This window comes from Muntiacus reevesi, chromosome 1 (assembly GCF_963930625.1).
Source record: "Muntiacus reevesi chromosome 1, mMunRee1.1, whole genome shotgun sequence".
NCBI classification, from domain to species: Eukaryota; Metazoa; Chordata; class Mammalia; order Artiodactyla; family Cervidae; genus Muntiacus; species Muntiacus reevesi.
This window is the reverse complement of record NC_089249.1, coordinates 49,829,182-49,951,434: the sequence shown is the minus strand read 5'-3', so window position 1 is coordinate 49,951,434 and position 122,253 is coordinate 49,829,182. Positions and strand designations below refer to the sequence as shown.

Genomic DNA, 122,253 nt, shown 5'->3' with positions numbered 1-122,253 from the left:
GTTATTTAACCCCGCGCACTTGTACTGTATGTGTGTGCAGATGCAGTCAAGCGGCTGACGTCCGTGTTCATCACAGGAGTGTGTGTGTGTGTGTGCGTGTGTGTGTGCGCGTGCGTAGAATATATATTACTCTCAGAGGAGATCTGTTGCTTTCCAATAGAAATTTGTTTTGTGATTAGTTCTCTACCGTCCCCAGCCCTTCCCAGCTATGAAACGTTCTCTGTATTAGCTCCAGTCTCCTTTTGACTAGACTGTGGCTCCGAAGCCTGGGCATAGGACCACGCACTCTGTGGGCGCTCAATAAATGCACATGAGAGTGAAAGGATGGGGTGGCTGCATTTCTGGTGCTGTGGGGGCGGGGGGTGAGGGGGTGCGGGAGGAGGTCAGAGGCCACAGTGGAACAGAAGATCCGATGGTGTTACTCCCAAAAGGAAGGCGGCTGCTTGGTGAGGTTGCCGTGAAGCTGGGACCTGTCTGAGGGCATCTCCCCTGGTGACCCTTTCGGGAAGGGGGAGGGTTCTGGAGTGCGGGTCAGAGGACATGAGCGAACATCAAGTGCTCTGGAATGGGAGGCCAGGTGTAGCCTGGAGAGGGACCAAGGCCAGGGGCGAGAAAGGCTGGGAGGGTCCAGAGGAGGCAGGAGGTGCTGGCTGAGCTCTTGATTCCGGGCTCAGGTTTCTGGATGGCGGTGCCCGGGAAAATGCCCACTGATTCCAGCTGCAGTGGGCCTGCCCTTTCACTGTCTGTGTGCTAAGTCTTTTCAGTCGTGTCTGACTCTGTGACTCCATGGACTGTAGCCTGCCAGGCTCCTCTGTCCATGGGATTCTCCAGGCAAGAATATCGGAGTAAGTTGCCATTTCCTATTCCAGGGGATCTTCCCGACCCAGGGACCGAACCCGTGTCTCTTATGTTTCCTGCATTGACAGGCAGGTTCTTTACCACTAGAGCTTCTGCATACACGTTGGCGTCCCCGAAGCCCTGGGGGTTGAGTACAGGGCCCCCCCTCACCCCTCCACTTTGGTAGCTGAGCCTCTGGGCCCCAGGGCAGGGTGGGGGGAGGAGAGGGGTCATGGAGGAGCCACCCCTTCTCCAGGCCTGCTCAGGTGCCCTCTGCACCCCACCCTGTGCTGAGTCCTCTGCCCTTCCAGCTGGGGAGGCCTCTCTTTATAACTAGAGGCAAATACCATGCATGCAAATCATGGAATGCTTCCGTCATATGTTTTGGACAAGAAAAATAGAGAAACTTAACTCGAGGACAACAGTGAGAGTGTTAAAAGAAGGAAGGGGGTCAAGGAAGGATGGGGGGAGGGCAGTGGTCCCCCAGAGGGCACTTGAGGGAAACCCACTGAGGTGGGAGTATGGGAGTAGGCAATCCTGTGCATCCAACTTTGGAGAATTTCGTCCATGGTCCACAGAGTAAATCCTCCATGGCCACCGAGAGCCATCAGGAGGATGTGCTTCCGGGAGCTCCAGGCCTCTGGGGGCTGCAGGTGTCCCTGACATCCCTAGGGGCCTGGAAGGGAGGCCCATGCTGAGCAAAGAACCGGCAGTCTTTCGGGCCTCTCCAGCCACCGGCTGAGAAGCGGGCACCCCAGAGGCCTCCCTGGGTCCTGGGTCTTCAGCGCCTGCTGCATCAGCTCCCCGGGCTCCAAGAGTGAAGCCTGGGGGACATGGAGGAGCACGTCCATAGCAGCCCCCTCCCTCTGCCCGTGGGGGCGCTGCAGTGGGACTGCCGTCTCCCCTGACTCAGTGGGGAACAAGCTCTGTCTGCTCTGAGCACGTTCTGTAGGGAATGAGGTCTCAGCTTGACCTCGGGGTTGCCGCTGAGATGCTTCATTTGTCAGACCTGTTTTCCCCAACTCTGCCTCCCTCTCTCTTTCCTTCTTCCTTTCTTCCTTGTTTTCCTTCCATCCTTTCTCCCTCCTTCCTAACCTTCCTTCATTCCTACCTTCCTTTTTTCTTCCATTCTTTTGAGAAGGTACAAAACCCAGTCGTGACTTTCTCTGTGTCGCTCTCCTCCCTCTCAGGGGAACGTCCCTGTTCCATCCTCACCCCACTTCTCCCCAGGCCTGCAGCCGCGATGCCCCTTTTCTGGTCTGATTTGGGCTTGCTTGTACACAGGCCCCTCACTGGCTTGCTCTGAGGTCCACTGAGGGCCAGGTTCCCCGCTGGACCACAAGCTCCAGGGGCAGAGACCTTTCTCTTTCTGCCCGTGTTTCCCCTGGACAGAGTGGGGTTGCAGGTGGGACTTCACAACGTGACAGCAGACGGGCTTGACTCTCTCAGTACGTGCCCAAGAGCGACTCAGGGCTCCAGGCTCCTGTTCCTTCTATCTGTGCCCCTCAGGAGATGCCCCGTCTCCCCTGTGTCCTGTCTCTGTGGCCCTCCTCTCCTCCGGGCACCGCACTTAGCACCCAATCGACTGATGGCTGGCTCCAGCCCATCGCCGTGCCTCGGAGCAGTCCCCTGGTCAGGAGTCTGTCCCTGGCCTACTGGTCAATTCAGATCCTTGGGTTTCTGGCCAATTCAGTTCCTTGGGTTTCCGCTCTGCTTCATCTCCTATCTTTTTTTTTTTAATATGTATTATTTATTTACTTTTGACTGTACTGGGTCTTCATGGCTCCATGCGGGCTTTCTCTAGCTGCTGGAGTCAGGACTACTCGCTAATCATGGTGTGTGAGCTTCTCATTGCAGTGGTTCGTCTTGCTGCAATGCGTGGGGCTCTAGTCACACAGGCTCAGTGGCAGTGGCTCACGGGCTTAATTGCCCCTCAGCATGTGGGATCTTCCTGGACCAAGGATCGAACCTGTGTCCCTTGCATTGGCAAGCAATTGCTTAACCACTGGACCACCAGGGAAGCCCTATCTCCTATGCTTAAGTCTCAGGTTCCACACAGGGTGGGAGCTCTATCTTGTTCTCTCCACATTCTCTATGGCATGGAGGGTCCCCAGGCTGGTTTTTAATTCCCTTCCTAAAGACTGTTTTTTCTGAATCCCTGCTCCCCACCTGGCATCTTGAATGGCACCTGCCCACATGCCTTGGTTTCTGAGTGCAGCCCCACCTGTGAAGCCTCCTACCTCACCTTAGACCCTTGGGTGTGCTGGGCCCAGCCCCTCACCTGTGGTCCTGGGACCACTGGGATGAGCCTGGCTTCCTGAGGCTGGGCGCTCTGACCACAGTGGACATGCCGGCCCCATGTCCAGGGCCACCCAGGCTGCTGTGGCCCCGTCCCATTGGAAACAATCAGTCCACATTCAGGTGAGACCCAGACACAACCTGCTCGGTGATCTGAGATTCAGCTGAAAAAAAAAAAAAACATGTATTGAAAAAGGCGCAGGCTCCAGGCTCAGCCAGATGCTGGCAACAGCAGAGTCCACAGCTCTGTCCCTGCCCTCGGGGCTCACCGCCCGCTCGTCAGTCTCTAGGTGGGCAGGGCCTGCTCCCTTCTGAAAAGAAACAGGGTCCCTCAGTACCGTCCCTAACCACTCCACCTCTCTGCGACCCCCACAGTCTTGACCCCTCAGCAGATGATGTGAGCTGTGTCCGGGTCGTGGTGAGGCGGGCTGCCTCCCAAGCTGGTTCAGAAAGAGATCATGCTGAATTTGCCTGCTTCTGCAAACCCCCACGGGGGCCCAGGCTGTCACGTTCAGAGAAGGAGGCCTGGGCCCCTCTTGTATCCTGTCAAGAGATCATGTCTCACCACAGAATGAAAAGGGTCTTTACCAACCTCTAGGCTGCAGCCAATATCTCAGCCTCAAGGGCAGCCAGAGTCCACAGGACAGAAGAGGCCCCTAGGGTGCTGGGTCAAGGACCCAGGCCCCTGCAGACCCCTGCTCTGAAGGCAAGCATCCATCCTTGGACAACTTTGCCATGTGACAGAGGTTTGGAGCCAAACCACCCTATCAAACCCTGGCGCTGCTGCTTGCCAACTATGTGAGTCTGGGCCAGGCACTGCACCTCCCCGAGACTCCAAGGAAATCAACTGAAAGATCCGGAAAACACATCTGGAAACTGAAAGTACAATGGACATTCCAGTTATGGTTGCTATAGTAATAACATTTCTGCCTGCATTCCAGCCCTGACACTGAGAAGCATGGCCAGGTGCCAGCGCCTGAGGCCTGTGGGCCTCTGAAGGTCCCCGGGGAGCAGTAGGCACCGCCATCCACTGTCAGCAGCTGGCCAGATCCCGGGGCTACGGGCTTAGGCCCAGGGAGCGGGGCAGCCCTGCAGGCGACATGCATGTAGACTCTTGCCAGAAGCCCTGGGCAGGAGTGACCTGCATGGTGACGGTGCTCATTAGCCCATTAAAGGCTTCACACATGTCTCACTGAGATCTTGATGTTCATCTGCCCGCTCCCCGGCAAGCAGTGATCTCCTGGTATCAAGACATGCATGGCCTTCCATCAGAGCTCAATGCTACTCTGTCTCTGAGGTGTCACAGCCCTGCCTGGGCTGCTCTTTGCAGGACCCCGCTTCTGACTCTCTACCTGCATTTCCAAGAACCTCCTGGAGACGCCCCTGGCCTAGGGTTTGGTTTGCATGGAGAAGAGCAGTGGAAACCTGCAGCGTCCACTTCACCTTGGAATTCTACTCACACTGCTTCCCCCAGGAAAAGTCATATTTGATTTGGGTCAATAACACAAGATTCTGTTTTTGGAGGGCTCCAAAATCACTGCAGATGGTGACTGTAGTCATGAAATTAAAAGATGCCTGCTCCTGGGAAGAAAAGCTATGATAAACCTAGACAACATATTAAAAAGCAGAGACATTACTTTGCTGACAAAGGTCCGTCTAGGCAAAGTTACAGTTTTTCCAAGACTTATTGTACGGATGTGAGATTTGGACCATAAAGAAGGCTGAGAGACGAAGAATTGATGCTTTCAAACTGTGGTGCTGGAGAAGACGCTTGAGAGTCCTTCGGATGGCAAGAAGATCAAACCAGTCAATCCTAAAGGAAATCGGTCCTAAATATTCACTGGAAGGGCTGATGCTGAAGCTCCAATTCTTCGGCCACTTGATGCAAAGAGCTGACTCATTGGAAAAGACCCTGATGCTGGGACAGATTGAGGGCAGGAGAAGAAGGGGGTGACAGAGAATGAGATGGTTGGAGGGCATCATCAACTCAGTGGACATGAGTTTGAGCAAACTGCAGGAGATAGTTAAGGACAGGGAAGCCTGGTGTGCTGCAGTTCATGGAGTGGCAGAGTCGGAAACAACGTAGCGACTGAACAAAAACAACAAATAATATACCAAGTTGGTGTAATGGGGTACCATTCTCTTTGATGGCCAGAGTTAGAGGCTCAAAAGTGCATTCTGGGGACCAGCAAAAGGGAGGAGGTGGGGACCAACGAGACCCAACAACCCCTTCTTGACTGCATAACAGCCACAGAAACGCTCCAGGGTTGTCTGGCTACACTGAACAGGAAATAACTGGCTCAGTCCCCCGCTGTCTTAAATTATCATTAATGTGACAGAAGCACGTGCCACCATGACGTGGTGAGTGAGGAGAACAGACAGGAGGGTCCTCCCTCGTGCCCAGGGCTGGAGTGGGCCTCCCAGGACAATACCCGTGCGGGGAGGAAGGCATGGTCTAGGAATCCTGTTGTTCAGTCACTTAGTTATGTCTGACTCTTTGCAATCCCGTGGACTGCAGCACACCAGTCTCCTCTGTCCTTCACTATCTCCTGGAGTTTGCTCAAATTCATGTCCATCGAGTTGGTGATGCCACCCAACCATCTCATCCTCTGTTGCCCCCTTCCCCTCCTGCCCTTAATCCTTCCCAGCATCAGGGTCTTTTCCAATGAGTCCTGTGTGATCACCAAATGTGGAAGTCCTGCCTGAGAGGTGGGGTGGGGAGGGAGATACACTCATGCCTGTGACCTGGGGAGACTGGCCGTGGCTTCCAGGTCAGGCGTGGGTGCTGGGCCATCCTGAACACAGTGGCTCCAGTCCTGGCCTCAGTTGGACCCAGGAGAGCTATGCAAGGAGTCTCTTCCAACTTTCTTGTTCCATCGACATTTGTCGGTCCCTGCTGTGGAGTAGATGCCAGGAGGAGACTCTCCACAAGGGTGATACATGCTATGAGGGAGTAGAGACTGTTAGGAGATCAAGAGCCTCTCTGAAGACATGACTTGAAACGGAAACTCGAAAAAGCAGAAGAGGAGGGGATGGTAAGGTAGAGGATGTAGTTGGCAGAAGTGACACCCGCTGAGGCCCCCACCCAAAGGCGTCCAGAGAGGGAGGCTCATTTGAAAAGAAGAGGAGTGACAAGGGAAAAGCGAAGACTGGGGGAGCAGGGAGAAGGGAGGCCTGGGATGCAGCCAGGGTCCATGGTCCAGAGCCCGTGTCCAGGTCAGGGAGACATTTTCCTCGGTCAGTGAGAAAGCCCTGGGACTTTAATCAGGAAAGTGACAGGATAAGGTTTGCAGGCCGCACATGCTCTGAAGCTAATGAGCTCAATTTGGCGGCTGCTTTCCCTGCAAAATGGCAATAGACTTCACTTATTGCCTATTTCAGAAAATCAGCTACAGAAAAGGTACCTGCATAGTACACCTGGCAGAAGCACCCCTAGAAGCCCCGGGTGGAGGGTGAAGGGGAGGCTTCTCTGGATGCTGTGGTGGGAAATAGCAGGAGGACAGATGGCTGCCTCGTAGGACTGCCCGCTCCCCAGCAGGGAACCTCAGAGGGGTGATTGGTGAAGCTCTGAGGTCGTTTGCATCCTCCATTCTGGTGTCATGTCGTACTGTTCTCCCCACAAGGATGGCTCGGAGGATGTAATTGTCTGGGAGGTGGAAGGGTGAGAAGGGTCCGAGCCAGGCTGATGTGTGCTCTGGGATTGTTCTGCAGCTGTTTCCAGGGGACCATGATGCCCAGCATCTCTTTCCACTCACAGAAAGGACTCTCAAAGCGTCTTTCAGCAGCTCCGTGGGTCATAATGGCTTTCTGATATTATGACAATTGCTTTCTGGCCACGGCTGGTTAACTCAGCTGGATGGAGCTTGAAGCCAAAGACACAGGCTTCTCAGGCTCCTGCTCAGTTTCGCGGTCATGGATGACACCTTGAACTCCAGCCAGCCTTGGAGTAAGCAGAACTGGGGCTGCAGCCCGGCTTCTCCGGCTGACTGAGCGCTGCAATGAGTTACCAGAACTGCTGTCTCCTGGGTGGACCCTTCCTCTGTGAAATGCCGTGATGATCACACCTGTCCCAGACTGTTGTGAGCTGACCCGGGAACACATCCCACATGGTGAGATGGTAGCTCCCCGTTCTCAGAAATGAGGGCCCTGGACAAGAATGTGCAGGAGCCCCTGGGAGGGAGAAGCCCCTCCAAGCTGAGCCTCTGTGCACAGTGGGTCAGAGTGCTGCTTCCAGGGGCCAAGGGGCCAAGGCCCACCATCCTCTGTTGCTTGGAAGTGACTGACAGCTGGCTTGGAGGTGCCCAGATTAGAGACAGGGAAGGAGGTCAGAGCAGGGCCAGGGCTTGGAGGGCCCCAGGCTGTTCAGTAGGACTCAGGGCTGGGGCCACCTGCAGACCTGGAGCCCGTGGTGGTGGGAGGCTCCCCGCGGGGTCATCGCAAAGGACCCAAGGTTCCCTAGGAGGGGAGGAGCCTGGAGCACAGTGGAGTGTGGCCTCCGGGCTGGAGCACCACGTCCAACCCCCAGTTTCCCCACAACCTCCTGGCTGCATGACCTGCAGCTTCCATGCCTCAATTTCCTCTACTCACAAACTGGCGATAACCTTTCCCCTTCCGCAGAGACGTTGCTGGAGGTAAGTGGGAGCCGTGACGGGGATGCGGTGAGTGGGCATGGCTTTACTCTCATGACTGTGGTTACAACTGTGGCTCTGACCTGGGTCCCTGAGCCCCTCCGGGGCTGGGACACACAGCCTGGCTGAGCCTGTCTGTCTCCCTGTGTCTCCATGTGCCCAGGTGTGGTACCTGCTGTATTATCAGTGTCTGGTCTTGTGTCTCCTTCGATGGTGATCTCCTGGAGGACAGGTTCTGCCTCTCATCCGTGTTTATGTTCAGTATCAGGCATAGACCACGCCCACCAAAGGTCTACCAGATGTTCAGGAATATTTGCCAAATCAACTGATGAAGACTTATGACCGTGATGCTCTTGTCAGGGGCAAGCACCCATTCTTCCTGCTCTTGGCACCTGCCTGACACGTGGGCCTGAGGTCAGCACCATCCCCCTAGGCTTCTGGGTTCTCACTTATGAATGAAGGTGTCAGCCTAGAACAATCTCCAGGCATCCACCCAGCTGGAAAAGCTGTGATAACTGATTCTGCAGTTCTATGCCTCTTATTTTGTGGCCCTCAGCTCAGAGATTTCTTTTTCTTTGAAGTCTTTATTGAATTCATTGCAATATTGCTTCTGTTTTATGTTTTAGTTTCTTGGCCAGGAGACATGTAGGATCGTAAGTCCCTGACTGGGGATCAAACCTGCACCCCTTGCATTGGAAGGCGAAGTCTTAAAACCACTGGACCACCAGGAAAGTCCCGGAATCAGAGCTTTCCAAGGGGAGTCTGCTCCAGACATTTTAGGCAGGAGAGTAGATAGGCTGCTGGGAGATCAGGGGACAGGGTGAGAAATAAAGGCTTGTGGGGGAGAGAAGTTCCCACCAGGACTATAACACAAGAATATCCCACGACTTTGCTAGTGCACAGCAGAAGGGGTGGGGATGGCCAGGTTGCTGGGTTCCTCCAGGCGCTCAGCTCTGTTATTAGTCTGCGACTCTGCTGAGCCGGGACTATCTCATGGAAAATCATTTTAATAACCGGGAGAAATGGAATTAAGGATTCAGCTACTGGCTGGCCAGAGCTGGGCCACTCGCACCCAGCAGGGTGTTAGCTCTGCTTTTGTTGTTCAGCCGCTCAGTCGTGTCCCCGTGGACTGCAGCACACCAGGCTTCCCTGTCCTTCACCATCTCCCAGAGTCTATTCAAACTCACGTCCATTAAATTGATGATGCCATCCCATATTTATCATCTCTGATCAGATTCCTATTCAAGCATCACTCCCACAGTGCTCCTAATGAGTGGCCTTTGGAGAGGTAGTCTTCTGCAGAAAGTGAGGGCAGCCCAGAGGGCAGCCTAGAGGGCAGCAGGGCTGGCAGGTGTCCGGGATCAGGGGAGACCTGGGAGAGATGGCCATAGACGTGCTCACGCCTAAACAGCGATCTGGCCCAGACGTGAGGTCCTGGTTTGGATGAGCCCCAGCCGCGCTCTGGAGGAGGTCAGGAAGTGGTTCACAGAGGGCGTCGCAGGAGAGACCCGTGAACTCTAAGGCGCCAGGTGGCTGGGGGTTTTCTGCACCTCAGTTGCCTGGGGCCAGGATCCTGTTTTTCTCCATCCTGAATTCCCTCAGCTGAGAGCAGCAGCAATGACTGATGGATTTATGACTGCAACATCCTTGTTCACAGAAATGGCTGGTAATATTCTTTGTCCCCACCATCAGGGGTAGGATAGCTGGGAAGGGAGCCAGGGATGAAATTGGAATGGGTGGAGCGCGTGGATTCGTGTGTGTGTATCTATGTGAGTGTGTGTGAGTGTGTGTATGAGTGTGAGTGTGTATGTGTGTGCCTATGCGTGTGTGTGTGTGTGTACATGTGTGTGTATATGTGTGTGTGTGTGTGAGACTATGTGTATATGTGTGTGAGTGTGTATGTGTGTGTGTGTGTGCGAGAGTGTGTGTATGAGTGTGTATATGAGTGTGTTTGTGTTTATGTGTGTGTGAGTGTGTATGTGTGTGTGAGGGAGAGACTGTATGTGTATGAGAGTGTGTATATGACTGTGTGTTTGTGTGTGTGTGTTTATGTATGTGTTTGTGTATGAGAGAGAGACTGTGTGTGTATGTGTGTGAAGGTGTGTATATGAGTGTGTGTGTATGAGTGTATATGTGTGAGAGTGTGTGTATGTGTGTGAGTGTGTGAGACTATGTGTATGTGTGTCTATGTGTGTGCGAGTGTGTGTGTGAGTATGTATGAGTGTGAGTGTGCATGTGTGTGTGAGAAAGACTGTGTATGTGTGTGTGTGTATATGAGTGTGTATGTGTGTGTGTGTTTGTATGTGTATGAGTGTGTATGTGTGTGTGTTTGTATGTGTTTGTGTGTATGAGTGTGTGTATGGGTGTGTGAGAGAGAGACTGTGTGTGAGTGTATGTATGTGTGTTTGTGTGTGTGTGTGTGTGTGTGAGTGTGTCCGCGTGTGCTGTAGACCCACAGACCCAGAATGAAGGACTGTAGCACGTGAGCCCCCACCCCCCACACCCCCCAAGCGTAGGGCTCACCTCCACTGACCGTTCGGGTCTGTGATTAGAGGCTGCATTTCTGGGGAGGTCTCAGAACCCTGTCAGGCAGCTGCTTCGCTAATGACCTGCTGTGTGGATGGAGGAAACCTTTGAAATTCTCTGGAGGAATCCAGACGGAGGTGGGGTGGGAAAGAGTGTGGAAGATGGAGACAGAGAGGCAGATCTGAGACTAGTTCACACACAGGTGGGTTTTCCACTTTCTATTACTCCACACCATTGTTACTGTTGCTAATAATGGTAATATTAAACACATTTTAAAAAAAGAACTTTTAACTTTCATTTAAATTAGAATTTCTTGTGAGGGGACTGGGACAAGAGCTGGTATTATTTTTTTCTTAGTACTTACCAACCAAGTATGTTGAAAGAAATAATCCACCAGTTATGACAGGTAAAGTAACAAAATGAAACAAGAACTTTAAAATACTAGACAGATACCAAACAATAGCCTCCCCCCACCAAAGAAACACGATGATACTGTTTTAAATATTATTTTTAAATTATTTTTTAAAATATCAAGCCAAATAAGCCAATTAAAAGAAGAATGAACAAAGATAAATAAATAGTAAAAATAAAGACAAATCCCCCAGGAAATTCAATGGGCCTCTGAGACTGAGAATGTGGAGTTGGAAGCCTGGCCTTCCTGGTGCAGCTGGGGTGGAGTGGTGGGTGGGCCGTTTCCAGGAAAGCATCTCTCCAGATTCGGCCACTGCAATCCCTGCAATCCTGGCCGCCTACCTGCAGGTGGAGGACCTGCTGCAGGGCCTCTTATCAAGCCTCAGAGAAATGACGTTCAGGGATTAGACAGAATATGGCTTCAATTACGGCAGGAGAAAATTGAGTTAGCTCAACCAAAGTGGGCTGAAGCCCCAGAATTATCTGGGGAAGGACTGGGGCTCCTGCTGTGACAGCATCCTGTGAGGGGCTCATGGGGGGCTTATTGGGAGCTTGGGGGCTCTGAAGGCGCCAGACAGTAAGGCTGGCTGTGATCACCAGGGCAGCAGGCTGCAGGCTCCTTGTCTGTGCCAGGCAGGGCCTTGGTGAGTCCTGCTCTGGGGTCTGCCCGGCCAGGCAGGGAGTGAGCTGGGAGTGAGGGCAGTCCACCTGTGGGGTGCTCTCTCTTATCTCCTATGCACTGAGGAGGAAACCCACACTCCTAGGGCACCCAGCCACTCTCAGGCTGCAGACTTCGGAGCCACTAAGCGAAGGGGAGGGATGGGAGATGGGCTTCATGAATGAAAACTGCTCTGGGAGGGGGCAGGAGAGGGGGAAAGGAAAGAAAGAGGACGGGGTGGGCACCGAGGAAGGAAAATGCAGCCTCATCTGCTTGTTTGTGTTTCTTGTGTTCAAGATGCTGACTTCTAGCATATTTTTAAATCCATCAGACATGAAAGGCTGGTTTAAATAGATCTGCAGCGTGAAGCTGGTGATTTCATTTGCCACAGCAGAGGGGCTGGCAGGATGTTGGCGAGGGCCCAGCACCTCTCTCTCTCTGCTGCCAAGGAAGCTGTAGGAACACGGATTGGTGGCGCTTTTAGGCAGGTGCTCTCCCCGCGGACTGAGGGAGGGCGGCATGCACTGGGGGCTAGGGGAAGGTTAGCAGGAAACAGAACTAGAGACACGAATTGGACCAACACGCTTCTGGTCCAGGGAAGCCATCCCGACCCCTGTTGCACCTTAAAGTGAAAGTGAAAGTCGCTCAGTCGTGTCCGACTCTTTGCAAACTCACGGACTATACAGTCCAAGGAATTCTCCAGGCCAGAATACTGGAGTGGGTAGTCTTTCCCTTCTCCAGGGGATCTTCCCAACCCAGGGATTGAACCCAGGTCTCCTGCATTGCAGGTGGATTCTTTACCAGCTGAGCCACAAGGGAAGCCCAAAAATAATAGAGTGGGTAGCCTATCCCTCCTCCAGCAGATCTTCCCGATGCAGGAATCAAACCAGGGTCTCCTGCATTGCAGGTGGATTCTTTACCAACTGAGCTATCAGGGAAGCCCTTGTTATACCGTATCCTACAAACTTTCACTGCAACCTCAGCTCAAAAGAATCCCAGACCCTTGGGATTGATGGGGGTGGAAGTAGGGGCCTAGTAATTCATGGTATCTAGTTTCTCACCTGCACTCCTAAGAGCAGACCTCAACATATCCTTGAATGCCTCTCATGTTGGAGGGTTCTCTACCTCATGAGGCAGCCTGTTCCTATGCTGGACAGCAGGCACTGGGATAAACTTCCCTGGGATGAGTCACAGCCCCATGCTCTGTGCTGACTGGTTCTAACCTGGTTCTCCATGTATGATGCTGAAGTCAGCCCCTCACCCCTGAATACAGTTCTCAGCTCCCTCCCCCACTCCAGTCCTTCTGTGCCAATTCCTAGTCTCCCTACCATAAAAGTACCCAATGAAAGTGTCTGACTTTTTGAGAATGCATGGATTGTAGCCCACCAGGCTCCTCTGTCCATGGGATACTCCAGGTAAGAATATTGGAGTAGGTATTCTTTCTCTTCTTCAGAGGATCTTCCCAATCCAGGGATCGAACCCAGATCTCCTGCACTGCAGGCAGATTCTTTACCATCTGAGCCACCATCAAGAAAGCTCAAAATTTACCCCATAAATCTATGCAAAGCCAAAATATTTCTTGGAGCTAAATTAACATATTTCCTGCTGTAAGAATGCATACTTCCTGATGTGATGAAATTCCAGGAAAGACTAACGACTTTGCCATTCATTTTTTCTGTCATTCAACAAACTCTGGCCCTTATTTTGGGACCAGGCTATGTCTACTGTTGGGATTTAGAGTATGGGGGTCCCCTTATCCCAGGAGCTATCTCCAGGGGGAGAAGCCAAACTCCTAAAGAGAAGGGTGTGCACGGGTGGGCAGGGGCAGTGAGGCTGGCAGAGCGGGCTGGGGTGGGGTTGGTTCCAGGTCCTTCGGGGAGGGGAGCTGGGATCTTTGTCATGGCATTTTTATGACAGGCTAATATGCAGATGAGGGTTTCTGGGTGTTTCCTCCCCTTGGGGCCCTGATGCTCAAGGGCTGTCAGCAAGCTTCTTCCCTCTCCTGCTCCCCCATCTCCTGACACAGCCTGAGACAAACATTGTGTGTCTTAGAGCCTTGGTGGTTGGCACTTAAGAGAACCAGGATTTCACCCATTCATGGAACATAAACATTTGTGAAAGAGGTTTTTCAAAAAATGTATTGCAGGAAAATATACATAGTGTATATTTACAGTTTTAACCATTTGCAAGTGTACAGTCCTGAAGCAATGATTAGCACAGCGGTACGTGCAACCACCTTTCTCTACCCTCCAAGGCCAGAACTTGGGCCTCATCGCAGAGTGCAAGTGTTTTACAAACCATGCTGGTGAAGATGGCTCTATCTGGAGTGTGGTATTAATATCTAAAATCTTAAATCTACCCATCCACCAGTGTCGGTTACATGCCAGCTTCTAGTAAATACGAAAGGGACTGAGACCTGAACCCAGAAGGCAGTATGGTGGGGGAGCCTGGAGTCTGGATTCCGGCCCCTAGTCCACCTTCCACGGAGGGCGGGAAGTCAGAGTATTCTGTTCTTAGACGGAATCTCTAGCTTGGAGAAATGCAGGTTTTCCTTGTTCTATTTGCCCAGAGACATAGGAAATGCTCTTACCCGAGACTCCAGCTTCTCCCAGTTACCCAGGCAAGTGGGATTTCTCTCTTTCCTATTGTCTTTTGTTCTGATCTCTTCACGAGGGACAGAGGTAATAACTAACACTTGTCTGGAACTTTTTGGTTGACTAAGCACTGTCCCCAAGAGTTCTCTTTTGACCTGTCCATGCCCGGTGAGCGCAGCTGGGCAGAGAGAACTCTTTTACAGCCTGGGAAGCTGGGGCTCAGAGCAGCAGGTGGGTCCAGATTCTGCCCACGGCCACACACATGTCTGCAGGTCCGCACTCTGCACAGGTCTTTAGAGAAAGCATTCGGGAGGGGACCGCCTGGGTGAAGGTGGCTGGTTCCACACCAGGAAAGAAGAGCGCCAGCAGGGAAGCATCTTTTAATGCTCAGAGGCATGAAGCCCAAGTCAAATTGAGCTGTCGAGCTGCCTGTGGGTCATGGATGGCTGCCAGCGGGAGCCGGGGCAGCTCAGGGCAATGAGATGGATGCTTTGATGGGCCGCACAGAGTCTGAAAGGCAATCAGACCTCGGCAGCTGGAACGCTCCTGGACACTTTGTTTTAAAGCTGAAGCAGCTCCTCATTGGAACCAGCGGGCAAACCACATGGGTCTATCAGGCCACAAGGGTCCAGGTGACCAGCCGAGTGACCCACCCAGTGCTCGTGATGCTCTGCCCTCAACTGGATCTTTAGGCAAATGCTGCTGGCCAGACAGTGTGCCCAACGTGAGGCGACAGAGATGGATGTTTATGCCCTCACTCTGTATAAATAAACACTGCACAGTAATTTTACAGAGCAGTCTGGCAACCCTTGGCCCAAATGTCGCACCAGCACCCCCAACTTCTGCCCTTGACCTCATGCTACATGTACGCATTGAACCCCAGTTCCATGGTCACATGATCCAAACTCATTATGAGTCCCCTCGAGTACCACATTTTAATTCTTTGCGAGTCAAAAAAGATTCCATTCTCTCTGTCCATGTTCTTTGGGCATTTGTGATTAGCAGTGCAGTGTTTTTATGTGTATTATTCATTGTTATAGGTCAGATGGATCCAGTCATAATCCTTTATAACAGCACAGGCCTCACTGGTCCTAGGAGTCCTTGTACTTTGGGCAGTGGACTTTCCTGGTGCTGTGACAAGAACCTGCAAGGACCACTTCTGAACCAGAGCCAAAGCCCGATAAAGTCCAGCCCCCTGAGGGGGTCAGTCCTTGAACCTGACGCAGTCCTGCCCGTGGATGATAAGTAGCTCAGCCTATTCCAATGCTGCTCAGGTTCCACATTGACTTTAGGTCCTCTGCCGAGCACCTTAAGGGTTCCCAAAGCCCATCACTTCCAAGAGGTCCTTCCTAGGTAGGGCACTTAGATTAAGTGGCTGCACTGTATTGTGTGAAGGGTGGAGGTGATGTTCTTTGTTATTGCCACGGCTGCGAATCTTATGTCTATTAATAGGAAGTGGGGAGGTTTAGAAAGCTCCCATAATCTGCCAACAACACCATTTCCTCCCCACCGACACACACCCCAGGATGAGGAGGGAGGGAATAGCTCATAACTATGGATTTTGGCTGAGTTGGTTGGAATTTGAAGAGCCACTTTCTGTTCCCCAGACTATGGGAAGGCAAGATGGCAGGACTCCTAGGGCCTGTCAGCAACAGGCCACTTACGTCTTGGGTTTTGTATGCTTATGTACTATGATTTCATGATTTTGAAGTAATTAAACTACTTTTTAAATAAGCTTCTGATTTGCATCTTCCCACACCTCTCCCCTGTGAGTGAAGCTTTGTGGAATGTCTGGATTCCTAGCAGGAAGGGGACAGCTATCTGAGGATCCCTGGTTTCTCTTCACTTCCCCAAGGAACTGGACGTGTCCTTGAGCAGCTCATCTCCAGCAGGGTGGCCAGAAACTCAAGGTGGAGGGGAGGGTTTCTCAGATCCATATATCTTCTGATGTTAAGGTCCTCCTCCAATCCAGAAGAGAAGAAAGACTCTGTGGAGGAGTTGAGGGTGGGGCTACGGAATGAGTCCAGAGTCCTGGTTATGTTGGGTGAAGTGGAAGGAAGATAGCAGGAGATGGCAAGCAGAGCTCGCTCTGTGCACAGGGCAGATGCTACCACTGTGGAGTCTTTGAAACTGTAAGTCAGCTATCTAAAATATGTTCAAAGACTTAAAGGAAACCATGTCTAAATAACTAAAGGGAAGCATGAGAGTAATATCTCACCAATAGAGAGTATCAATAAAAAGGCATAAATTATAAAAAAAGAAGCAAAGAGAAATTGTGGAGTTGATGAGGACAATAATAAAATTCAGTAAAAGTACAATGAAAAATTCACTAGACGGTCCTAATAGCATATCTGAGCAGGCAGAAGAAAGAATTAGTGGGCTTGAAGATAAGGCAATTGAGATTATCCAGTCCTAGGGACACAACTTTAAAAAAATAAAGAAAAATGAACAGAGCCTCAGAAACCTGTGGATGCCAATATATGTATAATAGGGTCCTAGAAGGAAGGGAGAGGGATAGAGGGGCAGAAAGACTATTTAAAGAAATAATAACCAAAAACTCCACAAATTTGTTGAAAGCCATTAATTTATACATTCAAGAAACTCAGCCCAACTGCAAGTAGGATGAACTCAAAGGGGTCTGTTGCTAAACCCATAAGAATCGAACTATAGAAAGACAAAGAACTTTGAAAGCAGCAAGAAAGAAGCAATTCATCACATACAAATGATCCTTAATAAGATGAACAGCTGGCTTCTCATCAGAAACCTTGGTGACCAGAAACAGCGTGATGGTAAAGTCAAGGTACTGATGGGGAAGAAACCCTGTCAGTCAATCAAATGTTCTATATCTGGTCAAACTATCTTTTAAAAGTGAAGGAGAAATTAAACATTTCTGGATAAACAAAACTGAGAGTGTGTCTCTAGCAGACTTGCTCTACAAGAACTACTACAGAAATAAAGGATACTAAATAGGATACTAAAAGGATACTAAATACTTCAATCAACATGAAAAAATAATGAGCACTGGTAAAAGTAATTACATAAATAAAGATGATATAAACATATTTTTCATTTGTAACTCCCTTTTTCTGACTTAAAAGACAATTGCATAAAACAATAAATAAAAATCTATGTTGATGGGCATAACATGTATAAAGATGTAATTTATAATAATAACAACATAAAGGAGGGTGGAATGGAGTTATATAGGAATAAATTTTTTATATTATTGGAATTAAGTCATTATTAATCCAAATGGTAGTAAACTGAGATATTAATGGTGACCCTCGGGGCAACCACCAAGAAAACAAATAAATTACACATTGTAAATAAAATTACAAGAGAATTACAGTTGTACACTAGAAAATAACTAACACAAAAGAAGGCAGTAGTGGAGGAATACAGGAACAAAAAAGACATGTGAAATACAGAAATAGCAAAATGGCTGACATAAATCATACTTTACCCATCACATTAAATATAAACAGATTAAACATTCCAATTAAAAGGCAGAGATTGGAAGGAAAGAAAACATGAATCCATCTACACACTGTCTACAAGAGACCCACTTTAGATTCAAGGACACAAATAGGTTGAAGGTAAAAGGACAGAGAAGATATGCCATTAAGAAGATGTATCAACCAAAAGGGCCAGAGTGGCCATACTAACATCAGACAAAACAGTCTCTAAGACAAAAATTGTGACTAAAGACAAAGAAGAACATTTTATGATGATAGAGGGTCAAACCATCAGGAAGACAAAACAATTATAAACATACAGGAACTTAGAAACAGAGCCCAAAAGTACATGAAGCAAACTGTGATCTTTAGGAGGAGTACCATTTCCTTCTCCAGGAGATCTTCCCGACCCAGGGATTGAACCCGGGTCTCCAGCATTGTAGGCAGACGCTTTACCATCTGAACCACCAGGGAAGTCCCATAGGAGAAGCAGCTCTGTCTTAAATATTTGACCCCATAGCCCATTATGGTGCTTAACAGTCTACCACTAGGGATTTACTCCTTTGGGTTCAAGTATGCCTTTCTTAGAGTTCTTTGTTAAAATACAAATATGGCCCTGAACACCACTGGCATGAAAACCTTAGCTGAAATTGGTTTAAGATCCTCTGGAGTAGGGACTGCTAGTGCCAGAAACAAAGGGTTGAGCCGTCCATGATGGAGGATACAGGTGTGGCCTGGAGTAGACCTGGGCGAGGGGAGGCTGGAGGGGAGTCCAAGATTGGGCAGAGGCGTGAACACTGCGGAAAGAGCAGTACAGGGCAGAGGAGAGGTGGGAGAAAGCCGGGAGGAGCAGAAAAGACCCCAAAGGGGAAGTGCGCGCTGGACAAGGAGCAAAGCCACCAGGGTGTTGATTTGGTGCCAGAGTTCATGGGCAGAGGCAGCAGCTGACCTGGGAGAAGCCCCAGCAGTCAGAATGGGAGCGGCCAGCGAGGGGCCAGGGATGGTGACACGCACAGGGCATCCCCGGGTAAGCGCCGGGAGCATGGGGCACACCTGGGTAAGGGCCGGGAGCGCTGGGCACCCCCGGGTAAGCACCGGGAGCGCGGGGCATCCCCTGGGTAAGGGCCAGGAGCATGGGGCACTGCCGGGTAAGTGCCGGGAGCGCGGGGCATCCCCGGGTAAGCACCGGGAGCGCGGGGCACACCCGGGTAAGGGCCGGGAGCGCGGGGCACCCCCGGGTAAGCGCCGGGAGCACCATGGCAGGGAGGGAAGGTGGCAGGATGAGGGCTGAGTGGAAAACCAGAAAGCCCACAGGACAAAGATGGGCAGGGCCAGGAGGTCACACCAGACACAAGCTCAGAAGTCGGGCAAAGAGTCGGACGAGCAGAAACAAAAACAAGGTGGTGTCTGGGAGGCGCCCAGTTACAGGAAGACGCTTAGTGTTGGCTCTGAAACTGAAGCGAGGCAAATGTTCTGGGCAGAAACCCGACCTGACAATGACAATAGCCCTACTTGTCAGCACCTATGTGTTCCGGGCGCTTCACATGCACCGCCTCCCATGGTACCCAAAGCGTTCCTAGAGGTCCACGTGGGAACCTCCTGTCCACAGACACATAGGGAACCTGCTTAAGTGACTTGCTCAGAGTTAATCCCGCAGCAAGGGGTCGGAGCAGGGAGGCTTTGCTGGCACCCTATGCTAGGCTCCAGGTTGGGCTGGTGTCCAACAGGGTTGCTTTATAAGAACAGGGGGAAAGGGGTAGCTGAGATCCGGGGACACAGAAGTTCTCAGAGCCTCTACAAAGTCCCCGTATGCCACGTTTTCTCAGGTGGGCAGGGAGAAGGGAGCCGCAGAGGCCTGACCACCTTCCTGCCCCTCGCTCTGCCTGGATCCCTGGGGACTGGTGAGGATTCACCCCATGGGCTGGCAGGCCAGGCACTAGGGTCATCCCACCCTACTCGAAACCCAGGCTAGGGACGAGGGGCTGCGGATAAAGGCACACACAGACACACGATCACATGCAGACACTGCTGGTGACCATCTCACTAGTGAACACCAGCAGTCACCTCTCTTAGGGAAAGGACCTCGTGTGAGTCCCTCCACTCCAGGGCTGGGGGCCAGAGTCCATCAGATGATAAACACAAGCCCTCTGAGCAGGAAGAGCCCCCCAAAGCCCTCCTGTTACTGATGCCACGCGGGCCCAGGAGGGAGCAGGACTGCTCAGGATCCTGGGTGCCTCCTGGCACTCTGCTGGCTCTTGTCACCCGCCCTCCGGGGACTCCCAGGCACCTACAAAAGTGGTCGAGACAGAAAGCCTGAACAAAGGAAGCTGGCGCTTGTCTGTGGCCTGTGGTCTCTGACCCTCTGGCCGGTCTGGGCAGGAGGCATAGGCACACACTTGGGGGCTCTTGGCCCGTGACTGCCCCCTACCCCACCCAGCTGGCTGTGCGCAGCTTTCTTGAATCATCTTCTTGGTGGCTTGCGGACGCTTTCTGTCCCCTCCCTTCCTGCATGCCCCAGGGCGTGTGGACCTCACCCACTTTCCTATGTGGGGCCGGGGTCTAGCCCTAGAAGGGTCAGCGGCAGTGACATTCATGATCTTTGCCTCCAAGCTTCCCGTCAGGGTGAGAGTGCCCTCACCAGTCCGGGATTCTAGTCAGTGACGCTGGAGCGCTGCCGAGGGCTGGGACCTCGGAAGCCAGCGGACCGGACCACACGCCAGCCCAGATCAGTGTCCTTCCTCCAAGTGCCCTGTTCCAGGGCTGTCACAGGGGTGCCGAAGCCGGCAGCTACCCTCTGCTCACCGCTCAGAACCCTCCACATGTCAACATCACAGCCACACTTGAAAAAAATATAGCCTTCTAGAAAAGTAAAATAAAATGAAGTCAGTAACTACAGACCCGAGGTTGGGCCTCCCTGCCTGCCTGTCAATCTACCCTGATAATCACCAGGTACAATTCTTGAAGAGCTATTTTGAGAAACAGTTAGAAAATGGCTTTTCCATGGCTCTGTGTACCTTCCTGATACCCTCAGACATGGGCGCTCTGTTTAGCAGCAGCTGGCTTTGTTGCCCAGGTTTTCTTTTCATCTCCTCGTCAAAGTTAAGCAGTTGGTCAGCCCACTCCCTGACCCCCGGCGTACACTGATCACCCACAGTTCACCCTGTGGAGTCGGGGGAGCAGGTGGGCGGTCGGAGGGGAAGGCTGTGGCTTTTGTAAGGTGCAGCTCCAAAGAACCCATGGGGATAAACACTGAGGCCGGGTGGCTGCTGAGAAAGGAGGGGCCCTGAAGCTGGGGAAGGAGCAGGTCCCCTGGGGATGACGGTGCAACAGGAAGCAGGTATCTCAGTTTGATGGACTCAGCACCCGTAGGCACCTCAAGGCCCACGAAGCACATGCCAAGGGTGTCCACTGGCATCCAGAGAACAGGCTCCGAGCCCGGACTGATCGCCCAGCATTGCCCAGTCCCGTGTCTTTGACCTACAGGAAGCTGCCAGTCTGCCCTGCACAGTTGCCATGGCAACCTCAGTGCCAGGCTCCTAAGGGCAGGGTGGGGAGAAGGGAGGTGGAGAAGGCAGAGGGTGGCTTTTCTGGAAAAGCCCATCTGTCTATTCCCCCAGGAAACCAAGGTGGGGGAGAAAGAAGGATGGAAGCAACACCTGGGTCCAGACAGAGCAGAGAGGGAAAGACCCCGAGACGTCCAGAGAGCAGCTCTCCTTGGGGTTGCGCTTTCTTTCCACGGTGGTGCGGGGACCATTGCTGATAGAGACAAAGGTCCGGTGGGTCGTGGTGGGGCATTCGTGAAGGAGCCTGTGTGCGGGAGGCAGGGCGGCCCCGTGGCCGCAGGTCCGGGCGGGAGGCCTGTATCAGCCACAGCAGGCTTTCTTCTTGGCAGGGCGGTCAACCTGAATGGTGTCCTCCCGCACCGTGTCTTCTTGCTCCTTGAGGATCCTGGGGGAGGGGAAGGTGGAGGGTCAGCAGCAGAGGAGCTGCTGGGATGGACCCAGCCTCCCAAGAGCATCAGAGACAGTGCTCCAAGTCCCCCCTGGGGCGAGCACAGGTGCACAACTGTGATCTGTAATGCCAGAGTTGTAATCAGTATGGATCCTTCACAACACCTCCTCCAGTCAGCCTCCCCTGATGCTCTGGATAATGTAAGTGCCCATGGTAGCACTTGGGTCCTTCCTCTATTACAGTCCCATCACTGCTTCTCAGCAGAGAGTGAGATGCTGATGATAGAGATTGTATCCTTTGTCTCGGTGTCTCTGAAGCTTATCATGGTACCCAGCACCCAGCAGAGGCTCAAACACTATAATTATTGGTTATTAACTTTATGCAGAGGCTTCCCATGTGGCCAGAGCTCCAGATTAACTATGAGAGGTGAAGGATCAAAAATAGTGTCAGGGATCTTATCCCTGCTTTATACTCTCCAAGAACTTTCACCAGAAGCACCTCTACCAATTTTCACAATGTAAGAGCAGAGAAGGTAGGATGGATGTTCCCATGTTTGAAGCAAAACCCTGGGAGGCAGGGTGACTTGTCCTGGGACTCAGTGGCAGAGAAAACACTAGAGTTTTCCCCATAAATCCCTAGGTCTTCCATAACTCCACAACGTCTCCAGTGCATCGAATAAGTTGTTCTGTGCTCTTAATTATTAAAAAAATAAAATATCTTTTAGATATTCCAGAATGAATGCTCAGCATGACATAAGCACTAATCAGTATCTGTTGGGTGGGTTGATGGATGGGGATGGGTGGATGGACAAATGGATGGATGGATGGAGGGAGGGACAGATGGATGGATAGATGGATGGACAGATGGATGGGTGGTTGGATGGATGGAGGGAGGGAGGGAGGGAGAGATGGATGGACAGATGGATGGATGGAGGGATGAGTGAGGGATGAAGGGATGAAGGGATGGACACCTAGATAGATGAATGAGTGAATGCCCAAGGATTGAGACTGGGGCCTGTGTGGTCCTGTTTCCTTAACCTTAGTGTAGGTAGAGGCTTACAGCACCAGTCCTTTGAGCACTGTCTTCTAGGGTACCTCTGTGTCCCCCATCGCAGCCCCTCTCCTTGGCTCCCCTCCCCCTCCAACAGGAGTCCACAGCATAAACCAGCTGGCTGCCAACTAATCCTTGCTAAAACATTAGGCAGCATTGAGAGGCCTCTGATCTGACCTTTCCCAAAGCATTTGCATTTAAAAAGAGGATCTCTGGAAAAGGGCAGGCAAGCAGCCTTTAAGACTCAGAAGATAAAGGCTGCAGTGGGGGGACGGGGGTGGGGGGGGCGGGTGAGAGGTAAGGAGGCTCTCTTTTTGTCATTGTGTTTCAGAGTCTGTCCCTGACCCTGGGGGCCCACACATAGGCCTAGGGCTCCAGCCCCTCTATCCAGACAGCTCAGACAGACAGCGTGGGTTTAGGCAGACAGAGGGACCGGCTGAGTAGCATCTCATTACCTGGCCAGATGGAGCACGGACTCTTCCGCATTGTGACCGGAATAGGCGCTGCATTCATAGAAGATCAGGTTGTGTTCCTGGAATCAGAGGACAGAGGGCGTGAAGGAGAATTGTGGGGGTGGGGGGACGGAGGGAGCCTTGGGTGGGGGGAGAATGCCCGTCTATACCCGCCGCACCTTCACTTCCTCGTGCGCCCTCCCCACTCTGGACCAGGCTGAGTTCTGTCCCTCTGGCTCCCTGATGGATGCAGGTTCCGGAACCATCTCCCAGGGGAGCCATAAGAACTATAAAACAACACAACCTACGCTGCTGCCTTAGTGCTTCACAATTTCTGGAATTGCTGTCTGGGGTGTACGGGCTCCTTTTTCTTCTCACACCAGCCTGCGATGCAGGCCAAGACTCAGACAGAGGCCAGGGTGAGCGGCATCCTTTCCGCTTTACAGGCAGGGAAACTGAGGCCCAAGAGGGTACAAATGGTGGGTGAGCCTGTTCACGTCTCCACCGGGCTCCCAGCAGCTCGCTTTCCCTGGCACATGGGCACAGTTATTAATAATTCACATACCAGTTAACGAACACTCTGGCCACCTGTGCTGTTGGCCCTGGGGCACAGGGCCCTGGGGCACAGGACAACTGTCCATCACCTCACCAGGCGGAGGGTGGACTCTAAGTGTGGGGACAGGGGGCTTGGCCAGGGCTCATCCTATTCCGTTTATCACTCCCATTAACAGGCTTCCTGCTTGGTAAATGACCACGCTAATGGCATCTGGCAGGAGCCCTGGAGGCTGACACCCTGGGGGACAGGCAGCTGGGTGCAAATGCATCCACAGCCACAGATCAGGAGGCCCCAGGAATGCTGGCCCAGCTCGTCCTCTGCCTTCACTGGGTCTGGCCCCTGCACTCCCCTTCAGTCCATGGAAGGATGAAGGCTCCATGGTAGGGGCCGGGAGCACATAGACCTAGAACTGGAAGACATGATCTGCCCCTTAGCTTCAAGTCCAGACCCCACCACTGAGGATGGCTGATAACTGAACAGATCACTTAACTTCTCTGAGCCTTCTCTTTTTTTCACTTACAGAAAGAAAGAAAAATAAAATGGAATGATAAAAATACAGATCTGCAGTTCCTTAATCAAAATCCTTGGATCCAGGTGTATTTCGGAGTCCAGAATTTTTAACTTTTGGAAAGATAATAGTGTTAGTCACTCAGTCATGCCCGACTGTTTGTGACCCCATGGACTGTAACCTCTGTCCATGGCATTCTCCAGGCATGAATACTGCAGTGAGCTGCCATTCCTTTCTCCAGGGGATCTCTCAGACCCATGGATGAAACCTGGGTCTCCCGCATTGCAGGCAGATTCTTTACCATCTGAGCCACCAGGAAAGCCCAGAAATAAGGACAAGAAAGATAATACTTGTCCATAATATATATTACATAATAGCCTCTGTGGATATACAACAGCACCCTATAATCAAATATATTAATATTTCTTCAGTGAAACATTTGAATATTCATTCGAAGTGAAGTAAACAAAAACCAAAAAAAGCCCCAGTTGCAGTCCTGGTCAGGTTCTTCTGACAAATGAAATACAAAAAAATCTTTGTGTTTGGAGCTCTTTGGACTGGGAATTGCGGATGTGGCCCAGGGACATGCAGCTGCCGGCTGACCACACAGCTGCGGGACCTTCCTCCTCCTCCTCCCGTGAATCTCACCCCTGTGCCTGCCTGCCCAGCCCCAGAGGCCGTAAGTGCCTGCTTCGAGCAAGCCCACCAACACTTATGGAATCCTGGGGCTGCAGAGCAATAGCTCCACAGACACACGGTTCCCAGAATCTGCTACCAAGGGAGGGAAAGCAGGCCACCGAGAGCGAGCGTGGTTGGTGTTGCTGCCTGATTTCCTTCCAGTCACACTGGTTCTCTGCTTGGGCGAGGGTGCTGGTGCTTATTTTAATGGTCGACTTTGCAGGGCCTGCCCTGAGTTTGCCTGGACTCTGCAGCTTGGAGGCTCAGTCTTGGTGGGAAGGAGGGATGCTCTAATAGGAAGAACATACTCCAAGGAAGAGCACACTGTCTGGCAGGAAGTGAGCGCGTCATCTGTGAAGGTGAGCAAGTCAAGAAACACAGATGGATGGGACTCAAGGATCAGCTGGGGGGCTGAAATAAGGAACCTCCTCTTAGCGGAGGGTTTGGGCTTCTCCAATGACTTTGTAGATAAAGAATCTGCCTGCGTCTCCCGCACCGCTGGCGGATTAGGGAGATGCAGGCAGACTGGGGTTCAATCCCTGGGTCAGAAAGCTCCCCTGGAGGAGGAAAGGGCAACTCATTCCAGTGTTCTTGCCTGGAGAATCCCATGGACAGAAGAGCCTGGCAGCAACAGTCCATGGGGTCACGAGAGTCCGACACGACTGAGTGCGTGCGCAGCCGCAGCCTCTGAGGACTCGTAATTCTGAGTTCCAAGGAAGAGAATTTGGGAAGTCCCCCTCACCTGAGGCAAGTCTGTTTTGCAACCTTGGTTCTCTGCACAAAGTTCTACGTGCACAGCAGCTGGACTCCGCCCTCCCCTCCCGATGCCAGGACACCATCCGGCCCGCTTGCTTCCTTCCCAGGGGCCTCCCCAAGAAGGATCCCAGCCAAGCTCTGGGGCACATGCCTGACCCTCCTCGGGGTCCCTCCCCGTCCAGAGAGACGGGATGCTCGCCCCTCACCTTGGCCAGCTGCTCTCCCAGGCCCCGCGGCACTTCTCGCTCAGTCTCGTTGTCAATTTTGTTGCCCAGCAGAAGAACAGGAATGCGGTCTCCCACAGCTTCCTGTGGAAAAGATAATCCCCAACTGAGATATACATTCTTAAGGAGAACCTGGAAGGGCAGGTGAAAACATTGGCTGCAAAGACTCAGACTGGCTTGCGAACTCTCTGCTGCCACAGAGGTCGGGTGATAAGACAGTCACCCCAAAGTGGAGAGGGGACCTCGGTCTCTCAGAGCCTCAGTTTGCTGGGCTTCTGTGAGTGCCTGAGGCTGCCTCTGGTGCCTCCCAGCCCTCTGTGCAGGGAAGCCCCTCCAGCCTGCTCATCGGGTCCTAGATGGAGCAGAACGAGGGCACAGTTGATGCTGATAAAATAAGGGTCTGTACACAGCCCCCGCGGGTATTCCAAGGTGACCAGATTTGGCTGACATGATCGAATGAAAAGGAGTTACTGTGATGGGCTTAGGAGGTGGTCCAAGGCCTATGCCGCCAGTAGTGGCACCTCTGGGGACCTTGAACTTGGCACATTGCTCCTCAAAGGATGGGTCCGGGTCCGATTCATGGTCCTGGGCCCACAGTGCCCGATACAAGGCTGTCGTGTGCTTTCCTGGAGGTCACCCCATGGGGATCCCTGTCCTGGGTGCCCTGGTTCTGAAGAAATCACAATCAGGAAGAATGGGACCTGAAGCACCCACAGATCATGGGCCGGAAGAACAGGTTAATTTGAGGGCTCAACCCTACTTACTCCTCCAGCTGCTGTGATGTATCAGCTGGGGACTTGCACCCCAGGATCCCTGCACTCCAGGGTCCCTGCACCCCCGGCTCCCCACACCCCCAAGCTCTTTGCACCCCAGGTCCCTGCACCCTGGGACCCCTGCACTCCAGGGTCCCTGCTCCCCAGGGTTCTTACGCCCCAGGTCCCTGCACCTGAGAGTTCCTGCACCCCAAGGGCCCAAGACACGCAGAGACTGAGTCAATGTGGTAATGTTCACATTCACTCAGGTTGTTATTTTTGTTTTGTGAGATATTTAATTAGAGCTTTTAATCAACTAGTTATCACTGCAGCTCTGGGTTTCATTAAGCAGAGAGGGCTGTGGGATTGTGGAAGTCAGCCAGCGGTTACAGGGTCACCAACAGTTCAGCTGTCTTACCCTAGACCCTGTCAAGCAAACGTCCACGGTCCCTCCGACAGGACATCCATTTGAGTTTAAACGTCATCACATTTGAAATGAAGTCTTCCTGGTTCCTCAGTCTACACATTCCTTTTCATTGCAGTTCAGTAGTGAAAAAATTCTCATTGATTAAATGAGAACATTAGAGCTCAGAGAATCCAAAATAATATCCAGTAAAGTCAGTGTTATGAAGACCCATCCTTTAGTATACGGATCACCTTTCTCAAATCCTTGGCTCTAAGTTCTTATTTCCAACGACCTCTGCTACTTTGTTCAGGAGCAAAGTTGTATCCCACTCTTTGTGACCCCATGAACTGTAGCCCTCCAGGGTCCTCTGTCTGTGGGGTTCTCCAAGCAAGAATACTGGATTGGCTTGCAATTTCTTTCTCCAGGGGAGCTTCCCAACCCAGGTACCAAACCCGGGTCTCCTGCATTGGCAGGCGGGTTCTTTACCACTGAGCCACCCGAGAAGCCCCTCTGCTATCTACTGTCTCATTAACCAGAACTTTCTAAAGGCAGTATTTCTGCATATCCATGGTGAGACGGTAATGAACCTTTGGAACGATGGCTCAAGGCACTCCAAGATCTTACAGGGTCTTCTGAGACATCAGAAGTAGATTGACTTATGCACATGGTGGTGGATGTGCTCTGCCATATTCCAGTTATCTGTGAGTAAGAAATACTCATGGCTGCATGCATGCTGCACGAGACTCCCTCTTAACCAGACTTCGGGGACCAGGGATGCCCCCACAGGCTCACCTGTTTTGTGCCACAGAAACTTGTGCAAACAGTTTTTCACAGAAAAGGATCAAAAGAGGAAGAAGTAGGAAAATGAGCTGAAAGACTTGCTGTTTGGAGCACATGTGAGACATATTTGTAGATGGATATATGAGGAATGACTTAGGCTGGTGGGATTTCTTGATGTAGAAACTCTGAAAATAAGAGCATCAGACTTGAATCTCAGGGTGGGATTCTAGCCTGGAGTCTGATATTGTTACGGGAAATGGCTGGTTTTTCTCCCTGGGTCCTGAATGACCAAATGGGATGAGGTGGGAACAGGCAGCCTAGCACCTGTACCATGAGCAGCAGAGCTGCCCCTGAAAACAGGAGAGGTGGACTTCTTTCCAAAAACGATTCCTGGCTTAAAAATAAAAATAAAGATGAAAGAGTTTAGAAGGACCAGGAAAAAAAGAAAGCCCAGGCCCCAGCTGGAGTGGTGGTTTCTGCTCTTTGCAGTTTACTCCTCCTATACAAACTCTCTGGCCCCTCACATCTCCTCTGTGGGCCCTGTGATGTAGGAGAACTAGGCCCATCTCCAAAGATGCAGCAAAAAAAAAAAAAAAGGTCAGATCATACGTAAGGCCGCGGCACATGCTACCCATCATAGGCAGCCAGGTATCCTCACCCCGCCCTAGATCCGTCTCCAACATGGGAGGGGCCGGGGCTGGGCTGGGGTCTCAGGTCCTCTCTGACTTGAACCTCAACACTTGAGCCCTCTGCCTACACTCCATGTCATTCACCTACCTAACTAGCTGTCGGCCTGTCTGTCCACTGCTTGAGCAAAGATGCTGTTAATGACCCACCAGATGAAGTGACACTTCCTTTCGAAAGTCCGAGGAGCACCTCCTTTGGTGCCTAAGTCTACAGTCACTCAATGTCTGTGGACGTTTCTATAGATGTTGGTAAGGCCACATGCGGCTTCCCTAGCAGCTCAGATGATAAAGAATCTGCCTGCAACGCCGGAGACCCAGGTTCGATCCCTGGGTTGGGAAGATCCCCTGCAGGAGGGCATGGCAACCCACTCCGGGATTGTTGCCTGGTGAATTCGGTGGACAGAGGAGCCTGGTGGGCTGCAGTCCATGGGGTGGCAAAGAGTTGGACGCTACTGAGCACAACTGAACTTTCACTTTCAAACAGTCACGAGGGCAGCCCAGGCTGGAGGGAAGGAGTGGCCGGCCGGGTGCAGTCTCTGAGCAGACCTTCCAGGCCCTGTCCGGCTCTGCTGTGGCTCTCATGGGACCTGTCCAGCTCCCTCCTCTCTTCCCCTCTCTGCTCCCTGAGCTGGGAGGTGGGCTTCAGTGCTGGCGTCGAGTCCTCCCACTGGCCTCAGAAGCCTTCTCCACCTTCTGCCATTCAGTTACTTTTCTCTAAACTTGAACTTCTTGGAAGACAGACTTGTTGAAATTCAAATATTCTCCATCTCTGACTTTAATTTACAGGAACTGTCAACTCGGAGCAAGCTTAGGACATGCAGCTGTTGCATTTGGTTGGAAGCTCTGTGTGTGTGTGTGTGTGTGTGTGTGTGTGAGACAGAGAGAGTGTGTGTGTGTATGTGTGTTAATATCTATTTGCCGGGAGGCAAGAAAAAGCACTTAGCCAGGCGAGTGCTGTATTTCTCCAGAGGCAGGAAAAAAAAATCTTAACACATTAAAGCACGCAGTTATGCTAAGAAAAAAAAAAATGACTGCAAAATTATATCTTGGGGGTTTCCATATTTATCCACCCCACCCCCCAGACGATGAGTCAAAACAAGATTTATTTGTGTAGTTTGTTCTAAACTGCCAGTACTTTGAGCTCAACTTGGAACATGGGGGGGAAAATCAAGCTGCTATTTTTTGCCAAGTGCTATACATTGTCACCGGTGACAAAGATCACAGAGCGAGAGCCAGCCAGTCATCCAGGAAGGCAGCGGAGACCTGCAGAGCTGTTCTGCTTTGAGATGGAAGCCGGAAGGGCCGGAAAGAGATGAATGTCTATTTCTCAGAAGCAGGTGTAACCGGGGTCGTGTGATGAGGAAGGAGCAGAGCGCAGGAGCAGACCTGAGATTCCAGCCCTGGCTGTGCCGCCTGACCAGGGGCAGATCCCCTGACAAGTCACTTCTCTCTGCATCTCAGGATTTCTCAGCTATAAGGCAAAGAACCTATGTGACATTAATCTTCATGGTTTTATTCCAGCTCAGATTCACTGGTCTTGCTGGCTCATGACTTGGTTCAGATGCTACTTTCTTGATGCACAGGCTTCACAGGACAGAGCTCTGGGGTTAACAGAAAGATCCAAACAAGAAGTTGGTATGCCAGGACTGCAGGCACTGGGGACCAGCAATCTGGATTCAGGGGAAATACCAGCCTATCTGGCTTGTATTGTTATTTTCAGTCACTCAGTCATGTCTGACTCTTTGCAGCGCCAGGGACTGTAGCCCGCCAGGCTCCTCTGTCCATGGGATTCTCTAGGCAAGAATACTGGAGTGGGTTGCTGTGCCCTCCTCTAGGGGATTTTCTCCACCCAGGAACTGAACCCACATCTGCATTGGCAGGCAGGTTCTCTACCACTGAGCCACCAGGGAAGCCCCATCGGGCTTGTTGTTTGGTGACGACATTGTGTCCGACTCTTTGTGACCCCGTGAATGGCAGCACGCCAAGTTTCCCTGTTCTTCACAATCTCCCAGAGCTTGCTCAAACTCACATCCATTGAGCTGGTGATGCCATCCAACCATCTCATCCTCTGTCACCCCGTTTTCCTCCTGCCCTCAATCTTTCCCAGCATCGAGGTCTTTACAAATGAGTCGGTCCTTCGCATCAGGTGGCCAAAGTATTGGAGCTTCAGCTTCAGCATCAGTCCTTCCAGTCAATGTTCAGGGTTGATTAGGTTTGACTGATGTGATCTCCTTACTCAAGAGTTTTCATCGAGCCTGAACCAAATCCTATTTTCTTGACCTGATTCAGGCCCAAGGTTTTCAGATGTCCAGGGTGCTTCACAGTCTAAAAAACAGGGCCCTTAGATCTCATCCAGTTTCTCCTCTAGACTGAACTGGTTAAAGGAGTCCCATGCAGCAGAGATGAGGGTCAGATGGGTTGGGGATGCTGAGGTGGCAGGAAGGTCTAACGGCTGCGATTTCCCATAGGTGCACAGGAAAGGTAAAACAGTGGAAGGATCCTCACAGAGTGTGTCTGGGTCCAGCTTTGGCCTCTTTTGCAGGAGGCCTGCAGGCCAGGTAAAGATGGAAGGAACCTGGGGGGTGGGCAGGACACCTCATAAAGCAGGGCAGAGGTCCTTCCTCTTCACCCAAGGCATTTAGTTCTGTCTGGGCTGGAAGGGTCACCGGAGTCGTCTATGTGATCCATCCTGTTCCCCCGCCCCAGAGTCAAGGGCCAGCCCCGGTATAAAGTGAGGGCCAGAGCATCCCATCCACTCCTTCACTGAGTGACTGGCTCATGTTGTAGAGCCAGGCGGTGGCTGAGCTGAGATGGTGACCAGGTCATTTTCAGGGAACTCCACACCTCCCCAGCAGCTGTTCCCGCCCCAGAAGACCTCGTCCAGGAGCCAGGCTTTGCCGTGTACAATCTCAGCCCTTTCCTCTGGTACAGCTTTCAGGTTGAGGGGGGAAGGGGCGCTGGGAACAGCTGGCCACCATTCACTTAGTAACATGGCTTCCGAACCCAAAGGCTGTTATTAAAGCTCCCGCCATGCCCTGCCTCCTCCGGGAGGGGGTGCTGGCTGGCGGAGCGCCACGGAAATTGGAGGCGTGCCACCAGCGCCAAGTGCTGCTTCTGTTCAGTCCCTCTCCGATCCGAGTAGGTGTCAAGTTTTCATCCATCACCTGACGTCTCCGGTGGCTGGTTGCCAAGGCAGAACAACTTAGCTTTTCAAGAACCTTGAGATCAATTGCATTTACGATGCCACCGTTCCACGTCCTCAACACACCCCTGCCACCTGACACGGCCTCTGGCACCTGCCCATGGAATCCAGGGCCACCAAACCGGGTCCTCCAGTGTGCCCGGGACATGCTGAGCACACGGGTCATGCCCCTCAAACTCTTGCTGAAGGAGCACAAACGTCTTTGAGAAGGATTTAGAATCTTGCTTCTCAAAGTGGGGTCCCTGGCCCAGCAGCATTGGCTCTTTAGAAGCTGCTAGAAATGCAGAATCTGGGGCCCCAGCCCACACCTGCTGACCCAGGATCCGTATTTTAACCCTGTCTCCAGGAGATTATGCATATTAGAGTTTGAGAAGCCACTGGTTTAGACTGGAAACCATGGTGGCTGAGGATCAAAACCACCTGGGGAACCTTTGCTTTTGTTGTTGTTGTTCAGATTTCCAAGTTCTGGATTATTCTCTTTGGGAGAGAAGGCTCTGGTGTCTGTTTTGGTTGAAAGCTCCATAAGTAATCTTCATGTTCATTCAGGTTTGGAATCATCTTTTCAAGTTTACCTGTACCTTCTGCTCAAAGCTTAAAGCAGGAGAATGCAAACCACAAATTACACAGAGAAGCCCTGTCCACACATGGGTAATTCTGAGTTAGCCACAGATGGATCTGCCATCTCAGCTTTGCTTCCATGGGGTGCTCTGTTGGGGTGCATGCAGGTGATGCTATCCAGCCCTACCCCGGGCAGGAACAAGCTAATCACACAGTGCTCCACCCAGCTTTGTGTGGAATGACCGAACTCAGCCTTCAAGCTGCGACGATGTTGTCATATCTGACTCTCTGCAACCCCATGGACTGCAGCACACCAGGCTCCTCTGTCCTTCACTATCTCCTGGAGTTCACACAGATTCATGTCCACTGAGTCGGTGATGCCATCTAACTGTCTCATCCCCTGTTGCCTCCTTCTCCTTTTGTCGTCCATCTTTCCCAGCATCAGACCCTCTGGCATTTCTTTACCTTCAAATTCAATCTGATCTGCTACTTCCTGGCTAGATCCTAGGCTCTCTGCAAAACAGGGGCCTTAGAAATCCCAGGTCCCACTAATGCAGAGAGCACAATTCTGTAAATTTCTCTCCATCCATCCTTGCTAATCCCAGACTATCTGCTCTGCCTCTTCCAGAACTAGTATACAGTCATCGCTCTGTATCTACAAGGTGCCAGCACCTCTGAGGGTACCAAAACCCATGGATGCCCAAGTCCCTTACTCAAAAAGGCGTAGTACAGTCAGCCCCCTGCCAGGAATCTGAAAGTTCCACATCCTCCAGTTTGGTGTGTGCAGAAACCCCACTGTGTGTTTATCAAAATTTTGATATGGGGTGCAATTAAATGTCTGTGTCAATTAAACAGGTGACCTTGAAGAGGTCCTGACCTCAATTGCTTCATTTGAGAACCAGATGGCTGCATTACATCTGTGGTTTTCAAAGGGAAACCCTCTTGCCTAACAAAATCATAGTCAAGACTCCAATGCACAAAACTGAAAGACGGGGAATTCCCTGGCAGTCCAGTGGTTCAGACTGAATTTCGAATGCAGGAGACACAGGTTCAACCCCTGTCCGGGGAACTAAGATCCCTCATGCTATGTGGCACGGCCAAAAACTAAAATAGAAATAAATAAAGCAGTCAAAAGAAAAAATTTTAACAATATAGAAGGGCTCTGAGGTGGGGGTAGGGGGTCTAGACGTGTGACCACCACCCTTCCCTGACCATCTCTGGCCATGGGAAAGGTCAGCCTGCTTCTGGGGCTCCAAGGAGGAAAGTTTGAAAACCACTGGGTTAGATAAGCCCTAAAGTCTCTCCTGGTGTTTTACCTCTGTGAGGAAGATAAAATCTGCTGGTGCCATCAAAAATCAGATTGTAAATCACAAAGTTTAAAAAGGATGCACTTCCATATCACCCCACCATCTGCCTCTTCCATCAGCTCGTGTAGGGCCACTCGCTATATTTCAAAACATACATTTTCTCTATTGTGTTTTAGATGCAATCATTTTGAAAAATAATTTGTATCAGGGAAACTTCTGAGAAACCCTGGAATCTCGGTTCCATCCCTGTTCCTCATTTTCCTTGGTGACGCCAAGGCTGCGGAGGAAGAGGAGAGAAAGCAGTGGCCCATCCAAGTCCAAACTCCAAGAGGAACAGATTTTGGGTTGCAGGCAGTATGGGTCTCAGGGCTGAGACGTAACGAAATGAACAACCCCGGTATCCCGCCTGCACGGAGACGCAGCCTCCACACTTGTGTCCAACATCTGCTGAGCACAGAGGAGCCTCCGACAAGCCCTGGTCACAAAGGTAAAGATGCGTGGAGGCTGGCAGGGGTTGGGGATGGCAGCTCCTTCCTGGACAGCAGGGGACGGCCTGATGAGCAGGTTAGGAGCTGAGCAAGGCCTGTGGGCTTGAAGAGAGGGTTGAGCATGAGCTCCGCGAAGAGAAGCAAACTGGCCCTTTTATCCGCTCCTGGAGTCCCCAGGCCCCAGAATAGTGCCTGTTGGAGTTTAGAACAAATAAACAAAGCATGGGTCCTGCTGGTGAGAGGACTGGGACCTATTTGTCTGTACGTGAAAGGACTGGGGCGGGCAGGGCTGTAGAAGAGAATGAGTGGCTCGGCACAGGCCCTTGGCCTTGGGACGTCTCATTCAGGTGGTGGAGGAGAGCTCGAGGCGGTCGGGAGTACAAAGGGCCCGCAGAGCAGCCTGCTGCAAGGACAACGCGGGAAAGCAGAGTCTTAGAGAGAATCCAGAATTCAAAGAGGAGTCCCATCTCTCGAGGCGTCTTTGGGGACAGCCTGGGACCCTCACATTGCAGATCAGCCTCCCTTTGTGTGAAGGGCTGTGATGAGACCCCCAAACACTGAGCAGACCCGACCCCTGCTGGAGCTGGGAAAACGCAGGTGGTGGGAAGAGGCCCTGGTGACTCTAATAAACATTCTGGAAAACTGTGCACCCCCGACACTTGGCACTCCCTCCCCAACTCCTAATCCCACTTTTCACAGTCTCAGGGACACCATTATTGGCTTCATCTATATTTTTCCTGGGTTCCTCTCCCACACACCCCCTCCCCACGAGGGCAGAGTCTGATCACACCTCTCCGGTTCACCTATGGGTCCCCAGTAACCAGCCTGGTGCTGGGCACTTGGGTGGACAGACGCGCGGACGCCTGAACCGGTTTGTTCCGGGAGAAGGTGGGGTCTGAGTCAAGTGTCTGGAGAGGACCCAGGAGGAGGGCCCTCCTGGGAGGCCAGCAGCTCACCTCCACGCTGCTCAGCCACTGCCGCACGTCCAGGAAGGACTGTCTGGCCGTGAGGTCGTACATGACCACGACGCCGTCGGCCTTTCGGAAGAACTGCTGGGTGATGCAGCGATACCTGCGCGAAGCTCCGGGTCAGGTGTGCCGCCTCCTCGGCCGCCAGACCCGGCCCCCGCGGGGAGAGGGCAGGCGGGGTTACCCCGGGGGCGGGGAGGGGGGGTTGCTCCTCACCTCTCCTGCCCCGCCGTGTCCCACAGCTGCACGGCCACCCGCGAGCCGTCCACACACACCGTCTTCACGCGGTAATCGATGCCTGTGGGTGGAGCCGAGCATCACGCCCAATCCAGAAGCCACGCCCCCACCCGGCAGCCCCAGGGACGGCCCTCGCCTCTGCAGCTCCTGACCGGTGATGTGGGCGTGGACAGAGCCCGGGGACCTGGGCTCTGGTCCTGTCTCAGCCACCGACCAGCTGTGGGACCTCGATCCAGCCACTGAACCTCTCTGAACCGCAGGCCCCTCGCTGCAGTGTCCCTCTTTAGGGATCAGATGAGCTCACATATGGAAAAGCAATCTACTAAGGTGAAAAATTATCCTTCATGAATTGATTCCCTCATGGTCAAGATGAGGAGACAGAAAGACTGTCCTCAGATTCCTCCCTCCCCCTGCCTTCCTCCTTTCCTTCTTTCCTCCTGAAATCCTTTTCACAATGTCTATAATAAAATTCAGATATCCCTGGGGGGAATGGATCACATGTTCAGACTCCCATAGGTGATGCAAAGATAGGTGAAGGGGGGGAAGTAAGAAGAGGGGAGGGCTTGGCAGTGGGTGGGGCAGAGAGAATTAGAGGGGCTGGGGAGGGAATCAGAGGCAACATTTCCCCCTAGAGTTGGGTCCAGAGTTCCTAATCCCAGCCATCAGTGAAAGTGTTAGTCATTCAGTTGTTTCTGACTCTTTGCGACCCCATGGACTATAGCCCTCCAGGCTCCTCTGTCTGTGGGATTCTCCAGGCAAAAAATACTGGAGTGGATTGCCATTCCCTTCTCCAGGGGATCTTCCTGATCCAAGAATCAAACCCGGCTCCTCTGCACTAAGAATCTTCAAATTCTTAACCATTTAAGCCACCAGCAAAGTTCCAATCCCAGCCATCAAGCCCTTTGCAATTATCCCTCTGAGGCTGTGACCACCCCCCACCCCTGGAGTCATGGACCCCAGAGAGAGGCCACAGGGCAGGGAGACACACCATGTGCCCCAGAGCAGACCTCAGACTGAGGACCTAAATGTGGTTCTTTGATAACAAACATTCCTCCATCCCACATCCTGTAAGGATGTTCACAGATGTTCAGCCAGGTTTAAAACACTTTTCCCTCTTAAGTCATCAGATCTTGAAACCAGCGAGAAGCCCCCTCCACCTTCAAAAAGGCCCAGCTTCTGGGGTCCTTACTCTGGAGGGGCCAGGGAGGAACAGTAGCAGCCACTGGCCAGAGAGACAGACAGGTGGACAGGCAGATAAGAGGCAGTCGACAGAAAAAGGCATTCCCGCCACAGTGTCCAGGCAAAGGGGCGTGAGGGGCTGGCAGGGCAGGAGAGATGGGAGGGTCGTCAGCTCCTAGAATGTCAGCAGGACCGCAGACACCCTGGGTTCCCAGAAGAAGGTCAGAGAGAGGGTGCCCACATCTGGGTGAGGAACAGAGCGATGGGTCCCAAAGGTAGAAGGCTTGGCATTCCCAGTTCCCACGTGACATCCCTCCCTCCTCACGGAGCTCCCCTGTGACATCCACATGAGGGTTGCTACCTGCACACACACACACCCATACACACACGTGCACACATCTCCACCCCCTCCCCACCATGGAAGGCTGAAGAAGCAGGAGACCCTCTTTGCCCGAGCTGGTCAGCAGCCTCACCGAGTTGCAAACCCAGTTCTGAGGCTCGTTCCTCTCTTCACAGCAGCACCCTGGGCACGGGGCACCCAGCAGCTTCATTTCACCCAGAGAGTCCAGGGCTCAGCGCTCCCATCAGAACAGGTGGGAACCAGATCCAAGGGTATCTCCTTGACTCAAGCGCATGGGCTTCCCCCATGGGTGCTCTGGGAGACAGAGTAGCTGCCTGCCATCTGATAACAGCTCAGGAGAAAACCAACCACAGTTGATACCTCCGGGGCCTGGTCTGAAGCCCCTGAGGACCCAAGGATGAGCCCTGTGTTTGGCGGAAAGGCAGGTGATGGAGGGCCGGCTAGGTCCCTTGACCTCACTGATGACTGCTCTGCTGGAGGCGGGGAGCTTGTCTTGCAGAGAGCACAGTGGACCAGGAGTTTGGTGAGTCCCTGCTGGCCCCCAGGGCACCCCTCCCTGCAGCCTCAGACCTGCAGGCTGGGAAACAGACGAACAAGCCGGACAGGAGCGTGGGGCTGGGAGGACACAGGGTGTCAGAGTCCAGGAGAAAGGGCCACACAGAGGGACATGGGACTAGAGGGATTTCTGAGACCCCTGCACCGGTTCCAACGCTCCAGGAGCCCAGACCCTGTGTTCCTGCCTCCAAGCAGCTGTGTGACCTTGAGGACTTGACTTCACCCCATTTGGGGGACTTTGCTTTCCCCATCTGTAAACTGAGGTGTGATGGGGGTGTGGGGAAAGTTAGGCGTCCATGACCTTTACATCCTGCTGCAGCGTTCAGTGAACACTCACAGGTGACCCCCGGATTGCAACCTAAGTGCTTCCTGAATGAGGACTAGACCCCAGGGCCCCTCTCGGTGGATTGTGTGTGTGGTGGGATGTGCGGGTCAGAGCTGGGTGATGGGCCCCAGGAAGGGCAGCCTTCACCTTCCTAAGCAGTCAGTCCAAGCACACGGGCTTGGGAGTGGGGAGAGCCAGTATGTCATGGACGCAAGCTCCCAGAATTTCTCTGTGCAGACGAGGAGATGGATGGAACCTGACTGGTGCCCAGGAGAGGTCAGAGGGCATCCTGCCAGGAAAGCTTTCAGAAGGAACACCTTGGGGCATGGCCCGTGGTTTAAAGCAGGAGCCTGTGAACCAAGGTGGGGCCTCAGGGAGAGCCCTGGACTCAGAGTCCTGGGTTCAGAGCCTTTGCCTCCAACAGCCTCTCTTCTCCTCGACAACACGAGCTCCAGAATTCTACAGGAAGCATCATTTGACATTTCCAGGCCACTCACAGGACCCACGCACGTGCTTTTGAAGGGACACATGGTGGGGGAGGCCAGGCACCCCAAGACACACTGCTGCATTGTGGAACCCAGATCCTGCACAAGCCAACGGGCAAGGACAAGTCACGTGATCACGAGGGGCTGGGCGATCAAGAAGTCTCTTCCGGGAAGGAGGAGGGCTTGCAAGCACTGCCATGTCCCTGTAGGTCTGTGCTGAGGGTCCAGGGCTGCTGTGCCTATGGGACTCAGCCTCCTGGAGCCCCCGGAGCCCAGGACTCAGTGCCTTGCCTGTATCTTTAAACGGAGCATCTTCCAGGCAGCTGGTGTGACATCGGCTCCCTGACACATGTGCCAGGGATGCTGATTCCAGCTGATGCTCTGGGCTCTCCTTGCGCAGTGCGAGGAAGGGTGTTTTAGATTTAGAAACTATGATATTTTTCCCCATCGTAAATTGTCGGTGTTTCCGTAATTGGCCTCCTGGGAAGTGCAAATTAGTCTGATATTCTCTTTTCCAGAGTTCTCCATCTCAGAGACACTGGTTAGAGGTGTGAGCAGGAGAGGCAACATGTGCATGGCGTGGGGGCTGCCCTGGGGGGTGAAGCATCTCCCCCCTGCTCCTACAGGTTGATGCCCGAGGTATGACCTCGGGGGTAGTTCTGCGGTCACCCCACAGAACGCTCCAGGGAGGGTCAGTCCAGCTCCATAGAGGTCGCTTCCAGGGTCACCACACTTGGCACACTGGGTCACTCTGAGCCATCTGTCTCCAGTCACACGCAGCACGGTCTTCTGGGTGTCTTCTTGTCAGAGTCCCGATTCTTCCCCTTGGGGGGCTCTGAGTCTCCATGTGGAACGGGGCAGAAGTGGGGCAAGAGGGGCCCCCAGATTTGGAATCTGAAAAGGCTCAGCCGTAAGAACAGGTTGCCTGCAGCCTACAGGAGAGACTCATCCATAGGAGGAATATTTGAAAGAAGGACCCATTTAGGTTATCCTAGAGGAGATCTTGGAGTCTCCCAAAGCAGTTCTCTGGGGCAGGAAAGTTTATCTCTGAGGGCCAGCTTGTAAGACCAAGGGGTCTTATACAGGGGTCAAGGGTGGTCTGGACAGGGTACTGGGCTTGGAAGCAATCTTGGGTGGCTTCGTTCAAATCTCTCATTTTTTTCAGGTGAGGAAAACTGCAGCGCAAAGAAGAAATACCTCTGGAGTCACATGGCTGGCCAGTGGCAGAGCTGGGGTAAAGGTCCAGGACTTTTGATGTCCCCCTGGACCTCAGCAGACTGCCCTGCCTATGCCAACACAACTCTGTGTTGCTAGGGAGACAGCGGGCTGGAACAGCAAGGGTGCATGGGGGGGCCAATGTGAGCACCAACCAGCTGATGAGAATGAGGACCAGCCTCTGGACCGCTCTGGGCCTGCCTCAGAGTCCTGGTCCATGCGTTGGGCTGAAAGCGGTGCTTGCCTTTCAGGGTTGTTGGGAAGACAGATGGAAATGATAACTATTAGGTGGGGATGCAAATTGATGCAGCCACTGTGGAGAACAGTATGGAAGGGCCTCAAAAAGCTAAAATAGAACTATCATATGATCTGGCAATCCCACTCCTGGGCATAAACCCTCAGAAAACCATAATGCAAAAAGGCACATGTACCCCAGTGTTCATCACAGCACTCTCTACAACAGCCAGGACATGGAGGCAACCTAGATGTCCACCGACAGATGAGTGGATAAAGACTATTCCCCACCATAAAAAGGAGTGAAATTGGGTCATTTGTAGAGATGTGGATGGATCTGGAGTCGGTCACACAGAGTGAAGTAAGTCAGAAAGAGAAAAACAAATATCATATATTAATACATATATATGGAATCTAGAAAACAGGTACTGATGAACCTATTTTGGGGGCAGGAATAGAGAGGCAGAAATAGAGAAGAGACGTGTGGGCACAGAAAGGGAAGGGGAGGGTGGGACGAATTGGGAGAGCAGCCTTGACATATAGACACGACCATGTGTAAAACAGACAGCTAGAGGGAAACTGCTCTATAACACAGGGAGCTCAGTCTGGTGCCCCGTGATGACCTAGCGGTGGGATGGCGGGGGTGAGAGGGAGGCTCAAGAGGAAGGGCTGTGTGTGTACATACAGCTGATTCACTTTGTCGTGCAGCAGAAACTAATACAACATTGTTCTTGCATGGAAAATTCCATGGACCAAGAAGCCTGTTGGGCTACAGTCCATGGGGTCACAGAGTCACACACAACTGATCAACTAACACTGTTCACTTCACTTCCTTATCAGCAAGGTTAAGTGGCATATAGAAGACACTCCATGGATTCATTTATTTTTTTGCTTGAGTGAGTGAATTTGGGAGAAGCTAAAAGGTCGATAATGCCCTTGGGTTCTACCACATATTGCAAGGCAAGGAGCAACTCTGGGAGAAGGGGCCAAGGCCTCTACCTAAACACAGATTTGCGCTCAGTCACTCAGTTGTGTCTGACTCATTGCAACCCCATGGACTGACTGTAGCCTGACAGGCTCCTCTGTCCATGGGAATTCCCAGGCAAGAATACTGGAGTAGGTTGCCATTTCTGATTCCAAAGGGTCTTCCTGACCCAGAGATGGAACCCATGCATCCCCTGCATTGGCAGGTGGATTCTCTACCATGGAGCCATGCGGGAAGCCCACCTAAACACAGAATTACCCAGATAGTGACGGGAGCAGACAAAGACCTGATCAGCTAGTAGCTGAGCTTAAAGAGCATCCACAATGGACTCCAGCTGTTACCAGCAGGCCTGGGATGCGGGATGGGGACAGCTGACGGGTAAAAGAAGCCACCAGAACACTGTCCTGTGCTCTGCCCATCCACACAAGTGCATGCACACGCACACACACACACACACACACACACACACACACAGAAAGTGGGGAAGGCACGATTCAAGAGAGTCGGGCTCAGAAAGGGGACAAAGGGCCAGCAGTCCATCTGTGCTAAGTTCAGGTCCCCTTCAGGTCAGACATAGGAAGCATTTGTGGTTGCATCCTCATGGAGCACTGGGCAGACACGGTCCTCACCTACCAGCCCAGCCCATGGCCCTTCCCACAGGGCTCCAAGTCCCTACTTGGGCCCCCTTCTCACAGCCACCCCTTCCCAGAGGTGGGCTAGGGTCCAGCCTCGGGCAGAAAACTCACCCACAGTGGCTGCCGAGCCTGGGGAGAACCTGCCATCGCAGAACCGGCCCAAGAAGGACGTCTTCCCCACGGAGGAGTTGCCCACGAACACGATCTTGAAGAGCCGGTCTGGGGTGGACGGGGAGTCTTCCTTCTGTGAAAGGCAGACAGTTGGGTCAACCGCTGGGACAGTCACCAGTCCCCACACCTGCCACCCCCACCCCTCACTGTCCCTATGGCATCCAGGGAGAGACCAGCAACCAGCGAGGGAAGCTGCTCCAGCTCCGGCCTCGGATGCAGGAAGCTTCTGGTTCAGCATCAGATGCGGGAAGAGAGACATCCATTCCAGCACCACTGATGCCCGTGTGCTGGGCCGCAGACCCTGTGCTGGGTTGGGTTTGTGGCGGAGGGAAGGAGGCCGTGTGTACAGAGTCACAGCATGATGTTCCAAGTGTCCAGGGAGCACGGTCAGGGGGTCAAGGGTCTCAGGGTGCAGGGGGCTTTGGGCTGGGCTTTAAGGAGGAGGTGGAGGTTTTCTGTGGGGAGTGATTAGGAAGGACAAGGTGGGGTATCGGCAGGGAGATGGAGAGCTAGAAAAAGAAGGCTTGTCTATATCCTGGGGGCTGAATCATCCCAGGCTGGGGTCGGACCTCTTATTTCAGCCCCATCACTGGAAGCTTAGACCGGATGGAGAATGAGCCTGCCTTCTTGCACGCTGCCCTGCCATCCCATCTCACCAGCTTCATCTAGGGGCCCCATCTGCCCTAGAAATAAAAGAAGAAAAAAGAAACCCACACTCATTAAAAAAAAAAAGCTTTAAAAATTAAAAGTGATAAATACTAATTTTAAAAATTAGGAAACTTAGTAGAGAGGAAAATAATTATTCATCATTTATCCCACCACCCTGAAATGGCCACTGTTTCTATTTTGATGCATTTGTTTCAGGGTTTTTTCTATATAGATGAAGCAGTAGGTGATTTTTGAGAGCAATTTGAGATATTATATGTAATTTACTTAATTATACATAAATTTAAATTTATATGTAATTTTCTATTTTTAATATATTATTAAATTATGAATAGTGCTCTGAAAAGCCAACGTTTTTTGAAAGTGTGATTTTTAAAAGTTACTTAAAATTAATTAATTAATTTTTGGCTGAGTTGGGTCTTCATTGCTGTGAGGGCTTTTCTCTAGTTGTGGCAAGTGGGGGTTGCTATGTACTTGTGTTGCATGGGCTCCTCACTGCAGTGGCTTCTCTTGATGCAGAGCACGGGCTCCAGGACGCATAGCTTTGGTGATGGCAGCACATGGCTTCAGCAGTTGCAACTCCCGGGCTCTCGAGCACAGGCTTGGCAGTTATGGCCCATGGGCTTAGTTGTCCCACAGCATTTGGAATCTCTCTGGACCAGGGATCAAATCTGTGTTTCCTTCCTCACTGAACCACCAGGGAAGTTCTGAAAGTGTGATTTTTAACAGTCCTATAACATTCTGTTAAGTTAATATAGTTTAATTTATGGCCAACAAAGGTCCATCTAGTCGAAGCTATGGTTTTTCAGTGGTCATGTATGGATGTGAGAGTTGGGCTATAAAGAAAGCTGAGCGCTGAAGAATTGATGCTTTTGAACTGTGGTGTTGGAGAAGACTCTTGAGAGTCCCTTGGGCTGCAAGGAGATCCAACCAGTCCATCCTAAAGAGATCAGTCCTGGGTGTTCTTTGGAAGGACTCATTTGAAAAGACCCTGCTGCTGGGAAAGATTGAAGGCAGGAGGAGAAAGGGACAACAGAGGATGAGATGGTTGGATGGCATCACCGACTCAATGGACATGAGTTTGAATAAACTCCAGGAGCTGGCGATGGACAGGGAGGCCTGTCATGCTGCAGTCAAAAAGAGTTGGACACAACTGAGTGACTGAACCAACTGAACTGAACTGAATTTATGGCCTTATTGTTTTTTTTCAATTGTGGCAAGACAATCTCCGTCAGTAGTATGGCAAATCCTGAAATGCCAGGCTATGGGGAGAACTTTCCAGAACACGGTCACACTGCCCCTTCTCTACCCAGTAAGGGGAGGGACCTGGGGCTGGCCAGCACGTTATTCTGGGACCCTCCAGCCAGTAGGAAATGGACTTGCTCCAGGACATGGGGGATGGCGTGGGAAGCCGGGCGAGGACCACTGTGGGTCCTTTCCCCCAAGGGTCATGAAGTCCAGAGAGCCACACAATCATTCAAACCCTGCTCTTAGGCCCTGCCCAGCGCTGCTGGCCGAGTGAGCAGGCTCTTTAGAGTCCATTTAGAAGTGGATCTGGGGGAATTAGCTCCTCTCATGGACAAATACTGTAATGGAGCTGCAGCCAGTATTAGCAATTTCAGAGAAAAGCCATTTACAGCCTTTTGGGGAGAAATCAATTCCATGCCATACTTAGCAGGAAATTCAAGGTCAATTATAGGAATTTAAACTCATCTTTTAAAAAAGAGAAAAGAAACCCATGCTCAGAAACACCATCCCAGCCCCATGTTCTTTATTCCTACACAAGCACTGCTCTCTGCCAGCCTGGTGCCTCCATATGTAATTTGTTTGAGACTAAAGCTCAGTGAAGCCAGAGGTGTGTTCCAGGCACAGGACGATGAGGAACATGAAACTCAGGCTGGAAGGAGACGGTCCAGGCCACGGAGGTGGGGGCTGACCCTGCTCTGCACTCTCCCCAGCCCCACCCCCACCCTAGCAGAGCACTTATTTTACAGACAGGATACCACCAACATTGTGTCCTTGACTAGATGGACCTTTGTTGGCAAAGTAATGTCTCTGCTTTTTAATATGCTATCTAGGTTGGTCATAACTTTCCTTCCAAGGAGTAAGTGTCCTTTCATTTCATGGCTGCAATCACCATCTGCAGTGATTTTGGAGCCCCCCAAAATAAAGTCTGACACTGTTTCCCCATCTATTTCCCATGAGGTGATGGGACCAGATGCCATGATCTTAGTTTTCTGAATGTTGAGCTTTAAGTTAACTTTTCCACTCTCCTCTTTCACTTTCATCAAGAGGCTTTTTAGTTCCTTTTCACTTTCTGCCATATGGGTGGTGTCATCTGCATATCTGAGGTTATTGATATTTCTCCCGGCAATCTTGATTCCAGCTTGTGCTTCTTCCAGCCCAGCGTTTCTCATGATGTACTCCGCATATAAGTTAAATAAGCAGGGTGACAATATACAGCCTTGAGGTACTCCTTTTCCTATTTGGAACCAGTCTGTTGTTCCATGTCTAGTTCTAACTCTTGCTTCCTGATCTGCATATTGGTTTCTCAAGAGGCAGGTCAGGTGGTCTGGTATTCTCATCTCTTTCAGAATTTTCCACAGTTTATTGTGATCCACACAGTCAAAGGCTTTGGCATAATCAATAAAGCAGAAATAGATGTTTTTCTGGAACTGTTTTGCTTTTTCAATGAGCCAGTGGATGTTGGCAATGTGATATCTGGTTCTTCTGCCTTTTCTAAATCCAGCTTGAACATCTGGAAGTTCACGGTTCACATATTGTTGAAGCCTGGCTTGGAGAATTTTGAGCATTACTAGCGTGTGAGATGAGTGCAATTGTGCGGTAGCTTGAGAATTCTTTGGGATTGCCTTTCTTAGGGATTAGAATGAATACTGACCTTTTCCAGTCCTGTGGCCACTGCTGAGTTTTCCAAATTTGCTGGCATATTGAATGCAGCACTTTCACAGCATCATCTTTTAGGATTTGAAAGAGTTCAACTGGAATTCCATCACCTCCACTAGCTTTGTTCATAGTGATGCTTTCTAAGGCCCTTGACTTCACATTCCAGGATGTCTGGCTCTAGATGAGTGATCACACCATCGTGATTACCTGGGTCATGAAGATCTTTTTTGTACTGTTCTTCTGTGTATTCTTGCCACCTCTTCTTAATATCTTCTGCTTCTGTTAGGTCCATAGCATTTCTGTCTTTATCAAGCCCATCTTTGCATGAAATATTCCCTTGGTATCTCTAATTTTCTTGAAGAGATCTCTAGTCTTTTCCATTTTGTTGTTTTCCTCTATTTCTTTGCCTTGATCACTGAGGAAGGCTTTCTTATCTTTCCTTGCTATTCTTTGGAACTCTGCATTCAAATGGGAATATCTTTCCTTTTCTCCTTTGCTTTTCACTGCTCTTCTTTTCACAGCTATTTGTAAGGCCTCCTCAGACAGCCATTTTGTTTTTTTGCATTTCTTTTCCATGGGGATGGTACAACGCCATGAACCTCCATCCACAGTTCATCAGGCACTCTGTCTATCAGATCTAGTCCCTTAAATCTATTTCTCACTTCCACTGTATAATCATAAGGATTTTGATTTGGGTCATACCTGAATGGTCTAGTGGTTTTCCCTACTTTCTTCAATTTAAGTCTGAATTTTGCAATAAGGAGTTCATGATCTGAGCCACAGTCAGATCCTGGTCTTGTTTTTGCTGACTGTATAGAGCTTCTCCATCTTTGGCTGCAAAGAATATAATCAATCTGATTTCGGTGTTGACCATCTGGTGATGTCCATGTGTAGAGTCTTCTCTTATGTTGTTGGAAGAGGGTGTTTGCTATGACCAGCGGGTTCTCTTGGCAAAATGCTATTAGCCTTTGCACTACTTCATTCCGTACTCCAAGGCCAAATTTGCCTGTTACTTCAGGTGTTTCTTGACTTCCTACTTTTGCATTCCAGTCCCCTATAATGAAAAGGACATCTTTTTGGGTCTCAGCCACCACGCAGAAGCACGGCCGAGAGGAGCTACCCCTCGCCCAAGGTCAGGGGCGGCAGCTGCGCAGGCACAGGAGGGCCGAGAGGAGCTACTCCACGTTCAAGGTCAGGAGGGGCGGCCACGAGGAGATACCCCTCATCCAACGTAAGGAGCAGCAGCTGCGCTTTGCTGGAGCAGCCGTGAAGAGATACCCCACGTCCAAGGTAAGAGAAACCCAAGTAAGATGGTAGGTATTGCGAGAGGGCATCAGAGGGCAGACACACTAGAACCATGATCACAGAAAACTAGCCAATCTGATCATAGGACCACAGTCGTGTCTAATGCAATGAAACTAAGCCATGCCGTGTGGGACCACCCAAGATGGTCGGGTCGTGGTGGCGAGGTCTGGCAGAATGTGGTTCACTGGAGAAGGGAATGGCAAACCACTTCACTATTCCTGCCTTGAGAACCCCATGAACAACAGTATGAAAAGGCAAAATGATAGGATACTGAAAGAGGAGCTCCCCAGGTCCGTAGGTGCCCAATATGCTACTGGAGACCAGTGGAGAAATAACTCCAGAAAGAATGAAGGGATGGAGCCAAAGCAAAAACCATACCCAGTTGTGGATGTGACTGGTGATAGAAACAAGATCCAATGCTGTAAAGAGCAATATTGCATTGGAACCTGGAATGTTAGGTCAATGAATCAAGGCAAATTGGAAGTGGTCAAACAGGAGATGGCAAGAGTGAATATTCTAGGAATCAGTCAACTAAGATGGACTGGAATGGGTGAATTTAACTCAGATGACCATTATATCTACCACTGTGGGCAGGAATCCCTTAGAAGAAATGGAGTAGCCATCGTGGTCAACAAAAGAGTTCGAAATGCAATACTTGGATGCAATCTCAAAAACAACAGAATGATCTCTGTTCGTTTCCAAGGCAAACCATCCAATATCACGGTAAATGCACTATAACATTCTATTAAATGACTATAGTCTAATTTGTGTCCCTAGTGTTTTTTTCCATTGTTTGCTCTTATACACTTATATTCTTCAATGAAATTTCTGCCTGACTTTAATTATTTCCTTAGGAATGATTGCTAGAGGTAGAAATGCTGGTTACAGAGGTGGCCATTAAAAGTATTGATTCCTGTTCTGAAACTACTTTGCAGAAAGCTGGTTCCAACCGAGGGCTCAGCGGCCTTGGAGGCGACCCTCTGCTGAGGCTGCTGAGCGACTTCCAGAGGATATATTTCCTCTTGGCAGCAGCTTCTGCCACAGCCAAAGGGCAGCGTGTGTGTGTAGCCCGTGGGCTGGGGGTGGTGGCGGGAAGGCAGGTGGGGGGTGAGGGGCTGGGCTCCTGTCACTGCAGGGTGTGGGGGTGCGGCCTCGCGCTCTCTGCTCTACTTCTCCACACTCCCCAGGGGGCATCAGGTCTCTGATGCCCCTCACCGGACAACTGCGAGGATCAAAGGCCACCGCAGACAGGATGCTTCATCTCTTCCTTAACCCTGTCTCCCACGGACATCATAACACTTCTTCTACCACCATCATGGGGTATTTAAAGCCCCATTTTGCGCTCACTGCCAGCCAGTGTGGCCTGTGCACTTTGGGAGATGCAGAAGGGTGTGCCAGGGGGAGGGCTCCACCCACCCATCTCTCTGGGTTCCATGGCCCAGGGTCCTTTACAAGCAGCGGTTTGTAGGCATGAGTGTTAATCCAGGCCCAAGAATGATAACCAAGGCCAAGAAGTCCCAGTGCAGGGCTGGGAGAGGGCTGGCTGGCACACAGGCCAACACACCACTGGACCACTCAGCTCTGAAGGCTGCCACGAGGCACGTGAGCTGTTCTAGAGGATTCAGTGGTGGGCGCAGGGCTGAGGAGCTGATCCCACGGCTCACAAACAGTAAGGAGTTTCATCAGTGATCCAGAGGAGGACAGTCTGGTGCCTCCTTCTCCCAAGAACTCAGCAGGAAGAGCTGGTAGAGGGCACGGCAGTGGGAGGGGGGTAGTGGAGGGTCACACTGGTGGGAGGAGCAGAAGGTGTGCTGATTAGGAGCTGAGAGGAGAGGGGTGGGGCACAGACCTCCCCAGCAGGGATGCGCCTGCAGGGAGCGGTCGCAGAATGGACCAGAAGAGGGACCATGTTTAAAGTACATGCTATGTGATGTTCAAGGCCCAGCAGAGGGTCCATCTTACTCCATGAAGGCTTTTAAATCTGAATCAGAAAAAGAGTGCATAGGGTAGGGAGTGGGGCCAGCAACAGAAGTTATTGGGAGAGCATCCCCAGGCCCCCAAGTCTTCGTCACAACTCTCATGATGGAGGGGGAGGGTGGTACCCAATGGACACAAACTCAGCGTGTGGTCAGGCTTGCTGCGTCTGACCCCTGAGCTGCCCTGGGCTCACGATCGAGGGACAAGGCACAGGGTGACCTACAAGCCAGCGTGCAAACACCCGTACCTCAGACAGGGCTTCTTTTCCCACAGGCTGCCCTCGGGGAGACGTGGGCATGAGTCCCAGAGGTCGGGTAGGTCCACTTTGTCCATCCATCCCCTGGCCGGAGGCCTCCTCCTCTTCTGAGCATTTGCTCAGCGGCTGCTGAAAGTCGCCCCCCAGCAGCTGGGGCAGGGGGTCCTCTTCGATGGAGATGATCCTGCGGAGCCGCCGGGTGAGCGGTCCTCCGGGCCCCGGCTCCTCTTCTGCAATGGGGCACCCACTCAGGCCCAGGGAGCTTCTCCGCCTCTGGATGCCAAACACATCCTCCTCCTCCTCGGACTGGCTGTTTGGTGGGGGGACAAAGAGTGGGGACAATATCGTAACATGTATCTGACCGGAGGCGGGGGGCTGCCGGACAGCCTCTGTGACAGACAGTTGAGGAAGCACACGCTTTGGGGGCAGAGAGAAGCCTGGAACGGGAAAAGCAGACTCCGCATGCTTTAGCTCTTTCACCGAATGTCTTTACAGTGAAGGTGAAGATGATGATGAAGGTGAAGGTGGTGAAGGGGAAGGCTGTGAAGGTGATGATAAAAGCAAAGAAGATGATGACGGTGACGGTGACGGTGGCTCCAGGTTTTAAGCTAATGACACGGTCCTTGCTCTCGAGGAGCACTTGGCTCAGGCGTCTACAGCCATCCTGACATACTCACCACACTGGTCCAGGCTGTGGGAGGTGCGGAGGAAAGCTGTGAAGGAAGGAGTGTAACAGACGTGCAAACAAAGCCTCCTGGGTCAACAGCGGGCGGCCTTCGCCCAGGTCGGACACCAGCCCTTCTCAGCCGCGCGTCCCCAAGTCAGGCGCCAACCCTCCAGGCCGGTTTCCCTGCCCGGCCGCCTGCCCACCTCCCCGATAAGCTGGGGCACAAACCAGACCCACTAGGGAAGCAGCCCTCGGGGAGGCAGGCGAGGGGGTCGCTGCCCTGGGGAGGGGGCCCCAGCACAGCAGGCATCCACCGGCTCGGGGCTGGCGAGGAAGCCAGGCAGGGCCCTCCACCCGCTTCACCCTTCTCCGGGGAGTCAGGAGTGAGCGGCCTCGGACGGTCCAAGCAGCCGGAAGCAGGAGAAGCAGGAGGTGGGGGATGCGGGCGCTGGACGCGGCCAGGGCGCGGGCTGTGTCCTCGAGCCTGAGAGCAAAGGCCCCTCGGGGCGCTCCCCCTCACGCCACGGCGAACAAGCCAGAGGGCGGCTGTACCGGAAGGGCCTGGAGTCCGAAAGCGAAGCACACACACGAGGATTAGAAGGGGAAATGGAGCGGGAAGCGGCAGTGAGGCGACAGGGCGGAAGGACACGGAGACGGCCCTTCGCTTTGCTCCCCGGCTTCTAGCATTTCTGGCTCCTCAGGACCGACAGCAGAAAGAAAAAGAAAAAATAAAAAGTGTATCACTGTTCGGAAGTTATGGACGATTCTGAAAGAGAAATGGGGATACAGCACTTACTCACAAAATGCCGACTTAGTTTCGTCCCCTGATATAAAATAAAAGATTTGTGGGAATTCAAGAACGCTTAGATTTACTGATAAAATCAGTTTTCACAGAAACTGTCACCTTTTCAACAAATTTCTCCTACATTCTCATGAGCCTAAGTGCTCACCCACTTCAGCACACAATTAGTGTTCCCATCTGCTTTCTCTCTGCCTGCACACACATGTGCACGTGTGAGCATGTGAGCAACATGCATGCACACACACGCACTCACCCAGTCACACACACACACACTCACACACACACACTCACCCACTCACACACACACCCACTCACACCCACTCACACTCACACACACTCTCACACACACCCACTCACACTCACCCCCACACACACACACTCACACACCCCACTCACACACATGTACTCTCTTACACACTCACACACTCACACTCACCCACTCACACCCACTCACCCACACACTTACACACTCACACACTCACTCACACACTCACCCACACACATTTACACACTCACACACTCACACCCACTCACACACACACCCACTCACACACACTCACACACACACCCACTCACACACACACACACCCACTCACCCACTCTCACACACACACCCACTCACACACAACCCCACTCACACACACGTACTCTCTCTCACACACACACTGTGTACACACAGGCAGAGCATGGCTTTTTAAAGTCCTTGCACCCAGGAAAGAAATGGCCACTGAAATGATCCTAAAATGAAATGACCCTAAAACGAATTGTTTCTTGGCAAAAGCTTCTCCCTGGGGAATTTTCAAGCACTGTTACACTATGGAGTCCCATCAGCATTTGCATGACTAAGTTCCTCTTTGGTTCTGACATCAAACGCTATGTGTGAGTGGCAGAGAACAGGCACCTCTGCCAAAGTCTACGGGAATTCAGAGTTCTCTATATTGATTATTCGTCAATTAATGTCTGTTTCCTCCTCTCAACTGTAGGTTCCTTGAAAGCAGAGGTGGGGTCTATTTTCTTGATCCCTGTACCCCAGCACACAGCACTGTGTCCTGCACACAGCAGGTACTCGATAGTGGATATTAAGGGCAGGACTCATGCCTAATGGATCTTTGGATCTTTGGAGGCTTCCTAGAACTCAAAGAATGACTGGTACGCAGTAGGCAATCAGGCAGTGCTTGTTGAGAGCATATATTCGGTTCCAAGGAACCGAGGGAACAATTACTGCAGGAATTTGGCTCCCATGTTGCATCTTTTTGGCTCCCATGTTGCATCCCATGTTCAGCTGTTTAGAAAAGGAATTGATGATGATCAAATTCAAGATTTTGACAGATCAGTTGATTGACATCCCCAGGTCACCTCCACTTTGCATGTCTTTTTATTTCCTGGTTGCTGTCCTCAGGTTCTCCCAGATGAGCAAGTTCACACAATCACTCCTGGGTTTTACTCTTGGGGATCTGACTGTCTCTACCTCTCTGTGGCCATCGTCGGCACGGAGCACATGATCCATAGAAGAGAGGGCAGGGGACTAGCTTGCCACTCTCCAGGAGTAATGGGCCACTCCTCTGGGGACTCAAGTGCTGTCCAGGAGCAACCAAGCACATTATCCCTGAGTTAATTAACTCTGAATTATTGAGAGCACTCTGTGAAGTTCAGACCCCATGCTCATCTGCAAAGGAATTAATGATTGGAGATTCCATGAGGTAAGTGAAGTGTTAGTTGCTCAGTCGCATCTGACTCTTTGTGACCTCATGAACTATAGCCTGCCAGACTCCTCTGTCCATGGAATTCTCTAGGCAATAGTATGGGGGTGGGTAGGGATTCACCTCTCCAGGCGATCTTCCCAACCCAGGGATCAAACCCGGGTCTTCTGCATTGCAGGCAGATTCTTTACCATCTGAAACATCAGGGAGGCCCAAGGAGATTCCATGCTGCACTATAATTACCCTTCAGACTCACACAGTCCTGTGCCTGGAAGACCAGGAACATCCTTCTGCCCGACAGACAGCAGAGCTCTGCCTGGCATTCCCGCCTTCCCCCTTGCTGACCCCTCTTCCTCCCACCCTCTCTGTCCCTGCTCTTCAGCGCCCCCTGCAGGAACACTGCAGGCTGGGGCAGCCCAGGACCAACAACCTGTCCTGGGACTCACCCTGCACCTTGACATCAGAACAAGAAGGCACATGTCCTTCAAGATTCAACGGGCGTGCACGTGGCTGACCCCAGGCTTCCCGCCAGGGCCAACTGCACTCAGCATGTGCTCAGAGCCTGCTCCCAACCCTGCAAGGCCAAGGAACAGATAACAGGGAAGCAAAGTGGGATGGCTTACCTTCTGAGCATCCCTGTGCCATCCACGTATTTGCCGATCACAGAGCCAGATCGCTGCTTACAGCTTGCCTTGGAAGCAGCTGTGTTTGCCCTGGCCGCCTTGTCTTTCTGGAGAAACACAGAATGTCCTCAGATCCTCGCCTGCTGATTCGTCCCACTGTTTGAGCAGAAAAGGGCTCAATTTCCCCACCTCATAGATCAGGCTTGAAATAAAACTCTAAAGGAAGCAAGGAGCCTGGGCTCCTTGCTAGTCTTTACCCACTTTCCTTTTGCTATCATCTCCCGTTAGAATTCCTTCACCTCCTGTCTAATAATCTAATAGAAGGAACCAGTTTAGAGCCCCGGGATCTAGGACGTTACCCTTCACAGGAGTAGTGATCATTTGCAAGAGGATAAATCAGTTCAGTTCAGTTCAGTTGCTCAGTCATGTCTGACTCTTTGCAGCCTCATGCACTGAAGCACGCCAGGCTCCCCTGTCCATCACCAACTACTGGAATGTGCTCAAATCCATGTCTGTCAAGTCAGTGATGCCATTCAACCATCTCATCCTCTCTCATCCCCTTCTCCTCCTGCCTTCAATCTTTCCCAGCATCAGGGTCTTTTCCCACCGGTTAGTTCTTCACATCAGGTGGCCAAAGTATTGGAGTTTCAGCTTAAGCATCAGTCCTTCCAATGAATATTCAGGACTAATTTCCTTTAGGACCGACTAGTTGGATCTCCTTGCAGTCCAAGGGACTCTCAAGAGTCTTCCCCAACACTACAGTTCAAAAGCATCCGTTTTTTGGTGCTCAGCTTCCTTTATAGTCCAACTGTCAAAGCCATACATGACTACAGGAAAAATCATAGCTTTGACTAGACGGACCTTTGTTGGTAAAGTAATGTCTCTGCTTTTAAGGAGCAAGCATCTTTTAATTTCATGGCTGCAGTCACCATCTGCAGTGATTTTGGAGACCTCCCCAAAAAAGTCTCTCACTGTTTTCATTGTTTCCCCATCTATTTGCCACGAAGTGATGGGACCAATGCCATGATCTTCATTTTTTGAATGTTGAGTTTTAAGGCAGTTTTTTCACTCTCCTCTTTCACTTTCATTAAGAGGCTCTTTAGGTCTTCTTCATTTTCTACCATAAGGGGGGTGCAATCTGCATATCTGAGGTTATTGATATTTCTCCCAGCAATCTTGATTCCAGCTTATGCTTCATCCAGCCCAGCATTTCGCATGATGTACTCTGCATTTAAGTTAATTAAGCAGAGTGACAATATACAGCCTTGACGTATTCTTTTCCCAATTTGGAACCAGTCTGTTGTTCCATGTCCAGTTCTAACTGTTGCATCTTGACCTGCATACAGATTTCTCAGGAGGCAGGTAAGATGATCTGATATTCCCATCTCTTGAAGAATTTTCCACAGTTTATTGTGATCCACACAGTCAAAGGCTTTGGCATAGTCAATAAAGCAGATGTTTTTCTGGAGCTCTCTTGCCTTTTCAGTGATCCAACGGATGTTGGCAATTTGATCTTTGGTCCCTCTGCCTTTTCTAAATCCAGCTTGAACATCTGGAAGTTCATGGTTCACGTATTGTTGAAGCCTGGCTTGGAGACTTTTGAGCATTACCGTACTAGCGTGTGAGATGAGTGCAATTGTGCGGTAGTTTGAGCATTCTTTGGCATTGCCTTTCTTAGGGATTGGAATGAAAACTGACCTTTTCCAGTCCAGTGGCCACTGCTGAGTTTTCCAAATTTGCTGGCATATTGAATGCAACACTTTCACAGCATCATCTTTTAGGATTTGAAATAGCTCAACTGGAATTCCATCACCTCCACTAGCTTTGTTTGTAGTGATGCTTCCTAAGGCCCACCTGACTTCACATTCCAGGATGTCTGGCTCTAGGTGAGTGATTGAACCATCGTGGTTATCTGGGTCGTGAAGAGCTAAACGTAGGATGCACAAAGCAGACTCTGTGCATCTTTTAGTCACACACACTCTTCAGTGGAGCTTCAATCTCTCTTAATCTTCAAAGTCCCAGACGCTGCTGTTTTTCAGTTGCTCAGTGGTGTCCGACCCTTTGTGACCCCATGGACTGTAGCACACTAGGCTTCCCTGTCCTTCACTGTTTCCTGGAGCTTGCTCAAACTCATGCCCATTGAGTTGGTGATGCCATTCAACCATCTCATCCTCTGTCACCCCCTTCTCCTTCTGCCCTCAATCTTTCCCAGCATCAGGGTCTTTTCCAATGAGTCAGCTCTTCACATCAGGTGGAGCTTCAGCTTCAGTATCAGTCCTTCCAATGAATTTTCAGGGTGATTTTCTTTAGGATTGACTGGTTTGATCTCCTTGCTGTCCAAGGGACTCTCAAGACTGTTCTCCAGCACCACAATTTGAATGCATCAGTTCTTCAGTGCTCAGCCTTCTTTATGGACCAACTCTCACACCAGTACATGACTATTAGAAAAACCATGTGAACTGAAGTCACTCAGTCGTGTCCAGCTCTTTGCAACCCCATGGCCTCTATGGTCCATGGAGTTCTCCAGGCCAGAATACTGGGGTGGGTAGCCGTTCTCTTCCCAACCCGGGGATCGAACCCAGGTCTCCCTCATTGCAGACAGATTCTTTACCAGCTGAGTCACCAGGGAAGCCCTGGAAAAACCATAGGTTTGACTATATGGACCTTTGTCGGCAAAGTGATGTCTCTGCTTTTTAATACACCATCTAGGTCTGTCATAGGAATTGATTAGCCCAGTGCCCTGTCCACAGCTACAAAGCTAGAACAGAGTATTTCAGATCTTTTGTGGAAGCAGGCTGGGTGAAATAATTTGTAATGTGTCCTCAGTGGAGAGCCTGGTGGAGTTGGAGGCTTGCACTCCCCTCTCCAGGGCTCCCTAACAGATGTCTTCCAGATGAGAGGGACTCAGATCACAGAATAGTCTCTCATTAATCAGCCAGTCCCATGGTTCCGAGTGATCTTTAATGAGAGAAGGAGGGGTGGCCATGCTCCCAGGGCCCCAGAAGGTATGGCTGTGATTCCAAATTAATCTTTAATTATTATCCAGCATAAACATGATCTTATCCTCTTTTTCCTGTTCCCCATGAGGGTTCTCAATTCCATTCCCTTCTTGAAACAGAATGAGTTTGGCAGGGGAAGAGAAGCAAGGTCACGGGATTAGGGTGACATTTGGTAGGAAGTTTTAAAAAAATTTATTGTTACTTCTAAAACAATTATAATCATTATTACCGTCAAATAAACATGTGTAGGCTTAAGCCTTGCTCTGATAGTACACATAGGTGGGTGGCAGAGACGTGTTGCTGCCAGCCGGGGATAGAAGAGAGACGGTTATGTGCAAGGTCCCTAAGGGGTTTGCAGCTACAAACCAGCTTAGACCAAATGAGGGGCAAGCTAGCTGGCAGGTGCTGACTGTATTTAGGGAATTAACAGCTTAGGGGCTAGCACAAGACCTCCTTTTCCAAGAGGTTTTCACACACACACAAAACAATCCCTATACACTACTATGTATAAAATAGCTAGTGGTGTTGGTGGTGTTCAGTCGCTTAGTCGTGTCCGACTCTGTGCGACCCCATGGACTGTAGTCCACCAGGCTCCTCTGTCCATGAGATTTCCCAGGCAAGAATACTGGAGTGAGTTGCTATTTCCTTCTCCAGGGGATCTTCCCAACCCGGGGATCGAACCCATGTCTCCTGCATTGGCAGGCTGGTTCTTTACCACTGAGCCACCAGGGAAGCCCAGAACAGCTCGTATAAACTGCTATATAACACAAGGAGCCCAGTCTCGTGCTCTGTGACCACCTAGAGGAATGGGATAGGGGATGAGTGGGAGGCTCAAGAGGGAGGGAATATACATGTAGTTATGGCTGATTTGCATCACTTACAGCAGAAACCAACACAACATTATGTCCTCCAAGTAAAAATAAAAAACCAAAAAGCCCTACAAAATGGAAAAAAGGGGAAGAATTCCCTTTCCTCCTGTGATCACTGGGGTCATGGTTCAAGGAGGCCAACAATTTACCCAAGATCACACATGAAATTCACGATGCATAATCCTGATAGAATGTCACATGGATCCATCCTGTTCCCCCCTTTTCTTCCCTTCAGAGCATTCAACAGCTACTCTCTAAAGGGGAGGGTGATAGGAGACCCTGAAAGCCTAGATTCTGCTTAATGCATTCACAAATGAAAACCTTCACATAAATAAAGGATTTTTGTGCTATTTGGGAAAGTATATAAGTTTAGAGGAGCAGCGATCCCCATAGGATTAAAAAATTGTATATAAAATCAACTATGTAAATGATGAAATACACATTTTAATTCACTCTATGACAGTCTAAAATGTAAAATTTTCATCAAGACATCAAAATCTTACTGAAGGAAAAAACAGGACATTTTGGTTTAAAAGTGATGGTGACATTTCAACTCATCGTTTCTACGATCAAAAAGTGAGGGACCCTCCCGAGTATTCCAGTCTCGTGATGCCAAAAGAAAAGTGTGTCACTTCACAGAAAATTAACACACGGTGACCCTATGGGTCACCTTGAACCTTTACTACTTTTGAAAAATCTTATGCCACCGTCCTGCCCACACGAAGGTGCAGCTAGACCCCAAGCCTCAGGGCTTTCTTGGACCAGTCCCAGCATGGCCTGGCTGCCACTGGACCCCAGTCCTTGTCTTCCCCCTGCCGTGCAGAGGGGACACCAGCCACTTACCTGGAAACGTATGTCCTGTTCATCCCGGAGATGCTTGTTTCTTTCCCTGCAGATGGAAGGGGGAATCTGGTCAAACATGGGGCCTGTGGTCAACAGATCCATAGCACTGGCTTGACGGTCAGGTGGGTGCCGAGGACAGCTATGCATGCAAGATCCAGGGAGGGTGTGGAACTGCTTCCCTTAGGGATGGTGGCTAAGGGCAGAGGGTGTTTGTGTTTAAGTCAGGTCAGAGGCAGGGGGACAGAATGGCCTTATGGGCATCGGCCTTAGAGCCACCTGACATCTAGGCTCCCCTCAGCTGGTTGGGGGCCAGGTGGGACAGAGAGGCTCCAGGATGGGACTCTGAACAGACACTGGTGGTGGTTTAGTCACTAAGTCATGTCTGACTCTTGCGACTCCGTGAACTGTAACCTGCCAGGCTCTTCTGTCCATGAGATTCTCCAGGCAAGAATACTGGAGTGGGTTGCCATTTCCTTCTCCAGGGGATCTTCCCGACCCAGGAATTTAACCCAGGTCTCCTGCATTGCAGGCAGATTCTTTCCCAACTGAGCTATAAGGGAAGCCCTAGTCTCCATTAAAAAGACCCACAAATGTTGGCAGAGCAGTGCCTTGTTAGCCTCCCCTGCTCACTCACACTGTATCTGCCCTTGTAGTTTTTCAAAGTACAAATAGCAAAAAGGGGGAAAGCCCAACCAAACGTGCTCCTGTGCATCTTGTTCTCTGCCTTCACTAAATCCTTCCTGAGAATCCAGACCTCTTCTCACACCGATGAGAACTCAGCCACCTAAGAAAATCTCTTCCACCTTCCTGGGCTTTTGAATCACATCTTAAGTGAAGAAATCTGAGATGCATTCTCTTTGGAGAATTTTTCTATTTGGTGGCATCAAAGATGCCAGACACAGTGATCTTACCTCGCTTTCAAATTAAAAAAAAAAAACAAACTAAAAACCTTAATAAGGTAGTGATTCAAACCTGCTTGCAATTAAAAAAATTAGAACCCAAATTTCATCACCGTTTCCCAAGAGGTGTTTTGAGGGCAGCAGGTTAAGTAACTTAGAAACCTCAGAGGCAAAATTGAAAATTCCATCTTTCCCCACACCCGGTTGGGTTTGGTCATTTGGGGGGAGTTTTTTGAGAGTATTCCAAACCAGATCAAACCAGTGAGCTTGAATTTACAGAAAGCTTAATAGGCTGAGAAAACTCCTATCTTGCTGCCCTGTTTGTGATTCATTTACTCATTCAACAAATGCTAACAGAATGTGGCAGGATAAAAGGCACGAGCCAGCTAGGAATTCATTTCTGGCTCCGGGAGCGAGAGTCTGTGTCACGCTGGTAAATTACTTCATTTCTCTGATACCCGCTTCCTCTTGGGTGAACTCCTGTATTAACAACCCTCCAACTTCCCAGGTTTGGTTGAGGACAAAGGAGAGTACGTTTGACATAGACGAGATGCTCGATCTCAGTTCTCTCCTACCTCAGCAAGTACCATGCCAGGCACCCAGAAGAATGGGGCAATGCCCGCCTGTGGAGGTACAAACTGGAGAGGGGGGCGGGCACCTGTGCAAATGGACCGAACACAGTGGAGAGATGGTGTCAGCCATCCAATAGGATGCTGGGGACCAAGGGAATGAGGGGCTCTCTCAGCACACAGATGAGACTCTGGCAGGGTGGGGGGTGCCCTTCTGGGCTCTGGGATGAGCACGCACCTCAGGAAATCCAACTGCTTCAGGAGCCCCGACTTCTCCCGCTGTAGACTCTCGGTGACACGGTACACTTCCCTGAGGGGGTACAAGAGGGTAGTGATGAGTGACCGCACCAGGTGGGCCCTCCCAGGGCACGAGGTGGTGATGACGTCAGACCCTGGAGATGGTCCCCAGGCTGGTCCTCCGCTGGAGAGCAGGGCCTCGTGCAGGGGCTTATACCAGGAATCAGCGAGTCATCTCAGGCACCTGTTTGGAAGATGAACTTATCCCCATTTTACAGACATAGATCACAGGACAGGTTCGCTAACTCTCTCCCTGGACAACCCAGGACTGAGCCAGGGTCCTAATCCAGACCCCTGGTCCCAGTGATACTGCTTCATGATGACCGTACTGTCTTCTCGGGCTCCCAGTGGTCCTGCCCCGCCCAGAGGTCAGGGAAGCAGAATCAACTCTCTTCTCCAGCCCAGTCTCGGAGGGTGGGAGCAGAGAGTGCTCCCCCACCACCCCCACCTCCACCATGCTGGCTTAGTTTATTTTCAGGAGCTACTGAAGAACCACTTTCCCTTCTCCACCTTCCCCCAACAGTCTCCAATCTGTTCCCGAAGAGTTGGAATTTCCACTGTTGCGCATTCATTTCTTTGACTAAAACTTTCCATCTCTAGCTACAAAGCAGAGATTTAATGTATCAGTCAACTCCATCGTTTACATCACAATGTGAGCATGTCAATAGAGGATCGGGGGAAGGAAAGAGAGAAGCTGAGAGATACACTGGGGTGGCTGGAGGACAACTTAGGCTGCGATGTGGGGCTCTGTGTGCTGGGCTTGCCTTTGTGTTCTCACTGCAGTGTCGGGCTTGAAAGCTGCAGTTTGCAAACAGCAGCGGGAAGAAAGGAGAGAGGGCAGAAGGAGGGGTGGGAGGGAAGAGGGCAGGGAGGGAGGGAGGGAGGGTGGAAGAGAGATGGAAGGGAGGAGGGAGTGGCGGCGAGGAATTCAGCCTCTCTCAGAAAGGGAAAAAATAGAGAATGGGGTGATGCTGGAAAATAAACCTTGCTTAACTGCGCAAGTCTGCCTCCATCCTTCCCTCTGGGCTCTGCCCTGCGGTTCAGAGATTTTAAATCTCCCCCAGGCTTATGGCAAAGGGTCCAAGGTTCCACATTTTCAAGCCACAGCCTGGTGTTAGAGCAGGAAGCACCTTGCACCCGATACACGCATCGCTGCCATGGGCTGCCTGGAGGGTGCACAGACCGCGCTGGGCAAGGACTGCCCCCCGAGCACCCCGCCCATGTCACTTCTGAGCTTGCTGGGGCCGCAGGACGCGCCCACCAAGCTTGCGATCTCCTGATTCCCTCGGCTGTATCTGTGGGTTTTTCCCCTTTATAGAATAATTAGGAAGTCAATTTGCAACAGTAACAAACTGCCTCAAATTCTAAGTTCACCTCAGACAATCCTAATTAAGCAACAGAACTTCTCTGGTTCCTGCAGAGCTGCGAACTCCCAACATTTTATTACCAATTATATTTAATTTCAACTTGAGGGAAAACAATGTCTCTCCCATTATCCACGCTGGATCCCTAAGCCCCAGCCCGGGACTCTGCTCACCGACCAGACGGGCACTCTGTGAGCATACCTGCCAGCTTGCTCCTGGGTTCCCTTGGAGCCAAGGTTGCCTCTGGCTGACTTTGGGGTTCCCCAGCCTGCACCCTGCATCCTGCTTCTTCCTGGGAGCAGATGGCTTTCCCAGCTGAGGACAGTCACTCAGTGGAGTCCTGAGGGGTGGGGTCTCACAGTGTTTGTGCAAGTGTGAGTGTGTGCGTGCTCAGTCGTGCCTGACTCTGTGCGACCCCATGGACTGTAGCCCACCAGGTTCCTCTGTCCATGGAGTTCTCCAGGCAAGAATACTGGAGTGAGTTGCCATGCCCTCCTTTAGGGGATCTTACCGGCCCAGGGATCGAACCTGTGCCTCCTGTTTCTCCTGCATTGGCAGGCAGGGTCTTTACTGCTGAGCCACCTGGGAAACTCCACAGTATTTGATGGAGGGGCCAGGTCCTCCACAATGAAGAGGACCTCATTCCAGCCCTCCTCTGGACCTGCTGACACAGCATCAGGAGACCCTGGCACTGTGACAACACACACATATACACACCCGTACGTGGTTGTATCAGTGCACACATGCGGCTGGTTGTCTAGTAAACATACAGATATCCGACTATCTAAACACGCACGCACACACACACACACACACACACACACACATATATTCAGACAGATTTTGGAGTTCGTAACGAAAAGAAAAGCATTTCTGCAAAAAGAGAAAAAAAGATACGTAGATAATTAACAAAATGCCCCTGAACGTCCTTCTGACCTAGACATGCAACAAGTTTGTGTCTGGCTGACGGGTGAAGGGTAAAGCACAGAGCTTGCCATTTCATGGAAGCGGCTGGGGAGAGGTTTACCGCTGCCCGGAGGGAAGGGCTGTCGGCCTGGTTTTTATCAGAAAGAAATATGGAGCATTCTCCAAAGGATCCGTCAAGTGAAAAAGGCAGGCTGATGTAGAGCAGTGCACTGGCGCTCTGTGTGTGTGTGTGTGTGTGTGTGTGTGTGTGTGTGAGCTCATTGTGACCCCATGGACTGTAACCCGCCAGGCTCCTCTGTCCGTGGGATTCTCCAGGCAAGAATCCTGGAGTGGGTTGCATGCCCTCCTCCAGGAGATCTTCCCTACCCAGGGATTGAGGCTGCGTCTCTTATGTCTCCTGCACTGGCAGGTGGGTTCTTTACCCCTAGCGCCGCCTGGAAGTGTCTGTGAGTGTGTGCATACACCCTGGAAAGATCCACAAGAAGCCACAGCTGGTGGTCTCCTACTCACAGAAGGCCAGGAGTCACGGGGTAGGGCTGCAAACCCCTTTGAATTTTGTGCCTTCTCATAAGCCACTGCCTCAGGTACAAATTGATTAACAAAATAGATAGGGATGCTGCTTTTCAGCTGACCTTCATCTCTCCTCTGACTGTTCTTCTTCATCCCTTTTTAAAATCTACTTGTCCTTCCTTGGGCATCTTCAGAGAACAGGAAGACTCATTTTCCCACCCTGAGATCCAGTTGACACATGACGGGGCCTGATGATCTAGACGCCTTCTCTCCCCGCTTCTCGCTGCTCTGGAGAATCACCCAGCAGTCAGACATCTCTGGGGATGCTCAGGATGGGATGATGAGACCCTGACCTTGCTTTCTGGCTCTGTGTAGCTGTGTGGCTGCAGGGTGCTCGCTACCCCTCTCTGAGCTTCCATTTTCCATTTGTGAAATGGAGAGGTGGCTTCCAGCACAAAGGTCCTGTCCGTACTGCTGGTCAGGGGTCCTGCTCTACGGAGGGCACGCTGAGCTTCTCCCCGCCCTTCTCTCCCATCTCCCTGGACAAGACACGCTCTCCTGGGCTCCAGCAGGCTCTCTGGCTGCACAAGCTGCTGCAAGCTTCTTCAAAACAAGCCCTGAAGGTTCTGCACTCATTTGTCTCTCCCTCCTAGCCCCTCCTTCCCTCTTTTTCAATTCCCAGACTCCAGAGATTGTGTCTCTGGCTTGCTTGATAAAGATAAGGCTTCAGAAAGATTTTAATCCTCACGCCGTGATTGGTTACCCCGGTTCTGGTGCTTATTTCTACCTGCAGGCCTCACGCCTGTGCTTTTGGATGTTGGTTGCTTTTAGGCCTTGATTGAATTTTAAGAGGCCGAATCCTTAATTCTGTTTATAAAGTTAAGCACCTTGTTGACCCGCTCTCAATGGGGAGGAACCGATTTTGCTTGTTTCCAATGAAATACACCATTCCTCCACCCGGCATCCGAGCCTTGGAACGGAAGGGCTGGTTTTGCTTTAAGCCAGTGGCTAGGGAAGACATCTATTTTTCAACTGGAGGGTTCTTCCTAGGGTAAAAATCTCCAAATCTAAACACATGTCCTGCTTCTCACCCTGGATCAGTCCCAAATCATGCAAAACACTACACATGAGCCCGATAATGGAACAATTTGATTTAGGCTAATAGATTCTCAGGTGGCAGAGTGGTAAAGAATATACCTGCTAATACATGAGGCGTAAGAGAGTGGGTTCGATCCCTGAATCAGGAAGATCCCCTGGAGGAGGGCATGGCAACCCACTCCAGTATTCTTGCCTGGAGAATCCCATGGACAGAGGAGCCTAGCAGGCTATAATCCAAAGGGTTGCAAAGAGTCAGACATGACTGAGCATACACACATCCTGCAATGGACCAAGGTTTTGCCAGGGGTCAGAGAGAGGCAGGGCTTTATCAGCAAACTGTGCCCAGAGACGTGGGGCTGCCCCCACAGGGCCCGCACAGAGGAAGGCTGGTGGGAAAAAAATGGGCAGAGCTGGGATGCCGCTTCCCGGGCCCTGTCACACGCCCTGTGACACGCTGCACACGAATGGCACGCTGACCTGGGAAGACTTCCTTGGCCTGCCGTGGCCTCCAGGGTCAATGTCTGGCCACTCCCCTTACTCAGCATCTTTCGCCAGACTGCCTGCTACTTGGTTGGATAACATCTTCCTGATTGTTTAATACATTTTCCGAGAACAAGGCTGCCTGTTTCTTGTCAATCCCAGGTCATGCCTGGCACAGAGCTGGTCTGCATCATATCTCGGGGTTCTAGAAGAAGGTTAGAAAAGGGACCAAGGCACCCCATCCCCATGTTATGAGCAAGGAGAAGGGTCTGGGGTGGGGGCAGGGGGCGGGGGCCACTCGTAGGCTCAGAGCAGGGGACCAATGCGGAGGGCAGCATCCGGGCGGCGCAAGGGTCACACTCACATCTCCTTCTCCTGGTGGAGCTTGTGGGCCTCTTGCCGGAGGCTCTCCAGCTGCTGCTGGGCGTCCTGGAGCTCCCGGGACGTCCGCTCCAGCTCCCGTGCCAGCTCCTGGTTGGTGAGCCTCAGCTTGGTGTTCTCAGCCTTGGTCTCGTGCTTGTCATTGTGCAGGGCAGCGCACTGGCCTTCCAGCTGGAAGGGCGGAAGGGGGTGTGCAGGGCGGGTGATGGGGGACCAGCTCCGTCAGGCTGCCTCTCCTGGCCCCGCCTGGCTTCCTCCACATGGCGGGCAGGGGCCCTGCTACTGTCCCTCACCTCCTCCAGCCTCAGTCAGCTTCGTCCAGCCCCTCATTTCACACACACATACACACACACACACACACACACACACACACACACACACACACACACTTCCGAGGGCAGGAAGGAGCTTCCAGAGCACTCCTGTCTCTCCCCTATCTCCATGGGGCTACTAAACAGGCTGGGGAGCACTTTCCTAATCATGCAGTCATTCAGAATCCACTTGCCGATGCAGGAAACATGGGTTCGATCCCTGGTCCGGGAAGATTCCACATGCCAAGGCACAACTAAGCTACAACTACTGAGCCCATGCTCTAGATCCCGGGAGCTGCAACTACTGAGCCTCTGTCCTAGAGCCTGTGCTCCACAAGAGAAACCATCACAATGAGAAGCCCTCAAACTGCAACGAAGAATAACCCTGGCTCACCGAACTAGAGAAAAGCCCACCGAGGACCCAGCATAGCCAAAAGGAAATCAACTTTTAAAAGCAACATTGTTTTTAAAAAAAAAATAGTCCTGGGAGGGGGCTGCACCGTTCAGAAAGACCATCATCTGTCCCTCTATCCCAGGGCTGATGACCACCGTCTCACCAGTGGTCTCATCAATGTCTTAGGCTCTCGTGAAATCCCCCTTATCCTCCACACCAGTTGCTTTTCCTTGGTCCTTGATGGAGGTGGAAACTGCTAAGTGACATTCTTCACACAACCACCTTCCCCAGTCATGAATCCTGAATATCAATCTACTTATTCCCTTTTCCTGTCTCAGCTAAACAAGTGCGAGTCCTTTCATCTAGACAAGTTTGTTATGGTAGCCACAAACCCTGCAAACCCTTAGGAAATGGCCCAAACAGGTCCAATCAAACATGGACCTTTTCTCATGTCCCTAAAGCAACTAAACACCTTAAGGTTTCTCTGGCTGGCGATTAGTCTGTACAGAGCTTCTAACCCTCTCACCAGAGGAGGACTCAAAGCAAGGCACACAGATCCTAATGGATTTAGTTGAATGAATGTGGCCAGTAAGAGAAAAAGAAGCAAAAACAAGAACGTCTGTGCCAATCTCAAGAGGCCCCTGAGTAATCAGGCAAACACGCAGTAATTAAGTCGAGTGGCAATCATTCATTGAAGGGATAAATCTATTGGGGAAGAACTTAATACATAACATTAAGGAGGAGAAGGGGGAGGAGAAGCCAGGTATGACTGTGCAGGGGGGATGGGGAGGCAGCTGGCAGTTCCGGGCGTTGAGAGCATCTCGCTGCAGGAGAAAAACCAAAATCTACGGGTTGGGGATTCGCAGGAGTGGAACTGTCTTCCAGCCTTAGCATGGGGTGTCTTCAAGCATATTTTAATGTGCTGCTAAAAATATCCCTCTCTTTTCAAATGGAAGCAATGCGTCTGGGTCTGTCCAGGGCTGGATTCCTTCCAGCACCAAACGAAACAAAACAGAAGGCCAAGTGGCAAACGGCCCTCTCTCTACCTATGAGCCCCTTGCTTTGAAGAGGAGGCTTGCCTAGGTTTCCCTGGTGACTCAGATGGTAAAGAATCTGTCTGCAATGCAGGAGATCCAGGTTCCATCCCTGGGTCAGGAAGATCCCCTGGAGAAGGGAATGGCAATCCACTCCAGTCATTTTGTCTGACGAATTCCATGGGCAGAGGAGCCTGGTGGGCTACAGTCCATGGGGTCGCAAAGAGTCAGACACGACTGAGTGTCCTGTGCCAGGCTCTCCCAGACAAGGTGGACGGACACGGGGATACTGCCTAGCCTGTTTCTGGGGACTCGGGTGCATCAGGGGAGCGTCTGGTGTCTGCATCGGTCCTGCGGGGTGATGGGAGCAGTCGCAAAGGGGCTGATGCACATTTTCTGGGTGCATGCGAAGACAGGGGGCGGACAAATGGACCTTTGAGGAGCCTCTTCCAACTGGAGGCATCCCTAGCCATCCCGGCAGGAAGACATCACAGTCTGCAGCCTCCTCCCCCCAAATCAGTGACTGCATCCTCATGCCTCAGCGTCTCCCTCCTCTCTCACACAGGATGCAGGAAACGAACTACCGTTTCGGCATCCTGGTGGCTCCCGGGCATAATTAAACCCCCATGTCTGCAGATATCTCGACTCTCAGCAATTTTTCCAAGTTAAACACCAGGCATGGGAGAGTATAAAGGTTTTATCTCGGGATCACCTATGATTTCAAATGCTCTCTTTTGTACCACTAAATGGTTCTTCTCAGATTGGAAAAAATTAAGTCCTTAAGTGAAGGGCAGGGAAAGTGGGTAAGAAAAGAGGGGAGGGTAGAGTGGAGAGTTGGGTCCTCTGAGGATGGGGAGGAAAGCTTACCCGCTTCTGCTTCTGGACCAGCTGTTCCAGCTCCTGCTCCTTCGAGAGCAGCTTCCGCTCCAGCTCCTGACTGCGGGCCCGGAACCTCTCTGTGTCCTGCCAGACCAGGGAGAGGGACACATGAGGCCCAAAGGCACCTGGATGGAGATTGCTTTCACCACCTTGAACCTGCTCAACAGCAGGATCCACTCAGCCTTTGGACTTCCAGTAGCCTCATACGGATGTAAGAGTTGGACCATAAAGAAGGCTGAGTGCTGAAGAACTGATGCTTTCAAATTATGGTGCTAAAGAAGACTCTTGAGAGTCCCTTGGACAGCAAGGAGATCAAACCAGTCAGTCCTAGAGGAAATCAACCCTGAATATTCACTGGAAGGACTGATGCTGAAGCTGAAGCTCCAATACTTTGGCCACCTGATGTGAAAGCCAACTCGCTGGAAAAAAGCCCAATGCTGGGAGAGATTGAGGGCAGGAGGAGAAGGGGACAACAGAGGAGGCGACGGTTGGATGGCATCATCCACTCAATGGACATGAGTTTGAGCAAACTTTGGGAGATAGTGAAGGACAGAGAAGCCTGGTGTGCTGCAGTCCATGGTGTTGCAAGGAGTTGGACATGACTTAGCCACTGAACGGCAACAACAACAACAACACGACATCCCAGGGCTTCAGTGACCCCCTGTCCATGTCGACAGGGAGCATGTACAACTCTAGCTCCCTACAGGAATGACCAAAATCAAGCCCAGCCTTCAGGATGCTTCATAGTAAACCCGTCCATCCTCGGCACATTTACTCCTTGTTCACTCATTGATCCAACAGATACTTGTTGATTGCCAGCCTACTCTGCTCCAGGCACAGTGGGGGTGCCAAGTGTACATCAGTTCATAAAACATGATGACCCCTGCTCTCTGGGGCTAACAGCTTAATAGGACGAGACAGACCACAATCGATCAAAATGAACCAGTAAATTACATGCCAAATTTGAAGGTGACAACGACCTTGAAAAAAAAAATCAAAAGCCAAGAAATAGGAAATCAATAATGCCAGGGGGATACTGCAACCTTAGGTCCGGGAGGCAGAAGGTGGTCAGAGCACGGGCTATTTCACTATTTCAGCCGGCCGGCACAGCCAAGCCCCGGACTTGAATGGACTCTCACCTTTAGGAGAAATTGCTCCTTCTCAGTTTTGATTTGCTGTTCCATCTCCTCATAGAGGTGCTGGATTTCTTCATCATAGGCAGCAATTTTCCTGCACGGGTGACAGAAGGAGAGTCTGATGAGATGCCTCTATTCCCCAGTGGAGCTCTGGGTGGTGGGGGTGACCCCGTAGGTCGGTCAGCCAAGGCTGCAGGGTCAGCTCCTCAGGACCAGCGGACCACGGAGGACCGGCAGGACCCTCTCGTCCCCCTGTCTCCCAGCCATCCCTCCCAGATGATCCACACACCTGCTGGTGGGGAGGGGAGCATCCCGGCTCCGTCTTCTTGTGCTCTGCTTTATGCCAGCACCAACCCACCCAGCCTTGTGACACTCATCATTGCATTGCCTACTGATCCCTATGCTTGTCCACAGCATAAAAGTGTGGGCTTTTTCTCTGCTTGGTTTTTGGTTTATCTCTTTCCCACATTGGATAGTTTCTCTCCACCTGACTTCATCAGCATTGTCTGAGCTGTACTCTCCTGGAAACTGTGTGCTGAACTTTGGGTGACCCTCATTTTTCACAGGCTCTGAAAAGGTTCCATGGTGATGACCACCACCTCCATCACAACACCCCCTACAGAGGGAGGGGCCGCTCCTGTCCAAGGACTCAGACCATCTCAGCACAGGGCCATGGGGAGGGCAAACTCAAAATGTCAGTCTCAGTCGTGTCCGACTCTTTGCAACCCTATGGGCTGTAGTCCACCAGGCTCCTCTATGCATGAAGTTCTCCAGGCAACTCCAGAGTGAGGTGCCATTCCTTTCTCCAGCGGATCTTCCTGACCCAGGGATCGAACTCAGGTCTCCCGCACCACAGCCCATGGGCTGGTCTTTCCTCACTCGCTGTCTGCTAGGGGAACCTGGCACCGCACACACAGGCCACAGTTTTGAATGGCGTCCTTTCAGTTCTACAGGAACCACACAGCTGCCCCAGCATGCACGGTCAAGGTTACTCACTGCTCTGAGTTCACGTTCCTGGTTGTACCTCCAAGACCATAAACCTGACTTGGAGTGAGTACTGCATTGCCCAGAGAGAAGGGCACAGCTCTCTAAGACTCCACTGAGCTGAGGCTCTCTGCTCACCACTGGACCTCTCATTCCGGGAATAACAAGTGTCTTTTTGGCAAAGAGGGAGAACTCTCTTCTCGGTAAATGACAAATGTTTGGGTTGCTGCTTTGGTTCTTAGCTACCCCACAATTACAAGAAAATCGTGGCAAGAAACAAGGAACTGAGACACCTGCTGTTGTACAGGGACCCCTGGGGGACAGAAATGGATACAGTGGATAGGAAATTTCAGAGAGAAAGATGGTCTTCCCCTGGTCCCTGGAATTATTTTCCTTTGATGGAAGAAATTCAAATGCTACATGGCAAATGGTATCTAGGAAAACTACAGACAGTGATTCCAACTATACAAGCACCAGAGAACTGATAAAGTGAGATGAGAAAAACTTTGAAATGGATTTGGCGCTGCTAAAGTCATACTAATTAAAATCATTCATATAAGCCATGTACCATGTAAGCCTAATAACCATGCAGGGCATTAACTCTACATTATCATTAAATGTGTTATATTAAGTTGAAGTTTTATTGGATTAAACTAATAAACTTTATGCTTTTCGTGCTCACATGTCAGTTTGTTAGTCACGAAGTAAGTAATTTTATAAACACAGATGTGAGAATTGGACTACAAAGAAGGCTGGGCACCAAAGAATTGATGCTTTTGAACTGTGGTGCTGGAGAAGACTCTTGAGAGTCTCTTGGACTGCAAGGAGATCAAACCAGTCCATCCTAAAGGAGATCAGCCCTGAATACTCATTGGAAGGACTGATGCTGAAGTTGAGAAACTCCAATACTTTGGCAAAGAACTGACTCTTTAGAAAAGACCCTGATGCTGAGAAAGATTGAAAGCAGGAGGAGAAGGGGATGACAGAGGATGAGATGGATGGCATCACTGACTCGATAGACATGAGCTTTGAGCAGAGTTCAGGAGATGGTGTAGAACAGGGAAGTCCATGGGATCTTGACGAGTTGTGCACAACTTAGCGACTGAACCTCAAGGACAACAGTAAAACAAGAGGAGGGAAGAGAGATGGAGCCTCTGAATGGCACCTACCCCAGCCCTCATCACGGAGGAGGGGCCCACTGCAAAGGAAGTCCTGGGATGCAGGCGGGGATCAGTGGTCCTGGGCCCATATGGGCTCCCACATGGAGCTCATACTCTGGGAATGCTTTTGAACAAACCCGGTCTCCTTGGAGGCTGCTGAAGCGTGAAGGACTTCAGAGGTTGAGCCGTGACCCAGGGCTGGACACACAAGCCCGAGAATGAGAATATTAAGGTGCTGTGTACACCACGGGCATCACTAACCCAGCTCAGGGGGTGCAGATGACCAGGGTTATGATCCCAGAACCAGCTCATTTCCTCTGTGTGACCTTGGGTAAATGCTTCGACATCCTTTGATCCCAGGATAACAGCTGCTCCCTGTTCCTCCCAGCATCATCACAATGAACGAGCCAGTAAAGTGTTTGGAACTATAAAGTCCTAGACGGATATAAGGGATTATTTATTATCCTAATTATTATCATGGGCTGCAGAGGGCAAGGGCCAGTGCTCCCCAAGGGGTGGAGGGTCTTTGTTTTAAGGATAAAAGGGCTGCTGGGTTTGGGAAGGGTCAGAAGCAATCAAAAAGGTGAAGAACAGAAAGCTTAGTCAATAAAACCTCCTGTCGAAGTGATCCATTAGAGACGCAGGCTGTGTGTGAGCAGGGGCTGCAGAGAAATTACTTCTCTGGGAGAAACAGTGGCGAGAGGCACTCTCAAAAGATGTGGGCATATGGCATGTGCTGCTCCAGCCAAGCTCACCACATTCTGCCATCAGAGGAAAGAGGCAACCGATTGTGTTTGCTTATTACGCACCCCTTTGTTGCCACAGTTTCTGGAACCACTCAGATTGCCTGATGCACAAACACAGACTCTGAAGTCTTCTCCCTGAGGATTTCTCCATCTGTTCCGATTTCCTGACCCCCTTCCCTGACCTCAGAGAACACCGCATGTCTTTATTTGAACCTTTCAAAGTCGTGAATGACTCTTTCCTTTGGGTTTATGCAGTCTCCACTAGGTTATGGACACTCAGACACTGAGGTCACCCACAGGGCCTGTGCTCAAAGTGTTAACACTGAAAATCTGTGAGAAACAAATATAAGATTTTGGATACCAGACTCAAAAGTCCATGGGTGGACCACATGGGGTGGCAGGGAAATGCCAGATAACATCTCCACCAAGTATGTACCCAAACTGCTTTAGAACAGCCCCAGTGAGAGAGAATGCTGGGTTTCTAACCAGCTCTTTCAGAGCAAATGACCTACCGAAAGCCAGGGCGAAAGGTCCAACCAACCTCAAGGAGACAGCGCCATCCTGGGTGTCTGACTGCGGTGGATGCCCCCTCTCGCAAGGATGACTTGCGTGTGTGTGTGTGTGTGTGTGTGTGTGTGTATGTGTGTGCGTGCACGCGCACAGTATCAGGTGTATTGGAGATCTAAGGATGGGACGTGTGTGGGAAGCAAGGAGGGCTGGAGCTAGCGCTGTTCCCCATCAGTACAAGGCTTAGATTCAGAGAGAATTCTCAGGGAGCAAGACCTTTCCCTGCCAGCCTCTGACAGGCACCGTGGAAATTAATTAACCTTCACCAACGGCACATGGAGAGTCAAGGTAGCAGGCGCGGGCTGAGTATTTTAATCTCCAGTACCACTGGGGCCCCAGCTAACGGCACACGGGTGAGGCCTTCCTGCTGTCGGATATTAATTGGTCAAAATATATTTTTTTCCAGTTTGCTCTCTCCTTTTCCTTTCTTTAGGAACAAAGGGTCTCAGAAAATCATCAGGTCCAGTATCTAAGGTTCTAAGCAGGATGTGCTGAAATTACTCCAGGAAACAATGCTGTGTCTTCCTTCCCTAAATGGAGGCGTAGTTTTGACCTTGGACAGGACAAGCAGCATTTGTCTGCACTTTAGATACATTTCAGAAACTTGAACTCAAAGGACAGCTTAAGAAATGGCCACAGGCTTGGAGAGGGGTCGTTCTGATTTCATGTGCTTGCCTGTGGACGGGCAGTGGTCTGATACACAGGACTCCGGTTTGCAGAGCCTGGTGAAAGGCAGAAGCAGAGAGAGGAAGAGCCCCCTCCCATCACAGACAAGTGTCCTGTGTCCCCACAGGAAGGGAAATGAGGGTCGAGGCAGGGAGCGGGGCCAGTCTGTGGTCACCCAGGTTCCTGGGGCCTCTCATCCCGTGTCTACCCACAGTACCAGTCTGTCCTTGCAGCATCCACTTTTCAGACAAATATCGTATGATATTACATATGTGGGATCTAACAAAAATGGTACAAGCAAACTTATTTACAACACAGAAATAGAGGCACAGACATAGAAAACAAACTTACGGTTACTGGGAAGGAAAGTGGGGGTGGGAAGGGGAGATTGGGATTGACATAAACGCACTACTATATAGGAAACAGACAAGCAATAAGGACCTACTGTAATAAGTACTCTACTCAGTACTCTGTAATGACCTATATGAGAAAAGAATTTTAAAAAAGATATACATACATACATACATATATATATATATATATATATATGGCTTCCCTAGTGGCTCAGCTATAAGGAATCCTCCTGCAATGCAGGATACTTGGGTTCGATCCCTGGGTCAGGAAGATTACCTGAAGAAGGGAGTGGCTACCCATTCTAGTATTCTTGCCAGGAGAATCCCATGGACAGGGGAGCCTGGTGGGCCACTAAGGGATCTCAAAGAGTAGGACTGACTGAAGCGACTTGGCAAGCGCGTGTGTGCACGCACTCACATGCATAGATATATGGGCTTCCCTGGTGGCTCAGATGGTAAAGAATCCACCTGCAATGTGGGAGACCTGGGTTTGATCCTTGGGTTGGGAAGATCCCCTGGAGGAGGCCTTGGCAACCTACTCCAGCACTCCTGCCTGGAGAATCCCCATGGACAGAGGAGCCTGGTGGGCTCCATACAGTCCATGAGGTCGCAAAGAGTCAGAGGCAATTAAGGCCAGCACAGCATATGTGTATGTACAGCTGATTCACTTGCTGTAGTGCAGAAACTAATATAACATAGTAAGTCAATGATACGCTAATAAAAATTTTTAAAAAGAGAGCTGATAACTCCAAACCTCTGTGTTCTGGATTGTCAGCATTCACATTTCAACTCGCATCTGTCAAATGTGGAGTGAGAAGGCACGGGGGTGAGGAATGGGCCTGAATGTCTGCAGGCTGCCCCCTTCCCCTGTCACCCCGACCCCTGCCCCTTATGCTCTGCTCATAGAGTGGAGACCCTGGGCCAGAAACATCTCAGTGACTCTGCTCTTTGCCAGAGAAGAAAATGGAAGTGCATTCAGCCTCCACCAACTTTGTGGTTGGGACTCAGACGCACCACCGCTCCCTGCTGCCTTTTCTTTGCAACTGCAGTCTCCAGAGGCAAAGGGAGGCTCTTACTAGAAAAATTCACTAGAGTTTTCTTGTTCCCCTGAAATCAGTCTCTCTCTCTCTCTCTCTCTCTCTCTCTCTCTCTCACACACACACACACACACACACACACAGGATTAGAGCATCACTGAATGAAAGGCAAACATACGAGTTTGTCGAAAATTCTGCGAAGGCTGTAAAATCGCCAATTGGATTTTCAAGATGGATGGTTTCTCCCTAATTAGATTCTGCTGCCTTGTATAAACCAACTTTGCAGCTTTATCCCAGCCTATAAAGCAAACCATTCTTCATTAGTCAGGCTTACAAATCATGCCCCCAGTGACCACCGAGCACAACCATCCTCACTGTTCCTTCTGCTCTCAGGGCAGAGTTAACAGTGTGCTTCTGCCTCCGATAATAGCACACCAATTAAAAACACACGGGCATGACTAAGCCGTGGCCTCACGGCCGAGGGCCCGCCCCGAGAACTTCCCTCTCCTCAGAGAACAGGAGAGGAATTACAGACTGGAAGACCCAGGGTGGGCCTGTTGCAGCCTGGTACCTTCCAGAAGTTTGTGCAGTTGTGTCCTACTCTTTGGGACCCCATGGACTGTAGCCCACCAGTCTGCCTCCTCTGTCCATGGAATTCTCCAGGCAAGAACAGTAGAGTGGGTTGCCATTCCCTTCCCCAGGGAATCTTCCCGACCCAGGGATTGGACCTGAGTCCCCTACCTTGCAGGTGAATTCTTTACCATCTAAGCCACCAAGGAAGCCCCTGAGTGACTAACACACACACCTTCTAGAAGCTAGACAGCATTTCTCAGTGGGGTCTGGGGTCTACCTGCTTCAGAACCCACATTCCTGGACCCCCACCCCCAAGACATGCTGATTTAGACCCTCTGGGGGAGGGACCTAAGGATCCACCTTTTAACCCAGAGCCCCCGGTCATTCGGAAACAAGCTAACTCGCCAGAACCACACAGCTAAGACTCATCACAAGGACTACCTGCTGTACATATGATGCTTTCATTGCCATCAGTGGTCCCCAACCTTTTGGCAAAAGGGACCATTTTCATGGAAGATAACTCCCCCCCACCCAGGGTGATGCGGGGGCTGTTTTCAGGATGATTCAAGTTGCATTACAGGTGCTGTGCCCTTGACTTCTGCTATAATTCCATGAGCTCACCTCAGATCAGCAGGCATTAGACCCCAGAGGTTGGGGACCCCGGCCCTACCTGGGGGCAACGTCAAGGAACACACTGACCACCCCCACCCCCCCTCACAGAACACCAGTTCTCGGGCTTGTGTCAGGTACCAGGTATCCCAGTTGGGCCGCCTGTCAGGTTGTGAGACACCTTCCCTCCCGGTCTAGACACCCTCTCGGGGTTGAGGGAAGTAAGTCTGCACGGACAGTAGCAGAACAGTGGCTGCGAGGGTGGGAGTTGCAAGTGCAGCCCACCCCCTCCAACCTCCATGCTCCTGAGAAACTGCCCAAGGCCTGAATCACCTGGACCAGCAAACAGTGTGCAGAGGAGGGACCGATGCCAGTGAGGGAGTGGGCTAAGCTCGTCAAGGCCAAGGGTGGTCCATCAAGGATGCAGAGCGCGTGGCCTCGGGGTGTTTCCAGGCTCTGAGCTGCAGAGGATGGAGCTGGGGCTGCCTTTGATCTCAAAAGCACTTCTCTTCAAAGAGCTCAAAGCGATCCCCAGATACAGCCTAATCCATCTTCTCCCCCATCCTCAGGGTTAGATCCTGGTAAGGAACTCAACCCGGCAACTCCTCCAGCAGATTGCAGCTCTGGTCCAAAGTCAGGAGATTTTATACATGCGGACTTGGAGCCCCCACTGCAGACCAAGCTGACGGGGTCCTCCTGGGGTGTGGTTCCAGAATCCCTACTGGTGATGCTGCCTCCAGGCAGCCCCGTTCTACATCTGGAGAGCCCAAGCTTTTTTCTGAATCACCATAAATGGCAGGATGCTTTCTACAGTGGAAGAGTTCACCATTCTGATGGCCAGAAGTCCTTTCTCATATCAAACTACTCATATGTCTCCTAAGGTAAAGTATAAGTTTCTCCAAGTCTCTGCATGGTGCATGCAGAGAAGAGGGGCTTGGTTGCGATCTGACATCCCTCCTCCTCGGAGGGAAGGGGAAGTGATGGAGGGCACACACCTACCTCTGGAGGCACAGCAGAGAAGCTGGGCATTAGCCCAAGGTCACTGCATTCAACCTGCCCCCGCCTCACCCCACTGGGTCATGGCTGCTTGCCCGTGAACATGCAGCAGCATCAAACACTGAACCCAGATTCTAGCCCAAATCTGAGGGTTTCTCAGCCCCTGTCCCAAGGGACAAGGCGGGGGGAGGTCGAAGGCTCCAAGACTTGCCTCCTTCCCCTGCTCCTGAGGTGCAGAATCAGAAAATGAAATCACCAGCAGGGAGGAAAGGCCCAGCGTTGTTTCTGACACTGTCTCAACGCTCGAGTCTCCGGACATCAAGATGTCACCTCTAAGCATCCCACCTACTGCATCCTCCTCCCTCCCTCCCAGAGCCTGGAGGTGACCCTGGAAGATACCAGGGGCCCTTCCTCACTCACTGCAGCAAAACTAACCACGAGGGGCATGGCCAGCCTGGGGAGCTGGGGCCCAGAACTGCCCCCAGGTTAGTCCTATTTCTCTGGGCCCCATGGGAGAGGGAACCGAGGTGTGTGGTTCAGAAAAGGAGGAGGAAGCTGAGGCTACTGCTGCTGCCAATGGCAACACTGTCGAGTGTTCCAACAGCCCAAGGATTTTCTGGTCAGCTCTGCGGCAGAATTTTTACGGCTCTGCCTCCTGGGTGTGATTGTAAACTCCTCAGAGACGGGGACTCTGCACTCCGTTTGCCCAGTGCAGCCTGGCACAGAGTAAGTGCCCGTTGTGCATGCATGCTAGGTTGCTTTAGTTGTGTCTGACTCTTTTGCAACCCTGCAGACTGTAGCCCGCCAGGCTCCTGTGTCCACGGAATTCTCCAGGTGAGAATACTGGAGTGGGTTGCCATTTCCTCCCCCAGGGGATCTTCCTGACCCAGGGATCAAACCCACATTTCTTACATGCCAGCTACTAGTCAACCACGACCGTACCTTGGTGCCTAGCCCCAGGTAGCCCACAGCAGTCAAGCCTCATCACCCTCTCTGGGTGATGCGCATGTCCCAGATAGAGTGACGAGTTAGACCCTGGACTAAACAGTCGGCTTATGGGGGAGCCTGGGAGATGATCTGACAGTTGTCAGGGTTTCGCTGACTCCAGCCCAAATCAATCTATTCCCCAGGGGACTTTCCTGGGCCCAATGGCTAAGACTCTGTTCTCCCAATGCAGGGAGCCTGAGTTTGAACCCTGGTCAGGGAAATAGATCCCACATGCCATAACTAAAGATCCCGTGTGCCATAACTAAGACCCAGGGCAGCCAAATAAATTTTTTTTTTTTTTTAATTCTCCAGACCTCCTTTTCTCACTAACCAGAGTGTGTCCCTCCCTCAAACAAGCCCAAACTCCCAAACTCGCCTCCTAGATGTCCCAGCATCACTTGGCCTCACCTGAGCCTTTTGTAAAGCCTCCCATTTAACTATTCTGTATCTTTCTGTTGCTGCTGCTGCTAAGTTGCTTCAGTCGTGTCTGACTCAGTATGACCCTATGAACAGCAACCCACCAGGCTCCTCTGTCCACAGGATTCTCTAGGCAAGAATACTGGAGTGGGTTACCATTTCCTTCTCCAGTATCCTTCTGTATCCTTGGAAGAAAAGTTATGACCAACCTAGACAGCATATTAAAAAACAGAGACATTACTTTGCCAACAAAGGTCTGTCTAGTCAGAGCTATGGTCTTTCCAGTAGTCATATATGGAGGTGAGAGTTGGACTATAAAGAAAGCTGAGTGCCAAAGAATTGATGTTTTTGAGCTGGTGTTGGAGAAGACTCTTGAGAGTCCCTTGGACTGTAAGGAGATCAAACTAGTCAAGCCTAAAGGAAATCAGTCCTGAGTGTTCATTGGAAGGACTGATGCTGAAGCTGAAACTCCAATATTTGGCCATCTGATATGAAGAACTGACTCGTTGGAAAAGACCCTGATGCTGGGAAAGATTGAAGGCAGGAGAAGAAGGGGACAACAGAGAATGAGATGGTTGGATGGTATCACCAACTCAATGGACATGAGTTTGAGCAAGCTCTGGGAGTTGGTGATGGACAGGAAAGCCTGGCATGCTGCAGTCCATGGGGTCACAAAGAGTCAGACATGACTGAGCAACTGAACTGATCCTTCTGGGGTTTCAGTTTCTTGTTTGACTTGAGCTACAAGGACCTCCAGGGATCAGCTGGTTCAGGTAGAACCCAGAAGCAGGATATGATGAATGCTTTTTCTTTCTTTAAGGGAAGATAAGAGAACAGAGACTCCAATGGGACCTACTGTGTATTTCTTATTGCTGGGCTTCCTAAGTAAAGAACTCATCTGCAAAGCAGGAGACACAAGAGGCACAGTTCAATCCCTAGGTCAGGAAGATCCCCTGGAGGAGGAAATGGCAACCCACTCCTGTATACTTGCTTGGGAAATCCCATGGACAGAGGAGACTGGTGGGCTACAGTCCATGGGGTCACAAAGAGTCAGATGCGAGTGAGTACACACGTGCTATAGAATAGAAAACCTCAGAGTTCGTCACGTGTAAGGAGAGTGAGCATGTTTCATGGAACTTTGGTTTCAGTTACTCACACAGGCAAGTGTGTGTGAGCTCCAAAGTCAAATGCATGTCTTCTGATGAGTCTCAATCAGAGAGTTTAAACAGCACCAACCCTGTTCTCTAACGCTGCCAGTAAGGAGACAGGGGCACAGACAGGTAAAGCACATTGCCTGAGGTCACACAGCTGGTCGGAGGCAGTTCTCCGGGCGGGAGCTCGGGGTGCTCCTGTCCCCTGTTTCAGAGCTCTGCTCGCTGCAGGCCTCTGGGAAATCGACTGCCAGACAGTTCAGTGACCCCCCCAGCCGAGAGTGAACCCCATCAGCTGACCCGGGGCAGGGGTAGATGGCCGGGATGTGGACACAGAGGGCTAGAACTCCTGGCTGAACTAGCTTCTCCCACACAGCTGACAGTGACCTTGACTTTCAGCTCACAAACTTTATAACCATCATTAAACTGGGACAAAAGCTCGAATGGAGGCCACTTAGAGGTGGATGTGAGGACTGAAAGGCTCCAAAGTACCTCTCTCCCTGCGGGGGTGTAGGCCACAGAGGGGCCCCCTGCAGGGAAGATTCAAAGCCCTGAGCTGGGTCACTGCAGCCACTCGGGCCCCCGCCTCCCTAGGGAACCATTGGCCCGTCTGGGGGCGCCACCTGACTTTCCTGTGACTCCTTGGGGGTGATCAAGGCTGGGGTCAGAGACAGACTGATGAGGGGCAGAAAATAATCCAGCCCCTCATTCTCCAGGTGGGAAAAACCGAAGCTCAGAGAGGCCAAGAGAGCAGAGGAAGGTCACAGAGCTAGCTAGCTAGAGGGCCACACGTGGCACGGACCCAGAGCTCCTGATTTCCTGGTTCTGCTTCTAACATGCACACAGGAGGCGCAGGGACCTGTTACTCAGTGAGGCTGTGACTCCTCCCAGCCTGAGGTCCCAAACACTGGGGCCTTACTGCCCAGAGGCGGGTAGGGTGGTATCTAATGGGTCTTGGGTACCAGCCTATCTGACTTAACTGAATACACACTGCCTCTTACGTACTGTGAATTCTAGGGGCGCGTTACTTACCCTTCCATTGCCTCGATTTCCCCATCTGTAAAATGCAGATAATGATAAATATCCGAACGAGTTGTGTAGACAAGATAGCACAGGGCTGAGCACGGCTGAGGGCCTAGTACACGTGAGCCAGGGCTTAGATACATACACACGGTGTCAGCTCACGCCCAGGCCCAGCTCGGGTGGAAGGCCGAAAGGCGGTGTCACCGGATATAAGACAGAAGGGGTGTTCCTGGCTTGCACGTGTCTGTGCAGAGGGCGGGCTGACACGGGTACCCACTTTTTCAGGGCACACTCCAGCTCGTTCTTCTCCTCGTGGGCTTCTAGGAGCTGTGAGAAGATTCTGGTCAGGAAATCCTCAAAGTTGGACAGTAAGTGAGGCTCATCCTTCTTGAGCCGCAGCCAGAGCTGCTTGACATCAGCTTCACTGCGAGAGAAAAAGGAACATTGAGGTGGGAGCATGGACACGAGGCTTCCCGGGATACCCCGAGGCCCCGGGGGCGACAGTGACAGCCAGAGCATCATCACTGTGGTCGGAACAGTGACGTCAGGGGCTGGCATTTATTGAGTGCTTGCTGTATGCTGGCTGCTTCGTGAGCGTTTGTTCATTTGGTCCTCCAGTCACCTGTGAGGCAGGTGCTGCTAACACCCCCGCTTACAGGCGAGGAGACGGACGGGGAGGGGTGAATGAGACATCTCAGGTCACTCAGCTGCAAAGCGATGGAGCCAGGAGGCAAGCTCAGGCCTGTCTGGTCCTGTGCTGGCCTCCTACTGGCCACACCCAAGGAAGCGGGGAGGACAGGAGCCCAGTGCATGTGAGGACAGGCGTCGTGGAGCTGAAGGAGAAGGACTGTCACCCCAGGAAGGACGGTCCTCATGGCTGAGAGGGGAAGACATGCCAGCTGATGGGTGGCAGAAAACAACTGTCACTGCAGGGAATGGAAGGGAAGACCCTGCGCCCCATGGGGCCCGGAGGCAGCAGCGTGACTGACAGGCGAGAGGAAGGGAAGGAGCAAGTCTGAGAGATACGAGTGTGCACTCCGGGAGACGGTGGAGTGAGGAGGACGGAGCAGGCAGAGAGACAGACGCAGAGCGATGAGCCCAGAGCTGCGCCACCCCCGCCCCGGCCAGCACCCTGGGCTCATGTGCGTGTACTTAGCAGAGACATACAGGGTCACGGTGGTCAGGGAGGGGAGGGGTGGGAGGCGGCCCACAGTCCCCACTCTCCCTCTGGAGAGATTCAACAGTCTACAGCCAGTGATCAAACAGACAGCCAGAGAGCAATCTGATTTGCAGTCCATTAAATTCCAAAGCCACAATGATCCGGAGGTAGCTACAACCGGGGGCCCTCAGGATAAAGAATAAAATCCCTTGTGCTTGTATAACAAGCACGGTATCTGAGAAATTTTATTCAAAAGTAATATTTGATGGTGCCATGTTAGCAATGTGCCTGGGGTGTAGATATTACTCTCTGCACCAAGCAGAGAGGAGGCTCACCAAGAAGTGACACTGGCTCTGGTCAGTTATCTGATCATCTATCCGATTGTCTCTCCCTCTCTCTTTCCTTTCCTTGCTCCATTCTATCCAAACATCCACCAAGTCATCAAGACCAAACATCCACCAAGTCATCAAGACCAATCATCCACCCATCCATCCAAACATCCACCCACCCACCCACCCACCCACCCACTCATCCATCCATGCATCCATCCATACATCCACCCATCCATCCATCCATGCATCCATCCATGCATCCATCCAATCCACCCATCCACCCACCCATCCAACAAGTATCTATTACTTGTTGAAAGTGTAGCCCTGAATTGGATGACATGAGAGATTTTGGAAATGAGAGAAGGGGAGGTAAGGAGTCTCCCTGTTTTCCAGAATGAGTTCCATTCCACGCCACCCACCCCCGCCATAGAACATGTGGTCATCTGCTCTATTGTACTGTAGAGACAATGGAGGTGGCACAGAGGGTTCCGAGATGAAGGGTCTCAGAGCGATACCACAGTGACCTTCCATCACTGTGGCAGGTTGCCCCTCATGAAGTAAATGCATTATAAACTCAAGATGCACCTCACTGGCTAAGGTCTGTCTGTTTGCATCCCTCAGGTTCCTATTGGAACCTGGCAGTGAGCCATTTGGGCTTGAGCCTCGTCTGAAATTAGCAGACCTACGTGATGCTCCTCAAAGCTCTTTCAACCACCTAGTTGTGGTCACATCATTTTTTTTTTTTTGCACATTGGGCACTCAGTCATGTCCAACTCTTTGTGCCCTTATGAGTTGTAGCCGCCCAGGCTCCTCTGTCCATGGGATTTTTCAGGCAAGAATACTGGAATGGGTTGCCATTTCCTTCTCCAGAGGATCATCCCAACTCATACATCAAACCCACATCTCTTGCTTCTTCTGAATTGGCAGGCAGATTCTTTACCACTGTGTCACCTGGGAAGCCCCACATTCCTGGAAAAGGAAGAAATCTCTGAACCCTGGATGAAAGGTAAGCCAAGGCTGATCAGCTGCCTGACCACTCAACCAACTGGAGCACTGAGAAAAGCTGGGAGTCCGGGTGTTCTGCCCACCACGTCTGGACCAGGCCAGGGCCACTCTCTTGGAAGGACGTAGGGGTCGGGGGTGAGAAGGGGTTCTGGGTGATCAGTCCATCCATCTCCCTGCTTCCAGGACAACACACAAAGAAACAAGATGTCATCTTGATTGGTGAGATCTTTAAAGACCTCTGAAATTTTCCCAGTCTCTTCTGCTTCCTCGTCTGGGGTCCTGCAGTCTGGACGGTCCCCCTCACGTTACAGTGTTTAACTTAAATGAGAACTGCAATGCCCAGGCATCATCTTATTTTATATATATATATGTATATATATATATGTATATATATATATACATATATATATATAATTTTATTTGTTTAATTATGTAAATATATATATAATTTTATTTATTTATTTTCGGCGGTGCTGGGTCTTCATTGTTGCACACAGGCTTTCTCTAGTTTTGGAAAGCAGGGGTTGCTCTTCGTTGTGATGCGCGGTCTTGTCATTGCGGAGGCTTCTCCTGTTGCGGAGTACGGGCCCTGGGGCACACAGGCTCGGTAGTTGCAGCACGGGGGGTCTAGGGCGTGCTGGTTTCAGTAGCTGCGGCTCTTGGGCCCTGACAGCACAGAGGTGTCAGTAGTTGCAGCATGCAGACTCAGTTGTTCTGGCTCATTGGTTCTAGAGTATGGGCTTAGTTGCTGCAAGGCATGTGGATCTTCCCAGACCAGGGTCGAACCCACATCTCCTGCATTGGCAGGTGGCCTGTTCACTGGGCCACCAGGGAAGTCCCCAGGCCCCCTATTCTGTGTGCTGGTTTTGTCTGCTCTTCGAATCTTCCCTGGAACCTTCTCTTCTGCAGGAGCCATCCTGTGGGCTCAGCCCTGCCCCGGGCCCTTGACAGAGGTCCTCCGGGCAGCCTCCGTGGGGTGGCCGGCCTGGAAGTGATGGGTGGACAGAGACGTACCTGGCCTTCGTGACAGTCCCTTGGCCCCCACATGGCCCTCTCCTGCCCCCTCCTCCGAGACAAGGCTTCACAAGGTCACGGGCACGGTTACTGGGCTCTGGCCTCTCGTCCTTGGAGAAGCAGGGTGTGGCGTCCCCTCGGGCCTGCCCACGCTCGTGCCAGCCTGTCTCAACTCTGCCACAACCTAGAAGATGCTTTGAGTTACACATGCTGTCTTGGCCCACACGTTGTGTGAAGACCACTCTCTTCTTCCTCTTTATCCTTTTCCTCCATAATCTTCCTCTTTCCAAGCTCCAGAAATAGCAGTTCCAATCATCAGCACATTCCCGCCCCTCATGAAACTCACTCCCAACCCAGGACCCAGAGACCCCAGCACAAAAAGACAAAAGGTGATGATGAAAATGGGGGCAAAAGTTATTCCACATTTCTCAGGCCTCTGTCTAGTTTCCACCAGTTATGACATCCCTCGATATCATTTCACTGAAAATGCCTGCGCTTACGTTTATGTGTCTCTTTCTTACAAAATACTTTTTGCCAAAAAGGAAAAAAAAAATGGGAGTTTTATGTTTGGTTCGAAGCGGCAACCAATCTAAAATTTTCAGCTGAGTTACTGATCACCCAAGTGACGAGCTGATGAAAATAGGTCCACCTCCCACCTTAGCTTCCAGAATAGGTTTGGTTCGGCTCAGGGATCCAACATGCAGTCCCGTCCACATAAGCTACCTTTGACAGGAGCACAAGGGATGCACTGCAGACCCAGGGACCCAGCGGAGGTGGAGATGCAGGTGAGCAGGCGGTGACAGGAAGCCTCAGGTGCGATGCACTGAAAACCCTCAAGGCCTGGCATTACCCTCCGGTGGGTGAGCACCCCTAAAGTGAAGGAGACTGAGCCAAGGACCATGCTGATTATGGACAGAGGAGAGTGAGAGATCAGGGAATCAGGGTGTTTCCCATGAAAATAATGCAAAAGGCAGGGTCAGAGCCCTAAATCTTGGTACCCAGCCAGGTCATGGCCAAGGGCAGGCTCCACGGAGTCAGTGGTCTAGCTGGAAGCAGAGACCCTGGGCCTGGCTGAGGGCTTCATGAGCATTAAGCCTGAAGGTGGCAGATGGAGAGGTTGTCCCTGGGCGGGCCCCGTCCCCCAGGTCGTGGTCACCACTTACTCTTCCAAAACCTTTTGGGCTCCAAGTCTGTCCATGAGGGTCTGGAACTGGGCTTCTTCATCTTCATCCATGTCGCCCAGGTCCTCGTCCCCTCTGCTCTGATACACCTTCTCCTCCTGGAGCTGAGTCAACTGCTCACCTCCATCTTCCTGACTTGGGTTATTCTGGCTGAAGAAGAAGTGACCTGGGGGACGCATGGGCACAAGGGTCTGAATTAGACAATGCTCACCAAGGAAGATCTTCACATTCTCAGCGGCCAGGAATCACTTGAGGTTCAGCCGAGAGACAGAAAAAGGAGGTCAGATCTTCATAGCAAAGATCTTTGAATGACACGCTCTGGATTCTGTGTCTTTCCTACTTGGATGAGATTCTGCCAGAGATGCTAGAACCTGGGAAAGGCAGAGTGCATGGCAGGTATTATGGCATTTTGTAGTTCTCAAAACTTTAAAGGCTGGCTTCAGATCATCTCTTCACGGATTCCTTCTCTCAATAAGACCTTACCCCCATCACACTCCACAGCCCAACTCCCTATGCTTCATGTTACCGCCTAGTCCTCCTGGCCGCCAGCATCAATGTGCTTCACCATTACAAGTCAGTTATCAATTTCTGAAGGTCAGGAAAGGCATCAGAGATTTACAAGCAAATATAAGCTTCCTAGAAGGAGGGAGATGTGTGGTGACTTATCTGACCTGTATTTGTTCTAATCAATATCTGATCAGTATCAGATCTGATGGTGTATTTGTTTGTTTTTTTTAATATCATTCATGGATCTCGGTTCTTTCCCTCCTGGTCACTTTGAGAACAACTGGTCTATTCAAACTCTTTACAAATTCCTCTGAAAGCTGGTGCCCCTCAACCTGGAAGACTTAGCCAGCCAGGTTGCAATGAGCCGTGTAAGCCTCCCACTTTGAGGTCCCAGACAGACTGGAAACCCCATCTCAGCTCACCTCTTATGCTGAACCTCCCCCCAGAGCTCCTCTGCTCACTCTTTGCACCAAGGGGGCAGTGTCGTGAGCAGGGATGGTGGGCACATGAAAAGAGAAGAAATGACCCACAGTCTGGAAACTTCGAGAGGCAGGAAAGCATGTACACCATGGGGCCTCGGGGATGACAGAGCAGAACTGCTCCTTATAGGGCTCTGTGGTCAGACGCTCAGTGTCTAAGTCTCTGCAACCCCCCCAGACTGTACCCCACCAGGCTCCTCTGTCCATGGGATTCTCCAGGCAAAAATACTGGAGTGGGTTGCCATTTCCTCCTCCAGAGGATCTTCCTGATCCAAGGATCCAACCCGCGTGTCTTACGTCTCCTGCATTGGCAGGCGGTTTCTTTGCCACTAGCACCACCTGGGAAACCCATTTATGGCTTTAGGCTGACCCATACCCTGGAGCCCCAGCACCCATCAGAACTTACTAAATCCAGTGGTGAACTCCTCTGGGGTCAGAAAACCATTGCCATCAGCATCCAGGGCATCAAACACATCTTCCAGGTCCTCCAAGCTGAGGGGCAGCTCTTTATGGAGTCTCTGAAAACAATGCAGACTGCTATGGTTAACACTGCTCATCATGGAGGGCTGCCTGGGGGAGGCGGCACCTTCCATCCCCGGCTGAGAAAAGCCAGAAGTCAGATTCTGAAGCTTTACCGTCCTTCTCCTCCTCTGAATATTGGGAATCCACCATCTCTTGGGTACCTGCTCATCTGCTAGGTAACTTGCTGAGTGATTTATAAGTAAATATGTGTATATTTCTTACTATATTTATATATAACTTAATATATATAGGATTTCCCAGGTGGGCTCTCAACTACTCCTGAAAAGACAAGAACTGCCACTGGCTTCGGGTCTGGACAAGAGTATTTGTGTTGTAAAGAGGAACTGGCCCAGGTTGGGTGCGAGGTCACTGGACCTGGGTCCTGGCCCCAATCACCCAGGGAGGGCAGGGCAGACATGGATGGATGAAGAACAAAGCTGAGCTTCCCCCTGGCCTCTGCCTGATGTGCAGTGGCCCCAGGCCAGGGTTAATTTGCACCCTTGAAGCAAGCACCCTCTTGTACCCTAATAATCAAAGCTTCCCAGTGGTGACTCCCCAAGGGAGTTCATTAGAACCCAACTGTCCATCTCCCTTCCTCCCCATTCCCCTGGGGACAGCTGCACAAATTTTCTCAGTGTGGAAGTGACAGACAGCTGAAGACAAGGAGTACACGGAGCCGCAAGAGGGAAGGCACACGCCCATCTGAACGGTCAGAAAGAGCTGGCAGGTGTGAGCGCCCATGACGTAACTTGCAAGACACTCAGCTTGATCCTCTGGCAATCTTCTAGCTGGTAAGCCATAAAGAATTTGGCAGGTACGTGCATTAAGGAAGATGGTGATGGATCACAACGTGGGGAGACAAGATGGTGTGGGAGCCATTTAGAATCATTGAATTAAATATGAATGGGTTTTTTTTTAAGGAAGGGGAGTGAGGTTCTGTGTGCAGGTTCTGGAAGCGCATCTGCTGAGCAAAGAGCAGAGTCTCTAGCTTATCGACAATCCATAAACCAGCTGTTCCAAAGCCAAAGGCAGAGAACACAGGGCGAGGAGGGGGGTCAATCTGTCAAGCAGGAAGTCCATTAGCTCCTTTTGAAGCTAAAGGCATCCCATTGGAGGCAGGGTGAAAATGAAGATTCCAGTCCTTTCCTTGTGATAATCTGCCTCTCTCCCACCCTCAGCCTGAATGTGATATCTAAAGTGTGGTCTCGGGCATCCCTGGGGGTCCAGTGGTTAAAAATCCATCTGCCAATGCAGGGGACATGGATTCGATCCCTGCTCTGGGAGGATCTCACATTCTGTGGAGCAAGTAAGCCCATGAACCACAGCTACTGAACCCTTGCTCTAGAGCCCAGGAGATGCAACTACCGAAGTATATGTGCCCTAGAGCCCTCCCCAACAAGAGAGGCCAGCAAAATGAGAAGGCCACACCCTGCAACTAGAGAGTAGCCCCTACTTGCCACAACTAGAGGAAGCCCGCTCACAGCAACAAAGACCCAGTGTAGCCAAAAATAAATAAATAAAATTTTTTAAAATAATAAAATGTGGCCTCTGTGCTGGACCCAGAAATGGACTGGAAGGAATTTCAGACTCAGTGGGACCTTCAACTTGCCTCTAACTGCCGACAGGTGGGCACCCTTGCTCTTGCTAGCATCACCCAGGAAAAGCTAGGTCGTACCCCATCTCTGACACCACTCCTGAATCCAACAACACTTCTGAGCACAAGTCCTTCCCATGACGGAATCCCACTCCTTGTCTCTGTGTCAATCCAGCTTCCTCCTGCTGTCACTGAAACTGAGCGGCAGGAGGATGACAATCTTACACCTTCCAAGTCATCCTCAGTCTTCACATCCCAGCAGATCGACACCAAGGGCTTCTCCAGCCTCCTCGGCAAAACTGCATACACCAGATCTCTTCACCTCTCTTCACTGGCCCTACTTGCAAAATCCTTTAGTCTTAATAACCATAATTAGCTCTTATTTATCTTTCATCTCCGGGCCTGCAGAGCTGTGTAAAACCAACTCATTCTGCTCTTGTCCCCCAGGTACCTAGTGCTGTCTGCATTTTTAACTAAGGGAACCAAGCCAAATGGAGAGGGATGCAATGATTCATTCCATGGCACTGATAACCCACAAAGCTCAGAGATTTGCCTGAAGTCACAGTGGAGGCCAGCCTGGGATAAAAAAGTGATTTCTCCTTCAGGGCCTCTGCTGTGGGCTAGTGGTTCTCTGGGCACCCCTTCCTTAATTCCCTTGTCTCATTTCTATCCCACCCCTGCCACCAAAATCTGCCCGGCCAGCACCGCCCATACCAGCCCTCCAGAATTCTGCTTCGTGAGTGGGGCCTGTCTCCCTTCAGCTTCACCTGGACAGGCAGGCAGAGGATGGAAGGAGAAGGTGAGGAGGCAGTGCCATCCTCCTCACTCAGCCCACAGCCCGACCAGCTCTTCACAAGTCCACGTTCCCCCAAACCCGGCCTCCCTCCACCACCTTCCAGTTGACCCTCAATCCCTGCCTCTTGGCATCATTTCCCCAGGAAGGCATGGCAGCCCCCAGCTTAGGAGAGACCCAGACTCCTCAAAACACGTTGCACTCATTCACAAGTTTCACCTCACTTTGTACTTCACATCCTGATGGATGTGATTAGTGGATAAATGTCTGCTCCTCCAGCCTGGAAGCTCTGGGAAGAGGGGCTCCACTCATGTTTACTCACCACTGTGCCCCCAGGATCTGGCCCAATGCTGACAACCCAGGGGTATGCAACTTGTTCATTTATTGAATGAGCAAATCAATAAATGAGTGACCACAAGTGATCTCAGGCGGTTCTGAACTCCTATTCATGGAGATCTGGTTGATATCCCACCCACTCCAGATCACTATCAGCCCCCCTGGGAATGCTCAGCAAGGTCTAATAAACTGGGCCCTAGAATAGGAGTCTAGGCCCTAGAATAGCTATGCTGAGGGGGCAGGCTCCCAGAGCCAGGGATAGATGCTGTCTCCTGCTGCACCCCAACAGGACAAACCCTCTGTCTTCCAGGTGACCAGCCCCTAACATGTCTTGTGCAGTGTAAACCAAAGGTTTGCACAGCTTCAAACGCATCTAAGGGAAACACTCACTAAAGAGAACACTGACAAAATGAACTTGTTCTGTGATCTTATTTTAAAAGAATAAAACTGAGTGTATGTGCACAGAAAAAATAAGTTCCAGAAGGACGCATACCAGCGCTTCACACTGGTTTTTTCCCAGAGGGTGGCACGTGGAGGGAGAGGTGGAAATTGTACCTTTATTTTCCTCCTGTCTGTAACGTGCTTCTTACAATGATGAAGTTAGTTTTACTTTCATAAACAAGGATAAAACCACAAGGGATCCACCTTTACAGCCAGATTGACATCTCCCTCTTCTCCCACAGTCTCCTGTTCAGACCCCTGTCCCAGCGCCAAAAGCACTCATCCCTGTGGTTGAGCCCAGTCACACCCAACGTCTTCAGAACAGGACTGTGAGGTCTGAAGGTGGGATCTACCTTGATCCTGCCTGGTGCGTTGAGGTGCTTGGTCCGGGCTGACGACTGGGTTTAGACAGGTGTCTCAACCTCTGCACTACTGACATCTCAGGATGGAGAATTCTTTGTTGGGGAGAGAGCGGCTCTGGATCTTATGGGATAGCAGTATCCCTAGACAATGCTTTGTAGACGCCAGCAGCATCTCCCTCCCCAGTCACTCCAGTCAAGAATGTCCCCAGGGCTTCCTTGGTGGCCCAGTGGTACAGAGTCCACCTGCCAGTGCAGGAGACGTGGGTTTGATCCCTGCTCCTAGACGATCCCACAGGCTCAGAAGCAGCTGAGCCTCTGTGCCACAACTGTTGAGCCTGCGCTCTAGAGTCTGGGAGCTGCCACCGCTGAGCCTGGGTGCTGCAAGTCCTGTAGCCCGCGCACCCTGGAACCGGCGAACGGCCATGAGAGGTCACGGCAGTGAGAAGCCCGCACACCGGAACTAGAGAGGAGCCCCCGCTCACCACAACTGGAGAAAAGCCCTCTCAGCAACAAAGACCCAGCACAGCCAAACATAAATAAACTAATTTAGCAAAATTTTTTTAAATGGTCTACATTAAAAAAAATTAAAAAGAATATACCTAGACATGGCCAAAAGTCTTCTAAGAAGCAAAATCACGTTTGCTCCCACAGATTGGACACAAGCGAGATCAGTGTCTGTTGGAGATGACCAAAAGGGACACTCTCCAGCAGAAATGTCCCTTCTTGACCTCAGAGGCAGAACAGATGACACTCACCTGACCCCTCAGTGTGACTGTGCAGCCTCTGTGGAAACAGGGTGGGGGCTCCTCCAAACACTACACATAGAATCGCCTGTGACCAGCAATCCCACTTTGGGGTATACACCCCCAAAGAACTGAAAGCAGGGCCGCCAAGTATATCTGTACATCCCCGATCACAGCAGCATGGTTCACATGCCAGGGTGTGAAGCAACAGAAGTGCCCAATGACAGTCAAATAGATAAACAAAATGTGATAAATAGGTGCAATGGAATCTTATACAGCCCTGAAGAGAGAGGAGATTCTGATAAGTGCTGCCACGTGGCATCTTGAAGACATTCTGCTCAGTGAAATACAGCGGTCACACCAGGATGGACACTATATGATTCCACTTACATGAGGTCCCCAGAGGAGCTGTATCGATAGGCGGGATAGTCCTGGGGGCTGGGGAAAGGGAATGAGGAGGTAGGCTTTAATGGGGACAGAGTTTCTGTCTTGCAAAATAAGAAGAGATCTGGAGCTGAGTGGGAGTGATGATTACACAACAGCATGAATGTATTGAAAAGCACTGAAATAGTCACTTAGAAATGGTTAAGACATTTTTAGTGGATTTACCCATTGGCGCTAGTGGTAAAGAACCCACTGGCCAGTGCAAGAGTATAAGAGTTGAGGGTTCGATCCCTGGGTCGGGAAGCTCCCCTGGAGGAGGACACAGCAACCCACTCCAGTATTCTTGCCTGAAGAATCCCATGGACAGAGGAGCCTGGCGGGCTACAGTCCATGGGGTCGCACAGAGTCGGACATGACTCAAGTGACTTAGCAGGCACACACAGGCACACACAATTTTAAAGCATCACAATGTGGAGGACACTAGGGATTAAGTTTCCCACCACCACCAACACACATACACACAGGGAGCATTTATGGGGAGATTTCAGGTCCCAGCTCGGGGCTAAGTGCTCTGCATGAACATGGGTGTCTGACTCTCTTCTAGCGCCGGGGGGTAGTTATAAATAATGAGCAACTACAACTTACAGGGGTTAAGAGACTCACACAGATGCACACTGCCAGTAAGCTGCTGATGCAGGATTAAAACTGGTCAATTTTCCACAAAATTCTTTTAAGAGTCTCCTTGCTAACCTAATTGAGGAGTCATCTAGCTTCTCCTGTAAGAGTCGGATGGTGCCTCTCTGAGGCTTTGTGGGCCTCTGTGGCGGCTTATAAAAGTCTGAGCTGTAGCCTGGCATCTGCTGCGGAGGGTATGCAAAGAGCCAGCTGGGGTCCAATAACACGGCGCTCACAGAAACGGGGAGTGGCCGGGTTTGGCTGGTTGGCCAGCCCGTCAATGGTTCTTTATAGTTTGGCTAACCCAGGAACTGCAGGCCGTGTTGGGAGGTGTGCAGTTGGCATTGGTGACAATAATCACGCTGCTCTCGGGTGCTCAGTCTCTCAGCCGTGCCCGACTCTGTGCGACCCCACGGACTGCAGCCCACCAGGCTCCTCTGTCCCTGGGATTCTCCAGACAAGAACACTGGAGTGGGTTGCCATGCCCTGCTCCAGGGGATCTTCCCAACCCAGGGGCTGAACCCGCACCGTCTGTGATTCCTACATTGGCAGGCAGTTTCTTTACTACTAGTAAAGAGAAGCCCACACACTTCTCTAAAAAATTGGGGAAACAGGGTTTATGAGGCTGCAGACTGTCCATCTAGTTCTAGCTCCCTCTCCCGGCTGGAGGGGTCCTTTCACCCCCTTCTTCAGCCTGGCCCCCCAGTGTCCCTCAGCCTCTCACTCGGGACCCTCCAGCCCATGACTCTGCTTCTCTAAGAGACCCCTCCCTGCAAAGCAGTCTTCACCCCAGCTCTCTCAGGAATGATCCCCAAGGGACACACAGTGGGGCTCCTTGTGAAGGAGGGTGTGAGGTGTGGGGGGGGGGGACATGGGCAGGGCTGAAGACCCTCACATCCCTGCCGAAACTCTGTGCATCCATGCAGATCAGGGTCCTCCGCCCACTGTCCAGTAGCAGGATGTCTGCCCCTGGAGCCTGAGCTCAGGGCAGCTGGCCGTCCCTGAGATTGGCTCCTTTCCACCTGTGGTCCTGCCCTGCCGGGCCGGCGGGCTGCCCACCACTGCTCTGAGCACCTGTCAGACGGCTGGAGTCCATCTCACCCACCGCGAGTGGACTTCCTGTCGTTACACAGGAGAAAGAAGAACGGGAGCACTGGGAGGGCAGCCTACCACAGCACTGGCTGTACCCCAATACAAAATAAAAAAACTAGGGAAAAAAAAGAAAACCTGCCCATCTTGGGTCTTCGTCGCCTTAACATCACTGTATGTCCCCCGACCAAAATGCACTTGATGGATAAGTGAGGGCTGGTGGAGGTAGGGGAGATGATGTCAGAGCTCCCGCAGAACCTATGCTTCCTCTAGTCTTGTCTGGGTGAAGCCATGACTGCAGCATGAGAGACAGCAGGAAGACGCTCGGAAGAACTTTTACACTAGCAGCAGGAAGGCACCAGACCAGGGGTGGGCAAACCACACCCCCGCCCTGTAAATGGGACCCAGCACCTGCTTCCCTATGGCCAGCGAGCTAAGAATGACTTTTACATTTTTTGACGGTTGAAGACAACATCAAAAGGATAATATTTAGTGACACATGAAAACGACATACAATGTTCATTTCAGTATTGGTAAGTAGAGTTGCCTGGGGGCGGGCCACACTGTCTGTCGTTGCTGGTGTTGATGTAAGCAAGCAGGACCCTCTGGGGCCCTCCCAGGACAGACCCCTCCCCAGCATCCTCTGCTTTAGACCCTCTCTGAAGGCTACCCAGTCCAGTATTCTTGCCTGGAAAATCCCGCGGATAGAGGAGCCTGGCAGGCTACAGACCATGGGGTCGCAAAGAGTCAGACACGACTGAAGCGACTTAGCACGAAGGACCTAGATAATAGTATCTGGAGCACATTGCCTGAGTTGTTCTACAGATGATAAAAACCACCACCACATGGAAGATGTTATATACCTGATGACCATGAGCACGTAGCCCCCGGGCCTCCTGGAGCCCTAGGATTGATCATCTGAGCCCCTGTGACGGCTCTCTGGTCTCTCACCATCGGCCAATCAAGAATTGTGCTGAACTGATCACAGACCCTGGAACTCTCCCTCCCAAACCTGGCCTTTAAGGATGCTTTACTGAAACCCCTCAGGGAGCTTGAAGGTCCTGGGCTCCGTGCCTGACCCTGTAATAAACACTACATTTCCTTCTCCACAACCCAGCACCGATAGATAGCTTCATGGCGCAGGGGACAGTGGATCTGAGTTTGGTTCAGTAACCCGGCCACAGAGCTGAGAGTCGCAGCACCTCATGGGAATGGCTTGAGCACACCTCAGACCTGCAAGTCAGTGCCTTTCCACCTGTGTTCCAGAAGGTCCTTCTCCATGTCTTCAAGAAACTTAAATTGCAATCACTATTTTCCACACTCCTAGGGAGTCAGAGAAAACAGCCCCCAAGTCAGACAGCCAGTATACACCCGAGAAAGAAAGCACCCAGGAGATCTGGCTCCCTGGAGAGTCTGGGGTGCTGCCTCCTTCCAGGACAGAGTTAATGGCATCTTTTCTGTTGAAGGGCTTCCCTGGTGGCTCAGATAGTAAAGAGTCTGCCTGCAATACAGCAGACCTGAGATTGATCCCTGGGTTGGGAAGATCCCCTGGAGAAGGAAATGGCAGCCCACTCCAGTATTCTTGCCTGGGAAATTCCATGGACAGAGAAGCCTGGCGGGCTGCAGTCCAAGGGGTCTCAAAGACTCAGACACGACTAAGCGACTAACACTTTCACTTTCTGTTAAAGACGTCGCCTCCCAAGGGACAGGTCCCAACCCAAGAGAGGGAGACCCAGGCCCTTGGCATTCCAGGTGGGCAGGCCCAGCCCAGGGCCCCCTTACCTGCATATCTGCCCTGGCGATGAAGCCCTTGCCCTCGGTGTCACAGGTCTGAAAGAATTCCTGTGCCCTCCTCAGCATGGCCAGCTGAGTCGGTGCCAGCTCCTGAGGCCCCTCATATGGCAGGTCATCCAGGGAGCCCAGGCAGGCCCCGCTCCCCTGGCGCCCCCGGCCAGATCCCCGGTGTCTGGAGACCATTCTCCCATCAATGGTGGCCATCTGGATTTGTCAATTTCTTCGAGTCTCTTCAGAACCTGAAGATGGAAGATGAGAGAGAGGCGTGGTGAGGATGGAAGGAGGCTGGAGAAGGATGTGGGGGTTGGCGAACGGGAAGCAGAGAACCATTTACCCATGTGCCTGTCTCTCTCTTCATTAGCATGAGCTCAGAACAAGGGAAATGCGCCATGATCACTAACAGATCAGCTGGACCATCAAAGGAAGCAGAGAAGATGGGGGGGGGGGGGCGGGGGATAGACGTTTCCAGATAGAAAGGAGGCGGCCAGAGAATTGAATCAACAAAAAGATTTAAATCAATAACAAAAATGTGGGTCCTGATAGATCAGTTATCATTTCTGGAGTGTTCCCCTGGAGGCAGACACCACACCAAGATCCCTCTACACATTTCCCCACCCTCGAATGGAGGGATTTCAGTCCTGGTGACCGGCAGTAGAGGAAGATATTTGGGGTTGGGGCTTCCCTGGTAACTCAGATGGTAAAGAATCTGCCTGCAATGCAGGAGACCTGGGTTCGATCCCCAGGCCAGAAAGATCTCCTAAAGGAGAGCATGACAACCCACTCCAGTATTCTTGCCTGGAGAATCCTATCAGTTCTATCAGTTTTTGTCCTATGCTTTTGGCATCTGTTAATAGGCACATTTGTGTTCGATTACTTTATTCTATTGATGAATCTTGCCTGGAGAATTCCATGGACAGAGGAGCCTGGCAGGCTATCATCCATGGGTTGCAGAGTCGGACACGACTGAAGCAACGTAGCATGCACGCATTGCTGAAAGAATTTTCAGTTCATGGCACTGGAAGAAGAAACCGAGTCTGGAAACCCAGTTATGTGTGTGTTCAGTTGCTCAGTCGTGTCTGACTCTTTGCGACCCCATGAACGATAGACCGCCAGGCTTCTCTGTCCATGGGATTCTCCAGGCAAGATTCATCAACAGGATAAAGTAATCTAAACACAAATATACCTAACAACAGATGCCAAAAGCAAATGCACAGAATAAGAACTGATAGAAATTCAAGGAGAACTAGACAAATCCACAACCACATTCAGATTTCAATATCCCTCTATCAATAATGAATAAAACAAGGAGACAGAAATCAGAAAGGATACAGAAGACTTGAGCCAAACTGTCAACTATTTTGACCTAATTGACATTAATAGAAAAATCTACCCAACAAAATCTGAATACACCTTTAAGTGTAACATGGAACATTTACCAAGACAGTCCATATTCTGGTCTACAAAACAAGACTCAACCAATTTAAAAGGATTCAGTAAAACAGAGTATGTACTCTGACCACACTGGAATTACATTAGAACAACAACAGAAAGACCTCTGGAAAATCACCAAATATGTGGAAACTATATAATGTTCTTCTGAAATCCAGGGCTCAAAGGAGAAATGTAAAGGGAATTTAAGAAGCATTTTGAACTAAATGAAACTAAAAGCTCAATATATCAAATTTTGTAGGATAGTGCTAAAGCAGTACTCAAGGAAAGATTTATAGCACTAAACACATATAAAAGCAAAGAAGAAAGGTCTTGGTCCAGCAGCCTCATCTTCTACCACTAGAAACTAGAAAAAGAAGAGCAGATTAAACCCAAAGTAAGGAGAAGAAATAACAATCAGAGCAGAAATCAATGAAATAGAAAACAATAGAGAAAAACAATGGAGAAAATCAATGAAACTAAAAGCTGGTACTTTAAGAAGATCAATAAAGAGAGAAGACACATATCACAGTATAAGAAATTTGAGATGACACCATTACACATTCTACAGACATTAAAAGGATAATAAGGGAAAATTATGAGCAAGTTTATGCCAATAATTTTATCAATTTAGATGAGATGGAGAAATTCCTTGAAATATCACACTAAATATCAAAGCTCGCTCAAGGAAAAATAAGTAACACGAATAATGCTTTATCTATTTTAAAAATTGAACTGACAGTTTAAAATCTTCCTACAGGAAAACTCTAGGCCCAGGTGGCTACACTGATGAATTCTACCAAATGCTAAAAGAAAAATTAATAGCAAGTCTATTCAAACTCTTCTGGAAGATTGAAGGATAGGAAATACTTTTTAACATATTCTATGAGGCCAGGATTACCCTGACACTCAAACTAGACAAAAACATTAAAAGAAAAGAAAAACAGGCCAAAAACCTTCATGAACATAGATGCAAGAATTCTTTAGGAAATTATAGCAGATTGAACCCAACACTGTATAAAAAGAATGATACATCCTGATTAAGTGGGGTTTTATCCCAGGAGTAAAAGAATGGCTTAATATTTGAAAATTAACACCATAATTCACCACAGTAACAAATTTAAAAAGACAAACTTTTTGATCATCTGAATAGATGCAGAACAAGCATTTGACAAAATCTAACACCAACTTCTGGCAAAAACCCTCAGCAAACTAGAAATAGGAAGGAGTTTTCCCAATCTAAAAATGGGTACCTACCAAAAAAAGTGACAGTTAAAATTATACTTGGTGTAGAACCAAATACTTTTGCCCTATGATCAAGAAAAAGACAAGAATGTTGTATTACCACTTCTATCCAACATTGTTGTTAGCATCTTGCCAGTTTGATGAGACAAGAAAAGAAATAAAAAGCACCCAGATTGGAAAGCAGGAAGTAAAATTATCTTTATTCCCAGACAACTTGAGTGTCTAGTAGGAAACCTGATGAAATTCACAGAAAGCTGCCAGAACTAACATGTGACTTTGACAAGTTTAAAAGATACACACTCTCTATACAAAAATCAATTGTGCTTCTGTATGTCCGCAACAAAAAGCTGAGATTGAAATAAAAATATCATTTACAGTAGCATCAAAAATATGAAATGCTTACGGATATATCTGAGAAAAAATATGTAATACTCATAGATGGAGAGCTACAAAATATTGATGAGAGAATTTGAAGAAGACAAAAATCAGTGGAGAGAGTTGAATGTACATGAACTGAAAGACTCAATCCTGTTAAGATGTTATTTCTCCCTAAATCCATCCATAGATTCATCTCAATCCCAATCAAAATCCCAGCGGGTTTTGTAGAAACTGACAACCTGATCTAAAATTCATATGAAAATGCAAAGGACCTAGAAGAGCCAAAACAACCTCAAAAAAAGAAAAACAAAGTTGCAAGAAGAACACTACCAGATTTCAAGACATTCTGAGTCTGCAGTCATGAAGACAGTGTAATATTGGTATAAAGACAGAAAAGTAAATAGATAAATGAAACAGAACAGAAGATCCAGAAATAGACCTGTATATAGAACTAATTTTTTTGCAAAGGCAGTTCAGCAGAGGAAGTATAATCCTTTTAGCAAATGGTACTGGAATAATCGAATATTCATTTGCAAAAAAGAATTTCAGTTCATACCTTATCCCATATACTAAGATTTACTCAAAACAGATCATAGAACTAAATGGAAAATCTAAAAATACTAAACTTCAAGAAGAAAACATCTTTGTGACCTTGGCTTAAAGTCAAATGTTTCTTAGGTACAGTAGCAATAGAATAATTCCTTTAAAAGAAACCCTGATAAATCGGACTTTATAAAAGTTTCAAATTTCTGCTCTTTGAAAGATACCATTTAAGCTCCACAGAGATAAATATTTGCAAATCATGTATCTGACAGAGAATTTTGATCCAGAATATATAAAGAACCCTCAGAACTTATTAATCAGAAAATAAACAACTCAATTTTTTAATGGACAAACATTTGAACTGGTGCTTCACCAAATAAGATATATTGATATTAAATAATTGCATAAAAATGTTCAACATTATTAGTCATAAGGGAAATGCAATTTAACACCATAATGAAAGGCCACTATACACTTACTAGAATGTCTGAAATAAAAAAGATTGACCAAGTCTTGGCAAAGATATGGGGTGATGGGATGGAATATTCAAATGCTGCTGGTGAGAATGTACACAAATATACAACCCCTTTGGAAAACATTCTGTGGTTTCCTAAAAAAGTCAAACAAACTTCTACCATCCTAAATATTTACTAACAGAATAAAAGCATATGTCTGTACAAAGACTTGTCCACGAGGTTCACAGAAGCTTTATTCATAGCAGCCAAAAACAGTCGAAATATTCATCAACATGTGAGTGGGTAAAACTGTAATGTAAACACACAATGGGATGCTACTCAGCTTTGAAAGGAGAGGACTATTGTTCCAAGGAACAAACTGTATTGAATTTCAATCATGTGAACGAAAGAAGTTGGACGGAAATAGTGCACCCCTATTTGATTCCATTTATATAAAATTATGAAAAAAGACGACTAACCTATAGTGATAGGAAAGAGATAAGGGAGGGTGGGAGAAGGTGAAAAGCAGGAATGGCAAATGGGCAAGAGGAAACTTTAGGTGGTGTAGATGTGTTCGAAATCTTAATTGCTGTGGTGGTTTCGTGGAGATACACATATACATACAGATACTCATGCACATATATACATGCCTGTATATACAAACATGGGCTTCCCTGGTGGCTCAGTGGTAAAGAACCTGCCTGCAATGCAGGAGACATGGGTTCAATTTCTAGGTCTGGAAGAACCCCTGGAGGAGGAAATGCAACCCACTCTAGTATTATTGCCTGGAGAATCCCACGGACAGAGGAGCTTGGTGGGCTACAGACCATGGGGTCCCAAAGAGTCGGACATGACTGAGCGACTGAATAACAACTATATGTCAATAGTTCAACAGATCTATTTAAAATATATATTCAAAATATATTTAAATCTATTTAAAATATATTTAAAATATTTAAATATACAGATCTATTTAAAAAAAAAAATATATATATATATATATGCCAGCCAACCCCTTCTCATGCTTCCCAGAATTTGCAAATCTTGCACCACCTGCTGTGTTTATTCCCAGAATTCTGACTCCTCCTTTGACCTTCAACTCTGGCAAGCCGGAAATGCCTGAAAATTCAGCAGTTTCCCTGTGAAAACCCCCAGTCACATAGTGTAGGAGCTAAATGAACATGGGGAGGAGGGGAGCAAGGCAGAGCCCCTTCTGTAGACACTTGCCCCAGTCGGATGCATGAGTTCGTCCCCTTTCTCCTGTGACTTGGCCAGCAATCTTCCCACAGCATCTGCGGGGTTCCCAAGGGGAAGAGAAGACAAAGCCACAGAAGTGCTTCTGCTTTCATTTCCAAATAGAATGGAAGGCCTGCGATGGGCTGGGCCATCTCACTTTTGGTGGAAGCCTGGTGATGCTCTGGCCTGGGACTGAACACAGCTTCCTGTCTCCAGGATGCTTCAGGCCACCAGACAGTAACCCCATAAGAGGGAAAAGGTATGTGTGTTAGTTGCTCAGTCCTGTCCAACTCTATGTGACACCATGGACCATAGCCCTCCAGGTTTTTCTGTCCCTGGGGTTTTCTAGGCAAGAATATTGGAGTAGGTTGCATTCCCTTCTCCACAAGATTTTCCTGACCCAGGGATCAAACCTGGGTCTCCCCCACAGCAGACAGATTCTTCACTGTCTGAGACAACAGAGGATCCCCCATAAGAGGGAAAGTGGTGGGATATGGCCCAAAGGCAATGGACAAAGTCTGTTACCATCATAAAGGGAAAAGAGAACCCGTTCTTATCTGCCCGACGGCCGTTCTTCCTCCAGACTTGCTCCACGAAAGCCTTCATACACAGACGGAAATTATCCAGCCCTCTTATATTTTCAGAAGCATCTCCAAGACTTCCAAAGTGATTCACAGCTCAGTAATGGCTGTAATCAGAACATTCACAGACCAAGCCTGAATCTTCTCTGAAGGCTCTGAGCCCCTTCCCTGTTACTCTGGGCTCCTCAGAAATGGAGCAGGCTGGTACCCCCTCTCCACCATGCCAGAGGGAGACTTCAGAGTCACCCTGACCTCCCTTGAAGCTCTCCTGCTGCAAACAGGTAGACCAAGAGTCCCACAGCATCTTCAGGATCTGATCAGATCCTATTAATTACCCAGACTCCAGTGGAGGAATATTCTATATGCAGCAGTGATCCAGTACTCTTGCCTGGAGAATCCTGTGGACAGAGGAGCCCTGGCTGGCTACAGTCCATGGATTGCAGGGGTCAGACACAACTTGGCGACTGAACCTCCACCACCTCCGCCCACTTGTCAATGACACTTCATGTTATCAGCATCACAGGGAGGCAGATGGGCCAGTCCTGTCAAGCTGTGGGGGTGCCGGAGGGCTGCTGAGCAAAAGGCAGCTGCAGCCAGAGAGGGTGTGAAAAGCTCAGGGGGCCTGGTTCTTACCCGCCCCTGGGAGGGAGCAAGTGAAGGAATAATTGAGAAGGCATCAGACGGGAGCTGTGTCAGTGTCCTAGGGCCATTTTGCAATAGAGGACCAAAAACCGAGTGGCTTAAACAACAGGAACGTATTCCCTTATATTCTGAGGGCCAATCCTGAGTGTCTCAGAGTGGGCTGTGCTCCCTTTTGACAGGGACAAAGCTGGTGGTGAAAGTTAATCTCACCAGGGGACTGTAAGTAGAAAAAAATATGAGCAACCCCTGTAAGTTAATGATCTCTCAAGAAAGCAGGTTTGCTTAACCACAAAACCAAGCAGACTTGCTTAGCAACAAAATCATTCGACAGAAGACATGTCTCCAAACAATAAAACAATGGCGGCATAAGCCCCACATCCTGCCCAGGAGCTTAGTAAATTAATAATCCCTAGGACATGCTCTCTGCACACATTTGGTGGAAAGTCACTCATTGTACAGAGACCTGAAATAATATTTTTTTGGCTCGACCACGTCGGGACAAGAAAACTCCCCTTCCCAACCTAGAGGAGGAGTTGATGGAAGTGTGATGGCTACTCAAGGGTGAGGAATAAAGTGGCCTTTTCCCCCTCCCTATTTTTCCTTTGATTATAAAACTATAGCCCACTAAGTTCTTGGATACGGCACTCTCCCACCCATCCACTTGTAAGCCGCACAAGTGCCCTATTCTAATAAGTCCCTTCTCATCTATCAATTTACCTCCTGCTGAATTCTTTCCACCTAGAGACAGGTACAGATGTGAGAGCTGGACCATAAAGAAGGCAGAGTGCCAAAGAATTGATGCTTTCAAACTGTGATGCTGGAGAAGACTCCTGAGAGTCCCTTGGACAGCAAGGAGATCAAACCAGTCAATGCTGAAGGAAATGAACCCTGAATACTCATTGGAAGGACTGATGCTGGAGCTGAAGCTCCAATAATTTGACCACCGGATAAGAAGAGCTGACTTATTGGAAAAGACCCTGATGCTGGGAAAGATTGAGGGCAGGAGGAGAAGGGGGCAGCAGAGGATGAGATGGTTGGATGGCATCATCGATTCAATGGACATGACTCTGAGTAAACTCCAGGAAATAGTGAAGGACAGGGAAGCCTGGTGTGCTGCAGTCCATGGGGTCCCAAAGAGTTAGACATGACTTATCGACTGAACAAGAGACATAAAGGACTGGAGCTCTTCAGAGCACCCCGAAATACCACCTAGCGGTTTCACTCTGAGACTCCGGGCGGGACATTTCCTGCCTCTTCCCAGTGCTGGCAGCCAGCCTGGAGTCCTTGGTTCTTAGCTGCATCTCTCCTCTGATCTCTGCCCCCATCACCACAAGGCCTCTCCCTTCCACATCTGCTCCTATCAGCTTTCTGTCTTACATAACCAGTCTTGATTAAGGGCCCACCCTAATAACTTCATTTCAACTTCGCTAATTGCCCTACAATCACCCTACTTCCAAATGGCTCAGAAGTTTAAAAAAAAAAAAAATGCCTGCAATGAAGGAGATACAGGTTCAATCCCTGGGTTGGAAAGATCCCCTGGAGGAGGATATGGCAACCCACTCCAGTGTTCTTGACTGGGAAACCCCATGGACAGAAGAGCCTGGTGGGCTACAGTCCATGGGGTCACAAAAAGAGTCGGACATGACTGAGCGACTTAACACGCACACAGGCTACTTTGAAATCAGGTCACAATCCAGGGTCCTGGGGGTTAACACTTCAATGTGTCTTTTGGGGACACAACTCAAGTCCTAAGAAATGGTATCTTAGGAGGCCCTGAGACAGGGATTTGGGTGAAAGGGGCTAGTCTGTGAGGGACGGAAACATTGTCCGGGGAGTAGAAAGGGAGGGTGGCCTGTGGGAGGCACCTTTTCCAGCCAACTATGCGGGGAGATGCCAAGGGCTGCTGGAACCTCCCAGGAACTTGGGGATAGACCACAGTGTGGTGATCCAAACCCTGCCAAGGAAATGGATTCCTTGTGTGTCAACCCCTCTCGATCGTGGGGAGCTGCCCCTGAGCATGTCAGCCCCCAGCACTCCAGGGGCCACGTGTGGAGTCTCTGGAGAAAACTCCCCAGACAAACGGGCAACCAGAAGTGGCCAGAGGACTTGGAAATGGTCAGCACCACCCCTCCCATGATGTGGGCAGGGCACCAACAGTATCTGGAACCTAGAAAACGGGGGAAAGGGAAGTCTCTAGGCCGCCCACCTGCCAATCAGACACGTCCAACCTCAGCTTCCCATCTGTAAAACGCATGTGACAGTACTTACCTCCCGTGAGGACCAGGTAACGTAAAAACATGTAGAACACTTGGAAATGATGACGAGCACACAGTAAGTGGTTGGTAAGGGTGAATGAACTCTCACGATCATTTCTAGGGCATTTTCAGTATTATTCTTTCTAGTTTGAAAATCTAAGAGTGAGATGACTCCTTGGAAGGTGATAAGATAATGAAAGATGTATAAACTCCTAATGATGCTAATTATCCTTTTCAGTTGCAAAAGAACTTACCCTTCCATCCTCCACTCTCCACTCTGATCCTGTGAAGCTGTCAGAACTGGCTGTCCTTTCCTCCTTTCATTACTGAGCATCTCAGACTCAGAGAGATGACCTGCGTGACCTGTCTGGGGTCATCAAGCTGAGCTGAGATTCAAACTTACCACCCCTGAGAGTAAGAGAAGACCACAGCAGCAACCTGGGGCTCTGTTTGTTTTCTAGGACTCAACAAAGGGCAGTCTTCAGATCCTTCTCCCTCTTGAGAGATTACCTCACAGCTTGCTCTAGCACTCAGCATTGTACATGCCTTTAGGGCCCAACTCTAAGTCTTCCTCCTTCGAGAAGTCTTCCCTGACCACTTGGTCTGCATTGCCTTGGCCTCTGAGTACTTACTCTTTCATGCTTTATGCATTAGAACACACTGCTTGGTCTGGTTGGCTAGATTTTCAAGTGCACATGATACGTCTAATTTCTTCCACAAAGACAAAAACCCTATTAATAAATCCTAGTAGGTATGGAATTGATATATGGTCATTTAAATGAACAAATTCCCAGCCTGGTACTTTGCATATGACGGGTGTTCAATAGGTGTGTGTTGGCTTCCTAACTAGCCCTGGAGAGTGAGGATAAGTATTAAGAAGGATAAGTATTGGTGGTGCGTGTGCATGTGTTCAGTGGCAAAGTTGTGTCTGACTCTTTGTGACCCCATGCACTGCAGCCCACCAGGCTGTAGTATTCTGGCCTGGGAAATCCACTATGGTATTTCCCAGGCAAGAATACTGAAGTGGGTTGCCATTTCCTTCTCCAGGGGATCTTCCCAATGCAGGGATCAAACCCCCATCTCTCGCACTGGCAGAAAGGTTCTTGACCACTGAGCAACCAGGGAAGCCCAAGTATTGGTGGCACAAGGAGCAATATCTATCTGGCCTTTGTGCCTGGTTTCTGGTGCAGAGCTCCAAAAACCCTCAGAATTTCCTGTGCTAAAGAAGAGTCTTTTGTTATTTATAATGAGCCCCTCTCAACCACGCCTGAGTTCAAGCTAAGGAGTGACTTTGAGTGGGTTTCAGGATGGGGGTTGGTGGCCAGACAAATCAACTATGGGATTAGAAATGTTGACTGGAAAAAAAAAAAAATGCATGGCTTAAAAGTTGAGAACTATATTTTATACAAGGAGACTGCTAAAGACTCCAGCCCTGGAAAACAGCCTCTCAGATCACTCTGCCTCAAAGAGGCAAGGGAGGAGCCAGGGTACACAGGAGTTCTTGCTGAAAAAAATAAAACTTACAGTCAAAGATGAAAAGATTACTGCTAATCATACACACACTCACAAAACCCCCAGACATTTCAAGTTAATGAATTTAGCCCTTTCCTACCATCTGAGAAGATGCAAGAGATGGGCTCATTGAAATTATCCCTTTGATATGCCTCTTAACTGTCTAGGGCCAGTATCCTGGTTTTTCCTCCCTCCTGAATCCCCTCATGGTGCACCACAGGGAGCCGCTGATGTGGCTGATGACTTGATGGTTGCAATATGATGACTTGATGGTTGTTAACTGAAATGGCAGGTGATATTTTTTATTCACAGTGAGTTGGAATCTCAATCCCACCCCAAACCTCCAGGAAGGAGAGAGAGGCTGGAGCTTGACTTAGTCACTAGTGGCTAATGATTTACTCAATTCTGCCAATGTAAAGAAGCTCCAACAGATGGAGTTTGGGGGAACCTGGAGGATCCTAGGATCTTTCCCTTACCCTGGGCATCTCTTCCATCTGACTGCTCCCCAGTTGTATCCTTTGTAACAAAGGGTGGTAAGTTAAGGCACTTTCCTGAATTCTGTGCACTTTTCTAGAGAGTTAATGAACTTGAGGAGGGGATTGTGGAAAATTTGTGGTGGGTCAGACATATGGGGGTGTATGGTCAGGACCCCCCACAGTGGCTACTCTCTTGCTGTCTGTAGATCCCCTTCTCAACCAGTCCCTGTTACACCCACACCGACTCACAGGACTGACCTTCCCTCTTACTGTTATTGTTCAGTCACTAAGTCATGTCTGACTCTCTGCGACCCTATGGACTGCAGCATGCCAGCCTCCCCTGTCCTTCACTATTCCCAGAGTCTGCTCAAACTCATGTCTATTGGGTCGGTGATGCTACCTAACCATCTCATCATCGGTTGCCCCTTCTCCTTTGCCTTCAATCTCTCCCAACTTCAAGGTCTTTTCCATTACTAATTGCCCCCTGCTCTTCTCCAGTAGCATACTGGACACCTTTCAACTTGGGCAGCTCATCTTCTGGTGTCATAGATTTTTGCCTTTTCATACTGTTCATGGGGTTATCGCGGCAAGAGTACTGGAATGGTTTGCCATACCCTCCTCTAGTGGACCACGATTTGTCAGAATTCTCCACTAGGATTCACCTGTCTTGAGTGGGGCTTCATTGTCAATTCAGTTCTGAGACTAATGCAGACCCCACAGGGTAAAGGCTCATAAGCCCTCAGAATTGAATTGACAATCCCAGGGCACACATTTGGTGCTGGAAATAGTGTTAGAAAAAAAGATACCACAATATTTCACAGCCAGTTCCCTGTGGAGGGTGGGGGAGAGCCTCGATTTGCAGCTTCTGCCTGTTGCTATGGTGTCAATCTTCCCACCACGGGTGATGTCAACCTACCGAGCATCAGCTCCCCCAAAGAAAGGAAAATGGTGAGACTACGGTTTCTGCCCAGGGTCTCCCAAGAGGGTGATCTATGAATCCCCACTGTCTACACAGGTGACAATGGCTGACGACTCTTTAGACTGCATTCCCTGCCTGAGACTTAAAGGTCAGGGTATATTTAAGATCCCCCTTCAGTTCGGTCCCTCAGTCGTGTCCGACTCTTTGCAACCCCATGGACTGCAGCATGCCAGGCTTCCCTGTCCATCACCAACTCCCAGAGCTTACTCAAACTCATGTCCATTGAGTCGGTGATGCCATTCAACCATCTCATCCTCTGTTGTCCCCTTCTCCTCCTGCCTTCAATCTTTCCCAGCATCAGGTGGCCAAAGTATTGGAGTTTCAGCATCAGCATCAGTCCTTCCAATGAATATTCAGGACTGATTTCCTTTAGGATGGACTGGTTGGATCTCCTCGCAGTCCAAGGGACTCCCAAGAGTCTTCTCAAACACCACAGTTCAAAAGCCTCAATTCTTCAGCACTCAGCTTTCTTTATAGTCCAACTCTCACATCCATACAAGACTACTGGAAAAACCATAGCTTTGACTAGACGGACCTTTGTTGGTAAAGTAATGTCTCTGCTTTTTAATATGCTGTCTAGGTTGGTCATAACTTTTCTTCCAAGGGGTGTCTTTTACTTTCATGGCTGCAGTCATCATCTGCAGTGATTTTGGAGTCCCAACAAATAAAGTCTGTTACTGTTTCCATTATTTCCCCATCTATTTGCCATGAAGTGATGGGACCAGATGCCAGGATCATAGTTTTCTGAATGCTGAGTTTTAAGCCAACTTTTTCACTCTCCTCTTTCACTTTCATCTTTGGTTCTTCTTCGCTTTCTGCCATAAGGGTGGTGTCACCAGCACATCTGAGGTTATTGATATTTCTCCCGGCAATCTTGATTCCAGCTTGGGCTTCCTCCAGTCCAGCATTTATCATGATGTACTCTGCATATAAGTTAAATCCCCTTTAGCATCTGGGAAAATATGCTTTTCCCAAGCTTCAGAGTCTCACAGGTGGCCTGCCCATCGTTTATGCCTATGCCCCCTCCTCCCCCCACAGCCCTGGGCAGACCCTCTGGCGGGACCAGGACATAGATGAACAAAAATGATGCTTCCTCACCACCCACTGTTCAAGATTAAAATATTTAGCTCAGGACCCAGGCCAGTCTGGAAAGGAGAGTTTCCCTGTTGCATATCAGATTATTCTTTACTTCTTCAACACACAGTGTCAGGGGGCTTCAGACAGTCACCCCCACCTTTTCCAGTAGACTTTTACTGCAGTGGGTAAGATTACACCAGGTCCAAGGCCACAAACAGGTTACTCCACCTCTCTGAATCCCTCTATCATCACCTATACAATGAAGGCATGAGTAGAACCTTATGGGTGTCAGCTCCTGTTATTATTCTTATCATTTTGTTGTTGTTGTTGTTTAGTCGCTCAGTTGTGTCTGACTCCTGTGACCCCGTGGATTGTAGCCCACCAGGCTCCTCTGTCCATGGGATTTCCCAGTGAGAATACTGGAGTGGGTTGCCATTTCCTTCTCCAGGGGATCTTCCCGACCCAGGGATCGAACCCGCATCTCCTGCATTGGCAGGCTGATTCTTTACCAGTGAGCCACCAGGGAAGTCTGTTCTTATCATGATGGAACCCCAGTTGGCTTCCTCCACCCCTGATACAATTCTAACAAATAAACTCACAAACGAAAAAGCAACACAACGACAAAACACACTACAGAAAAGACACAGTCAAGAAGCGCTGAAATCCACCACTGAAGGCCCCTCGGGAGAGCCCCGTATGGTGTGATCTCACCCTCCCAGGCCACTGGGAAGGACGCCTTTTAAAGGGGCAGGTTTACGGGAACACCTGTGAGCGGGCGACTCACCACTCTGCCTGCTGTGCCTTATGCAACTGCTACAACGCACCTCCTCTTCCCTCGAATTAGGTCCAATTTCCTCTTCCACCTCAAGGGAGACAGGGAACAGCTGTCTCTACCGCTGTAAAACAGCTCTCCCAAGTCTGGACAGCTAATGCTCAACAGCCCTGCTCACACTTGTCTTGCTCTATTATAAGATACATTAAAGGCCTTGATAATGGTTTGGGGTCTCCATGAGATGGCTGCTGTTCACCCTCATTCTTCTCATAATTAGTGGTTGTAAACCACTTTGAAGATAAAAGGCATTTTATAGGAGCTAAGTCTTGTTATGATTAGTCTTCCAATATTTCCTCGCTGATGAGCACATCAAAGCCAACCATGGGCTCAGCGTGAGATCTGGTGGTTAATTAGATGTATTTCAAGGCGGCTGGTATATATTAAAGACATCGCTGCAAAATGTATCAACATTAAAAAAGTGCCTGCTTTCTTCCCAACAGAATAAGCTCTCTCCAAAGTGCTGATGCCAGCCAGACAGGCAAAGACCAAGAACTAATATATCTTCTGATCTCAAGAGAGAATGACTGGATAACGGCACCTGGCTGTGTGTAATGTCTCTATTGTTGTCAAGAAGGTTCTGGGCCCCCGACTTACTTTACTTTGTTTTCACAATCATTCTGTGATACGGGCAAGATAACAGGATCCCCATTTGGCCGATGAGGAAGCTGCAAAGTGGTTTTAGAGGCAGAGGCATCAGTGTGGTCCAGCTGAACACAGTTATGGATGCAGTTACCCGGGCAACACTACAGATGCTCCACCCACATCCCTTCCAACATTTGTGTACTACCCAACTCCCTCCACTGCCCCCAACCTTTGCTCTAGCTCCCTGCACCCGTGACTCTTAGAAAGCCGACCCCTGAACTTCTGGAGTAGCTTTGTCTTATGAGCAGAGCCAGGAGTGCCTGAAGTTTCCCAATCACCCCTAAACATCCCTCAGCCAATGCCTGCCTGGTGCGGAAGTAGGGAAGGCCATTTCCCAGTCTCTAGCCAGCATGATTTTGAGTTGGATTTACACTTTCATGGAGCCAGGCTGAGGCTAGACCTCCATCCCACATCAAACTCCTGGCTTCCTCCTCTCTCCTGTCCTGTGAACCACTTCTTCACTAGGTCTTCCTGGAGCATTTCTTTAATACATCATTTGCCTGAGCATAAACAAACAAATCACTCTTTCGGGGTCTGCTTCTGGGGAACTCAGCCTAAGACAGCTCTCTTGACTCAGCACGAATGAGAATGTTCTGCATGTTTTCTATTAAATATGTGCTCCCAGATCCCCTTAGTTCCAGGACCTCCCTGCCAAGCCTCAAAAGCAGGTGGAACATCATGATCAAAGGGAAAATAGGGGCTTTGAGAGTAAAGAGCTAAAAGCTTGGGGCATCAGGGTGGACACAGGACTGTTTTCCACCTGTCCCATGGAGAAGGGTCAGATGGGACACTGAATATGAAAGTGAGCAGTGATGTTGTACACAAAGGTAGACATGCCCTCATCATTGCTATGGGGGAGGGAGGAGATTAGAGGAAGGAGGATGGAGAGATGGGTCATGCTCCATGGGCAAGCGACTTCTATTAGTAACAAGTGCCTGGGCAGCAGCGCCCCATGGAGAGGAGCTGGCAAAGGTTCCAGACCCTTCTGCCCACATGTAACTACAAGGCAAGAAGATCTAGAAAAGTGGCAAGCTTTCTCGTCCAGAGGCCTCCTTTAGACAAACTTAGGTGATATTTCACTTGTCTCACCAACTTCCCCCATGGGCTGGGACAGACCTCTGTTATCTGATGTTTAAGCAACTGTGTTATGTTGTCATATCCTTGATGAATATAGATGCAAACATTCTCAACAGAATACTAGCAAACCAAAACCAACAGCACCACTAAAAGGATCATATACCATAATCAAGTGGGATGCATGCCTGGGTTATAAAGTGAAAAGTGAAGCCGCTCAGTCGTGTCTGGCTCTTTGCGACCCCATGGACTGTAGCCTATCAGGCTCCTCTGTCCATGGGATTTATAAGAATAGTCCAAATTATACAAATCATTAATGTGATTCACCACATTAATAGAATGAAAGATAGCTCTTATAGGATCATCACAAGAGATGCAGAGAAAGTACTGGACAAAATTCAACATCCATTCATGGAAAAAACTCAACAAATTGGGCATGGAAGGAACATACCTCAACATAAGGATTGCCATATAGGACAAGCCCACAGTTAACATTACACTCAATGGTCAAAAGTTGAAAGCCCTTCCTCTAAGATCAGGAATAAGACGTGGGTATCTACTCTCACCACTCCTACTCAACATAGCACTAAAAATCCTAGCTGGAGAAATCAGGCAAGAAGAAGAAATAAAAGGCACCAAATCAGAAAGGAAGACGTAAAAGTGTTTGTGTGTTGATGGCAAAATTTTATGTATAGAAAATCTTAAAAGATTTCACCTAAAACCTGTTGTGTGTGTTAGTTGCTCAATCATATCCAATTCTTTGTGACGCCATGGACTGTAGCCTGCCAGGCTCTTCTGGCCATGGAATTCTCCAGGCAAGAATACTAGAGAGAGTTGCCATTTCCTTCTCCAGGGGATCTTCGTAACTCAGGAATCGAACCCGGGTCTCCCACATTGCATGCAGATCCTTTAGCATCTGAACCACCAGGGAAACCCTAAAACCTACTAAATCTAATCAATAAATTCAGAAAAGTTGTAGGAGCCAAAATCAGCATACAGAAATCAGTGGCATTTCCATATACTAACTGTGAATTATCTGAAAAAGAAATGAAGCAAACAATCTCAATTATAACAGCATTGAAAAGCAATACACTATTTAGGAATAAATTCATCCAAGGAGGTGAAACATCTGTGCACTGAAAATTATAAGACATTAATGAAAAATTATAAGACATTCAGAAGACACACATAAATGGAAAGATATCCATATTCAGGGATTAGAAGAATTGTACTGTTAAAATGTCCTTGCTACCCAAAGACAACAGTAGAGTTAATGCATTCCCTAACAAGTTTCCAATGAAATTTCTTGCACACACACACACACACACAAAATCCTAAAACTTGTTTGGAACCATAAAGAAGAAGAAATGGCATCCCTCTCCAGTATTCTTATCTGGAGAATCCCATTTGACAGAGGAGCCTGGTGGGCTACAGTCCATAGGGTCGCAAAGAGGGGACTGAATTGACTTAGCACACACACACGTAACCCTAAGTTTGTTTTCTATGCCTGTGAGTTTGTTTCTATTTTGTGAATAAGTTTGTGTCACATGTTAGATTCCACATGTAAGTGATATCATATATGGTGTTTGTCTTTCTCTGTCTGACTTACTTCACTTGGCTATGATAACCTGTAGGTCCATCCATGTTGCTGCAAATGCAATTATTTTATTCTTCTTTATGGCTGAGCAATATTTCACTATATATATATATATATATACACACACACACATATTGTATCTTGTTTATCAATTCATCTGTCAGTGGGTATTCACTATACACACACACACACACACACACTGTATCTTCTTTATCAATTCATCTGTCGGTGGGTATTTAGGTTGCTTCCATGTCCTGACTATTGGAAATAGTGCTGCCATGAATACTGGAGTGCCTGTATCTTTTTTTAATTTTAGTTTTCTCTGGATGTATGTCCAGGAGTGGGATTGCTGGATCATATGGTGGCTCTATTTTTGGTTTTTTAAGGAACCTCCATCCTGGTCTCCATCGTGACTGCACCAAGTTACATCCCCACCAATGGGGTAGCAGGGTTCCCTTTTCCCCACACCTTCTCCGGCATTTGTTCTTTGTAAACTTTTTATTAATGGCCATTCTGACCAGTGTCAGATGGTACTTCACTGAATTTTCTAATATTTTTGTTATAACAATGTGTTAATTTTCAATAAAGAAAAAAAACATTTCTCAAAAAAATGAGATAACTGGCATAGCTAAATCAAATGAATAAGAAATACATTTGGGCAGGGAGGCATGGATAACATCCTACTGAAGTCCATGGGGTCGCAAAGAGTCGGACATGACTGAGCGACTGAACTGAACTGAACTGAAGCCACTTTTTGGTTGATAAAGCAATTTCACAACGAACACCTCCCTCGACCATCACAAGACTTTCTCAAGGTTACAAAGAAAATAAACTTCAGTACAAGAACCTATTTGATGCCCCCAGAAGCCACAGAGCACCCCAGTTCCAGCCCCCCTCCCTGCCACCATCTGAGCCTCTCCTGCTGCGCCCAGGCAGGTGGACTCCTCTATCCATTTATTAAACCATGGTCTTTCCCAATTCTCTTCTGGGTTTTAAGCATCGAATTGAACCGGGTCTTGGGATAGAGTGAGGAGTCACAAAGGTCTCCCAGTGCAGGAAGGAGCTTTTACAAAATTAGTGAATATATACAAGTCAAGATCATGGCAGTGAAATAAAAGTAAAGGATGTCGTGCAAATGACTAGCACCAGAGGGAGCTATTTGGACCAGGTGATCCTTTCTCCTTATAGAGCAACTGTCACTGAGCCCCAAGGTCAGCCATGCAGGCATCCTAGTTGGAGGCCAAGATCACAAGGTCCCAGTTCTCAAAGGGTGTGCCTTCTGGATGGACAGGCAGTGCATGAAGCCAGATGAAAACCTAATGACGGCAGCAGGGCATTCACAGGGATGAAACAGCCCTGGAACCCTCCCTGGGACAAAGCGGAATTCACCAACCAGGTCACCAGGGCTGTCTCAAGTCAATCTGTGACTGTCACTGGGAGAAGCCACAGAAAGAAAGGGCACAGTCATACAGAACACATGTAGTTAACGATGCAAGATGGGAGCTTCGGCGTCTGAGAGAGGGCAGAGTCCCTCACCACTGCAGGATGCTACAGATGGGACAGGTTCGGGCCGTGCTGACATGAAGAAAAGTTTCGGGGAGGAGGTAGCATTTAAAGTGGGCCTCAGAGAGTGAATGGGATCCAGCAGTTCTTCAAGGTGATCCCCTTCGGCAAGACCATAAGGGTGCCTGGCAAACCCACAGCAGTCACTTAATTGTGTCCAATTCTGCCAGGCTCCTCTGTTCATGGGATTCTTCAGGCAAGAATACTTCGGGGGGTAGCCATTCCCTTCTCCAGGGGATCTTCCTGACCCAGGGATCAAGTCTGGGCCCCCTGTATTGCAGGCACATTCTTTACCGTCTGAGTTACCAGGGAAGCCCAAAGTACGCAGAAAAGCTTGCTGCTGTTATTGTGAGGTTAGTGTCACTGTCGGGGTTGAGTTGATGGATAGCGGTGGCCGGCTTCCCAGCCCTCCATCACGTCTGAGGGCTTCCAAGTGTCTCTGCAACTCTGCTCTGAATATCCAGGCATGCCGCTGGCCACCCCAGGCTGAATGTAAAGATGATTTCAGCACAGGGTGAGCTGGCAAAGGCTGAGAACACCTGGCTAATTAGGTTACCTGCCCAGTAGGTTCTATCGTGATAACATCCATGAGAGAAGTGTCAACCTGACGGATGCTGGGACCCTCTAGGAGTGGACAACTCAGGCTGTGTTAGTTTGACACTACCATCACCACTGCAGTGACCCGGGTTGCAGTGAGCTCTCCAGCCACACCATCAGCTCAACTCTGACAATGATTCAAACCACACAATAACAATAGCAAGCTCTTATATGGTACTTTGGGCTTCGGTGGTGGCTCAGTCTGTGAAGAATCTGCCTTCAACGCAGGAGACTCGGGTTTGATCCCTGGGTCGGGAAGATTCCCTGGAGAAGGAAATGACAAGCCACTCCAGGATTCTTGCCTGGAGAATCCCATGGACAGAAGAACCTGATGGGCTGCAGTCCATGGGGTCACAAACAGTTGGACATGACTTAGCGACTGAACAACAGCAGCAACAGCATGATATCATATCATGCTAAAATGATATCCTTGGGGGAATACTGCTGCTGCTGCTGCTAAGTTGCTCCAGTCGTGTCCGACTCTGTGCGACCCCATAGACGGCAGCCCACCAGGCTCCCCCATCGCTGGGATTCTCCGGGCAAGAACACTGGAGTGGGTTGCCATTTCCTTCTCCAATGCAGGAAAGTGAAAAGTGAGAGTGAAGTCGCTCAGTCGTGCCGACTCTTCAAGACCCCATGGATTGCAGCCTACCAGGTCCTCCATCCATAGGATTTTCCAGGCAAGAGTACTGGAGTGAGTTGCCATTGCCTTCTCCATGGGGGAATATTAGGTTAAAGGAAATGTTAATAAAGTTAATTCTGCCTGCTTCCTTCCCGTCTTATGTGTTGGCAACCAGAACAATGGGAAAGCGCCCATGCTCAGATATTCGTCTGCTACATAGCCCTGATCTAGCACATGAGCCCCGTGAAGCCAAGGTTTTGTGACTCTGGTTCCCTGCTGGTATCCAGGCCCCACTCCCTGGGACAGGCCCTGGACTCATGAGCACAAGGAGGCGGGAGGCCTGGAGGAGAGCCTGCAGGGTCAGAAGTTACGGAAGTCACGTTTGAGGAGGTTGGGTTAGTTTGGGAGTCATGTAGATGCTCTTTAGTCGTTCAGTGGTGTCCAGCTCTTTGCCACCCCCGCCAGGCTCCTCTGTCCATGAGATTTCCCAGGCAAGAACACTGGAGTCGGTAGCCATTCATTCCCTTCTCCAGCAGATCTTCCTGACCCAGGGATCGAGTCAATGTCTCTTGCACCGGCAGGCAGTTTCTTTACCACTGAGCCACCAGGGAAGCCCCTGGGATTCCAGGAGCAACCTGAGTCTGGGAGAAATATTAGAAACTTGCCACCAACAGCCAGAGTCTAACCAACTGCTTCCCAACCACATGGTCTTTCTACTAGGTCCCTCTACCTCCCATAGCAATGCGGAGTTGAGAAATAAAACTAGATTTGGGATTTTCTTAAAACAGACATCTCCCTTACCCCCATCATCACCAACATCCCAGCTTCCAGCCTCCTTGCGCGTCGGGCTCCCAAGCTTCCCCTTGGCACTATGTCAGCCACCAAAACCCTTGCATTTCCTGTCTGATCCTGGCATGCAGAGAGAGGCCAAGCCCTGAACGTTTCCACATTTTCCTCTCCAGGCTTCGGTCCCCAGAGAGCCTCCCCAGCTGAGCTTTCTTCCCAACACCCGCATCAATAATGTGTTAGCTTAAGGTTCCCTTTGATTTCACTTGGTTTTAGATGCTTTTCATCCGAAGCCAAAACTTTGCAGACTTTTCCCTTGATCTTGTCATGAAATTCCCTCGGAGGTATTTAATTCTAGAAATAGCTGCTGCTCTGCCACATATTTTTAAAGAAAAAGGATGTCTAAATAACAAACCTCCTGCCGTAGTCAAGCACACATCTCAGAAGACACAGGGGCCTGTCACCCTCTCTCTGCTCCCTTGGTGCAGTTGCCATCTATACCGATGACGTGTCTACATCTCATTCCCCAAAAGGAAGCTACTCGATACACCGCCAGCCTCCCATGTTCCCCATTTATGCCGAGAAGGGATTCTGACATTCAGTGAACATTTTCTGCTGCCTTTCTTCCCATGAAACCCTCTCAAGTGCTGTGATCTGCTTTCCCCTGCGGTCCCCTCCCTGACTTGTTCCCACCCACCTCCACCAAATACCACGCTTTTTTGGAAAAGAGTCTGTCATTTCCACTTCCAACCTCAGCTCAAGAACCTCTTGAATTCTCATCTAAGCAAGAGTATTTTAGAGCCAAAGCTGATGTCTCAGAGAAGGAAAAAAAATCCCCTCCTCTCCGGGTATAACGCCGACACTATTTTTGATCAGAAAGAAAAAAGAAAGATTGGCCAGAATCAAGCGTGTCATTCCAGTGCAAGAAAAGGGCCTCCGTGAACGAGCAAGGATAGAGCTGCTTTCAGATCGGCCTGACGTGGGATGTAGAATGCACTGATTCATCCAGCCATGTCCCAGCCACTGGTGGAATCATCGTGGGTTTTGATTCACTTCCCCAGCCCCCCAGCAGAGCACCTGATGGGCCAGCAGCAGCTGGTGCTGGAGGACCGCATGTGAGTTTTAAATTATCAGCAAGCCCCAGGACAGCACATTCACCTCCTCTGATTCATGTTCTTCTGCATCCTGAGACCAAGCCAATTCACCCAGTGGTTCTCCTGGGCTCATACTGACAGAGGCCCAGATGGCGCCGGTGGTAAAGAATTCACCTGCCAGAGAAAGAGATGCAAGAGACGAGGGTTTGATCCCTGGGTTCGGAAGATCCCCTGGAGGAGGGCATGGCGACCCACTCCAGTATTCTTGCCTGGAGAATCCCACAGACAGTGGAGCCTGGCAGGCTACAGTCCATGGGTCACAAAGAGTCGCTTACTAAAGCGACTTAGTAAGCACAGTAATGCAAGATGCTGTGTTAGGAATCAGGGATAAAACACGAGAGACACAGCATCAGGGTCCCCAGAGAGCTTAGCACAGAATGGAGACAGATGCATGGGAGCAACTAACATGTAAGGTCGAAAGGGAATAAGCATGTGTGTGTGTGTGTGTATGTGAGTGTCTGTGTGTGTGTGTGAATGTGTGTGTTCATGTTTGTGACTGTATGTGTGTGTGAGTGTGTACTGAATAAAAAGATTATACCCTGGAAGGAAATATACCCCAATGTTACCAGCAACTCTCTCTGTTTCTTGGGTTTACGGGTGATTTTTTTTTTTTCTCTTCTTTACCATTTGCTATATTCTCAGCTCTTTCCTCTTAGGACAAACACATACTGCTTATACAATAAAGGATGTTTTTCAAGAAAACTTCAGTACATGATAAAGAACTATGATTTGGGTGAGAAGTTATGACTTGGTGGAGGATGGGGTAGGTATGTGGGACCTACATGGTAGCGAGGACTGGGCGGGGAGGAAAGAAGCAGAGGAGATTCCAAGCAAAGCGGCAGCATGAGGGACTTCCATAGTGGCCCAGTGGCTAAGACTCCATGCTCCCGATGCAGGGGGTCTGGGGTCTGGAGTTTGGGACACAGGTCCCATCACAGCCTTCTCAGTCCATCAGAGTTATCTGGAGATGCTTTTAAACTCCAGATCCCTGGCCCTCACTGCAGAGACACATGATCTTGAGTGGGGTCAAGGTATGAGGTGTGTGTGTGGGCTGGGGAGGGTTAGGTGAGGTTTTGTTTTTGTTTTATGTTTTGGAGTTTCCCAGTTTCTGAAGTCCAGCCTATGGAGAGCCTGTGCTTTTTTTTCACCTTCATCAGTTCATGTTTTGCACGTTATTGATGGATTTTCCATATTTTTTTTAACAAAGTTACACTGCAGAGAGCAAAAGTCACACACAGTTCTGACTGACATCAAAGTGAATACTTTCAAATGGAACTGCATTTAGTCTCTCAGAATATATGTACTGACCACTGGAAAAGATATGACAAACCTAGACAGCATATTAAAAAGCAGAGATATCACTTTGTCAACAAAGGTCCGCCTAGTCAAAGCTATGGTTTTCCCAGTAGTCATGTATGGGTGTAAGAGTTGGACCATAAAGAAAGCTGAGCACTGAAGAATTGATGCTTTTGAACTGTGGTGATGGAGAAGACTCTTGAGAATCCCTTGGACAGCAAGGAGATCAAACCAATCAATCCTAAAGGAAAAAAGTCCTCAATATTCATTGCAAGGACTGATGCTGAAGCTGAAACTCCAATACTTCGGCCATCTGATGTGAAGGACCAACTCATTGGAAAAGACCCTGATGCTGGGAAAGATTGAGAGCAGGAGGAGAAGGGGGTGACAGAGCGTGAGATGGTTGGATGGCATCACTGACTCAATGGACATGAGTTTGAGCAAACTCTGAGAGATAGTGAAGGACAGGGAAGCCTGGCATGCTGTAGTCCATGAGGTCACAAAGAGTCAGACACGACTCAGTGACTGAACAAAAACAACTGACCATGTGCTGGGTACCATGGGAGGCAGTCAGTGCTTTGAGACTCCAGGACACCGAGCCTCCCATCCAGGCAGACATCATGAGCAACACTACCTTTCACCAATAGGATGATTTTCAGTTTCCTCACTAATCACACTGTCTGTCTTCTACTGGTTTTTCAACGTTGCACAAGAAGAAGATCAGAGACCTCAGAGATCATTTCACCCAGTGACGTCCCACCCTCTCCAGTCAACACCCCCTCTTTATAGCAAATATTTGGAAATGCCCTCTTCGCTGCCAGAGATGAAATTCCTCGATAAGTCAGTTGACCTACATGCATCATTGAGCTATAATTGTGATATTAAGGAGAAAAGAGAAAGCCACTTATAACAAAATCATAACTATTTTAGGAAGAAAGCATTCATGCATGACTGCCCTAGAACACTTAATGGGGCAGGTGATGCTCACACCTACTCGTGATGGATAAGGTTAGACTAAACCATCCACATAAACAGCACGAGGAAATAAAAGAGCAGAGGAAACAAGATAAAAAATGTGAGGACATTTACCTGTCTGCATCTGATAACAGGAAGGAAATAACCTCACTGCCAAATTAAATTATGAGTGTGGACATGGAGAAAACAAGGAAGTATGTTCTTCTTGTGAATGAGCTAAGCCTTGTATACAAGTATAATGTAATGCACTTGGCCATGCTGAGACACAGCACAAAATTTCATGGAGAACAAGTGTCCATTCTGGAAACTGCACTCACAGAGGGAGGCGGGTACATGTTCAGTCTTTAGCATTAAAAAGCCTTGGAAACAATATCGTTTTTCTTTAGGTGGTGAGGAGAGGAAGTTGAATTGGAAAAAGCTATTTGGTAGATCACTAATGAGAACATCAGAGTCAGAATGAAACACACAGGCAGCCCCAAAGGAAATCATTGTAACATGTCAATTTTGCAAAAGATTTCCTATTATTAAATTGCATATATATACACACACACACACATACACACACACACATATATATGGGTTTTCCAGGTGACTCAGTGGTAAAGAATCCATCTGCCAATGCAGGAGATACAGAAGATATGGGTTTGATCCTTGAGTCGAGAAGATTCCCTGGAGAAGGACATGGCAATCCAGTCCAGTATTCTTATTGGGAAGAGCCCATGGACAGAGGAGTTTGGTGGGCTACAGTCCATGGAGTCGCAAAGAGTTGGACATGACTGAGCGACTAACACTTCCACTTTTCTCATGTGTATATCTATGTTCTTCTTTTAAAAGATCCTTTTCCAGGATAGTTTATTACAAGATATTGAATATAGTTCTCTGTGCTGTACAGTGAATCCTTGTTATTTATCTCCTCTCCTTGCCACCAAGTTCCTCAAGGACAAGAAAGACAAGGGACTTTTCTCTTGAAGGTCCCCCCAGTGGCCAGTCCACGTAGCTATGGCCCCTAGCAATGCCAGTAGTCTCTATCCCTCAGGACTCCGAATTCTTTTTTAACCAGAAAGCAACTCGTCCCCTTGACTCATCCGCAGACGCAGAGGCCACATCCTCCTGAAGCCCCTGGGGTGCGTTCACCACCTTTGCCTTGTCAGTTTCACCACCAGCTCCGACTGCACCCAGGACCACGGGGCTTGAAGCGTCACTGGCTCCCTCCCTCCTCCCCCGACACCCCACCCCCCACCCGTGCAGCCGTTGTGGTTAGTGTTACACTCAAGAAAGAATAAATAGAAAGCAACCCCTTGTTCTAAGATAACCACAGAGATGACAGATACATGCAGACTTGGGGGAGATGGAAGATAGAGCGCAACAATAAAAAAAAAAAAAGCAAGGAAGGCATGTCTCTGTGATGAGAAGCTCTGGCCTGCAGATGCTTTTGCTGGGGTGTGACTTCAAAAGTCCAACACGGGGACCTATAAAGGTGCCCTCCTGGCCCCATCCTGGCCCCCAAGCTTCACTGGAGAAGAGGGTAAATGCCCCAGAGGGAGGCAGCGCAGTTCAGCTGCTCAATGAATGATCAGGAATGAGAAATGCTGAGCTGGGGGTGGAAAAGGGAAAGGAGGCTTCCTTCTGGCTGCCTCTAGACTCTGCCAGATCCAGTGTCAAGGAACCCATGGTCTCGGGAGTCCAGGACCGTCAGCCTCCCCCCGGGATGCGGGCGAGAGATGGCTCAACACCTTAACTCACCAGCCTCCACTTCCGGTACCCGCTTCCTTCCTTCATCAGGCAATGGTGGGCCCAAGACAGGAAACCACTCACCCCCTTACTCCACAGTGAATTTGTTTCTTTTGTCAAGAAATTCAGGACCCGGGCTAACACATCGCTGTACCAGGTTTGGTCAATGGGTCGTCCCTCAACCCCTGGGACCCAGACGTGGCTCATTTGTCTCATCTCTCACCCCTGCCACAGGGTCGGGCTTGCAGAAGTTGCTCCATAGATATTTGGGCATGAAAGAGCCCAGGGGGCGATGAAGTCAATTCCTCTCTACAATGTGACAGCCCAGAAAGGAGGAGCCGTCGCCTTTCGGGAGAACAAAACAGCATCCCCCTTGTGTTCCTTCTTGGGGGTACGTCATCATTTCACCCATTTTCAGAGACGTTCTCTTTGTCATGACGGTTATCACCGTGCCACCACTGACAACAATCACAAAGGTGAGAGGTGTAACTGAAAGTCACACACTTTTTTTTTTTTAGAGGCAACATAATATATTGAATAAAACAGGAGTTTCTAGAGCCAGAAATCATTGGGTTCGGGTCTTAGGTCTGCCGTGTACAAGTTATGAATCCTGGCCGAGGGACTTTGTTACTGTTTTCTTGTCTATAAAACAGGAATAGGAACAGTGTGTCCTTGTGGGGCTCTGGTGAGATGATGCATGTCACCTGTCTCCTCCACCCGGACCAAGGGACACAGTTAAGTATTCACCCCAACCCCATCCATATCCTAATCTTGTCACGGAAATGAGCTCACTTAGTGTTCCAGGTCGAATTCTGATCTCCAAGAAAAGGCACAATGAAGTCCTTATCCCCCAGGACCTCAGAAGGTACTCCGATATGACCAGTATCCTCAGAAAAAGACAGCCACATTAAGATAGATACATACGAGGACAAACCACATTACAACACAGGCAAGAGCTTGTATTACTGCAAGCTGAGAAACACCAAAGATTGCCTACCAACCACCAGAACTTGGAGGAGGCCAGGAAGGATCGCCCTACAGGCCAGAGGGGAGCAGGGCCCTGCAACTCCTTTAACCTGAACGTCCTTCTTGCAGAGCGGTTGAGACAACACATCTCTGTTGTTGTAAATCACCCAGGGTGCAGTACTTGTTAGGTGGCGCAGTGGTAAGGAGTCCACCTGCCAATGCAGGGCACACAGTTTCAGTCCCTGGTTCGGGAAGATTCTAAGCCCATGCACTACTGACCCTGTGCTCTAGAGCCCAGGAGCTGCAACTACTGAGCTCACATGCCACAACTATTGATGCCCTTGCGCCAGAGAGTCCATGCTCTGCGATGAGAAGCCCATGCCCTGCAGCTAGAGCGTAGCCCATATTCACCGCAACTAGAAAAAGCCCGGGTGTAGCAACAAAGACCCGGCACAGCCAAAAATAACTGATTAAAAGAGGGGCTACGGAAGGTCAGAGCTACTGTCTCCTGCAGCACCACTCAGACCCTCTACCCACGTAGCCCAGCCTTCCTGCCGGTGGCTGCTCCCACCACATCTCCCTCTAGGACCCCTGATTTTCACCTTAAGAAGCCTTGTGTCCGGCTCCACACCTGGGCTTTCCTGGGGTCTCCTCTGGATCCCGAGCTCTGGGCTCTGACAGTCCAGCACCCCTCCCGCAGCCCTCTTTGTGGGAAGAGCCGTGGCCCTGCTGATCACAGCGGGGGAGAGGCAGGCAGGGTGGCAAGTGACTGCCACCCACCTCTGACAAGCGGCCCAGCGGCCTGACTGTGGGTCCAGGTCAGCCTCCTGACAGGCAGATGTGGTCAGGGCAGGGCCTGTGGGCAGAACAGACCGTGGGAAAGTGTCCTCAGTTTGACTTCGAGTAACTTGTAATAGAGCTCAGGGCAGAGACACGCTGAGAGTCACTTAATTTTCCTCCTGGGGCTTCTTTCTGAAATCAACTGCTAGCTTGAGTCCGGGTCAGGCTTTGAAGCAGATCCCAGTTACCTGCCTAATATCATCCATTTTCCCTTCTTCCTTTCCAACAAGATTCCGATTTTGTTGATCACTCAGAATAAGTGAGTTTATGCTCGGCTCAGGGCCCCATCCGGTCAAAGCAAGCACAGGCCCTTTCCGGAGGGTGGTGGGGGGTGGGCTTCTGACCCACCTCTGGTCACTGAGACAAGAGGGGGTTTTGTGGAGTGTCCCTGGAAATGCTTTCCTGGCTCTTAATGGAGATACAGGACTGCCTCCCTCTGGTATCACGGAACTGGCGGGATGAAGCTTTCTTCTTTGGCATGAGATCTCTGGCCTAAATACTGGGAATGGAGATTGAGCAAGGGGTAGAGACCAGGAGGAGGTGAGATGATGGTTCAGACAAGCTACAGCATACATACACATACACATTACATATGTACACACTAGAGATCTACACATTATACAGGCATATTATATGTTGGTATATGTGTCAATTTACATCAATTACAATTTTGATATGTATGTATATATATGCATGTGTATGGGATAGATAGGTAGACAGCTGTTGTATATATTACAATAAAAGCAAAGGACATAAAATTTTTTGAGGGAGTCTCAAGTCTTGTCTCTGATATATTGAGAGGTGAAGTAGATGGGATCATTGTTTCATAATTATTATTATGTGATTAACTAAGCCAGATGGATATTTGCTCTCCAGGTGAGCAACACCCGTAGCGGGCCAGGCTTTGTGGTTTGTGTCGCCGACACAGTGAAAAGCAGACGTCTGTGAGACCGTCTCTCACCAGGGAGTGGGGAACACACGCAATGAACAGAAACTGCAAGTCAGTGATGGGATGACAACTGAGGTACCTGCTCTGCTGAAGACACAGAGAGATGCAGATGCTTGCTGGAGGGAGCGTGGAGCGGCAAGGCTGACATAGACAGAGGATGCAGGGAAGAAAGGGACATTTATGTTGTGTCCTGTAGGATGAGTAGGAGTGAGCCAGGAAAGGGGATGGAGAGCAGTCTAGGGAGAGGAGAGGGCAGGAGAGATTTAATGTGCTCAGAACCGGGAGGAAACCAAGATGGCAGAACAATGGTAACCTGGCAAAGGTGGCCAGAGATGAGGCTGAAGAAAGAGGCCTTGAGGGACGAACTAGGCACCAGGTGCTTCGCCCATGCAGCCGTGGAAATCACTGAAGTGACACCTAAAAGCTGCAAGAGACAGGATCTGATTTGCATTTTTAAAAGGTGACCTGGGCTTCTTGTGGGAGTGAATTTAGGAGGAGGAGGAGCTGGGGAAGTGGATACACTGAGTACAGTTAGGGGAATATTGCAGTCCAGACAGGACTGTCTAAAGTCCAGGACTTCTCTGGTGGCTCAGCTGGTAAAAAATCCACCTGCAATGCGGGAGACCTGGGTTCGATCCCTGGGTTGGGAAGATCACCTGAAGAAGGGAATGGTTACCCACTCCAGTATTCTGGCCTGAAGAATTCCATGGACTGTGGAGGCCAGGGGGTTGCAAAGAGCTGGAGATGACTGAGCGACTTTCACTTTCACAGTCCAGACAAGCAATGGTGTGTCCTGAGCAGGTTGTGGCAGTGATGAGCAGGGACAGATGAATGGGTGCTCAGGCTGTTTAGATATGGGATCAAGAGGATGGAGGGGTGGGATGTGGCAAAGGTGGAGATGGAGAAGTGGAGGCCGGCTTGGATTCAGTGGTTCCCCCTACATCTATCTTGGGAACTCTCAGAAATAAAATGACTCCTTCAGAGAGGAAGTCTCTGCAAATCTCCTCTTGTTTGCTCCCTGCTACTTCCAGCATCACGTCCTCCGGGGGTGGGGTGCTGAGCAGAACAATCTCTGCTGGGTAAGCCACACCTCCCCCCTGAGGCATTTCATGAGCCAGTCAGAGCTCACAAAATCCAATCAG

At 50.0% G+C, this 122,253-nt stretch overlaps 1 protein-coding gene across 1 annotated transcript; it reads right to left on the bottom strand.

Annotated features, from left to right (window-relative positions):
• Positions 1-21,142: 21,142 nt before the first annotated feature.
• On the bottom strand, positions 21,143-92,884 carry CRACR2A (calcium release activated channel regulator 2A). The gene is made up of 17 exons (XM_065923444.1): positions 92,669-92,884; positions 84,354-84,465; positions 82,944-83,127; positions 78,548-78,694; positions 67,005-67,095; positions 65,854-65,949; positions 63,231-63,418; positions 58,429-58,500; positions 56,723-56,768; positions 52,012-52,118; positions 48,211-48,529; positions 41,052-41,184; positions 34,946-35,027; positions 34,718-34,832; positions 25,565-25,666; positions 22,864-22,940; positions 21,143-21,355 (listed from the first exon to the last, which is right to left on the bottom strand). The coding sequence occupies exons 1-17, from the start codon at positions 92,882-92,884 to the stop codon at positions 21,271-21,273; spliced, it is 2,172 nt and encodes a 723-aa protein (XP_065779516.1). The 3' UTR covers positions 21,143-21,270.
• Between the last annotated feature and the right edge of the window lie 29,369 nt (positions 92,885-122,253).

Coding starts and splice junctions, on each gene's coding strand:
- CRACR2A (XM_065923444.1), bottom strand. CDS start 92,884: ATGGCCACCATTGATGGGAGAATGGTCTCCAGACACCGGGGATCTGGC. Junction 84,466..92,668: donor TCGCCAGGGCAGATATGCAG/GTAAGGGGGCCC, acceptor CATTGTTTTCAG/AGACTCCATAAAGAGCTGCC. Junction 48,530..52,011: donor GGCACAGGGATGCTCAGAAG/GTAAGCCATCCC, acceptor CCCACCAAACAG/CCAGTCCGAGGAGGAGGAGG.